This window comes from Lipophrys pholis (assembly GCF_963383615.2).
Source record: "Lipophrys pholis genome assembly, chromosome: 6".
NCBI classification, from domain to species: Eukaryota; Metazoa; Chordata; class Actinopteri; order Blenniiformes; family Blenniidae; genus Lipophrys; species Lipophrys pholis.
In genome coordinates this window covers 20,911,109-21,053,434 of record NC_137629.1, presented here as the reverse complement: position 1 = coordinate 21,053,434, position 142,326 = coordinate 20,911,109, and the positions used below count along the sequence as shown (strand labels likewise).

Sequence of the window (142,326 nt, the reverse complement as noted above, 5' to 3'; positions counted from 1 at the left end):
TCACATTACAAATACTTCAAATGTATGCATACAGTTACAAACAGTTGGCAGCAAATGAATATATGACATTAGATCTTTGTTTTACTTCAATACTACAAACCAACTATAAAAACTGACGTCTGTATTGTCGCGTAAATCAATCAGGAGGAAAATATAAAAATTGGAACTTACATATAAAGGTGAAATGACTTAATAAAAATCAAAAATGATATCAGGTAAAAAAAAAAAAAAAAAAAAAAGTTAATAAATATAACCTTCCCAGCATTCAATTAAAAACTATTGAAATTTTGCAATCAAGTAATACTAAGAGACATAATCAATATTCTTTTCATGTGAAAATGTGGAGCACAATACAGCAATTAGAAAAACTAGACACGTCAACGAGTTTAACACATCACCCCAAAAAATATAACAGAAATCTGATCAAAATGATAGTTGTACATTTCAATTGAAAATATAGCAAATGCTAAATACATTATCGACCTAGTATATACAATGTTTTCAATCACAGTAGCATGGTAGTAGCAAAATAAGTAAATAAGCACAAAACTAATGTTTAAAAATAAATTCAGGTATAAATTATTTTCTTTTGCAGACATCAGCCTGAACAAGAGGAAACACAAAATATATATTCAATGACTGCATGATTTATATGGATTGAATGACTTACACTGCGGAGAACTGTTTCTGGAAAGAATAAGTATTGCACATAATGGCTCAAAGTTAACTTGCAACATTAAATCACATTCAGGTTATGTCCCAAAGCATGCCACATCACAAAGGGGGGTCAAGTGATCAAGTCTCCTCACGTATGTCCTACTGAGTGTCCTCTACATTACAAAAACGCATCCAAAGTGTTGTCACTGTGTAGATTGCATAAACATCATGTCTGTGTAAGGAAGGCAGACTCCATCATGTAAAGAGAGGCTACAAGAGAGGCAATCTCAAAGAGATACAAAAGAGAGAGAAAAAAAAAAGAGAGAGAGAGAGAGGGAGTTGGAAAGGAAAAAGGAGATCTAGTGCATTACATTAGGTCCTGCATTAACACTAGCCATGTTATCGCTTACGCATGCCAAGAATAAGTAGAACTTACAGGCAGTCCCAGAAAGAGGATCTAAATATTCAAACAGCTGATATCCACTCCAGTGAGAGAAGGGAAGAGTTCACATTGACCAAAGCCCAAACATTTACCCTAAATGGTGATCTTTATCTACTACACCTAGGAGCAAAATATCAGATTATATTTTCAAGACTATCAAAATCAGTTTAGAAAGATCTTGCCATGCCTTAGGATCCTGTAATTATGTTTATCGGGAGAGAGGAGAATCCATATATGACCGGCTAATGATAGCCTTTTTTCCTCATTATTTTTTTTAATCTACAGTCACACCAATGCACCAGACAATTTTCAAATTTACCAGCACTTAAATATATAAAAGCTAATTGAAAATTATATTAATATCATTCTTTTTTTTTTTTAAATTAAGTTTACCATAAATGCAGATCTCTTAGTAACAAAGGTACAAAATTATTTTTCACCAAGTGAAAAAAATGAGGTATTGCAAAAGGAGTTCTCCCATCTGTGAAAAATGTGCCTAAAATGACTATTGAAAAAAATATTTAGAAAAGTAGTGCATAATAAATGTATATATGTTCATGACAAAATAATCAGCTATAAAACACTGTACAAAAATCAGCAGGCCATGTATAAAATAATATCTTTATCTCTGTGACAGCAAATTCTAGCTACTACCATATCCAACCACAACACTTGTGATAGAAGCTCCAGTCATGGTAGAGCGTGCAGTGGTACACCATGAGGACAGCTCAGGGAGACTGGACTGTGCATTCCCATTAGTTTGTACTACATTAGCATGTTAGCTTCCAGTGCTAATATCCCTGACAATATAAAGTGAGTAAATACTACTGCCAATACCTGAGCCCTGAGGGCTGTGTCTTAAACAGCTGAAACCTACAAACCCAAAGTCCAGCCTTTCCTCCGCCGCACGACAAGAAAACACAACATTATCCTGAAGACCCTCAGATTATCGTCTGTTTTTGATGATGCGTTTAGGCCAATCTTTGGTTTGCCCTTTCTGGTTACAAAGTGGGTGACTTCTAAACCGAGACCTAGAAACACATGCCGACAATCTAAAACGCGTGTGCCAATCCGAGGGGAGATTTTGTTTTTGTGACGTGGCCAGATGCTATACACTGAGCTGCTTGGAAAAAAATTCACCCATCCATCCATCTGAAACTGAGTCCCTCCTCTGTTTAACCCAACCATTTTGCACTCAACCTTTGGTAAATGGTACAGTTGTTCTCTAATCCTGCAAGCAAAAAGTAAGAAAATGCACCCTTTTGAAACTCAACATCCATAGTTAGTATATTGATTTAGTTATGATGAACCTCACTTAAACTTTAGGTTACTCTCCACAACAAATGTAAGCAGCTTCGCTGGCTAACATGGAAAGAAAATACAGTCAAGTCAAAAAACATCTAAACCCAAATCTAATGCGTCCATATGCTCATGCACACTTAAAGTCAAAACATAAATGGGATTTCACTCTTTTTTTTTTTTTAGCATTTGCTTCTTTTAGAAGGTCCAATTAAAAAAAATAAATTATTTTTTTTCTCAAACTTAAAAGAAAAGTGCATTTATTTTTCATATCGTAGCCCATACCCCTTCCCTTACTACCCCTTTCTCTCAGTCCCTCCCCGAATCCGGCGCCACCTCCGGCCCCCTTCGCCCTCTTGCCTCAGTTCCAGCGGAAGGAGATGTGTCGCGGTCGATCCCCTCCCTCCTTCACCAGCGGCTTGTGGAACTCGCGGCCCGCCCGGGAGTGGATGGCTGCCCAGCAGTACTCACAGTAGTACTGCAGACAGGTCACGTTCGCGCAGAAGAAAGGAGCAAACTTCCCACCGCAGCGAGTCCCCTGGCACTCATCACACAGCTGGTCGTCCAGTACATATGGCTTCACTTCCACCTGAGAGGGGAGATTAAATGGATGATGGGGAAACTGACAAAATGGCGGCTGTGGGAGCATCTCAATGTGTGCAATAGCGGCATGTTGGACAGGCTTTAATTCATATTTTATGAGAAGCCACTCTTTATTTTTAGGATCAAAATACAGAGCTGTCGGCGTCGGATCAACTCACCCGTTTATCAATCTCCCCGTGCTGCAGTTGAACAAATCGGGCACTGATGGCTGCAATGTAGCTTTGCTGATTGGAGAAGGCCACTCGCCCCGCCCCCTTCGGATACTTTAGTTCAGGGTCCGTGTCGATCCCGGCATAACACACTCCCCCGTACAGACGATCCATAATCATGGCAAGTTCAACTGGAATAGTAGACAATTAAAGGGGTCATATTATGCATAATGCACTTTCTAATGGCTTTCCAATAGTAATATGCGTCCCGATACCTGGGAATGACGCTCCAGAACTGAAGAAAGTCTGTCATCTCTCTCCCTGGCTCGTTTAAATTTTTAAAAAGTGTGTTGCTCCAACGGGCCAATCAGAAATAAAACCCTATATAGTGTCACCGGGGGTTTAGCCAATCCCAATCAAGGCAGGCCCTCCCTTTGACTCCTCCCACAATTAAGCAGCTCTGCTCTGGCACAAGAGGAAGTACTTCCTCCTCTTCCCAAGATGGGCATGTGTGGGCAGAGCCAGTCCAGCTCACACAGACACAGCAGATTCTGAATGCAGCTCATATGATCCAATATTCAAATGGGTGAAAATCGAGGAAAAGTTGGATTTGGGGCAATAAACTTTGCAACACTTTTTGGACCAACAAGACCCATGTGAAAGTGTTGAAAAGCTGGATAACATGAGCCCTTCAAAGTCTATTGTCGTGATGGCGCCTGAATCACACTAACGCAATGAGTCACTTCACGCACGTACCTGCACGAAGGGGGCGAGGGACACCTCCCACAAAGATGGTCTTCCTCGGGTCCAACGGCTGGGAGCCGTCCATCACAAAGTCACTGTCATTCAGGTTCCAGGGACGAATCTGCACCTATGAACCCCAACAACAAAGAGTCTGAGTCACACTCGCAGTACTAAAAGAGAAAGAAATACAGTCATATGCGGAAAAATGAAGTGTGGACATGATTTAAGCGTTTTAGCTCTGTACGCCACTACAATGGATTTGAAATGAAATGATCAGGATGCTTTTCAAATACAGTTTTAAATTGCAAATATTACCGACTTGAGCATTTCTTTTTCGGAGGACTTTTTACATCTACTCCCTACACTCTGTTCTTTGTCCCCCTTACCTTGTGAACACTGACTTCTTATTTATTTTATCCTCTGTGAGAGTGATTCAGAGTTACAGTGAAAGAAAGAAAGCAGCCAATGTCACAGTTATCCAGACTGAAGCTGCAGAATGGAGCAATTCACGCCAACATTTTATTGTTTATTTAAAATTAACCATTATAAGTTAATAATTCCCCCCCAAAAAAAAGATTTTTGGAGACAGCTAATATGAATTTAAGCCCATTTATTGAATTCATTTAACTTGATGTTGTGAAGATTAATGTAATTTTGGTCCGTTTCATCCTTTCGGAGACATTTATATTATAAATCACACTTAGTTGTGTTTAAGACGGACTCGGAAGTCACCAACATAAAAAGGCAGGTTTTGAAATTATCCACAATATAATAACGATGAACACCTTGTTTATTTGAACTGCTGCTATCAAAAGATCCAAGTGTGATTGTGGCTTCTCCACTCAGGGTGATGTTTACATGAATGAGCTTTTGTCTGGAGAGTCGACGGGCCATAGTTGAGCTATTTTCAATGTTTCGGCTCAAACGGGACACTCACTGGTTTGTCTTTAATGGTGGGGCTGGACACACACAGGTAAAGCTTGCCATCCTCCTGAATGCAGGCATCAATCAGAGCCTGAACAGAGCTCTCATCTTGAAACAGCAGGAATGCATATCCTGGACATGTTGGACATTCATAACAATGAGGAAACTGAACAACAGGAAAAACAGAGCGAGATCCATCGCGACATGTTGGCAGAGATACGCGGTTAAACTGGTTCGTCTCACCTTTTGGTGGAAAATAGGACTTGCTCTCTGCCTTGTGGGGCCAGTCAACAAACAAATGGCCAAAGCGACGGAAACTGGCAGTGATTTCATCTGAAAGAGAGAACCGGTGAAGAAGTCAGTCCTGGTTTAGTGCGACACTGTGAAAGCCAAAGGACATTGACTATGCATAAAAAGTAAGCAAACTTCTGTTTGGTGGACTATTTCTTTGTTGTAAAAAGCCTTTCAAATTGTGCCACCTTTGTGAGGAGCAAGCATTTGTGGGATGAACAGAGGAATCGAGTATGCGGGTCGTGCCAATGAAAGATTTTCTAAAACTTCCAGAACCTCCGCGATAAGTGTGTGACCACCATGAGGAAGTGGCACCGGACTGTTGTGGGTATGTACTGTATTCATTATCCACGTACTGGGAATTAGTTCATTTGATTCTGAATTTAATTATCCAATTCACCAAAACAACAAGAAAAAAAAAAAAAGGCTGTTTGGCTATTATTTGGTAAACATTTGAGGAGGACAAAACCTCCCAAACTTACCTCCGTTGCATGTTCGTTACAAACGCGGCACCATTTGCACAATTGAAATGGGATAAAAATCAGCTTCTGGTGGTTTAACATTTTGTTACAACAAAGAAAGAAAATCTCTCAAACTTTTTGTAGTAGTTTAGTGCAGACAGTTGATGCAAGAGGAGACGAAAATAAGTCACTCAACGGTCACAAATACATGAAATAATCATGAATATATGTATTTATAAAGTTGTGGGTTAGTGACGTATTCTTTGCAACGTATAGTTTTTACCTTCGTCTATGTCTGGGGGCAGCCCTCCAACAAACACCTTACGAGAGTATCGCTCCACACGTTCACCGTTGAGGTGTGGGAAACAGTGGGCTGACCCAAGGCCAGCGAGCCCCTGGTCACCTGACTCGTCTTCTCCGAAAGATCGCTCGTCCTCCATGGGGAAAAGAGACGAATGGCCTGGAGAGGAAAAGAATTAAGATGACAAAGATTAGCTCCCTCTGCTTTGAGGTTGAAAACAATCTTTGCCGTTTTATAAGCGAGTGGAAAGGCTGATTAAAAGCAAACAAATTAAACACCATGTTCGGGATTACAAAAGGCAGCTGTGACTGATGAAGGGTATTATCACTACCAGATCTTGACAGGCAACCTGTAAACATTTCTGATCCGTATTGTGTGTGTGTGTGTGTGTGTGTGTGTGTGTGTGTGTGTGTGTGTGTGTGTGTGTGTGTTCTCAAGCCCTCGCAACATTCAAGCCAGAATAATCAGTGATGCTGATGGAATCAAGCTGACAAACGGAGGCACAACGAGATGATCACATCGGGAGCCATTGATGCTTTCTAAGTCACAAGGAAATCAAGACATTTAACAAGGTTTACCTCGTCTTCTCCCATAACTTCTCGCTGCATGTGAAACGACACAAAAACAGCTTCTTTTAAAATAAAATAAAGGACATACGACCAAGACATGGAGAACCCTGCCTGGGCTGCTGGTTAATTTCCTGTTTCACCAGCTAAATGGCTGCAAACGTTTCAAAAGTAACGTCCCCCCCTGAAAAGGTCACAGAACAAAACGCTCGAGAATTAAAATGTCAAACACAGTATTATATGCAGGAGCAGAGTTTTCAAAAGGAAGAATAAAGGTGATTTTAAAATACAGCAACTTTGACAGGATCTTTTTAATGTCAGTCCTTTAAAAAAAAAAAAAAAAAAAAAAAAAACCTGCTGAACAACATTATTAGTTTCCTTTGTGATGAAGCTGCCGTTATAGTCATTTACCACAGGTGACCTGTACGGCAGCTATGTAACCAGTGATGAGAGTGCTCTAAAGTCATTTCACGAGCTTTACTATTTGTTTTATGACTCAGTGTGGCTTTGTGCTGAATAAACATTTCTGTTTTGTTTTCTTCCGTCACGAGCCCAGCAGAAATACTTCCGCGAAACAGGTTGAAAGCTCCGACTCAACCCAGATTGCCATTTTAAGAGAATGCATTTTATCTGCACGTGGGAAGGCATTAATTCCCAGGCCTGACCTCAGCTACAGTGCTGCATACTTGCATGCAGATCATTTACATACCATTCATAGGTAGAGGCCCGTCTCCACCCTGGTGAGAGAAACTGTAGCGTCCTAAAAGACAAGAGCAGGAGAGTCCTCAGGCCGCAGTGCAGTGGAAGGATTCACACCAATAGATTACTTTTCTTTACAGGATTACTTTCTCTCATGTCTAAAAATCGATCCGACAGCTTTGGCATGAAGAAATGAATTTACCACATGCGTTCTCTGGAGAATAAAGGCAACACAACTCAGGATGAAGTGATTGATAGATGAGGAGATCTCTTGGTTTCATTTACTACATGGGACATTTGTGAAATGAGTCCAAAATGCATCGTATCGGTTATAAACCGATTGCTTATAACCTCTTCGCAAGATTAGTTCCTTTTAAATAAGAGGTCATGAAAACGCCCTCATGACAAATGACAGGATGACAAGAGAAGGTGTTTGCATCGAGTGGCACAGGTTCGCCTCCTCAGAGCCGACGGTACAGTAAAATGGCTCTGTAACAAATTCAAGCTGTGATGTTTTGTTAACGAGACCATTCCTGCCAAAATCAAACAGAGAATCATCATGGAAAAAAGAAAAGAAAAAAAAAAAAGCCGAAATGTACTCTTAGGCTGAACTGTGACTTATTCGAACATGTCGCATTCATGATCTGACTGTAACATGAGTAAGTATTTGGTACAAATATTAAAATTTTGATATGTTAGAAGAAAAAAAATATATATATACATTAAAGCACTTTGCTCAATCCACTCCTATATAGTATTAATTTTTCAAACCACTTTACAGTAAGAGTTTAAAATACATTAAGGAGAATTGCTCATCTGTTCAAAAGCCAGAAAGGTTTTAGAGTATCACACAACATTTAAATCATGTATAAGTAACTGATGCCATGGAGTAAACAAAGATCGCAGGCAAAACACTGCTGCAGAGTGTGTGACTGTCTCGGTGTGGGACTGCAGACCCGTCAGCCAGGAGAGACTCCGAGCCCTTGTAACTCGATATTTGATAAAGTGGTGATGGATGGGTGGATGGATGGATGGATGGATGGAGTCCATTTGGTGTCATAATCAAACTCAACATAAATATACCTCAATAATTCCCACCAGCACAAACACCCAAACTCCGTATTTTCTATTTTAAACAGAATTACTTTCAAAGTACATTTAAAGATTAAAAATGTAAATGCATTTTAAACTTGGGTCCTGGAGCCACATAATCTCCACCATTACGAAACGGTCCTTAATTTCTGCACGTTGCCATTTGCGCGCAGCAAAAAGAATTTACCTACAACGCCGGCAGTGAGGCAAACCATCCCTACCTCACCATCGTTAGTGTGGGAACCAACCTTTTAAGGAATCCTGCTCAGCCCTCATAATGTCAATCAGAGAGTTCTCCAGAGAGTGCATGCTGAAACCATCAAAGGACCGTGTTCGCTCCTGCTGAAAGAGAGGAAGACAACAATTAGCCTCCTCACTTCCCACATCACCATTTCAAGCGGCAACAGCAAAGGGACCGCTGACATAGTTTGCCATTATGCTAATAAACTAATAATAAAAAGCGGCAGACACCATATCTGTAGAAACCCTCAGCTGTGAAACACAGAACGGAGCTTAGATGGTGCTGGGGAAAGGAAATGCCGGCGTATCTGTGAAGAACATCTTTCAACGGCACGTAACACAATCAGACAGGGAATTGCACTCAATAAATAATAACAACAACAATAAATAAACTACATTCAAATCAATGCAAATTGAAACCACGCATATTGCAATTAAAAAGAAACACTAACAACTATGAAAAAAGGGAGAACATATATGAGAAAACTACGACGCATGTGACGTCTCGATCGAAGATGCATCACTGTGTATATAAAAGGCTCGAGAGCATGAGAGGCTGCAGAGGAGCACAAGACTTCTAAAATCAGGACAAGAGGAAAACCATGTGATCAGACCGGTTGATAAGACAGCTCTCCTTTAACTAAATGTTCTAGATAAGGCCTGGGATGGAAACACGAACAGTACGTTTCAATTCAGTCGTTCAGTTGGCTTCGCTGTCACGTATCCCTTTTCTGCTCAATAGCTCATTTGTTGCATTTGACACAGCTAAGAACGCTTAACAAGATTAACATGATCTGCCTGCAGGAAAGACTTTTTTTTTTTTTTTTTTTTTTTTAAGACATTTAAAAAAAAAAAAAACTACTGGACCACAGTCTAAGGATTTTGATATTTTCATTTACTCGCTTTCCGACTCTATATGATAAATAGCCAACCTGAAAAGGATAAACGCTGTCATTGCGACTCATGCTGTCCTCCACCCAGCCTTTGTGATTGATGCCAGAGTTATTCCGGGGAAACTTCTGCGAGGAGACCTAGAGAACAGAATTGTACATTTTAATCAATGAATGTGAAGATCTGCAACGACTAAATGCTGATTATGACTTAACCTACCTGGTTGTTAGCAAAGGACTTCTTGAGTGGGGAAATGGAGTTGATGCCCGTCATCCCTCCACCTACACCCCTCCGGTACTCTCGAACACCTTGTGTGCCTCCCCATCCACCGTACCCACCTGGGCTCCAGGACGTCGATGTGGGAGTGGAGGGGCTCTGGTAGCTTCCCCATGGGGATGGGGGTTTGCTCTGGGTAGGAGCAAGGTGGGGCAGCTGGGTGAAGGGTCCGGTGCGATGGGGGTGAGGTGGGAAGGAGGGCTGGGGTGGATGGGGGCTCGCCGGGGAACGCCGATGCTGCTGAGGAACCCCCTGACTGTGTGGGTGGTAGTGCTGGGGGTGAGGCGCAGGAGGGTGGTGCTGGGAGACTGGGCCGATCTGCGGGGAGAAACTGCCTCCTGCTCCAAAGCCGGGGCCAGCATGGTGGGAGAAGTTCTGGAACAACAGGGGAGGTCCGTTGGCGTTGGAGCCGGCAGGACCGAAGAACCCGCTGACATCTTCCCCGACCACTGGAGACTGGGTGGATGGAACTGCAGGGGACCAGTTGTTGAAGCTCGTCAGTGAGGATGAGGAGGAGGTGGATTGTGCACAGCTTGTACCCATTCCCAAGCTGTCCTGGTAGTCAAAACCGCTTAGCACGGGGGACTCCATTCTTAACTTCTCCTTCCCACCACTGTTCTCCAAGGAACCCTTCTCCAATGAGCCATCTTCAGGGAGCACTCCCTCGAGATCTCCCAAGCCTCCTCCGGTCTCCTGCTGGCCTGGAGACAGAGCCTGGGGCTGGCTCTGGACCTGAGCCTTCTCCTGCATGTCCTGGATGTCCAAGGCCTTGGACTTGTCTGACTCCAGAATCTCATCTTGCATGTTACTGTGCTGGGCTACGGCAGGGAACAGCCAAGCACTGCCCCCATTGGTGGAGCAGGTGTTATTTACGAAGGAAGGGGGGCTGGGGGGGTTGGAGGGGTGGTGAGGGTGCTGGGGTTGAAGGTGAGGAGGGATCCTTACAGGGAAAGCAGATTTGTTACCACTGCCGTTCTTCACCAGAACTCCAAACCCGTAGTCCCCCATTTAGGACAAGCAGTAAATCTTCAATTCACTCTTGGCTTTCACCGTCTTGTTTGTCCTAAAACGGGGGGGGGGGGGGTAGAGAAGGGGGTTTAAAAAAAAAAAAAAAAAAAAGACACGACACTGTTACACCTCAAGCTGATAATAAATAAATAAAAACAGAAGACTGGCAGAACGCAGCGGCTGAGCCTGGGCTGCACCCTGCCCGGTCTTGTGATGCAATCAATGAGATTAAATCATTGACTCGGCTCCGGGAGGCCTGGATGAAATATAACACTCCAGCAGGACAGGCAGACCGAGGAAAACACCCAGCCGCACCGGATCAGGCCCCGGAGCTGCTGCTGCTGGAGCTGACGTCTCCAAAAAGGTCGTTACGCAGCTAGCACAGCGAGCTAACAGCTGCTCCGCCACCTTCCCATGTGCCCTTATTAATCACGCAGATCCGAACTGGCTATTTTAAAAGTGCGTTACGGCACAAACGTGACGGCTCGGCCGCCGTGTCGGAACCGTGGCGTGTGTACACCTACCCGATCAATGTTCCCCCTTTTTTTTCTTTTTCTTTTTTCCTCTCTCAAGCAATGACCTCCTCGTACGCAACCATTTAAATAGAGGAAAATGTTGATGACGTCTCCTGTCTGTTCTGGATCTGGGGTAGTTCCCTTCAGCCGCTCGGCTAGCGGCTAAACGGAGGCGATAAACCGACGCAAAACGGCTACAAGGTTCACCACAAACGCCGCCGATGTACCCGGCGATCGCGCAAACGACAGATTTGTCCCCGCGGACATGACAAGTTGGACACCGTGCGAGGGCTCTTTAAGCGACCTCGTCTGTTTCGTGTCCTGTGTGTTCAATGTCACGCAGCCTACCGATCCTTGTCATCATTTTTTTTTTTTTTTTTTTTTTTTTTTTTCACATCTCGAAATAACGCGACACCATCTCGACGAATACTGCGCCAACGCACACACGAGCGCGTTTCCTCTCGGTGATGTGTGGGAGCATAGCTACCTTCAGTTCGGCGTCATGACCTTATCGTTTAGACGTTGCCATATTTTAGCGTTATTCCTTTTTTCTGCATTTCCTAAGCAAGCCGGTGTAAATGGTCTCCTCTCTCTTCTACATGACAGCTGGGCCAGTCGGGACACACTTCCGTCTACAAGCTCCGCCCCCGGCGCCGGCCGCCAGCCAATAGGAGTTAGGATTTCCCTCCGGAGCCCTGCCCACTTTAGCTAAAATCTCACCTCTGATTGGACGCTTGTGGGAAGGATCCGCCCACAGCGCCGCTTTTCAATGAATGGCAGATACGCTCAAGACGTTCTCCTCCCAAATAAGGATGTCTTCAAATCAATGGGAGGAGTTGCTGCAGGGAAAACATTAACAATCCAAGCCAAAAAAAAAAACAACCCATACATATTTCAAAAAGAATACTTTTAGTGAATGGAATGTAAAACTTAACAAGGTCGAGTTGAATGTTTCCAGTCATCAATCCTAGAACTGAGATGGATTCATTTGGCTAAGCAAATGTTTCCAGCCTCACAAACCAAAGCACCACACATATTTTACATGTCACACAAACATCCTCTCAAAGCTTATATAGTCACAACGATGTCAACATAGTAATAACAAATGTTTCAGATTGTGACAATTAGGAATAAGCTGATAAATCAGGCCCCAAATTACAGGCTAAACTCTTCTTTGTTGTTCAGCAATGATGGAATGAGCAACAAGAGTTTGGTTTTTTTTAACTCCCGACTCTAACACAATGTTTACGAAGACACGGAAGCAGAGTAAACACATTTGCACTTGGATGGTATGTATGATTCACCATAAAATGTAAAAAAAAGAAGTAATAACTTACCTTTGTCCTGCCTCTTCCTTCCATCTGATTGTCCTTTTTTATCATCCCCAAAATTAAAACCACCTGCTTCTGGAATGTGCCTTTTATCAATTGTACTGTAGACAGCAATGCCAGTCACAGTAATCTGTGTGCTACAGTAGCTCCCCTGTGGGATCTTACAATAAGGGCCAGCATTATCATTTTGCTGTGATATAAGCGAACCCCAGCGGTATTCTAACCAATTCACTGTTCGCTCCTAATTGGATCTACATCTCATGGAAGTACAGATAAGTAAACCTTTCAATTGTGTCATTTGTTCTGGAGATACTGGCCCTTCTGGTTGAGTCATGACAGTTATCAATGCAAACTTATCCCTCTGATGTTAATAATGTTTCTGTCTAGGCTAATAAAAGTGAGTCTCTGCAATTTCTACAGACAAAGAATTTAGTTCAGCACCCAATGTTGGGGAATAAATTAATTTATTAATTCTGAGTCCCAACATCTGAGTCAAGATGAAAACATTTGCTTCATTTTCAGATAATGTAACTTGATTTTATTGGACTTTCCACACCTTCCTAAGTACTCTCTCGTTCTGAAAATAGTCTGTGGTTGGATAAAAATGTCCACAACGACTATGACAACATATTTAGTTTAGTTTATATGTACCATGGATGGATTAGGGTTCATATAGGAACATTTATGTCTGGACAAACACATTTACAGTACATTACTGAATATTTGAAATATATCCAATGAAAAGGCAATGAAAAGATGGTGGAGATCACATGATCCAAATAGATAGAGTGATAGAGAGATTGATAGATAGAGAGAGAGAGAGAGAGAGAAAGGGAGAGAGTGAGAGAGAGATCATACTTCCTAATCTGGGTCAAATTCAAAAATGTAAAATGTTTTCCATAATAGCGGAGCGCTAGTACACAGATGCAGTGGCAGTCTTTTGTTGGACTACAATAGCCTGAATCCACAGCAAAGCAACAGCAATCTCATTAAAATAAGCTGCTGCTATTTTCAGGATGTAATCGAGCTTGAAAGCGTGCTTAAATTCCCTTTGCTCAGATCGGAGCTGTGCTCTGATCATAAAAATCCTGTCCTATCATCACTTAGAACAACACAAACACCTTCACACAGTGATGCTGTCTCCATCATCTGTCTTCTTCCGGAGAACTCTACATAGGCTATTGCTTGATGAACTCAGTGGTCATTCAGGAGAGGAGAGATTATTCTGTTTGACAGCATTCCCCTTCTGACCAGAAATACCTGCTCTAGCATATTTGCTGCCTAGCAGCCATGTCGTCTGTGAAAGTAATAGCAAACGTTGCTTTAAGAAAGAAACACTCCCAAGGTAAACTCAGGTAGACTGTGGTGTGGCTCTACTGTAGGCGAGAGATAATTATCGTCACAGACAACAGAGTAATTGAATGAAAAGCTACTACTTTTACAAATTCACTCAGTAAAATGCAAATAAAAACACCCTTGGTTATCCCACCCATCTTTAGAGTATTATTCATTGTTTTCTCCTTGAGTCTGTCTTATTAACCCTGTGCTTCAGGCTCCCAAGGTAGACCCACCCTTCCTGTGTATCCTGTAGAAGCAGCACACATCCCCCCCACACCACTCCCACGTGCTGCAGGGCCTGTTGGGGTGGTTTAACAACACAGCGGTGCATCTATAGCTTCTGGATTCTTGTTAAAAGTAACAGGCAGCCAGACCAGGTGTTACTGGTTTAGTAGTCTTTGCCAGTATCTAGAGTGTGTTTGAATGTGCCTTCAAATCTCTGCGCCGCTCTCATTTAAGCTGTTTGATGCTGACAGGAACTCAAGCAACGTGAGTTGTGTCAGCATTTTTTTTTTTTCCTCTCTGAGACAAACGCATTGTATTCCCCAGTGAGAGAATTCTGTACGGCAGGGGTTGCTCTCATCTTATGTCGATAAGAAGGTAGACATGATTATCGAATACACCGCATGCTCAAAAATATGACACCCTTTTCATGGTTAATGCGGGACGGCTGTAGTTTGGACTCCCAACAGGAGATCGATTGGGGTGCATGCATTCACCCCAAATGGTTCTTAAATGATTCATCCATGAAGCTTAGGCAGCCGGTCATTAATTCATTAGTTCACACTGGAACACAGGGCGGAGAAGCACAAAGCGCCCCGGGGCCAACTAGCTCAGGTTTCTCTGCTCACAGGCACCGTTGCTCTCACGGATGGGATACCCATCACCTCCATATTGATAGAGCTTGGTTGCTATACCAACCGTGAAAGATGGGACATTTCTGGTCCACCCAGTATCCCATTGTTTGTCTAGGTCTCTAGGAGGTCATCCATCGCTTTCTCACAGTGTTGCTTGTATAAAAAGCAAAGTGTGACACAGCATAATTTGCAGGGATGCAGATATCTTATTATACCACACGGTGGCCTTGCTTATCAACTCAGAGTATATCAGCACACTGGAAACAAGTCTGTTGTATGTGTCAAAATTAACATTGATCATTAAGTTTTTTTGTAGTTTATAAAACATTGGCATTTAGACTATAGAGGAAAGAGCATTCTGCAGGAGGATTTAACTTGCATAAACGTGTCTCCCAGCCATCATGTGGTATATTGTTTTGTAAATTTGGGCTCATTACTTATTTCAATTGCTTATCTAGATGCTAAACCAAACATTCAAATGAAACACAAACACATATAAACACAAGAAATGAATTTGAGATAATGAATCCAATTTCAATAGGAAGCAGGGTGTATTCATTCAAAATGAATTAATAATATAAGCAATAGATTTAAGATGAAATCTAATTTTGTGTCTGTTTCTGCACAGCTTCAAATGTCATGACTTAAAACAAAGTAGAACACATTCTTGGAGGGAAAACGCCAACAAGAATCAGGTTGAATATCACTGTTTCATCACCTTTTTTTATGTTTTGGGATGGTTGATTTATGTGGTGAAGCGGGGCTGCACAGTGCTGTCATGGTTAGAACTTGGGGGCCTTTCTGTGTGGAGTTAGCATATATAGTTTAGGTTTCTTCCCCCCATATATATATATATATATATATATATATATATATATATATATATATATATATATATATATAGGGGGAAGAAACCTAAACTCAGACAAGTTGGAGGGTAAAATCAGGAACTGCTTAAAACAAAACACAACAAGAAAAACCTTGGGCTATTTCTTTCTCAACTACAAAAGATATAACACAGATGTAGACTACATGCACACTCTTTATTGAGCCAACTTCACTTTGTGTCACTGCTGTAGTGCCACGGGCTGCTTTGTGCAAACTAAAGAGAAAAGAGGAAATCAGAGTTCAGAGGCGGCACGATGCTAGAGTTATCTGCATGTAAGTGCTTCAGTGCAGTTTATAAGTCAGTATTTTATATAATCAGGTTTTAAAGTTCTGAGTTGATTTAGTGATCATTGTGAATTGCTATTGTTGAATATAAGCTTACGAATGAAAAATATGTTACAGCGTTTATTATCACATTTTTTTCATCTTTCTGTATTAAATGAATCTGGGATCTCGTCCCTTTTCAAAATCACTTGCTCCTGCTCTCACTATCTGTTTTGATGTGATGTCTCCATCTAGTGGTTATTCATCCTTACTGCAAATGAAGAAAGGAGTAATGACACCAAGAGTCAAACTGCAGACGTGCTGATATAGTAGCTGTATGGTATGTTATAACATGGATACAAATCCACCCCCCCACCCCACCCCACCCCACCCACCAACCAACATGGTGTGCAAATGCACCTCTTTCTACTGAACCCGAACTCAAGGGTGACTTAAAGTTCCCAAACAACAGATACAAGTCTACCTTTCAAATTAGAGGACTGTCTAAATGTTTGGTGAGGCAATGTATACTGTTGGGACAGCTCATAAAAACTGACACCCTAAACCCATCCCCTGCATTGCATACAATCCAGAGCTGCTGACGTAAATGTTTGGGCCTTTCAATAGGGGGGATATTTCCAGTCCTTGAAACTTTAAACACAGTCTGGATTTCACTATCAGAGACGAGGCGTAAGTCAAATGAGAATAGGGTGTCTTTTAACCTGTGTGTACACCTGAGACGTCTTCTCCACTAACCTGCTTGGAGCCCAGTCCATGCTTTAGCTCGGAAAGTGCCCACTCAAGATTTCATCTTGCTGGTATGGCAACAAAAACTACATTGAAAGACACCAAATGTACAAAATACAGACAAAAATACTTTAATGATAGCAAGATACATCTGACTTCAGGAGTCCAAAGATACCGATAGGGTTTTAAAGCCCAATGTCTTACAAGTGAGTTACAATCTTCTAAACAATGTCCTGTATCTTGAAACAGTGAAAGCGGAGTCTTTGTGCTTAACAGAGGGAAACATGTAACATGGTGATGGAGCACTAATAATAAAAGGAAACATGGTTAGTTTTGTTTTCCTCTGAACACATACAGAAAAGCCATTCAAGCCACTACATTATTACAAAAAGCGATATCAAACCTAATGACAGAGAGCTTAACAGATTGTCACTTTACACACATACAGTACATTCTCAATAGGATTAGCTTATATCTTGTGTCAGGATGTCACAGGACTCCCCAACCTCCACAACAGAATAAAAATAGAAAAAAAAAAAAGAAAAAGCCTGAAAGCCTCACTTAAAATAGTTTCTAAATGACTGGGAGGAGAAACTTAAACTTACTGTAAGTATAGCGGGAGAAAACGTGAAAACCATTAACTGAGCCACAAAATCTCAGCAGGTTTGTATTTAGCTTTTGCACCGAGCTCGAATCAGCATGTGGTGTAATGTGCTCACAACTGCACATCCACAACTGAAGCATGTGACTGACCTGAAATGGTCAACAGCCAGTCTGTGACCTAACGAAGGAAGAGAAGACGAGTACCGGGAAAGGTAAAGAGTGAATCATCACATTTAGGAAAGGGTGGGGGGGAAAAAAAAAAAGAAAAAAAAAAAAGACATGGAGTGCGGCTCTCCCCTGTTCGCTCCGCTCCTCTCGGCCTCCCCGTGTTGCTGGCTCTTGGCTGTGGCCCAGAGGAATTCTCTGGTGGCCTCGGTAAATATAACATTTAGAATAACAGCGCCAAAGCCCCCGTGTGTGGACTTAACCCAGTTCCTGGGTCCTCGCTGTGTTGCCCGCGGCTCAAACGGGTAGAATAACAACCCTTCATGTCTGACCTAGGTAAGGGCCCAGGGAGGAATAAGGTCTAATTTTGAGGAGCCAGAGATCTGGAGGGTTTCTGTCAAGCCTCTCTCCTGCCCGCTGGGACACCAGAGAAGGGCAGCATGGCTCAACTAAATGAAAGGGCTCGATCTGGTCCGAAGGAACACGTGGGGATGCAGGACTTGGTGCTCTCGTCGATAAGGAAAACCAGGTTGCTCTAATGAAATAGCTTCTGATTCTCTGGTAATGTGGTCTTGTTTCTCAAGCTGCAGCAGTCCAACAAACACTGACAATCATACCAAAGTGCAAAAATCTAAGACTTTTGTGGCTCAACACCATCGCAAAATATGTCAACATCAAACCTCACGACACAGTGTCACCCATTCACTTAAATCACAGAGAAGCGGTCACCGTGGACATAAACGAGTTTAGGCACCTTGATTTCATTTTTGTGTGTGTGTGTGTGTGTGTGTGTGTGTGTGTGTGTGTGTGTGTGTGTGTGTGTGTGTGTGTGTGTGTGTGTGTGTGTGTGTGTGTGTGTGTGTGTGTGTGTGTGTGTGTGTGTGTGTGTGTGTGTGTGTGGGTGTGTGTCTGTGTGTGTGTGTGTGTGACTTCTTTTACACTTGAAACAGAGCATCCAGTCTTTGTTGCTCTTCACTGGTAGCTGACAGTTTAATGGAAAAAAAACAACTCAAAGAGAATGTGTGTTAGCAAGAGCAACGTCTCCTGAAGCTATACACATAACATTAATCTGCAATGTCTCTGTGACAGTTTCTAAAGCTCTATTAACAACGAATGAGAGTGATGAGATACTTTTTTTTTTTTTTACATTAAAATACAACACGTCAGAATATATCTAATACTTATGAAATGTCCGTAAAACTGCATCAGCTATGTTAGCTTATTACTGCCTGGACAGCAGTGTATGATCACATCAAACATCAGTCTTGGCTCTCTTCTTTCTAGCTTTGTAAAAGACTTATCTGTTAACATACAAGTGTGAGATAACTGTTCATATTCATAGTATTACATCTGCACCCTCTATAGAGTGGACTTTCACTTTAAGAATGCACAAGTTTGTTGGCTTTATGGCCATCATGCACTAAAATTCATATGTGCCAGAACTGGACTTTAATCCTGTACAATTTGTATTTAATCATCAAGTATCTATAGTTATAATACATAATCCCACTCTGAAACAGCAAATGGTGTATGTTACATATCTACAGGCCAATGGGTGATGGGTGCAATACTGTCAAGAGAACAACAGACAGCACACCATATACTATGTCATCTATAGTATATCAGTATTGCATATTGTAACTATATTTATACATGTTTATATAAATATAGATAAGTATATTTCTATGTACATTTTGATATTTCAACATTGCATAAAGAATAAAATAAATAATACAAATATAATCAAATCTTACAGTAAGTATGATTTGAAAAATGCCATATTAGAGCCAAAATAGTCCTAACAGTTGAAATACTCATGCTAATAACAATTGTTATTAAATTTTCTAAAAAAGAAAAAAAAAAAAAAAAAAAAAAAAAATGTGGCCTACAGTCTGGCATAACAGTACAAGCTACACCACAATTACCCTGCAAGTTTACCATGTGGGACTGCTGGAATGACTGGAGAGGGCGGAATAAGGACAGGAAAAGGCCGGGGCTTGTTTTCTTCTCCTCAGTCTGTCAGGGAGTTTGTGTATGTTTGGAACGAGTGTATGTATGCGAGTGCTATTGTGTGGAGGTGTGCATAAGTCTACAAGTGTGGCTTTTAAATGGTATAAGGGGTCAAAGGTCAGTGGCAGTCTCCTGAGCTTTCACCTCCGGATGTCACTGGCCTTGACGTCTTCCTGCTCGGCTACCACCCCGGCCTCCGGACTGTGACGCCGGGCTCCCTGGTTGCGATTGCGCGGGTGAGCGTTGAAGCCGGGCTTCGCAGCTTTGTCCTTGTCGCCTTGCCGGGGGAGACGAGGGTGCTCCGGCTCAGGGTGGGAAGGCAGGGGATGGCGATGGTGTTCGACGGCGGAGCTCGCGGGAGAAGGAGCGAGGGAGGAGCAGAGGCTCAGGCTGTCGCACAGGGCCCCCCAGTTCTGCTCGCACTGTAGCCGGACACTCCGCGTCAGCGCCTCCTTCACTTCCTCGCCACAGCTCAAGAGAATATTCACCAGCTCCACATACGGGCTGAAGCAGGAGAGGGAGATTTGTCAAACCACAAGAATAAATGGAATACTACTGGTAAAATAAACGGAAAAACAGGTAAAGCAGAAAAAAGCGAGAAAACATATCTTTTTAAAAAGTGGTCCAGCCACAGCAACTTACCCCTTTGGGAACAGATCTTGAAAATGGATCATCTCGACCATGACGGCCACATTTTCCTTTGCAGCGGAGCACAGGTTGTGTTTGATGTAGCACTCTCTCTGCAGCTGGAATACCATCTCCTTAATGGACACACACTTTCTGCTGATGCAGCTGAACTTGTGCCGTAGACCATGTGCCATACATTTCAAAGCATCCTTGATGAAGGACTTTCCCTGTGCACACACAAGAGGCAAAAGTCCCTTGAAATCCTCCGAGTAACACATGAGCTCATGAACAAGAAGCTACTCATTACCTACATGTGATAGCTTGGGTGTTATGGAAATACCATGCACCTGTTTTAGTGGTGGACTGATTGTCTTGATGTGTTCTATGATTGTATAATTATACTCCCCTCACATAGAATTGGAGGGAATCTTATTTCAGCATTCACGTAGCACACTTCTTATGGTGAGATCTTCTGGATTAGTCTGCCAAAGATGTAAGTTCCTGGTATGTGACCCTATAGACATTTTAACACCCCAGTCAAGCCTGGTTTGGCAGAGCTTCAACCTCCAGTATGTATGAAAAGAGAGCTAACTGGGCTTCTGGCCAGCTGGCTCATGACCCTTCCTGTACACACATCAGTCCACTGATAGGCGAGTAAACTTCCCAAGAAAGAAAAATTAATTATTTGATAAGTGTGTAGAATTGCACTTTTAAAATATAAAGATTTGCCATGTTACAAAAAAATTTTTTTTTTTAAAAATGCAGTGTTGAACAAGTGAAAAGCATAAGAAATGTGCCCTCTGTTTCTGCAAACAGACTAATTTAGTACCTGAGAGTCAAATTTGCCAGCGTTGTGCAGGAACGTCATGCAGATTTCCTGTAGCCCTCGTATCTCGCAGGAGTTATTCTCAAAGCACTCAAACACACCACAGCCGACATCCCCTGCACTCACCAGGCAGTGCTGGATCTCAGCTGGAAATAGAGAACAGGTTAGGGGAGGGACCTTATCATCTGTTCACAGCAGAGACGGCACACAGTCGGTTACAGGCGGGTTGGCAATGGGGGCCATCCGACTGGAAGACTCAACTCCACTTATCAGCTCCGACTGTCGCACTCATCGCAAAAACTGACGTCTTGTATAACTACTTCCGCAGACGCAAGCGGACGTTTTTTTGTGTTCGTGACCTAGAGTCTAGGAGAGAAAAAGGAGGCAGGAGGGCGTGTAGAAGTCTAATATCCCAGGCTGAGGGGTTCCTGCGGAGGAACACTTGGTGACAGATATTACTGTGTCATTCTGCACCACAGTCCATCTGCACTGCCTAGTATTGAGATGGGATGGTGCATTGCAGATATACAGCCTTAACTACTTGTGGAGGAAAGACAAAAGCAGGCATTTCAGCCACCGAGTGTGGAACTGGACGGGCAGCAACAAGTCTGTAACCCCTGCATTTGTTGACCGACTGTGATTGAAAATGTCACATTATGGGAGCAGCATTAGGCTTATGAGGTGAAAAAAACAGCAGCAGTGCCGGGGAAAAACTTGAGTATGTGTCATATGAACACAAGGGGGGAGATTCCAAGTAATCATTGATAAGTATGATGAACATAAAAGTCTCAAGAGTAATTTTAGGGGATGGGTCTTCAAATAATATATGGTTGGGGCAATTATCTATTTTTCCAAAAAAGGAGGAGTCTGGACACCCACCCCCCCCCAACCCCACACCCACCCCACCCCTAACCCCATGATTTCCGCCTATGTGTGAACACATAATATCAGCTCCTGCTGGCCAGTAGCTTGTCCTGAAGTGGAGTTCACTTCTTGTTGTAGTCCTGATTTTAGTAGTGGCAGCAATAGCCACTGGCAAGGGGAAATAAAAAAAAAAAAAAAGATATGTGACCACAAATGGAGACCCTGTCACAAAAGCTGCTGCTTACCTTAGGTGACATCTTCAGGAGGCTTTTTTTCCCAACTTAATACGCCAAATTGCAGATTGGGCTCGGAGCCAACAGCCCATATACAGTTTCAGCCTGGCAATGAACACCCCAACTGTTGACCTAAGTAAAACATAGTTACACGCGAGATTTGTGTCGGAGCTGATAACTGATGGGTTTTTGAGAGTATTTTTATTTATTTATTTTTTTTTAGTTTTGTTTCAGTCTTAATTGCGCACCACTTGCGTAAAAAGTCTCGACCATAGAAATTAAAGGATTAAATGAGACTTATTACAAATCACACGTGTCAACAAAGAACCTCTGTTTAAGGGGGGGGGGGGGGGGGGGGGGCAGTTGTAGGGGGGAGGGGGGGGGGGGGGGGGGGGTTCTCACCGGGGTTTGTAGTCACTGAGTTGAACTTTAGTGCGCAGGAAAAGTGAGCCGCTGTCAGCAGTGCTTGTTTTGGCATCACGGGAATGTGCTTGGATCGTACGAGCTCGGCCGCAACGTGCATTGAATTACACACTGGTGTTACCAGGGTCTCTGCATCGGGGTTTGTCCCCATTTATTTATTTATTTATTTATTTATTTATTTATTTATTTATTTATTTATTTATTTATTTATTTATTTATTTATTTATTTATATATATATATATATATATATATATATATATTTATTTATTTATTCATCCGGAAGAAAAATCTGCATTTTCTAACATTCTGACACATGGAACAATTCATGCTGTCAAATTAAACTACGCCAGTCAAAGTAGTGTTAGTGCTTTGTGTTATTCCGGCAAAACGTGTTTTGTATTTTTTGGGGGTTTTTTTCCCCTTCCGAATAGATGACTGTGGGATTATCTGTATAATTTAACTCCCAACTTTCCCCCAACCACTTCTTCAATCCTCCTCGTTACTGCTCCACTAACCTGAACACAGCAGCCAACATTCAACCCTACATTCATTCCAACAGACAGCTACACTCCACATGCAAAAATCCAGCTTTAATTCCCCCCTCAGATAAGCACTGAAACAGTCACATATATCAGGGACACACACGCTCTCCACCGTGCACACACACCTAGATGTGCAGCCGTATACATTACCTATTACCTTGTGCCTTTTCTATTAATAGTTTACTAACATATTGAATTTCTGTCTGAGAGTATTTACAGAATATCGTCTTTCGGAGTTAATCGAAAAGCGCCTCTCCTGTTGAAAACGCCGGGGGGGAGGGTGCATTAAAAAGACAGAAACAGTGGATTTCACAAATCGCAACGAATGAGTCTCCTGCATGGTTTCATTTGCAGCCACAGAAACACGTGTCCCGACAAACCCCTTGTAGATTTGAGAGCAGCCGCACCAATAACCCAAAGCTCCAACATTTCTCATCAGCAGCTTTATATTTCTTACCCGTGTTCTGCAGGGAGAGGCGTCCTTTCTGGCTCGCCGGCTTCTCCGGGGGACTGTCATGAATATCAATATTATCCGATCCCACTACTTGCTCCAGCACTGACAAAATCAGCAGCGCCACGGCCAGTTTGACCAACATTGCGTCTCCGACGGTGCGCCTCTATTCCCTGCAAAGATCCGTGTGTGGAGGTTCACCTTGGATCAGTGATCGGCAGCTGCGGGCTGGTGTCTTATACGGCAGCTGTGGGACTGAATGCATGGGCTGGGAGAGATGCTGCCTATATTTCTCAGAGCCCCGGGTGTCAATTTGGATGAAGGAGTTAAGCAGGTGTTGTCGGTCGGGGCTTGACAACCAATCAGAGACGCGGAAATCCACGTCCAAGGTTTTAGGGGAGTGTCCAGTGAAAGTCCCTTTTTTTGCCATAAAACTGCCCCTGTAAAACCAATATTCATGAGTGAGTTGACTGCGACAGCTCTGGATGATCTACAAAGGTTTCTTTAACCATGACTGCAAAAACCAACATTAGAATATCCAATATAGGACTCAAGACAGTTAAGGATATTCCAGTGTTGAAAGATAACTTTGAGTTCTTACTCGTGGATGCAGTTGCAGTCATTAGAAGTAAACATAAAGTCTCTTTTCAACATAAAACTGGGGCATTCTTTCAGGATGCGTGCTATGTATGGAAGCAGTAGGAGGATCAAGACTTAACAAGCTTGCCAACAGGCTGAAGAAAACTAAAGTGTGTGGTGTCCAAGTTCTCCACACACACACACACACACACACACACACACACACACACACACACACACACACACACACACACACAGTGAGTTTGTGGGTCTACACATCCAAACCGAGTCACCATTGCACGTTTGTAATTATATTAGCTGGAGCAACCACGTTGTGGGCTCCATAAACAGCAAGGGGGGTGGGGTGGGTGGGGGGGGGGGGGGGGGGGGGGGTAACAGTACACAATAATGTGACAGTATCACTCACAGAAGACTTATTGTGTATAATGTTGCACCCTGAACTAATAGACAAAACAACAGATCATCCATTAATGTGGTATTGAGTAGAGACCATGATTCTATAACAAGTTACAAAATCACCCAATGTCCACATTAATAAATGACAATGAGGAACACTCACCACTAACGTGGGGTGATCTAAGAATAGAGGGAAGTTATTGGCATGGCTGCAGCTTTGGAGACTTGAGAGGAATCTTTAGAGCCACACTTGAGGATGACATGTGGAATAAGTGGGAGCTGACCGAGCCTGCTGCGGGAACATAAAGTCTCTGTCTTACCAATGTTTCCAATGACCTAATGGGCTTACGAATAGCAGGTAAATGCTCCTATAGGAGCAAAAAGAGCAACGTGACATGTTTTTGCATCGTACCCAGCAGGTTAGCCAGGAAATGAGGATTAGGGTACAACGTGAACAACATGCACTGAGGTCCCGAGCCTGCAGGGGGCTCACCAGTACTAATTGTTTCTTTCTTTTTCTAATTACAACATACCACTGGAACAACCTCATTGTAATGAAACCATCATGCAGCTATGCGAAGTCCACTCTCTTCATCTGATCTGCCTATCACTGAAGTGAAGGATCAAAAGAAGCCCACCTTTGACGTGCACATCTCTGCACCATCAGTCTGTATTTGGCTGTTAAAGTTGTGACCAAACTTCAGCTTTCATTGCAATGCAACAAAAGTGATTTCATGTCTGTGTGTAATGAGCTGGACGGACTATGCTCAATTAAAAACTACACCCCAACACAAATACACGAAGGCACTGCTCAGGCGAGGTTGTCACTACTTTTTTTTTTAATTTAAAAACGAATTCATGACATGACATAGAAGGCAAACCTGAAAGTACTTTGGATGAGACTTTTTACTGTTAAAATAAGTGAAATAACTGTCACACTGTGTGATAAAAGACAACCTTAAGATAGTATTGTTCTTGTTTTGCATGATTCAGTTGAATGGCTTTCTAACTGCACTGAAGAACCACGTGTTGAAAAGAACAATGTAACCGAGGAGAACATGTCCAACCTAATATTAATGTTGACAGTGGAAATGAAGAAGTAATGTGCACCCCCTCTACAAAGAGGAACCAACTTAGCCAACAAAAGCAAGATGTAAAAATAAATACACAACCCGATCTATTAAAAAGTTTAATTCCACTTAGTGTAACCATTAAAGAGAGATGTCAGTGGCAGCTTTTATTCGTATCCCTATTGTGTGTTTCCCCACAAGTTTAACTCCATGAACTAACATGGTAATGATTGTGTGTATGAAAGACAGAGAGGCATCTGATTGTAGCCATTGTATTTCATAGATCTATGATTGTGAAATCTGTTTATCATAACATTTCAGTAGTTTCATCAAATCCTTTTTGTGGGAAAATCCTGGCCCTTACTGCTGGAAAAAATGTAAAAACCTATGCCTATATTTAGACCATCAATGAAATTAGCCTGAAGCGGGAATTGGACTCTTGCTCTAACCTAACCAAAATGATGATCACTTATAGCTCTAAATATAGATAATTATTGTTCTGAGACTGCAGGATCTATCGATTTAATTGGAGTTTTCAGTCAGCGGAATGAGTTTTGGAAGAGTCGCCACTGCTGGGAAATTGGGGTATTTTGGCTTGGAGATTATGGAGCTCAGAAAACCTCAACATTTCAATATTACCAATATGGTGAACGTGGTAGGTTGTTTTTTTTCTGAGACAAATTTGTGATGATCTTGCCCTACTTAGTGTTCTGTGTTTCTAATATTACTCTGATGGAGACTATAGGTGTGATCTTAACACGCTATTAATATATATCGACTTGTTCATCCTGGAAAATACAGATTAAAGAAGAAAAGTTGCTTCACCCTCTCTGTCAGAAATAGGCTTAAGCCTTGGCAAGCAGTGAAGGGAAATCGCAATGCAGCAGTATTTTCAAAGTCCACTGGGTTTCCATCAGGCGCGCACAGGAGGGGGCAGCGCGCCGTGGCACGCGTCTGGAGATGGGCTTGGTGCGTTTCCAGCTGTGCCTATACCACAAACTGGAATCTCCTGCTCAATTCACGTCTGTTAAAACTGCCCACGCTGTCCACACACCCTCGATTTGGCCCAATCAGGGTGCTGCAGTGGACCACAGGCTTGTAATAGAGGGTGCGTCACTGCTGCCTACTGATGCTGCGTTCATACCGCGTGGGAGAAAATGCTACTGCTGGGGTTCTTCAGTCCAATTATACAAAACAGGAAACATTCGGGGTCGGCATTCATGTAAAGACTAACGTTAGTTTTCCCCCATAACTGAATTTTGCACTACAGTCAGTAGATTACCTTAACCTGGATTCATTTATTCGTCATCATTCAATCATCAGAAAAAAAAGCTGCATTAACAATTTAAATGTTATCTAAGATAAAGCCAAAGCTGCTTTCTCGCATGCAAAATAATACATTGCAGATTTGGGTTGGACTGTTTTTACTTTTGATCATTTTCCTCACACTTTTATAGGAAGTGGCTTGATGGAAGCTTAAGGATACTTTAAAGCGTTGGGTATATTTACCACCGTCTGTAAATGCAACACAACTCACCAAGCACTGGCATCGAGAAGAAGAACATTCAGTGGTTTGACCAAATGAATGAACATCATCATTTAAAGCGTTACTCACAAGATTTAAGATAATCTTTGATTTCATGTTTTCCAGAACCGTCTGTAGTCAACAGTTGTCCAGTCCGGGTGCGACTATTTGAGAATATGGCAGAAAGATCATGGCTTCACCACAATCCATCCATCGATTCATCTTCTATAACACTTTATCCTGTTCAGGGAGGAGGGTCACTGGAGCTGATCTCAGCTAAGTATGAGTAAACGCAAAGTAAATTCTAGACAGGTCACAGGTCCATCAGAGGAGAGAGAGACAGGCCCACTGAAATACCATCAAGTGATATATATCAACCTTTTAGTTTCATCACATATTTGTAATGAGCAGATAAGGTTCTCTTGATTCTCATATTTCTATTCTCTGGGTAATTTACAGAATCTTCATCCGAGTGCCTAAAACTGTTTTGATTTACTCAAGCAGAATTCAAATTGTATGCTTCATATCCGGATTGCTTCTGTGCAATATTCACATTAGATAGCTATCACAATGACTGTGACAATGAAATAATCTTTGTTTGTGAATGTAGTTGGTTTCAGAGACATGGAGAATATATTTCATGTTTACATTGAACAAGGACATTGTCTCCTTTTGGTGACACTATCCAGAAAATAGACAAGTATGCTTTGACAGCCGTAACATTCATTCACTTTGACTGCTGTACTGTAAACATACAGAAAGCAGACATGTGTTCTGAGTTGGGACCCCTGGGGCCCTGGCAAGTGACCGACCAATGAAACCACAACAGAGAGGCCAGGCTGGGGTGTGTGAGCGAGTGTGTGTGCACTGGTGTGTGAATTGGGGTGGACGCTTCACTGGGAGGGAGGCTTCTGCAACAGCAATTAATGTTACTAGTTTACAGACTCCTTACAGTACTTTATGGGAAGCATGTGGGGGTAATTTGGTTACAAGTTGAAGCTTTTGTAGAAGAAGCCTGCTGGACAATAACTTTTGAGTGACCCCACAGAGGCTAGATCCGAATCGTAGAGGATCCTATCACACACAAACACTGAGAGTGAAAATATCCCAGCAGGTGACATGAATGCATTAGCAGCATCAGTTAAAAAGACTGCATCTAGCATATTTCCAAAAAACACTGATGTTCTGATTTAAAACAGCAAAAACTGAGGTAGATAAATATTATAGTCAAATGTATTTTGTGTTTCAAAGTGATCTATCAACTGTATGTTTTGCAAACCTTCCCCATCACCAGCTGGATTATGGGTTGTCACATGAGCTCCATTTCATGGACATACTATCAGTCACGCTTGCCAAGTGTTTACTCTCTAAAATATGAGTCATTTGCATAACAGGGTCAGTTCAAAAGGTTGACCAGGTTTGAATTCTGTTTGATAAAGCCACAAAACAAAATGTGAAGAATCTAGTGGGCGGGGGGAAAAAAAGGATCTGGGCTGTAAATCCAAACTGAGTTTTAAGTCTCGCTGTATAAACAAAACTCATACAATCCCCAGAAGAGATTGCGCACAAGAAGGCAGCAGCGTTGGGCTTTGGGCTGTGAGATGAAGAAGCTGTGAAATATCAAATACCAAAGTCTTCGAGGAACCTGAAGATGATATCTTAGTTTCTAAATTTGACCCCGTTTATGACTGTGTGTGTGTGTGTGTGTGTGTGTGTGTGTGTGTGGGTGTTTGAAGAGCAGCCGGATAACTATCACCTCCTTTACTTAGAATTTATGCTACACTTACTTTATGCTTCCTGAGCCACACGGTGGCGCAGTGGTTAGTGCTCTCGCCTCACAGTGAGAAGTCTTAGTTTGAATCAGGGCCTTTACGTGCAGAGTTTGCATGTTCTCCTCTTAAGCTGTGGTCCCACGCGCAACCAGATCTGACTATGTTTCCCACCAGACAGTCCGGTTAAAATGTAGGCGGGGCTGAGAACGACGCAGGTATGTGACGTCATTACGCGACAGTCGTTGGCCAAACAACACAGTCGTCCGAGTAAAGCTTACAAAACTTTCTCATTATGAACAACAGCGTCCAGCTCCCGCTGAATCTCCTCCTCTCCTGTTATGGAGAGGAGCGTCTGCACCTCATTGGAACACCGATGAGCTGTGTCGCATGCTGACATTTTAATAAAAAAGTCAACAAAACAACCAGTGTCCAGCGTGACGATCGTCACTACCAATCAGCAGACGGCTGCAATGTCGCTTCACCTTATGACGCCCATCACCGTAGAACTCTGTACCAGCTTTTTTTGGTACTATCTACAACTTTTGTCAGGAAAATCTATTCCGCCCCATTCCATCTCGGCAGCACTGACAGCGCGGTGGCACCGCGGCTTTACCGTCTCTCCTGGGACTTTCCTCCCGCAGTCCGAAAATATGCAGTTAATTGATGACTGAAATGCACAAAGGTGTGTGAACATCTTTCTGTGTTTGCTCAAGTTGACTGGCAACCTGTCCTGCTGGATTGATGGGTGGTGTAATCTGCTGTTGGAGTCATTTTAATCCCTGTGTTTGGAAGGTGAATTTTGATGAGAATGTGTAGACAAGAAGGAATATATATCCCTCCCACCCCAACCCAGCAATTTGCACCTTAATATAAGGGGAACGGCTAAATGATAAATGAAGTGAAGACCTTATACAGGGCTTTTCCATTCTTGAGCAGCTTTACACTGTTAATCATATTCACCCTTTCACGAACACTTTCACACGTTCACTCACATGCCAGTGGAGGTACTTGGTTTTTTGGAGGTTTTTTTTATTTGTTTGATATGCATGGACAAGATTGAAACAAATTGCTCCACCAGTGGCCATCCAGAATTCATTGGTTTGGTAAGGCTGACTGCAGGTGAAGGCAGCATACACCCTCGACCCGTCCATCACTGGTCAAACACAGAGAGAAAATCACACACATATACATTCATACCTCAGGGCAATTTTTGGTCATTGATGAATCTCAAAATACCATATAGTTCCCAATAGAAGAGCACGGCAGGGTCTCTCACAGGCCGTCTGGCGGAAGGCAGGTCGGCGGCAGCGACTCTGGACGTGCGCCTGTCCCTTCGCTCGGACATTTTATTCTTAACACTGTCTTTCATGACTGCCTCAGCAAATACGTCCTCCTGGTTGTGTTCTTCGACAGCACACTCTAGTTCTTTGCAGATAACAAGTTTCCTAAATGTGTACAGGCTGTAAAAAGCAGAGGAAAAGGAAGCTACTGGGACTGTAGAAAGTTTACACACAAGGTGAGAAAAACAGGAAAACATGCAAACTCGGTATGCTAGAAACGAGTATATTCTTGCTGTGAGGCAAGAGTCCCAAGCCCAGGGCTTTCTCTCAGTGTTTTGAAACTGGGTGTTAGACTTTTCCTCTTGAGCGTGACAGTATGAGTAACCAGTTATGGGTGCTCTCCCCAAGTGACAGATTGTCCATGCACTCATTTCCCACAAAAAAAATCTAATATATAGAAAACCTGGTTACGGTCTGGTAACAGAGGCTGGTTACAGTCTCAGGTACGAATGAGAAAACTCTTCTTTTGGGTTATATGTCTGAAAGAAACTGCTTGTTACGTTTCAGTGAAACAAATGCTGACATGTGCTGCAGGGTTTAAAAAAAACAAAAAAAACACATGACTTACTGACAACAAAGTATCTGCTCACTCAAGTGTCTTTGGGCTTTGAAAAAAGCCACCTGCAACAATCTTACAACAAAGATTTGTTTTTGCAAGTTCAATTGTTCACTGGGTGAAACAAGAATAGCAAAACTATCATGAACAGTCAGGCTTCAGCTCAGTAATCAAAATGCAGGTTTTATTCCAATACCAAGGTCGATGGTCGAATTCAAGTGTCCTCGGGCAAAGACTCTGAACATTCAGTGAGGAGAGCAATCTATGTGACTGTAATCTTATCCCACTTGACCTTGGCCAAAAGGTAGGGTGCACACTGCACAGGTTGCCAGCGCATTGCTGAAGGAACTATGAGAGACACACAGTCAAGCCACTAAAGAGTTTTTAGATCAATCAGTCTTCAGACTGTGGGAAGAAGCCAGAGTTCATACAGGAGAGAAAATGCAAACTCCAAAGACAAATGGCACAGTTGTGAATGAAAGTCTTTTGTGAAACAAATTACAACCATGACATGCCGCCAGTTTGAACTAAAGGCAGCTAAGTTGATCACTTTCTCTTTGCTTAAGAGCTTTAATTTTTTTGTTCTGTGCCCGGCTGTTTTACCATTTTTACAAATTGCGTAAGCTCTTCGGGAGCTCTCAGCTTTGAAAAAGTAACATGATAAAAACCACGTGTACATTTAGCCCAGCACAGTTTTAATGCATCTCGTACAAAACATCCAGCGTATTGGAAATTCAAACACAAATTAAATTGGATGAGAATGCAATCATCTTTCTTTTTCTTTGGTCTGGACCAGAAAACCAAAGCTACACGTGTGAGGACAGCCTAAGTGTCTGGAAAAGGAACAAAAGTCATTGTGTGAGTGTGTCATTATGCTGTCTGGCATAAACTTTGCCTCCATCAAACATGGACTACTTTAGAGCTTCATTTAAGAAAAAAAGTTCTTGTTTTAGGAGGGCAGTGTATTTCTGTCCTCATTCAACAGAGATTTCTAAGTCTAAGAAGTTTTGTTTTCTTCTCATTAAGGTGTGTTTAGACTTGGCATTTTTCTTTGGGAGTGTATGTATTGAAACGGGCAGGAGAAAGAAAAACCCCACATGCAATCTGTTAGTGTGCGCTGCAAAGCTTTTTTGTGTCTCGAGCATTAATGCTCTTTTTGGTGTGTTAACTCACCTGACTCGTGAAAAGAGAGGTTTTACTGGCCCAGCTCAGCAGGCCAGCGCTGGGCTCTGATTCCAACTGGTTTGAATGCGCCACATCTCAGACCCTCACTTAACTTCCCTCAAACAATGTGCTATTATAGAGTTTGCTCTGTATGGGTTATATTGCTACAGTGCTGGCAGATTACAGAGTACCCCGTCTCATTACTGTCCATATAAGCCCACAGGCCTCGCCAGGACAAAGGAGTTATTGAGTGATAAGGAGAAAGAGATGGGCCGTAGCTGCCCATGAGAGCCCTCACCTTGGCTGTTCCAACCTCGATGAGGGCAGAGGTGATGTCATCATGGCTAGAGACACAGGGGTCGACCCCTCTCATAGGTGGGCATGCTGGTACAAAAGAGAGCAGCTGGGACACAAAGACCCCATTTAATGAGAGTGAGACATGAGGCCAGAGTGGACTCAGTGGGTGGCACATAGTGTCATAGCCACTGAAAAGACTGGTGAGCAATTAATCATCTGATTCGAGAACTGGGCAACGTGCTTATTATGTAAGGTCAGTTTGGACATGGCCATTGAAGCAAAGGGAGTTTTTCTGGGTTACACTTCTATTTAATCACACTGCTCCCCTAAATTTTCCTTGATCCCATAATATTGGATCCAGGGATGCTATATTTATCGTGATGACCAGGTCCAACAATTGTGCAACTTAATATGACACACTTACCCCTCATTAGAGATGAAGGGTCCATTGTGGCAGCCTGACAATCATTAAAACTTCTCCCCTGGCTTGGCTTGTTTACTCTCTGGTAATTACCAGGTGATTGTGTGGCCTGTGACCCATATTCAGAGTCAGGTCAGCCAAGACATGGGGGATAATTGACAATATTCAGAGAAGTGCACGTAGAGAAAGAGTGTTAGAGTGGATAGTCATTTGTTCCTGCCTCATTAGACTGTGTTAGAAGACAAGCTGGCTCACAGTATTCTTGCAGTGGAACAATACATCTCTCCATTGTAGGAACGAAATGCTGGCTCCGGTGCCTAAATGTGTTTGAATATGCATATGGCAACCTCATTTATTTATTTATTTATTTACGTATCCATTTATTCACTTAGTGGTACTGTGGAAGGTAACAGGATAAATTGACTCTGTAACATATAAGATTTCAAGCTGAGCTCACAATGACCCCTTGCAGCTTCTGAAGCATTTTTCAGTTGAGAAGCTCTTCATCTTCCAGTGTTTCATCTGTTTCCAAGTGAGTGCATCATGTTTGCAGGAAAATATCTGGCAATGAAGGGGGGAAGTGAGTGACTGTGACCCTTAAACATGCACGGTTTAAAGAAAACCCAACCCTTTTTAAGTTCATTAGAACTGTAGAGGAAATATAGAGATGGTTGTGTTAAACCTCTTAATGGAATAGAATAGAATAGAATAGAATAGAATAGAATAGAATAGAATAGAATAGCTGGCCCTGTATATTAAACACACAAATACTCACTGAGATATAACCAGTCATCTTCTACGTTGACATGAGGTCACACCCTAAGTTGTCCATTATAGGCCAAACTAAGACAGACAGCATCCACACAAACTCACATTCCCACCTACATCTGCAAATTAACTTCAAATATGTTTTTTGTCTCAGGGAGGGAACCAGAGTGCCTGGAAAAAAAAACCAAAAATCCACAAGGAAAACATACAAACTTCTCATAGGAAATGCTTGCAAAATGTGAATGTAGAGCTGAGTTTTCTCTATTCTCATTGAAGCTGTGTATGGCCTGTAGTTTTCTCTTTCACAGACTTCATGATTAATAGGAAACCTCTTCCTACTAATAGAGAAATCTAATGGGTGTGATTTTAAACAAAATTCAACAGATGTGCTCGTTCACTGAAAATAATCGTTCATTGATTTACAAATGTTGGTACAACTTGAGATTAACAGAAATAAATAACGTTGCATTTACTACAACTCATATTGAGGTAGCTCTCAGTTTCTGAAGGGTTAATGACCTCTGTTCTAGTTGTTACAACGTTCTTAACAAAATTAAACCGGACAATGATTATTTTCAAAGGCTGATCGTATAAAACAAAAGCAGATTACTGAGGAGTAAAAAGTATAGATTTATGTGTTGGAAAAAAGGTTCAAGCTAAAGCATTGTTAAGATGATACATCTGAAAGTTAAGCACCTATCTCTGTATAGGTACAGTAAAAAAGTATTGATACTTAGTTACTTTACACCTCTGGAATCCTGTAACACAGCATGGAGCAGTTTTTCAGTGCATCCCTGTAATCCCCCCCCCCCCCCCCCCCCCCCCCACTGCTCAGTGGTAATAACCTCCCTTTGATGATTTCATTTAGTATTAATGATGAAAAAAAACGTTTTATGTCTCTCTGTGTGTTTAGTGTGTGATTATCTAGACAAAGGAATACTGGTGTAAAGCTGATGGTGGTCCAACCCATGAAAAAAAAGTTGCATGCCTTCAGTACCACTAAGACTGGCAAACCAAACTGAGTTTGGCAGTGCTCTCAAATTGCTGTCGCACTGCGAGAACTCAGTTTAAGTCCAGGGCTTTTTTAAAGGTGTCATTAAACAAGAAGGCAAACCTTTGTAGTTTCTCAAAACAACTTGTAAACAACTTGATGAGCCTAAAACACAAGGCTGCGATGACTGAATGTAAGAAAAGGCAGTGAGTCACAATCATCGGCGTAAACATTTAGTTTGAGTGATTGCAGCCTGGAGGAATTACACTGCTTTCAGGTGCTTTTGCCGGTACTAAAGCTCCCATTCTGATTCATTTTGAAATACTGCAGGTCCACAGCTACATCAGTGCAGAGTGAACACCAGACTAACCGTACCCTGGGTGCTCTGTTACTTGCAATAATAGTAATGCAATCATTAGGAGTGATATTGCAGAGCAAAGGGAGTGCAAAGAAGTGCAAATGTAGCAGCACAGAGAGGGGCTGGACTCTCTTCTTGGTCTTAAATTAACCAAATAAATAAAAAAGGCATTGATTAACTGAGAACAGATGATGAATATGAGACCAATGGGAAAAGTAGCTGGATGTCAAAATAAATGCATGAACTTATACATGGATATAATAGGTAAATAAAATACTATATTAAAACATTGGAATAGTAAAATATATTAAAAACAAAACCACAGCAAACTTCGATTGTCAGTAATGTCAACGTTTGCCTGTATTCACTGCAGCTGTGATGTAATCGTGGGCCGAGTTAAACGTGAGCTTTCGTAAGCGTTGGATGTAAGACCTGTCTGCATGTTGACAGTTTATCCAAGCTGTTTCGTTGCTGCTTCCTCTCTTTGTCGTTGGTCCATGAATCAGTTTCCTAACAGGTGTTATGCCAAGTTCTGCATCACTGTTATGACATTGTATCCTCCTAGCGGGAGCAATGAAGTGCGAGCAGCAACTTGTCATCGAGTGTACTTCAGATGATAGAAACTATATGATTTTCGTTTTTAAAAATGAGCTTATTTGAGCTATATTTTGACACGGCGCAGGTCTCATCCGCTAAAATTTGAGAGGATGGGGTTTCTTCACCTAGATTGACACCTTTGAGATACTTTGTCATGAAGTTGTTGCATCATGCCTGTGTTGTTGTTTTTTTTTAAATTCAGTTATTACTATTATTAAGGAGAAAGAAACAAACCCACAGTTGTTCAGTTTCTGACCACTGCACGGAACTCTAAATGTCCCAAATCCTCAGAAGGAGCAAATAAAATTGTGTTAACCGCCCACATATTTTCAAGCTCCCAACCATAGTCTCATTTGAATAGCAAATCAGCCGTTAAAAATGGATCCCAAAGCCAACTCACTGCTGGTGTTTAATGCCAAAACCTCAAAGTAACACCATTCAATACCCATTTCAGTAAATTGTCAATTGGAATATAGGCATCAAGAGTCTGAAGGAAAATAACCAAACCTTCATTTGGGTCCTTGATTGGTCTATGCTCCTCAAAAACACATTATGGACCCTGCAGGACTGTGTGTCGGTGGGTAGTAATAACCCTGGTAGGTAGCTCATTAGAAAAGTGTTGTGTGACATGACTTGATTGGAGAGCATTGTTGTTGTTGTTGTTGTTTTTCTGGCACTTGTGTTTGCAAAAAAAAAAAACCCAGCAATAATACATGTGGATTATGTAGTGCTACCTGTCTGTAAAGAAAGCACCTCATTGTAGTTTTTATTATACTGTATACATTTAGCTTTGGTTTTTTTTTTCTTCTTGTTTGGGAAAGAAAAACACCAAGAAAGGATAAATAAAGCACATAATATATCTGGAATAGCTGAGGTTAATTAGCTAGCTCATGAATTAGTGGTTGGGTCCAGATCAAATCAACATGTCACAGATGCTTGTGAACCTCGGTGCCATGAGGTTACAATTGTAGGATGTTTTGGGATATTTGTTGTTTACGACGTGTGTTCTACAGTTAGGGGTAATTGATTGCTGTGATGGTGTTTGTTGGAACATGTTGTATTTTTCCGTAAGGCCAGCGGCTGAGAGGGGCTGGACTGATGCAGCAGATGAAAAGCCTCCCAAGACTGTCTAACCTTGGAATTCACAGAATTCCAGTTCCTAATTACGACATCCGCGAAACAGAGGCCTAACAACCCCACCACCGCCACTCATTACACACACACACACACACACACACACACACACACACACACACACACACACACACACACACACACACACACTCAATTATCTTTGTAACAGCATCCTTGTAGATGAGAGACAGAAAGTGAGGATAAACGAAGGGAAAGGAATAAGGATATTCTCCGCATCGTGATGCACATTAATTCATTTTACATTCTTTCTGAGTAAGCAGTTCTCTCTGAATATAGTAAGTAAGTAAGTAAAGTTTATTTATAAAGCGCTTTTCACAAACAAAACATTACAAAGTGCTGTACATAAAATGGGTGCAATAAAACAGGACATACGAATTTCATAAAATAGTGAGAAAAGTATTTAGCCAAAAGCTTTCCTAAATAAAACCATCTCCAAGTGCGTTTTAAAAGAATTCGTGGAATTGAGTGTGCGGAGCGACATTGGCAAGTCGTTCCATTGCCTGGGGGCTTCAGCCTGAAAGGACCGGTCCCCACAGGATTTAATTTGGGTCTTTGGGACCTTCAGGAGACTCTGACCTGAAGATCGGAGGGTGCACCCTGAGGTGTAGGGGCACAGCAAGTCCACAATGTACTGAGGGGTCTGACCATGCAAACGCCCGGAAAGTGAGAATTAAAATTTTAAAGTCAATTTGGAATTTGACTGGGAGCCAATGAAGTTTAGATAAGATGGGGGTGATGGGGGTTGTTTTGGGCGAACCTGTCAAAAGTCTTGCAGCTGAGTTTCGTATAACCTGAAGTCTGGCGAGGACGGTCTTATTGAAGCAATGGAAAATGGAATTGCAGTAGTCAAGGCAAGAGGAATTGAGGCATGGATGATCATTTCAAGGTCGGCTTTTGACAGCATCCTCCTCAATTTAGAGATGTTTCTCAGGTGGTAAAAGCAGTTTTTGGTCAGCAGTCAGGAGTGACCCTCCAAAGACATGGCCTGACCAAACGTAACCCAGAGGTTCCTGAGGCTGGTTCTAACAGTCGAGCCCAGGGCACCAACGTGGTTTACGATGAGGGGAATCTTTTCATCAGGGGCAATGATCAGAGTTTCTGTTTTGTCAACGTTTATCTGGAGTTGATTTGAAGAAAGCCAGTTTTTAATGGAGGTCACAGAATACAAAAATAGATAAGACATGAAACTCTGAGTCAGTGAAGGAACAGTACAACTGGATGTCATCGGTGTATAAGTGGTAGGCCACATTTCTAAAACCACCAATGAGACGACCAAGAGGCAACAGGTACAATAGAAACAAAACAGGCCCCAGGACAGAGCCCTGAGCAACTCCACAGGACAGGCTGGACACATCAGACAGTTTGATGTTTAGGGCAAAATTGTAAGTTCTTATTTTTATGTATGAGGAAAACCACTGAAGGACAGACCCAGAAAAACCAAAATATGATTTCAGTCTGTTGATCAACTGCGGTCCACCATATCAAAAGCAGATGTAATGTCCAGTGAGACCAGGACAGTGAAGCGAATGGAGTCTGCAGCCATCATCACATCATTTGAGACTTCTCGTAGAGCAGTTTCAGTGGAGTGCATTTTACGAAAACCTGATTGAAATTTGTCATAGAAATCATGCTGCTCCAAATATGAGGTTAACTGGGTTGCCACTACTTTTTCCAAGGTCTTTGAGAAAAACGGAAGTTTTGATATTGGCCTGTAGTTTTTTTGGCTCCATAGGATCAAGGTTTGGCTTTTTGAGAACAGGGTCCACCACAGCATGCTTATAGGAGCTGGGGACCGAGCCAGATTCAAGTGAAAGGCTAATCAGTTTTATAACCTAAGTACCGACCACATCGAAAACATTTATGAACAAAGATGTGGGTCCAATGTCAGCAGGGCTTGATGAGGGCTTCAGCTTGCCCACTAAAATCTTGGCATCCTGGCTGACAGGAGTGAAGGACGGCCACTATACCTTTTTTTGAGCCGCTTAATGTAGATTGCTGTGGTGAATCTACACGGATTGTGCATAGATGTTTAGGGTACACTAAATCAATGAGCAAAGCTCGGTAAAACAAAACAAAGACGTATTGATGAAGGCAGGCTTCTGTCTATAGCGCTGGATGTGATGTTTTTCCTGTTTTTCCTCAGTTCAGTTCAAGTCACTTGTACCGATAATGTACTCAAGTTCAATACTTGATGGGAAACTATCCAAATGTTGCTTGCAATCTAAATTACTTAACCATGGAATTACAGTTTTGCCATTTTGTGGTATCACTGGAAGTAAATTTCAAAATGTCACTTTCATGTGAGGGCCTTGGCATGGCACGAAGTCTTTCTGTGTAGAGTTTGAGTATTCTCCCCACTCCAGACAAGGATTTTGTCCTGGTGACTTGATTGATGACTGTTAATTGCCCCAGTGTGTATGTATATGCGATTATCTCTCTGTTAACCTTGTGATTGACTGCAACCTGTCCAGGATGTACCTTATCTTTCTCACAGAGGTAGCTGGAATCTCCCCCAGCTATACATTTGCAGGTGATATGACACATTAGTTTTCATTTGGTGGGTCGTTTCTTGTTCTCAAGAGACTTTAATGTTCACTTTCTTTTGTTTTTGCCATCTCTGGAGGGGAAGATATAGGCTATTTATCTGATAAATGTGCTGTTTTATTTACCTCAATGGCGCCTTTCTTTTTTTTTTAGGTAAAATAACTGCTTTCTGTGGCCAAAAAAGATATTACGAGAGCAGAGATGGTGAATCAAACATAAAGGCTTCTGCTGGAAACCAAAACATCAGTCAAAAGATGCTGAAATGGTCCCGACAGCGTAAAACTGCAAATTAAGTTATGATAAAAAACCATAAAACAATTTCTGAGCATCATCTTTTTGTCTGCATGTAAATTCTTGGCAAATAAGAAGGGATGATCAATAGCTTAATAATCCCCCTCAGAAACACAATATACGTCTTTAAACAATCATTTTCTGCAAGGTAATAACGAACCACAAGCCCATAGACACCACATAAAAACCATTGAAATGCATTTTTTTTTTTTTTTTTGCATCACAGGGTCTTTATTCATTTGTCATTAGGAAAATGTTTATAGTGGCCACTTGCAGAACAAACATTCACATTCCCTAAAAATATAGTTTCTGGCATCATGGTCCCACATTCTTCATTCACTTCAATCAGAGCAGGACCAGCAAACTGTTGTAAAGCTGGCTCCATTTACAGCCTCTTCATTTTACATGCCAGAAATGCTTTTGGATACAAATTCTCGGGTGCAAGTTGTGGGAGGTATGAACTAAGCATGGGTGTTTCTGTTTGCTCTGTACATTTTGTTCCTTGGGGAAATTTCACTGATTAAGTGCTACTATTTTGACAATAAGTCAACTCACATAGGGCGAAGATGGATTTATGTGCTTGGCAGTTCTGTAAACAGCCATGCTGACCAGCACATTTCCAAGCTCACTCCAACGTGGTATGAAAAAAAACAAAAAAAAACAAAAAACGGGGTTGGAACGCAGTGTATTTTAACGCTTTTGTCTGAAGGAAATGTTGTCATAAATCATTTATTTAAAAATCATGCTTGAAAATGCAGATATTCTTATAACTTTCTCTTCTAAATAAAACGTTTGTGTAGAATCAGTGCATGAATCCCCCCATGACAAAAATACACATAATTCTTAAATGCATATGTAGGTTTCTTTATTTTTAGGTCTGCAGGATTGGCCAGACCACTCAGTGAGTCGGCGTGGGAATAAGAGGGGCCTTTATTAGAGATGGCACACAGGGGTCCTTCATGAGGCCCACATGGACACTTAATAACATCTAACATAAGCATTTGTGAGTGTGGTTACTTGCCCTTGCGGTTCCATCACTGACGCTGCACGTCTGATTGAGTCAAGTCTTATGAGTCTGGAGGCGCGCTCGCTTTCTCTCTCTCTCTCTCTCTCTCTCCCCTATTTTTGCCCTTAAGAAAAGGAGACAGCAAAATAAAGGGGAAACATAGGAGTACTAGAATGAGAAAGAAAGGGAAAGGCAAATGTTAGTGATGCTGGATCAGAATCACACAGAAGCACTTGGACAAACACCACGGAGTTCATATAAAAGTACTGTGTTGGGCTTTTGGAAGAAAAAAAAAAGAAACTACAAGTCATTGAAAGCTAACATATTAGTCTGCATCAGAGGTGTTGGCTGATTTTATTACTTGTTACACAAACCAACTTTAAAATGATTTATATAGGTGTTTACTGATTCGGTACACTTTTTAGTAGAATCTCAGGACAAACTTTGGGGCTCGCTAATGAAACTGCTACCACAGCATGGTGTCTTCGATAAGGTTGAATTATTTTTAGTAGAACTGCTTTTTTTTCTTTTTTTTTTTTTTTTTTTGTTGCAACACATAATTAGGTGTAGTGATTAGTGAGAGAGCTCGGTATTAGTAAAAACAAAGCGTTTACTGCTATAAGCGAACAGGATGTAAACAGCGGCCATCGTGTCAACCAGACATCCACTCAGAACTCCTCCCTCAGAGGTTTTTGTGGTACTTTAACAACATCTTGCTGCTTCCACCTTCGCTTCTGACAGACAACAGTCATAATTCGCATGGCCGCACAAGGTCCTTCTCTGGAAATCGTCAGCATAGGTCATTTGAGGCATTTGAACAAACAACAAGATTTTTTTGTTTTGTTTCCCTGAGGACGAATCTCCGAATTTAGCCAAAGTTGTTCAGGTCAGGAATGTTGGATAACCTGCTACCAGTCTGCAAGCCATGCCTGTGAGTGTTTGGGTTTGTATCCGTATGTGTGAACATTCCTGACATGGGCAAGCATCAGAGCCGAGTGCACAGAGGGGTGTCAGTGGAGTACTTGTAGATCAACTCAGTGAACCCTGGACAGCCGGTTCATCCTTCATCATTACCTTGTGCTGTAAGATCACAGTAACAAGCAAGCATGCTGTCTCTAGTTGTTTTTTGCGCCGACACAAAACACTTTTATCCACTCACAATCTCCAATCTATCCTTTAATACCCTCACTTTTCCATTACTTGCTTGTGAGCACCTTCTACTAAGTCATGTCATAAATCTGTTCTCTGCAAGATTGATTAGTTTTTTTCTGGAAAAAAAAAAAAAGAAAGGCGAAACTATTTTTTTATATCTGGGCCAGTGTCTCAAAATCTCTTTAAGCAAGTTTTCAGGTTCCCAAGATTTGTATGTTGTAACTCTGCCTCGAAGAGCAAAGAAAAAGATCCAAATAAATCACTCAGGCACTTGGATGTGTTTAAAAAAAACAACTTACTTTTTCTTCTAAATATAACAGGAATTTCTGCATTGCTTTGACAAATCTCTTATGACCCTGTTTGCATATTATGAAACCAAAAATAGCATCTTGACCTGAAGGTTTGAGAATTCTGGCGTAAACATTTGAAACTGTGCTGCTCTTGTGCAACAAGTTGAAATAAGCTGGGAGGGAGAAGTATTCATTGTAATTTTGATGTCCTCCTCCAAACTGGACGTCTCGCTTGGCTCTCATCCCCATTTCAAGTGAGACCACATTAGCAGGGCTGGACATTTTTCATGTCCAGAAACCCTGAGCGTGGTGAGGCTTTGCCTTCCTGACATTAGGAGTGATGGTGGGCGCCACTCATCTTCATGGTTGCGGATTTCAACCCCCAGTCTGATGATTACACTGCCTTGGTCATTCGGATGGCGGATAGTAATATCTGTGGGTTGGGGCGGTCGATGCAGATAGTGAATTGGAGTTGAGCGTTTATGGTGTGAGAAGCAGCTCGAGGTCTGAACGTGGTCTTAGTGGAGTCTGTCACAGTAGGTTTGGTGAGACAGGCAGGCAATGGCTCCTCTGCCGCTTCTGTGGTCGAAGGCTTCTGTGGTCGGAGCCAGTCTCGGCTGAAATACCACATGATCCAAGTTAAGTTAAACCTATATGTCTGCGGGCTATTCCCTTTGGTTAATAGCTGGCCAGCCTATATGTGCTGTGGGTTATGTCAAGCTGCTAACCCAAAACCAGGCGTGTGTATGAGACCTAAGCAGGATAAAGTTGCTATGTGGGCTATTTGTTGGTTGAAAGTGCGACGTTGGTTTGGGTTAGAGGGAGTTGGCCCGAGGAGCTGAGGATGCAGCAGACATGCACAGTGGCGGGAAGTATGTGGTAATTATTGTGTTCAGCACCACCATCTGTCAATTCTCTCCTTCTAGATATTTACTGGACCCACATTCCTCCTGCTGGGTTGGTGGATGGGATGCACTTTGTCTTTGTGTGTATGTGTGAGTGTGTGGTAAACGTATGCATTCGATACACAAAGAGGAGCATATGTTGTGTACACCAGATTGAAAGCCCGAGGCCATCTTCCATTATAATACCTCATGGTCCAATTCTTCTTCCCCCTCCCTTTCTCCCTTGCTTTCTTATTTTTCCTCATAGTTTATATCCCCTGTGCAGATACACTTTGTCTTTTTTTAGTTATTTACATTTTTCAGAGACGCAGTTATTCCTTGAATAAGCAAATATAACTCAGTCTGTTTATGGGTTGTGTATGTGTTAGATTTCAAACATTCCCTTTGCAATGATGTGCAAAGCATTAGCTGCATTAGTTGGGCCTGTTTGCAGAGAGAGCGGAATGAAAGCTTCTCATCAGAAAAACAAAGTCCTTTTTGGCAACTTTGCTTTGCATAGTTAACTGTAGTTTTTCCAAGAAAAACAAATAAGAAAATCTGCTTGGTTGAATTTGTTTTCAGTGTTGGTTTTAATGTGTACCTGTTATTGTATGAGCTGGCTTCGCCCTCCACAGCTGCAGAGAGTATTTCTTGTGTCTTTGTGGAAATCTATGGCGGACTTGCATGCACACAGACATTTGACTTTTATCTTTGTGCGCTAAAGCTGAGAGGAGTCAATTAAAAGTTTTTGTTTGAACTGATGTGACTCTGCAGTGATGAATAAATGAATACAGATGAATAAAAACGGGCACTTCCTTCCTCTCTATCAGTTAGACGCTCTTTTTTTCTCAGCGCCTGACACATGAACAGTGGTGCTGATCCCAGGGCTTGAATAGCTGGCAACAATTTGAAAGTATTCCTGTACCAGGAGTTGGAGACACTTTGGAAGTCCCAGCAATGCATCATAAATATAAAGGTACGCATGAGAAATCAGTCACATTCAAAGTCATGTAAGACAGACATACTGAAAATCCCATTAAGTGAGCTCTACCTGTCCAGACACCAAAGGTTCTTTGCAGCTTCACAGAGCTCTACGTTCCACCAACTCACTGGGCGAGACGTGCAGTGATGTCAGAACTATGTCTGGGAGCTGCTCCTGGCAAACCACCAGACAGGTTGGTCAGTAAACACGGTTCAAGTCCCTTGTAGCGTATTTGATGTTGCTCCCTGTATATACAGCAGGCAGCATCCAAGCAGTGGTCTTGGCTGTCACAGTGGGACCCTCGAAGAGGTTTGTGTTGCTATAGGAAGGCTCCCAAGCCACGGCATTAGCTCCTATTCCCCACAGCCACTCACGACAAACCAGCAGGCTTCAGATGTGGCTTTTTCACACACACAAGAGCGGAGTGGTTCAGACTAATATTTTATAGACCTGTAAAAACAGCACCATAAACAGAGGCTTCACTGAGTAACACATGGGGGTCTTGTCCTGTAAACCAACAACTCATCAAGGCAATGATTTTCTTGTATGTAAGTGCAGCCATTAAAATTCAGTCATTATGACGAAGGGTGTTTAACCCTCGTCTGTAAAATTAGGTGTGTGGTTATATATATATATATATATATATATATATATATATATGTGAACTCAGCAGTTTATACGATCTGGCAGTGACTGCTGCACATCCATAGAGTTCACTGTGGACGAAGGCTTTTTCAGCAGTGAGATGGCTTTAATGACATTTCAGATTTTTTGTTGAGGGCCTGTGTTTCTCATGGTAATAAACTTTGTTTGTTGGCCGCATCCGCCACTGGCCTGACTTTCAAAATCACACGTCCCTAAATCAAAAAATTCCAGTTAAATATAGTACCCTGAAATATTGTATGGTGAAGTGTTCCCAGAATATGGTATTCCTTGAAAACCTGGTGTTAAATATCAGGAATGCCTCTGAAACCAAAATGTGGTAGAAAAATGGTTTCTACGAAAGTTAGGTTTGGAAAAAGATTAACCTGAAGACTTTTTGACTATGTCAATGCAGTGCATTAAGGCGGGAAATGGGATGATGGGATGCACAAAGGGTATGTGAGGGTAAGGAGTGTCTTAAGGGACTTATTATTCTGTGTATTGAGATGCTTGATTCCACTGAGTGAGCAGTCTTCTTTTTTCATCTTTAATGGATTAGATAGTGGGCACTGAGGCCGGCATTGTTTTCAGAGTCACATGCACGCACACACAGTGCTGTGCAAAGCCAAGCCTGAGTGCCACCACACATGAATGGAGATAAATGCAGTGAGTGCCTGAGGTTTCCAACGTGGCTGTGTTATATGAGTAAATGATTAATCCGCATACTTGGACCCTGTCTCCTGTCTGCAGCGGCATACTCCAAGGCCACACAGCTGGTACCAATTTGCGTTCCCCCGCCACATCGTGATCCAACTGCATGTGTAGGAATCATGGCTTATCGCGGCAGTAATTCACTCCTTCCTCTCATGCCAAGGCTATTCTTGGCCTTTCTGCCTCTTTATTTTTAGTCAGGACTGCTTCACTGGGTCATTTAAATGGCCTTGATGTGGTGTGTTAACTCAAAGCAATGGACCCTGAGTCCTGAACTGTCATGAATTACCTTTGGGATGCACGCTTCGCTGCTGTCGCAATGTTTCTGACCAACACGAAAACGGCTTCATGTTGCTCTTAAAAGCTGCAGCTGTTGCCACTCACCTGGATGTGGTGGAAGCAAGAATGCATCTGCGCTTCTTAGTTCTTTTGTTTGACGTTCATTTACATGAAAGAGGATGCGTGTGTTTGATTTTGCTTGTCACTGCATCAGGTTTAAATGGTATCATGCACATAAAAACCTGGGTCCCATTAAAACTTTGGCAAATGGGAACGCAAATAATAACAGACAGGAGAGCCTCTGATAAAGCTCTCTTTGAGCACATCTTCTTTAAAGGCATAAGACTTGTATTGTATTCCCAGGCTGCGTCGGACCCTGAGGTGACCTCACGGGAAGACAGATGGCCTCCAGGCTCCTCGTTTGATGACCCGGTTCACCGGTCAACAGGAAATGAACCCGTCCCCCTGTTCTCTGTGTCTTGGCTCATCCCGAAGTTCCTGGGTAGAGTGAGAGCCACAGGGAACATGGAGTGCATCCCAGATTAACATAATAGAATTAATTGATCAACTAAAGTTCAGTAAGGGGACAGCCTGTGAATTCTCTCATCTCTTTTCTGCTTGTTGCTCACTTTGATCCAAAATTACCTCACTCAGTTCATCACTTCATATCAGATGGCAATGACAGCACTCATCTTCTCTTTCCGTTACTTTTTCTGGAGGTCTGATGGACAAAAAGCTCCGGTTCTGCAGATGAATAGAGATAAAATCATGAAATGGCCTGTTCTGGCCAAGAATTAGAAGATGGATTTGAGTTCTCTTTTCTGAAGACTTGATCTAAAGCTACATCCCAGAGACATATTTCTCAGCTGAGAGTCTTTGAGGTTATTTTCCAAATCAGGGGCGAGGCTAAGCCCAGCCTCAAGACACTTGAATGACACTCAAGTATGATTATATTAAGTTGCCTTACAATTTGTATTATTCAAAAAGCATGGTTCCTCTGTATGGATGTAAAAATCAGAAGGAAAAATATTTCTCTACAACCAAAGGCAAAAATTCATATATTATTCTTGCAGGTTACTCAACATGCTTTATAAATGAAAATGAAATGAAATACTGCTGTTTCAGAATGGAAAATCAAAATACAACACCAAAATAACATCTCTGTTTTCAGGTCTTACTCAACAAATACATAAATAAAACATGAAGGAAGGTTTTTTTTTTCTTCAGTTTCTCTGTAAAACGGCTCTTGTGTTTTGGCATTTTGTGGGTAGATTATGTTACAACGCTGCTCCACTGTCTGCTCACTCTGTTCGTGAAAAAAAAAAGGTAAAAGCCAGCCTCTTGGAGATTACATCAGACACAACAAAGTACCATAGTATAGGCTGCCTGAATGATGATCCCTTGACAAACAATGGAAACTGTACATTTTCATAAAACTTAAAATTCAATTCAAGTTTTCATTCATATGATCAGTGTAGGTTTCCCAGAGGTTCTAACCTATGGCAGGGTCACTAGAAAATGGGCCAGGGTGTCCTCAACCAGCCCAAACTGTAAATGTGTACTTTATTAAATAGAAATAATCCTAATCTTTAGAGCAGTGACTGTGTCAGCCTCCCATTCTACTTTTATAAAAAAAAAACCTAGGCACCTCCTGTAAGCAGCACCATGAGAACAAAGTGTTTTGTTGGGGAATTATTAGACTAACAGATATGGTGGGGTCTGGTTGTTAAGAGCTTTAAAAGTTAAAAGAAGAGTTTTACATTTTATTCAAGTTTTTACAGGAGGTTTTTTGGACAGCCTGATAATCTGGATTGACAATAGTCTAAACTAGAAGTAAAAAGTGCATGGATGCTCAGGACAGGATGTGATGAATAGACATGTCCAGGCAAATATGGTTAACCCAGCTTAGCTTAGCATGAATATTGGTACATTCTTGTCCAGGTGCAGCATTTGGATTATTATGAGCTTGCCAGAAAATATTGGAGGGAGTCTCTACACCTGCTCGCTACTTGGGAATTTTTATTTTTTTTTGAACTGTTAGCTTGACCAGCTCCAGATGTGTTTTCCTTTTCAGAATAGCCCCAAATGACAAAACTTTATCCACAGAAAACATCGTCTATAAATAGAATTTGGGCCGACAGCTGGTGATCAAAGCACAGACATTAGAACCAAACATGAGAGACAAAAGTAATATAAGCAAACAAGTAAGGGTGGGTAATGCCGCAAAATTTGGTTTTAATCCGAACCAAGCGACACCAGCGTAAGATCGGTAAACCAGATGCAGACACTGGGGGTTTTTATGCCTTTTCCCCGGCAACAGCTGTGGACTGCAGACATTATGTTTTTGGGAGGTTCGTCCATCCATGCTCTTCTAATTAACACAACAGCTCGGGAATGCTGAGAGGGAATTTCTTTAAATTTGGCAAGACCGTTCACTCCTCCTCACGTATGAAGTGAGTAGATTTTGGTGGTCAAAGGTCAAACTTATAGGGAATTCTTGTAAGTCTCCGTAAAGTTTATGTGGATTCAATATTTGAGAAAGGGCCTTATAGGGATTTCTTCTAATTGGATCCAAAGTTTTGCATGCTGATCTGAACTGGTAACCTGTACATGGTGTACTATGACATTCAACCATTGTTAAGCTCCAGCTAATCCTGCCCCTGCAAGCTAAAGTCAAACCTTGGTGGTGAAAAGTCAAATGCTCCTTTCAAGTCAGTCCCTGCTGTTATTCTGACGTAGATGTCTCAGAAATAACACAGAGAGTTTCTTGAGGACACGGTGAACCTGTAGCTGAATGAGTTGCCAATCTGTAAAAACTATTTTCAAAGCGAGTGAATGATGATCCAAACTGGCTGTAGCCTTGTCTGACATTGTTTATTGAGAGAAAAAAAAGCATGTAATCCCACTGAAAGTTATTAATGGAGGATCTCATAACCATGAAGCAGTATGTCAAAATATGTAGTATGCACTTAATACCATTTCATTTACATTTTTGAACATACAATCTGCAACTCCATATGTTGAGGGATTTCTGGAAGGCGTGGGGAACTACTGAACAGGGTGCAGTTTCTATTCTCAGTCTGCAGAAAGAAAAGAGACTCAATATTAGATAAAAGGATTTCTGGATGTGAGAAAATAGCAGAATTCTATACATCCGGGACATGAAAAAGAAGCGGAGCCACTTGCTTCCTGAGGTACAAGATTGCAAAAACTTTCTCATGAAGACCTGAACGATAATGTGACAACAACACGATTTGAAGCGGAACTCGACAGGTTGCAGTCATATTGTCATTTCTAACCGTCACAAGTTACATATTTTAAAAAGTAGCGGTGATATCTACCTGAACTAAAAAGTGATTAGTTACTTGGAAATAGGATGGCCTGTTGAAACAGATTTAATCATTAAGGTCAGCCGAAGTTAAACCAGTAAAGTCGTAAGTCAAATGGTGCTGCCCACTCTTTATTAATCAGTAATAATTAAACTATGGTATTATGAAAAACAAGCTCTCCACAGCTTCCGTAAGGGAGAAAACAATAATTGCCACTCAGAATAACACCTGTCCGTAAAGGAAACAGATATAAAAAGAACAAGACGAAGACGCAACTAAACAGCAACAATAAAATGATCGACATGCAGACAGCTGCAGGCAGGATTTAATACGCTGACATATGTTAAGGCAAATGGAGACAGACCTCTTGCAAAGTTAGCATCCTCACCTCAAAGCAAGATGGTCTGGGTTACAACAATGTTAAGCATTTTATAATAGTAATCAGCCATTAGCAGCAGCATTATAGTAATAAGTAGCGTCATGACGTGTCATTTCCATCATCCTTCACAACACATCAACGACTTTCCTTGCATTGTTACAGCGACAGACGGGCCGTTTTAACATTTCCCCCCTTTTCAGGGTTGGTACACAAAACCATGAATGATGACTGTTTTTGTCTTAATTTGGTTGACTTATGCAGTTCTTAAGGTTTTCTATGTATATATCATATTATTAGAGAAAAAAAAAAGAAAAAAAAAACTAAGTCAACAATCACAATGACAAGAAAAAAACTGTATTCCATTGGTTTTTCACTTTCATACACACACAGCATCTTTAAAGCCATTTTGTCCTGGTGCCAGATATCTCAGGACACCTTCAGAAGTCTTGCAGAGGCCACGCATGTTTCGGCAGCACACAAAGGACCAACAGCTCATTAGGCTGGAGTGGCCATGATGTTCTGGCTCATCTGTGTGTAAAGAAATGGTGAAAAGCCTTCTGTATTTGAGCTTGGGACAGATTCCCGTCGTTCTAAAAGCCAAAACCGTATTTAAAAACCTCAATTGACTGCAGACTGTCAGAGAAAACTTTGCTCCTGCTGAATCTTTATGTCTGCTGTCAAAACACTTCTGCTTGAATGGTGTGGATTTGGTGCAGAATTTGCTGCCGTACACGCAAACGCATGCAAGTACACATTTCACCATGATGGTGAATTGATGCTTTGATGATTCTCACACTGAGAGGGTGTTATATAGTCGGTGGTGAAAATTAGGTTATACTTTGGCTAGTCACAACCCATTTGCTCTGAGACTGATGTTTGAGCTGACTCCAGAACTGTCATCAGACGAGTTTTATATGGTCTGACCAAGCAGAACTGCCCACAGGGGGGGCATTTAGCTGGCTGCCTCTGATCACGGATGAGCCAGTACATATATCACTCAACCGTCATACGTTTTCACTCTAAAAGATACCAAGAGAAATATGGCAAAGTAAATCAAGGTGATGACTAATTTTCAAAGCACCTCCCATGAGCTTTGACAGATATTGCAGGAGAGAGAGAGAGAGGGAGAGAGAGAGAGACCAGAAATGACTGTGTGAGGGATGAACTGAGGTAACGGCTCATGCCCTCCTGCTTACTGGCTTATGTAGATCAGTGTTCCCTCATTAAAATATCTCCACGGGATGAAACTCGTCCTCGGCTGCGGGAGCAACTACAATCTCTTTAAAGCTTCAAATTAGCCTGATAATGTGTGCGCAAGCGTGAGTGTTTTCACAGCTGCAGTGAAAATGCGTCTGTATCGGAGTGAGAGGAGCTGAGGGAGGGTTACTCAAGGTAGCTCCTGTTGCAGCAGATAAGCTGCCACTGGCTATTCAGGGATTTGCCAAGATACAAGTTTTATTATCACAGTTGCTGCTAATTACTTCTACAGAACAAATATTGGAGGAGTATTGAATTTGAAAGCTTGGTGCAGCTGATATGCATGCCTATGAAGTGAGTTGTTAGATTTCACGCTCACCAATCATCGTGCGGACGTGTGAATGATGTATCTGCTTTTTCAAATAGTGAGACATAGATTTCCATCCAATCATCCATCCATCTTCCGTAACCACAAGTTCTTGGAGCGGATCCCAGATGACATTGGGCAAAAGACAAAGTACACCCTGAACGGGACGGAGAGACAGAATATCACCTACATGCATTCGCAGGCCATGAAGTCACCAGTTAATCTAACATGCATGTTGAGCTTTTAGCTGAGGAAGGAAAAAATCCCCCCCCCCCCCCCCCCCCCACACACACACACACACACACACACACAGAGAGAACATGCAAACGCCATAAAGCTCGGCCCTGAAATTAAGCTATAAGATATCATCTTCCTTCTGCTCCTTTTCATTCAGAAGATTGTAAACTTTTGTGTTAATATTAAATAGATTTTCTTTTCCTTTTTTTTAATGAATGGAATAAATAAAATACAATGCAATATTCCCACTGGCCACTTCACCACATCATGGAGATGACTTTCAATATATAAAGTTACTATGGCCGTCAAAATTAACACACTAATCCACCATCAGATTAAAAATATGCACGCAATTAACCCATCTGCAGTGCAGGAATCCCTGAATGCGTGCATGGGCCAATGGGTATATGTTCGAGTACAAAAAAACCCCAAGACGGAACAGTAGCCGGCATAAAGTTGAAGTGGATAAATGCTTGTTGTGAAAAAAAGACAGAAGTTTTTTTGTTAACCTGAACTGTTGAAAGAGTTTAATAATGTTAAGAGTCTCTTTGTTGCTTGTTTTGCAAGATGAAATGCGACTAATATAGATAAGAAAAATGAATGATGTTTTATCGTGATTAATCAAAATGAATCCATTGCAACAATGTGAAGAGTCTGATCAAAAGTTTTTATCGTTGACCATAATTAATTACAAAATGTTCGCACATTGGCTTCCCCTTCCTCAAACATGTTGCTTAGCTGTACTTTTATATCATAGGCCTAGTGTTGCCATTAAAACAGCAAACAAACATCAAATTAATAATGAAATAAGATTTATATTCTGTTTCTGATTTTTCTCACTGATAAATTGCCCTTTGGAGGCAGTTAAAGGCATAATTACTCATGCATTTCTATGATAAATACCCAAGTTTATCACATCATAGCAGCAATCTATTCTGTAGCTATTAAATTCATAAATGAAGAGTTAATGCATTGGACCTATTAGAAATAATGTATATGTTAACAATGTCTGAAATATTTGATTTGACAGCGTGGTGGTGTAGTGGTTAGCACCTATTATGGATTCCTTTCCCGTGTGGCGTTTGCATGTTCTCCCTGTGCACACATGGATTCCTTCCAGGTTTTCTTGTTTCAGTCAACAAAAACCACAACATAAAATTTGAGGTTAAATGATGATAGATGGACGAAATGTGGATTTGGTTCATTTTGCCCCGCTGTGTTCTGCAAATACCTTGGGATTAGACTAAAGGTATCATATTGTGTTTTGCTTGTTTTGAAGAAACGTACATTTTCTACAATAAATATGATTAAAAAACAGCTTTAAGATTCAAACCTTTGATTTGCATGTTGAAACAACTTCATCGTTTCTAAATAAGCGAACCTTTACTGGGTGTCATCTTTGATATCTAACTCCTCTGGAAGGATTAAAGAAAGGTGTGTTTGTTTCTGTTTTGCTAAACTCTGGGAAATCTCTCATTCTCGGGTTCAGTGGCTGAGAATAACTTTGCACGGTTGTTGCAGCTGAAGAAATATAGAAACGTGTAAAACATTGAGTTGCAGGGAGACTGGTGTGAGGTCCAGTTCTTTCCCCCCCCCCCAAAAAAAGAGTTTTATTTGACATATTTGTTATTTCAAACTCCGGTCTTTCAGTTTAACTAAAAAGTAAACACAGAAATTAGCCACCTGGAACACACATTTTGTTACATTTATTAGGGACGCCGCCCCGGCTGACCTAATCGTTCTGCATTAGGTCAGTGGCCTATTGTTCTGCATGTTCCACTTTGTTTACGTGTGTGAGGCTGTGGGCAGCTGTCTGTTCAGCCAGTATTTGTGCAGAAAAGGTTGTTACAAACAGGATCCCCACAAAATGACTTTCTGTTTCCTGCGGTAGTATTTATCTCCCACATGGAGAGCTGGCTGTTCGGTCCAGCTGCTCTCACCGTTTTCTCCCAGTTGATTCGGGGAAGGCAAAAAAAAACACCATCTCCAGGGTGGCAATGATTATCACAGCAGCAGATTCATTAGAAGTAGTTTCTGAGATTTAAGACGCTCTGTTTGGCCTAAACGCAAGAGCAAAAGTGCAAAGCTCGTATCTCCCAAAGCGACGCAGCAGCAAAAGTAAATCTGTGAAAATCTGCCACTACTTAAAAGAAGTATATTGTGTACCTTCCCTGTCTCAATTAATATCTCACTAATCATTCAAATAGATGAGAACCTGATGCTGCATCACTGTCGTGCACTCTGAGACGGTCACGTACGACAGCTACTCCTTAGTAGCTCATGCTGCAAACATTACTCAACACTTTATCACCGGCGAACTTGTCAACATAAGAGTTACTCTGTACTCTAATATTCAGTCATAAGGCAACAAGGTGGGTGATCCGACCGTTTGCTGCTGTTTCGCAATTAACAGGAGCAGAAGAGAGCGTGTTAAAGCACGAGTGTTGCTTGTGTTGTCTGCATTAGCTTGGACAATCAATTGAAAAGTATGTCAAGAGCAAAAAAAAGTTTCATTTCATTTCCAATTATGAGGGAAAAGATTTAAATCCCAAGTCTATTTTTCTTGCATCTAAAATCAAAGCTAAAATTGGAATTAGTTGTAACTTGTAAATCTGCTTCTCCAGAGAAATGAAACGAAATGAAATGATGGCGCGGCAAACTGACACTGAAACTATCTTCTACTTTCATTCACACGTTCTCGGCAATGCGCATATTTAAATCTTCTGTATGGAGTCGCTGTATTGATAAGGGGTGTCATTCTACCATTAGGAAAAAATAAATATATGACATGAAATTGGATTTGATTCAATCATGTGACATTGCCATAAAGTTAAGCTCGACTTTTTCACCACTTCCAAAAATAGATCTTAAGAAAGATTTCTGTTCATTGACGTGTTTTGTCCAGTCTGCTGGATGCTGATGAGAAAGCTACGTTTAATCCTCTACCTTTTTTTCATGGATTTGTTTTCGGAGAGGCGAGCAACAGCCTAATGGAGCCAACAGTGTAGCATATAGCCAACATTATACTTAACAGGAGGCGCACAGATAGATGGATGACTGTGTTGGTCTTCATCTAACTTAAAGAGCTTTCTGTTCAGTGTCCTCTTTGTACTGTACGTCATTTGTACGAGTGAATGGTTGTTAAAGAACAGGGGGTGATTTCATCGAGTGCTGCTAGTTCCTTTTTATCCCTTTTCAAGATAAACAGCCCATTGAAGCACCGGTGTATGTTTTTTACCTAATAGTAAGCCCACGTCATTACAATACTTTAACTGTGCAAAGTGGGTGTTATTACACAATGGTTTCATGATCCTTTTCTGCATGTGTGTGCAAATCACCACGTGTTTGCACGAGCCTGACTGAAAACGTGGCCCACCACATTAGTCAGCAAATCATCCATAAATAACCTAAAAACAACAGAAGCCAAATTAAAATCTAATTTGGCTCTAAATCACTCTGCACCTGTGTGTGAGGCTTGGCCCTCTCTGGGTATTGTGTGTGTGTGTGTGTGTGTGTGTGTGTGTGTGTGTGTGTGTGTGTGTGTGTGTGTGTGTGTGTGTGTGTGTGTGTGTGTGTGTGTGTGTGTGTGTGTGTGTGTGTGTGTGTGTGTGTGTGTGTAGTGCCAACACTTCAGTTCTTCCAAACATAACACTGGCACCGAGGCAAAATGGCCTAAAAGTGAGAAGTGGCATCCAAAAGGGAGAATGCTAAACTAGAACAGCAAGCATCAAGTCTCAGCCCCGACCGTCACCTCTGCCCTACAAACAAAACAATCCTGGCCGGGCAGCGTTGGGAGTCTACACGCTATCTACACACAAATGCAAGGCCCCTCTACATCAGCTGGCAGTGTAATGACACAAGATTCATGCTTGTGTTATGCATTTCAGTTGAATCTTTCCAGAAAAAAAGTATCTCCTGTTCTAGCGAGACCTGCTAAATGTAAATCAGGGGAAGCAGGGGTCCTGAGCATTACTCAAACTGAGGCACTGGAATCCTTCTTGTATATTATAATGGCATTTGTACATGTCTTCTGGTTACGCTGCAACCATTTAACAGTCTTGTGGAAAAAAAGAGGCACTGATAGATACTATTTGTCAAATCCAGTTTTTCCACCATTCATCACACGGGTAGGGGAGGTAATTGTGGAGGGCACAGCATATGGAACATTCCACTGAGGGAGGAATGATAGGGGTAAAAAGATTCACCATCGGCCTTTACTGGACAGAGCCTCTGAACTGTCCATTGACCATTAAGGCATGTGCTCTGATGAGTGATTCAGTGCGTCTATATTGGGCAGGAACTCGAAACAGTGACATGAAAACGCAGTTGGCAGCAGCTTCACAAATCCCACATCAGGCTCGGGGAAACCATAATCACCACTTTCATTTTTCAGCCTTGTTTATTTCAGAGGCTGGGGTTACAATTAAGACCATTTGCCTTGCAATTACTGTGTTAAAAATAATAAAACAATTTCAGCCTACCTAAAATACCTGCATTTTGTGTAATGATTCGGGGCGTGCAAATTGAAATTGCAATGTTTGGACATCGTCAGGGAGCTGTGCAAAGTTGCCAGAGTGATAGAACTATGTTTATCTGGATGTTTGTCTGCTTCTGGATTGCTGGTGCTTTGTTAGACTGCAGCCAAACCCTGGTCACAATTTTTGCCTGACCTTCGCAAGATAATTTTAGCCGTGTGGATGTATAATGTCATGATTTACTGCAAGGATTAGTTTTTCAACAGCCACAACGTAACTGAGGAACGTCTCCCGAAGGCCAGTAAGTAAATTCCCCTGTCAGTAACCCACCCCCGCTCACATGCTCCCCACCGCACCACTTACCCTAATTTTCCCAATAAAGTCACACAGCTCAGCCCATCTCTGCCTTTAGGCCGGCATCTTGCCTGGGGAGACAAGCGCGCGCGCGCACACACACACACACACACACACACACACACACACGCAATAAAATATCATCAGCTCAACTTTTAATCAGATTTAAATATCAACTTCTTTTGCTTTGTGGGCAAAAGAAAAATAATTTACCATGAATCAGACGTATTCCTTGACAGAGCCTTCATAATAAAAGCAGCTGACCCCCACAGAGCTCAATGGGGATGCAACAACAGGAGCAATCTGTGGATCAGGGGAATGCTGTTCCCCAGCGTGATGTTTTCCTTTTTAGTTTTTGTGTCCAAATCATGACGAAAAGAAATAAGTGAAAATGAATTATCTATTTATCAGAACTGAATTTATTGTAAGTATAATGGATATAAATTTGAAATAATAAAAATGCTTCAATGTAAAACCATAACTGCAACAGTAACAACAGGTAGAGTCTCTCTATAAGGACTTGGAATATGAAATATATTTCAAAATGTGAAATATTTTCAAAAAATGAAAACCATCCACAAGAGGTTTTCTCATCATTGCCTTTGGTTCACAACAGCCATTAACAACAAGGTCTTACAGGGATGTCATATTACAGAAATAGCAATGTTTCCAACAGAGTTTAATGATTGATGACAAATATAAAAAGCTGTTATAATAATAACCTGTCCTTTTTATTTTGGGAAACAACCTGGAGTTGGTCGCAACAAGAGGAGCCAAAAGAAGGAGAGGACCACACAGAAGGAGTAATAAGTGAGTAGGAGCTCAGCGCGGGGCGGCAGCTATGATTATTCAACTAAACCCTGCCGCTGATACACCAAACACTTACATGTATCATCGTCAATGAATGGAGCAGAGGGACAGTCTACGATAAGACTTGCTGAGTGAGACAGTGGGAGAGTAAAATGAAGGAGAACTGACATTTAAAAAGTACTAATGACGGGGTGAAGAATTATGCTGATGTAATTCATGTAAACCATGAAGGCAAATAGAAAATGAAATGTTCTCAGCGTATCACCATGTGCATTACCAGCAGCAAAACACAACACGTGCTGCTTTTGGTGTGTAGCTTAGCATTATGCTGGAGACCTGCTAATCATCCTGTTTATACGCACAGAGTACTTGAATAATTTTAATTTAAAATATTACATTCAATACACATCTAGTTCTTGTCTGCTCTAAAGGATGTACCTCATTTGAAATTAGACACTTTAGTTACACCAAAAAAAAAATAAAAAATGTGACCGTTGTCATAGTTTTTCTTGTTTGTGTAACGGTCGTATCCTGGAGTGTTTACTCATGGTCATGTGGCATAAATAGAGTAGTTTCTGTTGATTTCTATTGTACAATCCCTTCTTCCTCTCATCTGATGCAGGTTTGAGTGTGTCTGGAGGAAATCAAACTCGCTCACACACGTACCGGCATCCTGGAAAGAAGGGGAAATATGTAGACGCTGTCATGACGTTTGATGTGACAAGTTGCGGTGAAGTTTGTCGCTGTTTTGTTTCTCCTGCATTCACCATCTGGGCCATCCGGATGGGGACAAGCTGTGACTTTTAACCCGTCTCCTGCTGATCCGGGGATTCCAACCAGTGACATTCTTGTTAAAAGCTTGCTGCCATAACCTTCAGGACACGGCTGCCCCTCACATGAAAGAGGTAAAGAGAAATGCTGTAACGTTCATCCAAAGTAATTGTTGTTTGTAATTAAAACACTGAAGATGAAACTCTTTCAGGAAGAGCAATCGACACGACGCAAGACTGAGAGCCCAGACATCAGCACCAGTAAGCTCATTGACAATAGAGACAACGATCAGGTCTTTAATCAGATATCAAATTAATCAAATATAGCACAGAGAATGATGTAACATCACTGATATAACAAAAATATTAGTCACACATGGAAGACAGGTGCTGTTGGCTTTGTTTCTGTCTCTTATTTTCTTTTATGTCTTGTGATTTAAATAGTATCAACCATTGTTGTGTGAGGGTGCTTTAGAAATAATAATGGAGTGGTCTGGTACTTAAAATGCAGCACATGCTTATGCCACTCAGTTTGGTTCACTTCCTGTATTTGCTCCGCCCAATGGTCCACTAGCGTTTCTGCAATTCCTTCAGAACTGACTAAACAGTAGTGCCCTGAGATTCATCAGTATAAACAGCATATTATTGAAGTTGCACTAATTTTCATTCAACTAGTTCAGGTTTGTGAAATTTAATTTATTGAAATCTTCACATCTTCACAATTTTATTTTTGGAGGAAACGTGGAGTTTCCATTATTCTTCATTATTATTATTTCGCTCAAATTCAAGTTGTGGCCCCTTTAACTAAAATGAGTTTGACATCTTAGTACAAAACATTAAGTCTTTTGAAAAGGTTTCAAATGAGCTCAGGGTATTTCTGATATTTCAGCAAAATCTGCTCATTAGCCTTCACAGTTGCATCCACTGGTAAAAATACGAACGTTGCAAGTACAAGTGTGTGGTACAGTAAGTGTGTAAATGAAAACAAATATTAAGTATCATTCCGCAGTACAAGATGAACATGTATGAAAAGAAGAGTCTTTCTGTATCATTTAGCCTTTTCTTCACTTTTTAAATCCATTTGCTGCAAAGTGTGTGTGTGTGTGTGTGTGTGTGTGTGTGTGTGTGTGTGTGTGTGTGTGTGTGTGTGTGTGTGTGTGTGTGTGTGTGTGTGTGTCTAACCCGGATATGGACATCCGTGTTCCATGCTTTTGATCCAGTTGTTGTGGAATCTTATACAGACTGCGACACATGTGCTGTTAAGATGAGAAATAGCGAGCCCATAAAAGTTGTGCGTCACATCCCACGCAATGCAAGCTGTATAGGCACGAGGTCTGGTTGTGCCGTGCGGGGGAGAGCTTGCAGTGCACGGAAAGCTCATGTCTCACACCAAGCTCTGCGCTGCAGGCCCACATACGCTAATTATACCTGATATGCAGCCTGATGTGTGCTGATTGAAAGCAGGCTCATCCAACAAAGGACGCGGTGCTGTTGCACTGCTGTGGACCGCCGGAGGGTGTCAGTTTGTTTCCAGGCACTGGTCTCGGGTCACTTTCATGGTCTCCAGACAAATTTATTTGGTTGTGATTTAGTGAGGGTAAACCGGTGCACATCTATGAGCATCGTGCGTCAGAGCCCATTGACGGTGTTAAAAAGGATGTGGCCTTTTATGCTCTGACGGGGCTTTTCAGCTCACAACCAGCTGTCCATGTGGCGACAGCTACAGCTACACACAGAAATGAGTGGCATGCACCAGGCAACACAGGCCGCCGGCACCATGCCAACCATGCCAGACACTCCCTCGAAGCCTCTCGCAAGCGTGCCCTGTGTGTTGATGGACGTGCAAGTTTAGCGCACTCGCTTGAAAACATTAAGCTCTTTCTCTTGATCTGTATTTGTCTTTTGTGACTTGGGCAAACAGTTTCTGTCCGCCAGCTATGTTAGAATTATACAAAGGAAAACTGTCTGGGACTTTTTCTTTTTCTTTTTTTTCGCCTTCGGGGTTCAGACTTAGCGATCCTCTGTCTCTCGTGAAATAGATGGCATTACAATGGCAGGACAATTATCCAAAGAGCTGCTTTCAACAGTAATCAAGCACCTGGAAAACTCAGCCAGCCACAATCAGGCTCGCCACCAAAAGTTTACGATTTTCTATTGAGATTGTTTATCTTCTCATTGTTGTCCAGCAGATTCTTCATTATGTTTGGGAAAGTCACATAAAGTCAGATTCAAGGCTCTTTATTCACTGTACTATCACCATTTCCTGGATCTGCAGGGCGAACGCTCCCAGCATGTCCGCTTCAATAACATACATTCAAAGGAGAAAGAAAACGCTGGGATGAATTTGCACTTGTGATTTTACAGCTGCGTTGCATTTGCAGAGTAATTCCAGATTAAGAAAACACGACTCGTGTCAATGAAATAACGGCAGTCCAATGACAAATAAGCCTCGAGGAGCGCAACACCTGGTGAAACACCAATAGTGAGGTTTAACTACAAGCCAGCTCAGCCGGTACGCCAGGGTCCATTTTTCCAGCGTTTGTCTTTGTAATGAACCTGCCACTTGTGCGAACAAACTATGTTTCGGTAACTTTCTCAGTGACCCCAAGGCGATTTGACTTTGCTTCAACTCGCACATTAGTTGTCAAAATATCACATTTCTATTTTCTCTGCGAGGACTGCATGTACAATCACTGAGCGTCCAATTGAGACGTTGACTTGACTAATGATGGCATCGGCTTAATAACAGTCCATCACACCTGTTTCTTTTCTTTGTTTTTGTTGTGATTTCCCATCTTGAACCATAGTATCTGGCCAACATGTTCCCTTACGCAGCAGTAGTAAATCTGCCTGACCACTTCAGAAGTGGGATTGAGAATTACCAGAATAGTTCGAATTTTCTGTGTGCGTGTGCGTGTGCGTGTGTGTGTGTGTGTGTGTGCGTGTGTGTGTGAATCAGGTAGGAGGCCAAGAAATGTTTTTCCATCTCCTAAGCTAATCATATTAAAGGTAAAGAGGAAAAAACCGATATGAAATTTTAAAATTTAAAAAATTCATTCAATTTTGTGTTGACTTGATCTGAGTTCTCAGTTCCTTCTTTAAAAAGTGGTGGAGTCTCAAACTGTAGTTAAGTTAAGAATTACTTTTGATTGTCTCTTTCAATTCATTGATAATCTGCATTTAGCTGAGCTTCCAGGACTTTAGGGGTCAGGCTAATCTCTGATTCAGTCATTACATTATTCTGAAGTTATCTCTTTAACTGCAGATGCAGGGAAGGGTTACATTCCTCAGATGTCAGAAGACATAACATCCGATCTAGAAATAATCAAAATATAAACTAACAGCAATGTGACAAAGCAACAACAAAATAGTTTTAGAGGCACGGTTGCATATCCTGGGCCTGCAAAAACAAAACGACGGATACAAGTTAATGCCGATGTTGGCAGCATAAAATATGCACTGATTACGGAAGAAATCATGCTGAAACATAAAATTAAAGAGAACCTCGGCTGTAAGAATACATAAGCCATTTTTATATCATCTCAACACAACTCCAACGCCAATCAAATGGATTACCAAAAACCAAAACCTCTGCAGCTTCGTCTCATCAACACACTGACCACGCTTTGCACACTGTTGCTCTGCAAGAAAGACTCTTTAGATCATGAGTTTATAAAGTTATGTCACTTTCAAGCAGTGTCAAGGTCACAGCTTCAGCTAAGTCAGAAGAATAAAAGCAGTAAAAAAAAACAACCTACATTACTTGTAACAACCTAAATGTCCCAATAGTTATCAGTTAAAGGGAAGTTTTTGTCAAAAGCTTTAAAAGCTTTAAATGCGCCACTCTCAAAAGTAGTCACCAATAAACTGTTTTATTTGCTAGAAATCTGAACTGTAATGTGCTGAAGTAATAAAATGTATCATATCCATGTTTACAGATGGTCAGATTTTAATTACTAGCATGTATTTCATTTAAGGACACTTAAAGCTAAACACTAAAAGCACATGTAAAATGAATCTGGAATACTGCACCTCCCGTCATGGTTCATATTAAACTAAATACTGTATATTAAGCACTCAGAGGCAGCAATCATAAGTTTCCTTACCGCAAATGATGTTTTCATCTCATTATCTCTGCGTTTCAGAATGTAAAGTCTCTCTCTCTCTCTCTCTCTCTCTCTCTCTCTCTCTCTCTCTCTCTCCAGATACCAGACGTTATACAGAAGGACATATCCAAGAGCCAACCCAGAGACACAAGTCTGGTGCTAGAAAATGCAGACTCAGCGATCCGTCATTATACAGAGTCTGAAAAAGAGCAGGATTCGCCACTGACGGAGGATAAATGCAGGGGGAGATGCTTGATGGGGGGATGCTGGTCTGTCCTGTGATTTAGCTACCAGTTGGAACTTCTCACAGCGGCACTGATTCACTTATACAAAGTAATTTCAGCAGCGCCAACTGAAGCCAAGAGTGATGAGACGCAGCGCAACCACATGGTGGACGCTGCCTCCCCAGACCACAGACTGTCTCTGCAGAGGAACACCTTGTTGGTAGAGCGGTCGTCTCCCAATCGGAAGGTTGCAGGTTCCATTCCCATCTCTGTCTGTCAACGTGCTGAAGTGTCCTTGGGCAAGACGCTGAACCCCAAACTGCTCCCATTGGAGTGACAGCGCCCTGCATGGCTGCAGCCTCCAATGGTGTGTGAATGTGTGTGAATGAGTGAATGTGATGAGCTATGTAAAGCGGCTGAAAGGCGTGTTTTTCCCCCCTCGTCTCTTCTTGTCATTAACGAGTGTTGGGCTGGTGCTGGTTCATCAGGGGAATGTAAAGCCATGTACACGTGACTCATGTGAAATGGACATACTATATACGGTACCTTTTTTTTCCCTGCAGGTCACATTATGACTTTCCCCTCTCTCTCCCTCTCTCTCTCTCTCTCTCTCTCTCTCTCTCTCTCTCTCTCTCTCTCTGCTCATTGTGTCTCCTCTTTGTCTTCCTTCATCCCTTTTCTGTCTCCCACTTAAAGCTGCTTCTCTTCTCCTGTTGACAGCTTTGCTCAGCTAAAAAAAAGAAGCAGAATTACTGAGTAAAAGGGAAAAAGAGAGCAAATAACAGCTCTTAGAATGTTTGGATTGTGAAACCAGAACATTAGTACAAACCATAATGGCTGGCCCAGAGAGCCCAGAGCCGCTCCAGAACTTCACTCTCACAAGCAATGATGTAACGCCAGCCATTTCATATGAAGCATTCGCTTGTTGCGCTCCTCAAAGTCTATTTATACCTTCTTCGTCTACTCAAAATAAAGCTGCCTATGTTAGGCTGATGCCCTTTAAATAGCCTGTTTGTTTAAGCCGAGGGAATTAGAATACACCTCTATGGTGGTAATAGTTTACTATAATTCTGGAAAACTCTGAGCTGTTTAATGTTCGCAAAGCAGAAAAACATGAGAGCTATTTATCTCACACAAAAAAAAAAAATGATGAAAAGAGGAGCGTTTTATGTCAGAGGACCACGCCTGTGTGAGATGATGCACTCCGATCTCCATAAATGACTGAATTAATGGACATAAAATGAGTCACTCAACTGGCAGGTAAAGCCGTGTGTTCTGTCCAGGATAGATACTTTTACTACTACAAAGCAGTGCGCGTGCGCGTGTGTGTGTGTGTGTGTGTGTGTGTGTGTGTGTGTGTGTGTGTGTGTGTGTGTGTGTGTGTGTGTGTGTGTGTGTGTGTGTGTGTGTGTGTGTGTGTGTGTGTGTGTGTGTGTGTGTGTCTGTGTGTGTGTGTGGCACATGTGTTTGTGGTGCCAACCAGGCCTCGGTGTATACTATGAAGCAGAATAAACAAGTCTGTCTGTGTTCACAGTCTGTAATTAAAGCCGTATAAAAGTGCACACGCATGCAGTAACAGCACACGTCATGGCCCTCAGCGGCTGTTTCCCTCAGCCCTCAGCATGGGTTTGATAACAGCTGACCCAAACCACCTATGGCTAACAACTCTGCACACACATAAAGAAAACATTTTAAAAAAAAACTAAAAAAAAACTCAAAGCATTTGTGCAGACATGAGGCCGCATGGCCAGCATTGTGGAGTTGAATGGGCTGCGCACAGTGGAATTGCTGTGCAATAGCATGCTGCCGCCTCTGCTTCATAAAAGCTGGAATCACAGTGCAGCGCCCTGTATCAACCGCAGCAGGGAATTCTGATTGTATTGGCTTATTTCAGAGGAGAATCTCACCTCTTAGTGGCTCCCTCATCATCATCTCAAGCATAAAAATTACAGACATCAGTAAGGATGGCATCATGCTGGATCCGGTGAACAGTTTGTTTCAGTTGCACCTGGTCTACGAGTCAACCTCAGTCCTCACTATTGACAGATCTCATAGCTGGGAGGTCTGGACACTTTTGTCCACTGCAATTCATCCTTTTCTGGACCAAACCTCTCGTAACCTCACACACACTCATGCTTCATTGCAAAAAATGTCTGAGATGGACCAGCAGGAGTTTGTATGAGTGGGTTTGCTCTGTGTACTTCAAGTTCTTCTCATAGTCCAAAAGCAGGCATCTGAGGTTCATTGTGACTTTAGATGGTCTGGAGGTGTGAGTGATTGTGATAGTCCCTCTCTCTGGTGTATCTGTATCTCTAAAGAGGTATAGAGAATGGGTATATGACAGCGGGAACGTTTTCTGTTTTTATATATATATGTTTGTTTTTATATATATATGTCTGTTTTATGTCTGTTTTATATGTGTATATATATATATATATATATATATATATATACTTTTACTGCTACAAAGCAGTGCTAAAGCTGTTAAAGCTGAGACTGGGATACAACTGAAGTAAATTCATCTAAGTTATTGTGTGTGTGTGTGTGTGTGTGTGTGTGTGTGTGTGTGTGTGTGTGGTGTGTGTGTGTGTGCGCGCGCGCGCACACGTGAGCCTCCAGTCTTCATTATAGTTCCTGACCAGATTTTGCCCTCTGGTGGTGCATTTCAGGTAACACTGGTACTGCGTCTCCTCCCCAGGCAGGTGACAGTGCAGTGCCAAAAGCTGCAGTCAGAACCCTATGAAGAGTAAATGTTAAATAAAAAAATTTGATAAAAAAAAAAGATAAGTGGTAGAAGCAGAGACACCTGTCAGACAAGCTGAAAAAGGGGGGCTGTTTAAGGTAATGTACAGAATTGAATGATTGGCTGCACTCTTGTTTGGTGGTGTCTCTGCATGTAGTCACTCGTGATGTGGTGACAGAGGTGTTGCTTGACGGGGACATGCCTCCCCTCAGGTAAATTGTTAAATTAAAACGTGAACATTTGATGTAAAGTTAGCCTGGATGAGTAATAAAATTCTTCGGTTTCAATGCAAATATTTTTGAAGTGGTGTATGTGTGTGTGTGTGTGTGTGTGTGTGTGTGTGTGTGTGTGTGTGTGTGTGTGTGTGTGTGTGTGCGTGCGTGTGTCAGTTACCGAGCACATCCTCTTGGAGCCAGTGATGGACCTCGGGTCCCACGCATTTCCCATGCTCACTCACACCAAGCAGCGAGTCCCACCACACTCCTCTCTCCTCCACTCTCTCGTTTCCACCGTCATGTCCTCTTCTCCTCTCTTTTTTTTCATTCGTTCGCTTCCGTCATCGCGGCTGCCATTATCACCCCACTTTGTTTTCAGCTGACCTCATCGCTGGCAGAGGATAATTAACAAATGGGGACACCGTGTTTTAACTGTGATTTTGAGGTCAGCAAACTAACTCACGTTTGCTGGTCGTTTTTGTTTTCGGCTGTGAAAGTCGCCAATGTTCCTTGTTCCGCCACCCACCCCCTCAGCTCCCTCTCTGACCCCCATGCATACGTCCATCCATACTGGGACTACTTTAGGGAGCAATCACTGTAATCTCTCACTGTCGGAGGAGTTGGCAGGTCACCCTCTGTACACTACGTCTTGGAACATTGTGTCCATGCAGTGCGAGATGTTAAAGAGTGGTGATTGCGGAGAATGTGGCATGGTTTTGCTGAATGCCAGCCTATTAAGTTCAGCCATGCCAAAGCTATATTTGTGTTCCAAACGCTCTGCTGAATTGCAAAGTACAATGCGCTGTACATTTCTCACAGAAAAACACAAAAAGTGCTTCGATGCATCGATGAAAATGACCATTTAGGAGCTGTGACCGACTGCCTTGTGACCGACTGGGATCTGTCCACATGCAGGTTTTCATCACCATGACCTGGATCGGGATCGCTGTCGAAGCAGGTGGTCAGTGGCGCAAAGGACAGCGATGTAAAGACCCCAAGTGAGTAAAGCTAATGGAGTCTTCTCTGGAATTTCACTCACCTTGAGCATGTAAAACACTATCCGTGTGCAAGCAGCATGAGGTATGGGGGACGGGGTCTAACTTTTCTTACCCGCCCGGACATAGATCACATGGCCGAGCCACCATACAGCTATAATCTGCCTCGGCTGTGGAGATACACCGGAGAAACTGGAGAAAAACTCATCTGAATCTCGCAGATCAATAAAAATATAACAGGCTACGAATACATTGGTATCTCATACATGTCTTCAGACTTCTCCCAAAAGCCATTATCATAGCCGTACCAAAGATGGAGACCAGAGTAGATCTTTTATATTTTCAAAATACCTCTGCTGTGTTCACACACACTGTACACACAGAATTAGTACAAGTATGCATACACAGATACAATGTGTCTAACAAGTCATATTGAGCATCCTATTTAAATGACACAGACGTGAAATTACAAGCCACGGCTTTTAAGAGGTGTATTTGATGTTTCAACAAGATTGTATAGCAGCATGTGAAAATCCAGACAGAAAAATACTAACATTAGGGAAAATATGTTCTTTTTTTATTCCACTTTTTAACATATTTTAAGATATATATATTAATTTAAAGTTTTAAAATCCTAAAATGGAATTTAATCCTGTTACAACTACGAGGCCTGGATTCATTTGTATTTTATGGCTGTAAAATTGTCACACAAAAAAAGAAAATTACCGCAATGAGTGACAACTTCTGTCTCATTTTCAAGCTGGTGAATGTTTTCTGTGATTGGCCCTGCAGTAAGTCCTGGTAGCCACCATAGCGACCACTACATAAACATAGAGCTCTATTGCTCTGCTTTCTGGGTATTTTTAAATGTCTACATATCAGAAATGGTCTAGGAATTGTGATAATGAGAAGTATGCGTGCCAGATCCTGTAAATGCAGAGAAGATGTGAGTAAAAGGGTCTAAAATTTCTTGAAATGGCTTTCAATGAGGTGTTAAATGTTACATTTTCAAGAAATGTTTAACTGACGCTTTACAAGAGAAAACCATCAAATTTAACAAGCGCATGAAAAGTCTAGTGCCACTTTAAACAAAGCAAAAACCGAAAACACGTCGGCCTATGCCTATCCGTTTCCCATCGCCGCCGCTACGTGTCAGTTTGAAGGAGCAGCATGCGGGGAATGTAACTCACGTCGTACGTGCCTGGAGGTTGCCACAGAAATTAAGCACATAGGTGTAAAGAAATGCCAGTCAGCCTCTCCGTGGCTCCCTGAGTCCAGCTCCTGGCAGCATGCTGGCGAGGCCCCCGGCCCAGGAATGCTGTGCCCATCTGTCAACACAGAGCTGCCTTCACTGGCAGATGCCACAGAGAGGATTTTTGTAACCTGGCCCTGGGTGGATTTCATAACCTGGCCTGGCAGTGGTAGAGAGCCTCAGGACTGCGAGACGATTATGTGTGGGGATAATATGGAGGAGCATGTGTGTGTGTGTGGGGGGGGGGGGGGGGGGGGGTTGCGCACGTCCCATCCTCATACAAATATCTAGCAAGTGTTTGCATTGTGCTCTTCTCATCTGTGTCTGCGCTCATCTTGCTGCCCTCTCCTCCTTCACGGTTTCCTCTCCCTCAGTCTTCCAGGCTCTCCCGGTCGCCTCTCATCGCTCTGATATTCATAATGAATGGTGTTCTCTATGTGGGGCCTGAATGTGTGGTGGAGTCAGGGGAGCACCACCTGAGTGATGATTCTGTCTGCTCAAGTCACTCTCACTACCTCCCTCTATCTCACGCACGCACGCGCACGCACGCATGCACGCACGCACACACACACACACACACACACACACACACACACACACACACACACACACACACACACACACACACACACACACACACACACATGCCTGACCTGCTGGGAACACAGGGTCTTGCTGTATCAGGCCTCTGTGGCAGGGGCAATTAGAAAGGTCCAGACGGAGCACAAGCTCGCTTCTCATACTGTCCCCATTAGAGAATGTGAGACAGGCAGAGGGGACAGACAGGAGGAGGACACACAATAACCATCTCTCTCACTCTCTCTCTTTCCCACACACACACACACACACACACACACACACACACACACACACACACACACACACACACACACACACACACACACACACACATGCGTGCACACACAGTTGTGTTTTCATCCCTTCAGGAGAATTTACACTGACTTACATTCTTACGCCAATGATTTCAAGTAACGCCAATGTGAGCGTGTTAACAGATTTAGGTGCCTATGATGTGAGCAAAAACACGCAAACATGCATTCACCTTAAAAAAAAAAAAAGTAGTAGTCCTCATGAAGCTGCCGTTTTTGTTCCCAAAAGGACAGGTCTTTTTTAAAGTGAATTTATAAACAGATGTTGGTCCATACAACAGCAATATATTCACATCTGATCAAAGATATGCTTTTGTTGCAGTGTTTGTGTGGACTTTGCCTTACCATTACCATTTCTGCTCCAAGTGTCTAACTCCAGTCAGTTAAACTGCCCCATACCTATAAACGGCTGTGGGGAACTGTGTTTTTGGGCCCCACAAGTCAGCTTAGACCTCACAAGTGGAGCATGCGCCCAGATTTTGGGACCCAAACAAACAAGCCATCCATTGTGACATAATGTAAACTCAAACCCCCAATCACTGATCTAACAATCACAACAGAGTGCCTAACAAAAACCTAAGCATGATTGCCCGGCATTTTTGGGTTCAACAAGGTAGATTGGACACCACAATGTGCTCCCAGTTTTCGAGCCGCTCAGAAAGGAAAATGCACATACAATCACAATTGTACAGTAAATCCCAAAACTTAGTGCTAACCTTTAAATACATGGAAATCGGGGTAAGGCCCTGCATTTTCAGACTCTAGATTTCAAGCTACTCACAGCTAGAAATATTAAACCACACACGGACTTATATATGTGGTGACACAGGAGCTAAAGCAGTTATATTTAGCCTTTTTTCTTGTGTGTGTGTTTTTGTTGCTGTAAAATTCCAGCATATTTATTATTCAGTAAACAAAACATGTGGTCAAGCCATCGTGTCGGTATCTGTGTACTCCTCTATCAGAAGTTGAAAATAATGGCCCAGATTTGGATGAAGCAGTGGATCTGTGCCAAGGTGACAACGCAGGGGTCGAAGCTCTAAACACTGCGTAACTTGCCGCACAATTAGAGGCGATGAAGATGCATTCATCGTGAATGAATGATGTGTTTATGTGATTGGGGTTTTTATTGTTGTTGTTCTTGTTGTTTTTGCACAGGAAGAAGTCGCAAAGACGCCAGAGAGCCGCGCGTGTCGGGGCCCTCTGGGTGGCAGGGGGCTCGTCCTCTTGACCGCACACGCGCACACAGAGAGAGAGAGCGAGAGACGCGCGGCCTCTTTCCACGCGGCCTTTTGTCTCCACATGAATTATCCACCAGGCCAAGTGTGGAAATCAAGCTGCCCCTGCAAGCCTTATTCCAGTGTTGGTCATTTAGCCTATTAGCAATGCTCTTACCTCATTCCTCGGTCAACTCCAGTTGCACGGAAAACGGAGCAGTCAGCATGTTAAATGTGAAGGCTGAGTGAACGAAGGGCCATAAAGCAACTGCAGCTGATACAGCACCGGCAGCCAGCGAAACGCTGCAAACCACAGGGCACGTAGTCGCTCCTGGGTCACAGGAGGACTCTGGTCCGATCATAAAAACCAATACTTTATCAGGGCGCACATGGGAGCGCGCGCGCGGTTTTATATTATATTTCCAACGAGGCAAAACATTAGGGAATCAGGTTGCTCCAATGAAACGTCCTTTAAAGTAGCTTTCACAGTGTGTTGGGGGGGGGGTTATGCAAGCATGTTGTTGGAAATGGGTTCTTTACAGTCAGAGTTGGGAATGAAGAAGCAATGTGATTATTGGATTTATAATCCAGATTAGGACATGATTATTTTAAAGTGGGCTAATAATGTGTGGGAGTTATTAATGTATTGTGTGCGGCTGCCCTCTTGTGGCCGATGTGAACAGAACACAAGACTGACGAACCACGGTGCGTTTTACTAAATGAATACATCCGAAATGATCAAACAGCCTTTCTGCCAAACCCTAGACATCTCAATTATGAAACTCATTTCCATGGATGGATGGGTGGGTGGATGTATCAAATATGAAGTTAAACCTTTTGGTGTTATTTGCCTGATTTGCAGTAACATTCCTTAGGTTTTCTAATAGTGAATCATAAGCACATTGCCATACAACTCCTCATTGTAAATAGTATTTGTTGTGTTTTTCTTGTAATTTAATTATTTTATGCGTATACCCATCACTGCTTAGCCCTGTATATATTAATATTTCCTATTTCCTACTTCCTATTTACCTTTATCATGCCATGTCGACAATTTAACTTCTATACTATTTATTCTGTGTTCTTTCTGTGTGGACCTAACTTGCAATAATTTCCCCAAAAGAGTAACAAAGTATTTTAATTCTATTCCATAGCTATTTTCTATGTCTTAAGGTCTATCTCAAACCTTATTCATGCAATAATTGGGTTAATTTTCTTTATCCAGGAACATTAGACTAAATAAAATAATATTAATTCTAATAATACACAATTTCTTTTCTTTTTTTTTACTGCTTGAGACACCTTATTGTCACGGGATGCTGGCCCACATTGTGGACAGGCTAGACATGAAACAGCCAGTAACTCACACTCCCAATCCAACCTATGTCCAGGTAATCCTCCTGTGTTTGGACTGTATGAATAAACGCGGAGAAAAACCACACACACACAAGCAGACCATGTAGACTTCGCACACAAAAGCCCCCAAGTCTGGACTTGAACCAAGAATAGTCTCACCTTAAATCTTCTTCTATTTAAGATCTGCTAACCCCGAGCAGGTGAATAATAACAATGTCAAGGCCTATCCATCTGACATTAGCTTTCACATAGGTTATATCTGTAAAGCCTTTTCCCTTTCACACGGTGGTATTACTGCTTCAGCTGTCTCAAAGGGCTTTCCCTTTCCCAAGGACACATTGACCCATGTAAGGTCAGAGATGGAGATGAAATCAGCAGCTTTTGCACATTTGAAAACAATATTGTTAATAACGACAGTTAAAAAGAAAATTTAGATTGGAGATTACAACGACAAGGTAATATTGAGGAATTGCAGAGTACAGCAAACCAAGCAGGCCCAGAGTGTGGAGTTCATTATGTTGCAGGTGTGGAGAAACTAAGCTTTAATTGAGTATTTGTGTCGGTGTGGCCTGCTGAGAAGTGATAAAGATCTTGCACCACCCTTGCTTTGGTCCCTGTCTTTTGCGCGTCTTGTACCCTAATGGAGGGGCTGCACTAAACAGCTGGATCATAACTTTAGAGTTACTGAAGCCCAATGATCAGTATAACACAATCTGTCTCTTGAAAGCCATCCATCAGCTCATGAACTTCAACAGTCTCCCACTACTGACCACAAACATCAGCTGTAAGGCTCCATAGACACAACTAAACTCGGCACAGAGAGAGATTCCTCCTCTTATGTCCCCCCCGGAGGGCCTGACTTCACCTTGAACCCAGTGGAGGGCTGTGTGAAGTCTTGCCAAGCCATTGAACATGACCTGCAGAGTGTGTGCGAGAGATGGCGTGGTGGGCAGAAAGAGGCAGAAGGATGGAAGGGAAGATGAAGGGGATGCGCTCCCTCCGTCACAAAACAAGACAAATGACGCACAGACAGATGACACTCGACATTGCTGCCGTTTTCATTTAGTTTCCCGTTACAATCGCCTGACTTCAGTTCAGAGAACGCTTATAGTGTCAGTTGATAAACGAGGGCCCAGCTGACCCCTGAATGATCCCCGCCTGTATCAACTGTACAAGCTTGAGTCTTTTCGTTCAGCAGCCACATGTATTGTCGCTCTGAACGGTTTGGCGGATGGAGACAGGGACACATTTAGCTTAGTTAATCTAACACATCAGTCTGCAAGTATCTCCACCTGATTGTGAGAAACATCCACAGTGCAGCAGAGTAGGAGACACAACATGAGGAAGCAGTTGTGACCTTGGACGGGAGGCAGATTGAACTATATCACCCATTAACAAGGACACAGGGGGATGAAGAAAGGCACTGGGAAATATAATATGTAATGAAAAGAAAGATGTCAAAACAGGTGGTGATATGAGATTTCCGCTGCATGTAGATTTAGTCTACTGGGCCACGCGAGAAAAGAAATGTCTGAGGTTATGAAGGGGTCAGAATGGGAATCAGTTCAACGTTTGTCTGTAATCTCTAGTGTTATCAAATTAAACCCCTCCTTGTTTAATCTTTAAGATCCAGCCATCACTTGGTATGTAGCCATCAGTGTTGTCCAGTCATGGGTTGGGCTTTTACAGCTGAATGATTAAAAAAAAAATAGGGGGGACTATCTATAAATCCATCCATTCGTAAATTGAGATAAAATGAAATATAAGTTTAAAAATCTATGTTTCCAGAATGTATCAGGTTTCATGATAAAATGATTTAGGTTCAAGTTATTCACATTATTCATCCAATGGTATTTTAGTGTATCTGGATCCTGTACTATTCAGTCTGAAGTCTTTTTTTTAATTTCTTTTTTTTAACCAAAAATTGTTTACATGAAATATTTATGGATTTTTAGGTGGAAAACATATTTTCGTTTGGTGGCTTTAATACTTTCTTTGTGTCACGTTAGAACAGAATGTTGTTGTTTTTTTAACTTTATCTATTTACAATGTCTTGATGTTCTTGTAAGTCAAGAAACCGAATGATGACAAAAACACAAATTTCTCTTATCAAAGTAAATTTCATTTATCTACTTTAAGAGAAACCTCATCATTCATTAGAAACGAGACAGAGTCGAAAAGCCCCTTGCACATCCCTGCTTCAAGTGTCTGCTAGAGAGGTTCAGAGTTGTAACAGATTTCAACGTAACCTGACAGTGTTGCTGTCAGTGTGTCTAAGTTGAAGACAAAGAGCTTTATTTCCTCTTAAGCTTATTATAGAGGCGACAAAGTGGGAAGAGATTTTTTTTTTTTAATACCATCATAAAACTCTACAGTCACATTCCATGATTTCACTTTGTAATCATAGGCTATGTAGATTGATCCTCGAATAGAATCGTAAAAAACAAAAAAAACTAAACAAAAAAGGTTTCCGGCCGCTAAAAGTCAACGTGCTTGGAATGATATCAATACCTTCATGCAGTGACCAGACAATGAGAGAAAAACTTACATCAGTTGTTTGTGTCACCTTACTTTAACTTTTAAAAATGTCCAAGTCTCTCGAAGACACTTCTGACTTTGTCAAGGTATTGTGCATCTGGGTTGTTCCGGGGGTGTTTTCTTTAAATATGTGTCATCTCTGTGGCTTTTCTCTCATCATGTAACCCCAAACTGACTTCACAATGCAGAAATGTGCTGCAGCACTGCATGACATTCAGACTTTTCTATTTTTCTGACTGCTTGTTTGACACTTCCTGATGCTCACTCAAATTTAGTCAAAGACTAAACTGTTTACAGTATTTTTGTACATGTATTTATGACATCTTTGTACAAACATATTGATGGTACGGCTGTGTGCACTTCAAAATACTTGAAGTCTAAACAGATTTTTGAACAAAAAACGAATAATTTGATTTTCAATGCACCTAATAGACCTACGTACGTAAAGAAATGCTCACATACTTGTGTAAAGAAGAAAATGTGTTATTTTTTCTTTATATTTTCCATTGCATTTTTGATCATGTGTGACTTATTCCACATGGGCCTCTCAAGAATATATCCTACCCTGTAAGTAACTAGAACACATGTCTGGTTCTTATGTGACATTTTGTGCCACTTATATTTCATTGCAACATTTCCAGAAATTCTTGTTTTTTTAAGAGCAACATTTTAGTTGGAATCAAAGTGGCTCAAACGTAAAAAATTAAAACATCAACAGGTAGACAAAATGTACATGATTCCATTTTGAGGCTCATTTTCAGAACTTCAACTTAAAGAAATAATTACTGGACACAGAGAAGTGTCTTGTCCAAAACGTAATGACAGACAACTGAATAAAGTAGAGCATTTTAAATGTGTTTGCAGTGTCATTCTTAACCGGATTATAAACCGAGTTTTTTATCTCAATCTGTCTAATTACCAAACAGTTAATGGATCTGGATCACCCACCAGAGGCCTCCGGGACAGAAAATACCAGGCCCACCAGGGACCCCCCTCCCTCTCCCTCTCCCTGTCTGCGCGAGGAGAATCCTCACTTCGACACGCAGCCCTTAAAAATACCCACCAGTTCGTGCAGCGGAAGTTTTTAAGCAACCTTATCTGAAGCTTTATCTGTCTTGGAGATGTGCTGCAGAAAGACAGGTCAAAGGGGACCACGGCGCTGCAGCATTAGGGGATGTGAAACACATGCCAGGGCCTGTCATGTTTAATTTACAGTTGACAGAAAACGTTAGCATTTCACCTTGGAAGAAGTTCTTTTTGCACGGGGCACGTTTCTTTAATATTGTGTTTATATTTACTGGAAGATACCGAGGAAATCTTTTCACCCAGACGGCGTGAGGGCGATGGAAATCAATCACGGTGAACCCCCCCCCCCCCCCCCCCCCCTCCCCTCCCTCCTTGTCTTGTGTTTCCGCAACGAGCGTTTACTTTATTTCGCCAATAATTACAGCAAGAGCTGGGCCATGTTGACGCTCACTGCTGCCCCGGACAGATTCTACAGCCATTCATCAGCTCGCGAGGCGCACAAATAGTCTTTAAAACTATAAACACAATCGCCGGGTCGGAGACAGGGGGACCCATTTACCCCGTGGCTGCGCTAAACGCTGAAGATAAAACAAACGATAATACTGTCTGTCTCCTGTGACCGTCTCCACACGCATTAATAGCAGGTTTAAGTGCCAACCGCGCGAGGGGGGGACGCACGGAGGTAGTGCGTCATTACGCACAGTTGTTGTCTTTTCAGCAGCGACTGCCTACTGAAATCACAGGTGTTGTACATTAGTGATATATCTGATTTGTTTTAGCACTGCAAGTGTATACATCCGAGTTAAACAAACACAATAAATAATTAAAATCCTCCGGTTAAAAGTGGCCAAAAACGCCTGTTGTTTGCCATGTATAGAGACAGATTTGGCACCAAGACGAACGTGTCGCACATGACACTTCTTCAGGATAACCTGGCCTGCAGCGTGGGTGGTGTGTGTGTGTGTGTGTGTGCAGATTTGTTGTCGTCTGTTATCACTGCCTGATAAGACAGACAGCGGCTCCAAGATCACTTGGAGGCAGACTGCACAATTGTCGCTCCCGGTTTCAGGTTCCGTGTTTAGGGACCCAACCTGTTGTCTGCCCCGTTTCCCCGACACACACACACACACACACACACACACCCACACACACACACACACACACACACACACACACACACACACACACACACACACACACACACACACACACACACACTTTTCATGATTATTAGTTTTGATGTACACTATGTTAAGATTAATTATTTCTTCTGGATCTTGAATAAACATCCGTCGAAATGCTGCCTGGACTGTGTGTGAGTAACTGCAACATAAAAAAACCCCTATATAACAAGTTCATTTAATGGCATTTATAAACATTATAAATGAAGATGACACAAAATATCAGATTTTTAAGATCAGAGGTCAGAAACATTCTAATCCAGATTTATATGCCATTGTATTTTAACTTATAAAGAGAGTAAAGAAGTCTTGGTTTACTTCCAACATATGAACACATATGACCTTTAATGCAACATAAGACACGTACTGACATTATTTCACGTCATTAGATGGGAGTACCAGCCGGTTAGGGTCCTACTGGCTCCCCTCCTCCTCTCTGCGTCACTGAAGAGTGAGAGGCCAGCAGACGAGTTTGGAGACCCAGTTGACATTCAAAATGCACACTTCACTCAAGATCAATCTGCTACACCAAACTAAAACTGACATACAGTAAATAGTACCAGTGAGCAAAGAGGGCTTTGTTAACATCTTTTTTTTTTTTTATCACTTTTTTTTTTTTCTTTTTCATTTAATGGCGATGTTTCCCAGTCCCAGCACGTCTACCCCCTTTTCTGTAAAGGATATATTAAACTTGGAGCAAAGTCATGACGTGATGGTGTCTTCTCTGGATGTTTCTTCTCGTTTGGACTGTTGCACGGCGCCACAGACCTCCATCTCCTCCTCTTGCGCCTCCTCCTCCTCCTCCTGCATGCTGGCCCGCATGAAGCTGGAGCCTCTCCGGGACGCGTCCTGCGCCACCACCGCCTCATCCTCACTGTTTGGAGAAGACTTCCAAAACCCCAAGGCCGGCAGGGACAATACACTCAACTTTGCTTCACACTTTTACGGCAAATCCCTCCTGGAAATGGATTTGGACAAGGAAGGCAGATCGGATATGTTTGAAGGAAAACGAAGAAAAGGTAAGTTGATAGGGGGAAACGTTTACTTTAAAGGCCTCTGCAACATCGGGCCTGCAGACTCGCGCATTGGTTTGTGCAGATTTAAATAGATTCTGCAGAATCGTTTTAAGTAAAACAATGACCATAGAAGAATTTATATTTTAAAAGAAAGCTGGACGTATATATTTCAAATATACCATCTATAAAAGCCGATGTAGGGTTTAATTTCTATAGAATAAATTTGTAAAAATCAATGGTGTAACTTCAAGGCATTTGACCTCAACTTACAAATTAAACCATATGTATTATATGTACGCAAACCGTGATCATTAAACTGTACAGTGGCCACGTGAAATGTGCAAATATGGGCCTAAAAATGTAGGCAAAGCAAAGTACAAAGCTGGTTCTAAAATGTGTGGAAGGTGTATTAATTACTAGTCTTTCCTTTGGTCTGTTTTAATCAGAGGAGTTTGGCACTCAGGCCGAGGCCGTGGAGGACGCAAAGCCCGACGATCCGGACCGACCCAAGCCCCGGAGGCGCAGGAAGCCGCGCGTCCTCTTCTCCCAGGCGCAGGTGTACGAGCTGGAGCGCCGCTTCAAGCAGCAGCGGTACCTATCCGCCCCGGAGCGAGACCACCTGGCCGGGGTGCTCAAGCTCACCCCGACCCAGGTCAAGATCTGGTTCCAGAACCGGAGGTACAAGTGCAAGCGGCAGAGGCAGGACCAGAGCCTGGAGATGGTGTCTCTGCCGCCGCCCAGGAGGGTGTCGGTGCCGGTGCTGGTGCGGGACGGGAAGTCGTGTCTGGCGGCGGACACGGCTGCCTACAACCCCTCCTACAGCATGGGCCACATCAACCACTTCACGTACAACAACTACCCAGCTTTCAGCAGCTACCCCGGCCCCGGCTGCAACACAAACTACGGCTGCAGCTACCCGGCTGCGCCCATGCAGAGCGTGCAGGGCTCCTCCAACAGCGGCAACTACGTGAACTTTGGGGTCGGAGACCTGAATAATATGCAAAACACTTTTTCCTCCAGTAACGGGGTGTCCTCGTTACACGGCATTAGGACATGGTAAAAGGACGAATAACAACAACAACAACAACAAAAAAATCTTAATTTTTCTTTAACAAGATTTTATGGCTGCATGAAATTATAAAGATGGGGCAATTTATAGGACGCTGTAAGTTCTCTCATTTTTACGCTTTGCGATTTTATTCTAAGCTCTGAGTTTTGTTCATCTTAAATATTGTTTTCCCCTGCACTTGTCATTTGCGTAAAAATAAAATAAAATTAAAACCACAGCTTTTTTTATAAAAGCATATTTAAAATTTTCTGATTAAAAAGAAGTTATTAATTTTTAATTCTTGTGGATATATAATTGAAATAAAGAAAAAACAGCAAATTTATACAGTTTAAAAATATTTTTTTAACATCCTGCGAAGCATCAAGGTAATTGTGTCACTATAAAAACCATATATTTATAAAAGTAAAAATACACTTTACAATGACAAATAACAGAATTTATGTGTCTGAGTTAAACAGTTGCTCTCGGAGCCACATAAAGGGCCTGAACATCTGTACAACTTCGGCATGGCTTGTGTCTGCTTAAAATGTTCAAGTGGCTATTACAAAGCTTCCCTCAATATGCTTAAACAAGGTTAAAAGGTTGCTAAAAGTTTACACTTTTTTTTTACAGCCTACTGTCACACAGGCATACTTCACAAATGTGTTTAGAGGTCGCTGGGACCGAGGTGGCTGTTCTTCATGAGAGATGGCTGTTAGTCATGACCTTGACCTCTAATAAATATTTCAAATCTGCCAAAAGTCAATTATTCACAATTTTTGGAACTATTTCCTTAATTTGTGCCAACGTGTCACGTACATGTAGAAATGCTTTCAACATATGTTGTTATTCCCGAGTGTCTCCAACCTCTCATGTGAAATTTGAAAATGAAGTGATGTGCTCCCAATAAGTTTATTTTACTAATTACCAGTTTTGTAAAAAAGTTTCTGCCTGACATATTAATCTGCATATTATCCGGGGGGAAAATTACTTAACCAGACTAACACTTGTTAATAAAAAAAATACCCATTTCATGCAATAATAGTTTTTTCTTTTTAAAAAAGGCTCTATATCATACCATTTATAGCACAGAAGCTGAGGTTCCTGTTAGCCATCAGTTTCAGGCATTTAAATCGTCAGTGTCATGTCATGTAGGCCTCTCGGTGTCCAGACACAAACTCGGGACACTTGATTGACGGGATCTCAGTGCTAAATGTACAAATAATCAATTTTGCCGGACAGAGAGCAAGAGGCCTTGTCTAAGTGTGCAGTTATATGAACAAGCGAGGAAACTGGCTGTGCACGGCCGCCGCCACTTTACATGAGTGCTTAGGCATCTCTCAGGTCTCTCCACACTTACACTTATTTCCACCTTGGCATTTACTGAACAATGTGCATTTACAAATGCACATACGAGACCATTTCCAAACGCCAAGCCAGTTGCATTTGTGTTTATTAATTAATAATGGCAGAATTTACATATAATAAAAAAGTTGGCAATGCCAGGCAATCGCAGAAAGGGGAGCAAGGTCATGTAGCTTCTCTGGCCACCCTCTCCTCTGTGGTGTTGAAAAGGCAACGTCAGATAACAGAGCCACACAAACCTAAAAATACGCCTCCGTCCCCTCCACCCACACTGGAAAAGGGAGAGGGGAAACGGGTCGGAATAATCTGCTTTTCCGGGTCTTATCTGAAGAAAGGCAGGGATGCATGCTGCGCTATCTTCTGCCAGTGTGAACACTGCGACTCCTTTTTCTGAGCTTTTCTGCTCGGCTGCAGCCCCAGAGCCGAGCTTTATTCAGCGTGCGGGTGGAGATATGCTGACTGAATAAAACATGGGGAGTATTTGAAGTAGAACACAAACTGAGTGAATGCAAGAATTTCTATTCCACTAAAATAACAGGAAGTTTTGTTTATTAAGAAAAAAGGCCTCCCACAGTAATTATACAGTACACGGCTACATGTTTACACGTTCGGCTAGAACATCATCTAGACAGTGTGAGAATGATGATGAAGATGATGATCATTTAAACAGGGGATAGTCATATGCAGACCTGTTACAGACACGTGTTAAGTCCTAGAATTGTTCCCAAACATACCTGCACTCAGTATGATGCTATTTATTATTCACTGTCTAATATCAATGACTTCACTCATGTCAATAAAAGTGGCTCCCTTTCTCCTTACATTAGCTTTTCTATTTTTTGTTGCTATTTTAAGACAAAGAAATTCCCTTGTTGAGTCATATGTAAACATGTGCCTTAACACATTATCTGTACTCTACTAAGGACATAAACATTTTGCACCCCCCATCAATTTGCTCCTGACATTTTTTTTTTCTTTTCTCATCAGTATGATGGATTAAAATCTATTCAATAAATAAAACAGTGTGAAGCTTATAGGCATGCAGGTTAAAGCGCCTTTCTGTGGACAATTTTTCACCGTCAGCAGTCAGTTCGGTCCACATTCCACCGGACAGACGCACGCGCGCGCGTGCCGCACGTGTAATCCGACCCGCAGCGTTCAGAGCTGTTTAAAATCATATGTGCCGGGAATGGAAAGCAGTGTAGGTTGTTCTGGCAGAGCTCTGCAGCGAGGTACCTGGTCTACAGGAAGGGGAACAGTCTCTTCTTCAGGATGTAGAGGACCGTGGCGAGGAAGAGCGCCAGGGCCAGGAAGATGAGCAGCTTGTCGGTGAGCTCCCTGCGGTTGTACTTGGTGATGAGTTTTCGTCCCAGCTGAATGGTCCCCGTCATGGTCCTAAACTCGTCGTTCGTCTCTTGGACCGTTCTGGAGGACGTCGCTTCAAGCAAGAGGAGAAAACCAATGACGTGAGTTCACACACTGCAAAATGTAACTTTAACTAAAAGAAGCTGCTTCTCTTTAAAACTGAACAAAAAACAACATCAATCACTTTCTAAGGAAATTCTGGCCGTCACTTTATCCTCACATGATGTTTTCGCTCCTAATGTTTGAGAAGAAATAAATGGAGGATAAAACTATATATATCACTTTTAAGTTTATAAAGTACAACTTTACGAAAAAAAACTACATCCCACTCACCGAGCGATGTTATGGTCTCCTCGCTCTGCTGGACCTGCTGGGCCATCATTCGGCTGATGCTCATGAGATTTTCCGTTATGTCACTGGACGACTGGGCCAGGTCCTCCTTATTCATCTTCCTAATGAGGAAATATGAGACACTGTTTCTCAAGTAAAGTAGACACATCGTATCAAAGGACGACAAACAGGAGAAAAATAAAAACGGTTTAAAATGGCATAAATATGACAAAGGAATACACTGTGGAGATATTTAAAAAAAATAAAATAAAGACATTTTAAGACTGTTTGTAAAAATGAGTTAATCCGACCTCTGCCTCACGGCGCCATCGGCTCCGTTAAGAAGTTCCTGCTTCTCCATGTTGTCGATGGACAGTTTACTGGCCAGGTTGGATTTTCTCCAGGCAGTCTGGTTACTGCAAAACACAGAGAAATAAATATAAACAACATATAAATCCACTGAGAAAACCATGTCCTATGGGCATTTGTCAAAAAACTCACAACTTGCAATATTCAATATCAGTTTCACTGGATTAGTTTAAAGATTTCACCTTTGCATCTGTTTCTTGTGTCCTTCTATCCGACCGACCAAGTTCTGCTTCTCCGACTCTTTGTCCTGCTCCATGGCCATCTGGTCCAAGTCCTGCCCGGAGGATCGAAATCAACAAGTGAGACCCCTGAGACGGCGTGAGGTGAAGTGACGTGCACAAAGATATCGCCAAAGTGAAACCTTCTCACCTGAATCCGTAATCTGAGGTTGTGGAAACTCTTTTTCACTTCCGCGTTTATTTCTGTCAGCTTGCTTTGAGGCCCCGTGCACTCTGCGATATCCTGGAACAAAACAACGGGGGGTTTTAGACAGTCGGTGCACGCGTGAATCGAAGGAATAACTGAATAATAACGACGTTTATGATGATTTAGGTTGAGGAAAATAGGCCCGCATGACTTCTAGTGTCCAAATATGTGCAAGCAGTGGTCAGAAGCCCAGAGATATCTGACAATGAGTTAAAATACAGAAAAATGACACAACTGAAGAACCAACTTGTTTCCATTCTCGGCCCTTCATCAGGACCTTTAAACGTCTGAATCCTCCACAGGCCCCGTCCTGTGAGCCGGGTGGACAAATCTCACCGTACGACTGTGTGTATGCGGCACAAATACAGGAATTCTTTTTAGTGGCTCTTTAAGATTTGTTTTATCTCGCTGTTATGATGCAGAAGTCTGATCAGAAAAATCCAGAGAGTCCAGGGAATCCAGTGCATGACGTCAAAATGGTTTTATCTATAGAGAGCTAAATTCTATCTCGTTTGAACCGTTCAGGTAAAATGATAGAATTCAAACAGTAGAATACAACTTTTACGACAACTGTGTGGTTTAATTCTGAGTCAGTACAAAGAGTTCACAAGTAATTGATTACACTGTTGTAACAACTACCAAACCGAAAACTGGAAAGAAAAAAAAAAATGCAATTCCAACACAACGCAGAGAAACGTGCTCAGTTTGTGGCATTTTTCAGCCTGATCGTTTTTACGATTCACAAACACTGTGTAGATGCAAACACCAACAAATACACTAGATCTTTTGGTTTCTTTCTTTGATACTTTGCGAGATCATTCCACCGGCTGGATTGGGCCCTTTTGGCCCACAGATTTTATTTTGACATCCCTGATCTGGTTTTTCCTCAGTTTGATAAGAGAGAAGACTTCATTTTGCATACAAAGCTCAAACTTGTGGAAATGATCTACTATAAAGTAAACGCCTTAAAAATTGACATGAGTCCTATTCAAAGCAAACATTCAGTTGTAAAATTGGTTGGATTATGACTTTTTCCACGTAAATATCTATATACAGAGAAAATTACATTTGAAAAAGAGAAAATAGAAAGTTTCGACTTTCAATTTACTTTACAATCAATTTATGACGTTGATAATTCTTTGTCAAGTCCTTCACGATATATACATCTATATATATATATATTTTAAAAGAAAATGTTTTACTTAAAGAGCTTATTTGACAGATTTGATCCATGTCTGTGCTCTTCTCCTCTGAAGGCTGCATGAATCTTCATCCTTCGGGGAAAATCTCTCCTCTTGATGACAAGCTTCGAAGCCTGCACACCCTAACCCGGGACTAAGTCATCTTACCGCGGGACTGTTCGCACCTGGATGAGAGCCTTGATTTCCAGGTCATATTTCAGGATTTCTTGTTCACATATTCGGACGTGGACATTCGACGACGCCATGTTGCCAACGTTGACTGCCGGAGCTACGGAAAGCGAGAGGCCGTTTTGGAAACGCGACTTTCGACCTTCGCGCATTGAATAATGAATTAACTCTTTAACCCTTTGTCGGCCAAAGTGTCTGCGTTTCAACCAGCGTATCTAACTGCAACCTTTAATTGCAAAAAGACAAAAAAGGGAATCATCTGAGTCCAATATACTGAACATATAATAATAATAATAATAAAGGTGTCTTTATGTCACTTTTCAAAAAGATCACCAGTGTGTCTACTTTATAATAACACCTCATATTTCGGAAAAAAACAAACAAAACACAATTTAATATTGTACTGTCCTATCAGGTTAACATACTTTTACTGAAATTAAAGGAGAAATATATCTCATTTGGAGAACATTTTAATCCATAAATTAGGATATATGTCAAGTTTAAAGCAGAACAATTTATGAAGAATAAGTAAAGGTGAATGTAATGACCTCCTATAGGACATATAGGTTCACTAAAAGAAAAAGGAAAGTCTATCATTTAACTATCTAGTCACACACTCTCAATATTTAAACCAGAGCTGTCAAAACCATAGTCTGCAAGGTGATTTGCCTCTAACCCATTTTAAATTCCTCCTTACCCCCCAACTTGTGTACATTTTATTGATACTGCTAATTCTAAAGGTGAAGTCGAACAATAAGCTGATACCAGATCTTAATTTTTTTTTTCTGTATGTGACCTTGAGCAAAAAATAAAAAGTCACGCTTGTAATTTTCCCAATTCTGATGGGATCAAATAGCCCCCGTGGACCGCACCACCTTGAAGCATCATGTGCAATTTCTCCTCAAATGAACACAAGGAAACATTAATTCCTTCAGTTCAACTAAATACAAACCAAAATTTTAATATTTAGAGTAATAATGCAAATTAAAAAGCAACCAAACAAAGCTAAGACTCAAAATTGTGTTTTTTTAAATAAAAAATAGGAAATTTCAAAAACGTTGAACATGCTAGTATAAAATATTTATGACATGCCGTGTCAGACTGTCTTTGGAGTATTGGCAATATACCTACTGCTATTAGTACTACAGTAAAGGTTACCAAAGTCACAATACATAAAGAGTCTTGGTGGGAATTATATGACATGTGGCTCATAATTTAAAGTTTAGTCCTAACGCCACAGGCTTTCAAAGTCGTTGCAGGAAAAGAACAATTGCGAAAAGGAAACTAAAAGTTAAAAGGCCATTCCTTCATATAACACAATCCAAAAGTTATGGAGTTGATGAATATTTTATTTTGTAACCATCACATGGATTACGTTCATCCCGCGCATGGAGAAGCACGGATACACGTCTCATCTAAGCGTCCTTCACACATCAACAATAACATTAAACACAATGTACACAATACACAGACCAAGATGCAGCAAGAGGAGGTTGGTTCATTTTAAATTAAAAGACACATTACGTGAGATACTTAAGTCCTTTGGGAATTTGTGGAATTTTGTACAAGGCACCATTGCAGGAATCACTCAGAATGAAGGATCTGAGTTTTAAGGCGGTTCGGAGGGAATAATCTCTGCCATCGTCAACGTCCAATGGTATCCGCTGGTGAAAGAAACTGATGAACATAAACAGAGAAAATAAATAAAAAATTAACACATGTCTTGAAATGAAAGGAAGAACATCAATTTTAAGTTCGGTGTTCAATTCTTTCAGAGGGAGACGTTTACCTGCAGGATAAGGAGTCCCAGGAAGGAAAATTAAGACCAGTGGTTCCTCAGATACCAGATGGTGTCATTAGATAGAGAAGGCCCAAACAGCGGGTTGAGCTGAGCCAGGATTGCTATCAACCAGCTGAAAGGAAGGGAACAATTACAATGAGCTGTGAATACAACACTACCTTTTACTTCAAAAGTATTTAAGTAGTTATTCTTCCAATCTTTAGAGCTCTCACGCTCATGACACAACCTGGAATAGTCGGATTAGACCTTGACATTACTTTGTCTCCACTGCCCTATTTTGCACCTGCTGCATTCTCAATTTGTGACCAGAACTAATTAATGAGGAGTACTTCCCACATGAAAACCATTGTTTCATTGTTATTGTAACGCACACACATTCACAGATTTCTTCAGCCGCAGGACTTCAGATCAATGGCGGCATGTGGAAATGATAGGAGGTTTAAATCTTGTTGATCAACCTTTTCTTTAGTGTAACAGGCTGTGTTGTATGTGGACTAACGGGCCTCCACAACACCATGTGGCAGAGAATTTAACTTGTACTCACAAGAGGTAGCAGCAGACTGCAGTCAACACCAGCATCGTGACAGTCACTCTGTTCAAAAAAACAAACCGAAAATTATAATTACAATGCATATTGTATTTTGTAATAGCAGTATAAGTGGGTTCAAACCCACCCGATCATATTTCTGGAGTTAAATATAGCAGCCGGGTCTCGTGATGCAGTGACACACAGAAATAAAGGAAGTAACACTAATTTTAACACTTTTCCAAGCATGTGATCCAGTTACAGTCTTAACTTTAAACATAAAAAAAAAAAAGATTTTATAATGTTAAGAGATGTGTACAGATATTATTTCACGCCATTACGTGAAAAAGGGGTCGTTTGAAATTAGCTTCAATAACACCAACTTCGACGACACAACGACGTCCAAACTTCTTTTATCAGCTAAATTCACCTTGAAGTTGACTCGGTATCAACTTCTCCACTTACTGTGAATAACTAAAGTTCAGGTGAAACACCAAATAAACCCAGTTTGTTAAAAAAGTGGAGTATCTTAGCGTCCTGGAGGCTAAAGTGAAGCTAACTTCTCACCCTCTGTTTGGTCCTTTGGGGATAAACCACGGCACGACTCCTCCGATTAGTCCCCAAAACAGGGTCATGACGGAGGTGGTGATCACGAAGCTCAGCTCCACCATGGTGCTGGAGGCTTTGTTTGGGGGGGAAAAACAGGCAAGGGTATGTGAAAAGTGCTAAGTTTGGAGTTGACAAAACTTTAACTGCGGATCTACGACACCAAGCTCCAGCGCGAGCAGGGATCACATGACCGCACAAGGCGGAAGTAGTGGAGGAGGAGGAGGAGGAGGAGCGCTGTGCTGCGAGCTGCTGAAGCTGGAGGCTGCATACAAGCACTGCAATCATTGGTAAAGTGAACCTGTGTTTGGAGGTTTGCAGGTTTGAATCCCAATGCTGACTACTGTGGGACCCTCAGCAAGGCCCTTGGCTCTTAAGGTTAACTATGAATACAATGAATACGATAGGTTAAATGTATAAATAAATACATACATACATACATACATACATACATACATACATACATACATACATACATACATACATACATACATACATACATACATACATACATACATACATAAATAATAATAATATAGTCCGGATTGTTAATATATTTGATAATAAACCATTTGTAGTTACATTTAAAATGTGGATGTAATAATGTTTTGCATTGATCTTATTAGTTTTAGTCAATTTGATCTAGGTGTTCCTGTGGGCAGTGTGAGCCAATGATCTCTGTGGAAGAGAGTGTGTGTTGTGGAGGACAGGCCAGAGTAAAGAAGAGAGAGGAGCATCCTGAAATCATGTGTATAACTGAACACTGCGGGTTTGAACCTGCATGTCTCAACACTGAGGTCTTCGAGACGGCAAACAACACGTACCGTCAACACTAACAGACATGACGTAGAAAATGAATAAGTATCCCATATATAGGCCTATTGTATGTGTAAAGTCCAAATACAAGTAACCCAAAAAGTAAATTAGCTTTTTTATTAATTTTATCATTTACAATCTGCATAAAATGTTAGTCACAATCATATTTTAGTTCAAGGCATATAATCCAATAAAATAACATGTCATTGTAGCTTTGTTTTTACCCTGCTATTTTTTAAATGTGAAGTACTTTGGTCAACCTTGGTTTTTGAATGTGGGTCAGAAATAGGTGATTAATTTCATTTCAGCTGGAAGCGGTACACTGCCTACAGACTGGTGCTACCAGTACCTTGGCCGTCATGTTGATCACGTGGGATTTAGTTACCAATGATATTAATAGTATATCAGATACTTTTGGAATATTTTGTCACTTTTGTTCCATATAAGCTAGTCGAGGATAAATGGGAAGGATCACAGTTCATGTTTCATGGTGTACAAATTTGCTTTACATGAAAAAAAAAAGATATTAGTATTTTGAACATATATTTGTGAGCAATCATAATCCAGCACAGCATCACTTAATTGAGATCTCAGTTTAGCAACAATTTTGCTTTGGATCCCAAAATGACGGCCTGTCCAAAAACCTTGATTCAAGAGAGAAATGTTACCCAAGACATTGGATCCTATGACAAGATTCTAACAGTGGCCAGCCCAAAAGACATGTGGAGATTTACTAAAAATGATTGAGATACATGACTGATCCTCAAGAGATGATTTTATGTACAACATAAATAGCAAACAAGTTATATACTACAGAGATTTTCAAAAGCTGATTTACAGCTTGATGCTATTTACGAGAGGTCTTATTTCATGGCTCAAAATTATTAGAGTGGAATTATTCACAATTTGAACTTTTTTTTTTGGGGGGGGGGGATTATATACATTCATTCATTCAGAGTCTCTTCGACTTTAATGACATTTTCTTTGAAATTGCTTGACAGAATATATGAGCGACCATCAGGGTCGGCTGTGTGGATAGACCAAAGGGCAGCACCTGCTGGAGGGAGCGCCAAATTGCATACCCCAAACAACTTTAAAATAATAAATATGTAGGAATGTCTACATAAATCTTTATGTAGAATAAACTTGCAAACTTACTTACTTGACACGTTTTCTCGTAAATACATAAACTGCACGACTTGGCGCAATGTCCCTCTCTGTGATGATGTTTATGAAGTACCTGAGCCTGTTGAAGAACCAGACCGACCTCTGGTTCTGTCAGGATGAGGGACTGACTGGACGGTTAGTAAGGGATGCGATGGTTAGAAATTATTTTTGACAGGTTCATCTGATTGTTTTTCTTTAAATTAAAATAGTGATGAATGACAGAAATATTTAATATATCTTTTTTGTTTGTTATTGAAATCTGTTATTTATTTTTTTTACTTTACTATACTGAAAGGCTTTAATTGGTAGCCTATGTCGATTGTATCTACTTCATCACTGTGACAATTGAAAAAATCAAGAACAAAACACCTTGAAATCCACCGGCCCGTTGGGATCAGGATAATCCTGTTTTTTAGATCAAAGTTATTCAGATCCTACCGAAATGTTTTGAACACCACAAACTGAAGGTTTGATACAGATTAAAACTAGGATTGGATTACATGTTATAATCCATTTTCAGAATCCTTTTTTCCCCTGTGAATAACCCAGTTTCAAGATTTGATCCAATCAGATTACCTCTGAACAACTGGCCCCAGGTGGTCACTTTATATTCAGGCGTACATGTAAGATTCTACTTCACTTCATTGACTGAAATATAAAGCCAGACTGTTGGAATGACCAACACCAAGGTTCCAACCTAAAGTTACATTTTTCTTTTAATTGTCATGAACGTTTTACTTAATCTAGCTGTAGATTCTCACGTGATTTTCTAAGATCATCCAACACCAAATCACACCGTTTAAAATCGTGACTTTGACACATGCTAAGAGTGCATCGACTCAGGCAGACATGTTTGAAATCTGATCTCTTGCAGGATTAAACCTACAATTGAAATATAAAAAAGTCACAGACAGTGAGGTCCATTTACATTTTTTATTGATACCAAAAGATGAATTTTACTCCTGCATCTTCTCGATGGTCTCCTCCTTGTATTTGCCCTTCTCCTTTCCATCGGAGCGAGATTTGGCCTTGCGCTCCAGGATCTTCTTGCGGTCCTTGTCCAGCTTTAGCCTGGTGATGACCACCTGGAAATCAACAAGAACAAAGAGTGAGTTTGTCCACAAGTGGACAAATGTTTCACAGTTGGAACCAGCCTTTCAATAACTTAACCACTACAGGTCAGGACCACAAAGGAAGACAAGTGATCTCAACAAGACCCTGTGATCAATGCTTCAAAAAGCTTGTGTTTTAATTTGGGAAAACATTTTCAACTGGAGAGCACGGATGTAAAAAACACAAATCACGGTTGCTTTCCAGGTAGTTGAGCTCGATGCAGGACACCAGGCGCTGTACATCGACTCTAATTGACACACTTAATCTGAAGTTACTGCTGCTCATAAACCTGTGCACTAACTGCAGACAGCAAAAATAAAGATTTACATGACTCCCAGCACAGTCCAAAACTCTGGTGGAGGTTTTGAAACGGACGTTTGCGTCATCCAATTTATGTGACGAGAGCATGACAAGATGCTGCAGTGGTGACTTTCCATCAGGACCACTTACCTCCCTACAAACAGCAAAGATTTAAAACTACATCTACAAAAATATGAACAGAAGTGGATGGTGTTTACTAAATAGATAAAAAAAACAACCAAAAAACATACAATTTCAACAACAAGCCCATCGATGGAGGATTTGTTATATATATTTTTTTTTTTTTAACAATTTTTGGACGATCAGCCCACCAAAGAGTCAACCATGGCTCTGGCCGTTTAGTGTCAAGGGAGAATTGAAGTGATTTCGGGCTGCTGTACATTTTTCAGCCATTCAGGTACTTTCATTTCAAGCAGCTGATGAAGTCTCTGCTTTGGCCGTTGGTATTAGAACTACTTAAAAAGAACATATCGGAACATCAATCACAGCCACATGAATGTCAAGCTCCGTGTAGGCAGGTAGCTCTCAGAGGTCTCGTCAAACTTAAAAAAAACAACGTGTCAGTGCACTAATGGTTGTGCCAGCGAACAAAGAAGTCATGGCAGACATCTCATATATACGGTAAAAATCACAGGCAGTAGGTGGAAAACCCTTTTTGTATGAGAAAGACAAACTAAAACACTTGTTTTGTGTAGGCTTTAGTTACATTTTTTCCCCAAAGACAACATTAAACGATCTCATCCACCCTCCACAACATCGATAATGCAATGCTCACATCTACAACTCCAACTTAAAAACATGTACTGATCCAGTTGATGCATCTCGGGAAGTTTGATATTCACTGTAGAGTGAGTTTCATTTAATGGAAATGTTTCTCTTGGTGAAACTAATATATGATCTCAAGGTAAGCAATCAAGGGCACAAATCAGGCTACAACTAAACCAGATTACTCAGTGTCACATAAAAACATGAGGCAGTGAAGCACAGACATGACGAGACATCTTCTATAGGGTGTTTAATATGAAATGCAAAATTGTGTGTAAATAAGTGTCCTTAATTCCATCATTACAAAAACAAAATATAAAGAAGTTTAACATAAGCCGTTTGTCATTGGAAACTGTTCTCTGGGATTGTATTTCTACAAAGAAATATCTCCTTGATCACTGTGAACGTTCGTCTTTCAAAAAATCTCAATACCCGTTTTAAATGCATTCAGTCAGTTGTCCACACTGAAAGGAATCACATTACACATCTCTTTACTTAGTTGTGTGTTTAGATTAAATTTGTTTTAATGCTTGTATTTGGTTTAATTTCAGTGCAAAACGAAACTACGACAATCAGTCAAGCACAACTAAAACAAACGATGGCCACCAAGAAATCATAAAGTTCAGATACTTCATGACTCAGTTGTGGCCTTAAAAGAATATGATGAGAAATCTTGAAATATAGGACAACTTGAAGACCCAAAATGAATCACGAACATGTGAATGCCGACAATAGACCTGTCAACAAAATGACAGTTCCACACTGGCTTCCAACAGCAGTCCAACCTTTTTTAATCGAAGCCTTCACACTGTTACCTGCCACAGTTCTGCTCAAACATAAAGAAGAATGTGCCAGAGAAACTCAAAATGAGGCAAGTCGTCTTCAAACTATGATCGAGGCATCATTGCGGACAAAAATCAAGAGTGTATGACTGCACACGTTTTTCACAAGAAGAAACACACAGCACTCACGTGAGTTACAGGTGCACATCGAGTGAAAGCACAAGCACACCCACAACCAGGACCGAAGTGTCTCACCTTGCTGGGATGGATGCCAACATGGACCGTGGTTCCGTTGGCCTTCTCTCTTTGCACACGCTCGATGTAGATGACGTACTTTTTCCTGTAGACCTGCACCACTTTGCCGATCTGCTGGCCCTTGTAGTGTCCGCGGACAACCTGTACAAGAATTCCGTCTCAGGTAAATGCAACGTTCACTTTTAAGCACGACAATGTACAAGCCATCAGAGCTGCGTTACCTGGACTTCGTCATCCTTGCGGATGGGCATGGACCTCACATTGTACTTCTGGCGGAGCTCCTTGGAGAGAGGGGAAGACATGACCTTCCTCCTGATGTGTGAGGGGGCATTGAAGTGCCTCTTGCGGTTCTTACGGCGCGAGGAGGTTAGAAATGGATTCAGCTTCATGATGCTGTGGACAAACAAGTACCAGGTTAAGAGAGGGAAATTCATTCAACATTAATTTAACTTGACCAGCACAGAATGCAATCTCCATCTTGCAGATAACTAGGAAAAACTCCTCCTTAAAAACACAAACACCGTTATGAAACTGTATCACACTTTTTATTTTTAAAAACCGACCACGTGCGTCACAGAGACATTCACTATTAAAGTGGAAGACGTTGAGGCTTGTGGGGTGAATGCTAATGTAGCTCAATGTGCTAACTAAGTTAGCATAACGCTGACGAGATCGAGGTAGAAGTGGTGAAATACAAAACAAAAACAAGTCACGCACTCATGAAGAATCGCATAGATTGCAAGTTAAGTGAAACGTGACTGAACAAGGGCAGAAAAGTGGCATTTACGATGTCGTTTAAAGACATGCGGATACTGACGGACCCGACGAGGAGACCAAACACTACACGGCGTTTATTTCGTCATCTACCGCCGAAATTGAAGCAATATCGGGATTTTCTAAACTGTGATGATGTTTACGTGGAATGCTAATTGACACAGGGACACGGTGAGCCGCCAGATGGAGGATGGAAGGAGATTTAATGAAAGATTGTGTCGGGCTTTCTTACCCTGCCGTTTGCTCCTCTATGGCCGGCGGAAAAGAGGCTCACGTTTTACTTCCGCTGGCATTAGTTCACTCAGGTCTCGCGAGACTTCACGAGACAAGGCACCAACACGTTCAGTCAGGAAAAACATTAAAATGCGCTCAGGTAGATACACGACTTCCTCTTATTACAATAGTTAAGCCCGTATTTTCAATGTTTTTGCACTATATTCATGGCTCATTAGCTATTTCTCATCACAAACTATGACTCTCAGGCTTAGAAATCAGTGTGTCACACAATCTTCATTCCTCTGTGTGATTGTTTGACTCTTTATTAGAGGTAACAACTATTGGGCTTCGATAGGTTTATTTTTTAAATTATGTCTGACTGATTCTTTAAAGTTTCAAGACGTTTTGTTCTGTTTAATGTGACAACCCGTTTCAGTGCACTTGGCTGCCTGTGTGTCCAAGGAACCACATCAAAATCTTGAAGTGTTCCCAGAGCAAGAAGCATAAAAGTGAAACAGCTTTTAGTTACCATGCTCATCAACAGTGGAACAAACTTTCTGAATACACGAGGACTGCTGACACGCTCACTTCTTTTAAACGAGTCCTTAAAGCACCATCATTTGTTCAGGCTTTCCATTAAACAATACATTTGCCTTATTTTATCTTCATCTCATTAAAGCTTTAACTTTATTTATTCACCTTTTTATACCTTTCTTAATTGCCTTGTTTTAATGTATTACATCATTTTAATCACTGGAGATTACGGTTCCTAATCACCTTGTTTTAATGCATTTCCTTTATTTCCTTGTGAAGCACTGTGAATTGCGTTGTGTCTGAATGGTGGTGTAGAAATAAACCTTCCTTGCCTTTAATGTTTTGGCATCACCACAACAAGCCATAACATGACGTATAAACATTGTGAATATATGCATTTTAAAAATTCAAATACATTTTATATTGTAAATACGGTTTCTTATTGCCCAAAATGTTTATTCCTTAGGTGCTCTTATTACGTCCTTAATCTCTTGTAGTTACAATATGCAGTTGTGGTAATGACTAAATTCCTCCATATGGGATAAATAAAGTGTAATATCATAATTTGTTTAAGTGATCAGTAACTATTTTATTCACTTTGTTTGTTTTCATCAATTTCTTTTTATTTCTCTTTGAAAGACTGAATTGCCTTGTGTTGAAATGGTGTAAAGAAATAAATGTGCCTTGCCTATTGTACATTGTCCTTTTGGTATTCTTTTTCTTTTAGCTGAACTCTTTACCTGCAAATGTTTTGCCTTGTTAGAGATTACTAATAAGCTTATCATGTCTCTTTTTTTCTGGTTTGACTTTTGCCTCAGCCACCAGGCGTTTTCTTTCAGTTACGACATGTTGCCAGAAGATGGCGCCAAACTTAATCATTCGATTTACCTAGTCAGGAAACAAGTTTTGTCTATGAATCATCAAGTTCTGCTCTGTTCATCACACTCCATCATCTCGAATTATATTAATCTCACAGATTAAGCAAATGCTATCAGTCATATTCACAACTGTTTAATTTGATGATCCATTGCGTCCCTTGAATTGGTGGATTTAAAATATGTTATACACTAAAATAAAGGTGATATTTAGCCAATCTGATTGATCTTCTTATGGTCATCTATTTTTTTTTATCAAATGTTTTTGTTAGATGAGGGAACACACACAAACATGAGGGATGGGGGTGGGGGGTGTTTACGCCAACAGACCACACAAACATTGACCTCCCCTCCGTGAGGACAGAACCGAGCCCCCGTCCTGCTCTGCCGTCAAGGGGAGGCGGACTGGAGGGAGGCGCACTGACACCGCGCGCTATTTGCTCGCCGGGCGACGCGCACTTGTACCGGAGCCTGCCCGCCTGTCTGCGAAAAAAAAAAAAAAAAAAAAAGTGATGCTGTCATAGCCCCCCTGCGCCGCGGACGGAGAGCATCTTTCCCCTCCCGCACCTCCCCTGGATCTGGATCGTCTCTGGCTGGCTGTCGTGGCGGCAGTGCGGATGTGGAGCCAGCAACGCAGCGCTCTTCAGCCGTCGGCAAGCACCGGAGAAGAAGATGAAATGTTTTTCCCGTTACCTCCCGTACCTCTTCCGCCCTCCGAGCACTATCCTGTCCTCCACTTGTCACACCGAAGGTAGGGTGGGACCCCGGGGGGGCTTTCACGGGGCTGTCAGTTGCTCACTTTGTGCATGTGAACATGAATGTTCTGCTCCTCTGTCCCTGACACACACACACTGGACATGTGCAGAAGTTAGGCTGGCCAGTAACTACGTTTATCCTCCCATTGCACATTTCTGATGTGCCATGAAGTTGTTGGGGATATTGTTAGATCTAAAGAGGGAGCAGAACGGGATGATTCGCAGTGGAAACTACAGAAAGCCTTCAGGCTGTGTGTGTGTGTGTGTGCGTGTGTGTCTGTGTGTGTGTGTGTGTGTGTGTGTGTGTGTGTGTGTGTGTGTGTGTGTGTGTGTGTGTGTGTGTGTGTGTGTGTGTGTGTGTGTGTGTGTGTGTGTGTGTGTGTGTGTGTGTGTGTGTGTGTGTGATTGTGTGTCTTAAAGAGTCCCATTCTCACCTCTTTAAAGCTGTCAGGCCTAGAGCATGCCAAGAGGGAAAGTCAGTTTGTGGAGTTGCATGACAAGTACTCCTTCCCAACCCTCAGTCCAGGAGTCTCATTCATCTCACCGATTCATTCTTTACTGAAGATGCCACCACAGATGACATCTGGCTTAATTCACTCAGTTCAGCGTGTGGAGTCACATGCTCCACACAGGGATTATTTCCTCAAGAGTTTTGCCGAGTTAAAATGTTCAACTGACCAGCTGTGGAGGCAGTAAATGGCCTCATACACCGACTGGTCAATTCATTCTGCTGATTGTGCTGTCAGAGGCAGCCCAAGAGGCTCCCAGTGTTTGTATAACCAGCCATTTACTAGGTCATAATGTGGAGACTGAGGCATTGCATTATTTAGCTTTGCATGGTTGCCCTCCTTCCTGTGTGTGCTCTGCCCTCAGCCCTCTGGCACAGGAGGGAAGATAGTGTGGTACAGTGTACAGTGCAGCATGTGGTGGTCACGGACAGGGCCTGCGCTGGCCTATATATCTTCATAAAGAAGGAGAAAGATGTATAAGCTATTAAGACATATACTCACTCATTCACTCATTTGTGAATCCTTCCGCTCCATGACATCCTTTACCCTTCCCTCCTCCAAACTCCTACTCCTTGTCTAGTCCCTTTCACCAACTCTCCCTTCTCTTTTGAACCATTTTGAGTACATGTTAAATTATGGTTAAAGTGATATTTTTAATATGCAGTACAGGTGTGAAAATATTGCATACTTGTTAAATATGAAAAGAAGAGTTAAAGATGACAGGAAGCAATATGTATACGTCAATAAACATTATTACTTAAACCAGAAGTGTCAAACATATGGCCCGCATTTTAAAACAGGCCCCCCAAAAGGGTCCAATCAGGCCGCGAGATGCCAATGCAAACTATAATAATCTCTCTTGAGACATCTAAACCTTTCCAGTGAAAGTACCTATTATCTCTAATTTGTTGCTTTTTCAATAAGATTACCATACCTAACACATTGAGATCTAGAAATGAACAGTCCTTTCTAGAACTGTGTAATAAACACTCAATTCTCTTTGTGCAATACTTATTTTCTACCCTGGTACAATTGAGTGAAGTTAAACTAAATACTTTTCATATGTGTTTTTTATTTTTTGAATTCTCTTGTTCCTCTTTTGCCGCTCCCATTTGTTGTCGTTGTTGTCGCCCCCCCGACCCACCGCTTCCCGACCTACATTGGTTAGTTTGAAGGACCTCTGTGTGACTGTCCACTGTGCTGCTGCTGCTGCTGCTGCTGCTGCTGCGACACTGCAATTTCTCACCAGTGGGACTTAGTAAAAGTGCAGCTAATCTAATCTAATGAGCATCAAATCCATACAATGAGTGTGAGCTGATGAGAACACGCATGCTGAAGGCTGCTGAAATCAAGTATTGTGAGAAGAGAAATCCTTCTGCCAGATCTGTGGCAAAGAGGATGATCAAATTGGATTTGATCACAATCAAATTCAAAGTGTATTCATTTCCTGTACTTCTCTGCACTGATTCAAAGGGAAGAATTTCTGGAGATGTCAGTATTTAAAGGCTATTATACATCGATTTCACTGCCGTGGCCTCAAACAAGGCTGAATGTGGCCCCGAAAGTGAAATGGACTTGTCTTCCCCTGTAATAAGGGATGTCGAATTGTGAGGAAAAAAGACTGGCAACTTGTCAAAACTAACAGTTAAAAAAATTAAAATGTACCAACAACAGTGTCCCACGAAGAATTTATGGTTAAAAATGACAATCGAGCCTCTAAGTTGATGTTTTAAAGCTATTATTGCATAATGGATAACTTGTGAGAGATATCTCTGTTGTCATGGCGTAATCAATTATAGTGGAGCCTCCCCATCTAAAGTAAATCATACCGACTACATTTCTTCAACTAGATGTTAGGAGGTACTCCGACATCACACCCTCTCTAAACTCACTTTCTTCACTTTCTCTCTATTCCTCAGCCTGAGATAAGCGAGTGGCTTAATAGAGGAAGTGATAGATCACAAAAAACGTGGGGAGCTGTGATGCTCCGGCCAGAGTAACATGATACATGATCTCATGCTGCTCTCAGCGTGGGGAAATATGGACGAGTTGTACACAAAGAGCAAGACTGAGAGATGTTGAATCTCATGTGCTGGAGGCCAGCAGGGTGTGACACAGCAGATGCAAAAGATGGTGTTTCCACATCCACATTATGACCTTGCTCCTGTGTTTTTGCCTTTCCGATGGACCTGCCGGTCTTGAGGAAGCCGACCACTGCACCAGCGCAGTCCTCCTTCCTCTGTGTCCACTCCAGCTGAGCAGAGTTCACCGCGGGGAAGATGAGTGTGCAGTTACCATGTTAGTGGAAAATACATTATATAAGGCCTGCACTGGACCGCGTGTGTGTGTGTGTGTGTGTGTGTGTGTGTGTGTGTGTGTGTGTGTGTGTGTGTGTGTGTGTGTGTGTGTGTGTGTGTTCTCCTTGTTTATCTGGGCCATTGTGGGGAGTTGTGTGCCAGCATCACTCAGGTTCACCTGGGTCCGCTCTCCGAGGGATTCACAGCCAGCTTTTTGTCCGTCGCTGTTTTTTGCCCCCCTCGTGTAACGTTGTGTGTGTCTCTCATCCCCCGACCCCTCCATGCCACCCACCCCCCCACCCCCCAACCCTTTTCCCCCCCCCAGCGTTTTCTTTCCTCCAGTTTCACATCTGTCTGTCACTTGCTTTGTGATGGATTAAGTCTTAAAGTTCTGCGATGGGTGTATGAGTGTGTGTGTGTGTGCGTGTGTCTCCACTTGCTGCTGCTTTGTGTTGGAGTCAGGGAAAAATGTGCGTCCTCGACTGACACCTCACCACCTCTCATGATGCCATCAATCAGCCGAGCCCCTCCTGCATCACTTTCCCTCCTTCGTGTTGCTGGAGCATCTGAGCAAAACTCTGATACATTATTTGTTTGGGTGTGACAAGAAAAAAGCGGGGAAGTAATTTTAGTTTATTTTTTGTAGATTAAATCTGTGACAAGCCTTTGTGATTAATTGTGTCACGTTCGTATGAGTGTAGTTGTGTGCATTTTTCTGCACCTGGTGTTTTATTCATAGGAGGAGCTGTGAGCTCCTTGTGGCAAGGCCTGGGGGGGGGACTTCTGTCGGTTCTCTGGCAAAGTGTGACGCTTAGTCTGAGGATGGGAGGCGTATGCTTTTTGTGTGTTTGTTCTGAGATCATAGGTTCGGCTGTGTTGGTCTTATCCTGACAGACACTCAGTTCACAGCTCAGAACGATCCCCGTAATCGTCCTGTCCTTGTCCACCGCTGAGGACAAACACCCCACATACTCAACTGATATAATTCACACACTTACGCATGTGACTGCTCTGTTTTCAGTTTGGTCAGCTTTTAAAAAAAGCAGCCTGCGCTTAAAGAGATAGGTTACTCCCATAATTAATGTTGTGCTCCCGTAAAAGTCGTTGCTGACTTGCCAAAAACTCCGGATCCTACATATAACAAGCTGCAGTTCAGTAGTGTTCTCCACATTTGATGTTTGCCTCAAAGGCAATCACCTTAAAGTTTCCTAGCTGGGATTGTAGTAACAACCGTCCGATCGCTGTGACATCATCAGGCTTAGTTCTGCTGACTTAACAAAGCTTACCCATAAACAGTGCAGACAGTGTGCTTTGTAATATACTATGCATCCCGCTTTTAACGCGTTTCATTGGCTGAACAGTAGACATGCACAAACGCCGGTGAAAACAAACGTTTGTTCTCGAGTCAGACACTTCTTCTCTGTTGCCTTCAGGGCTTTTCTGCTGCAGACCTTGTAGTGCATTTGTGAGAAAAGAGGCTGGAAAGAAATTAAATAGTAACGCTAACGTTTGTATTCCGTTTTTTTAGAAAGGAATAATAGAGTGATTCAAGCGAAATTGTTTGATATTTATTGTTTAGAGATTACGTTATTTAGACATACAGTATTTGATGGAGCAGCTCGGTAAGAGGAGAGGAAGAAGAAGAGCTTTCAAGAAGTGAAGGAGGACATGGAGAAGGTTGGTATCACAGCAGAGGTGGCAGAGGAGAGGATAAGACGAAGACATGTGGTCTGATGTGGTGTTGTTTGAAATGAGCAGCCAAGATTGTGACAGAGTTGAGGAAAGCACGTGCTATTTGTTTGCTTGTATTTCAAACTGTCCCTGAAAGCTTGTGAGATAGAATTTCCAGTAATCAAATATTATTTCATCAAGGCACCAGATGATGATATGTAATCTGCTCATAATGATGGAGTAAAGCACCCACCTCTGCAGTGAACTCTACTGTCTTTGAGCCAGTTGTTTTGGTTTTAACGTCATTACTTTGGCCCACTTTTACCCCCCCCCCCCCTTATCAGTAACACTTCCAGCTGCAGCTACTTCAAGCGCAGAAGCTCAGATAAGGCTCACTGAAAACTGCTCACCGACGGTGCAGTGGAGAATGGAGTAGTGAAAGAACCTGATATTTATGTATCATCAGGCTCACATTGATGGATATTTACGGCTTGCAGATGACTGAATTCTAACTCTCCTTTTACTCGGAGGCCTTTAATATATCTGATATTATCGATGAGGCATTTATGTTTTTAGTGCCTTGCGATTTAAATTTTTCAGAATGTGTGATTTTGAAAGAGTGTGAGGAAAACTTATTGTCAAAACTGAACTTTCTTTAGAAAAAAATCTATGATCTATTACTTAGGTATCATAGAGAGATCTGGTATTTATTTATTTGGGGTCTATACATCAGATTAACCATTAAGTAGTTACTAAAGGTGATATGAAGCATGTGTTTCAATCTGGGCTGAGGATCTCTGCTCAGCACGGATTATAAGAGACCATTGCAACGGAGTTCATAGCCTCATTTGTTTAACAAAGGCATATACAATAGCAGTGACATGAATTGCAATGGACTGATGCCATTGAAAAGCAAATGACATGTCATGCTCAGTATTTTAAATGACAAGTTAATCGGAAGCTGCTGAAGCTTTATGCTAAAATGGAAGATTGGCTACTGCAGTTTCCCTCCTCATCAAGCCATCCATCCATCTTGTAAACAGCTTTGTCCAACTTTTTGGAGACGAGGCGACTGCAGGAGTCCCCACAGGAAAAAAAAAACTAAACAAAAAAAACATGCACATACAGGGAGAATATGCAAACTCCAGACAGAAAGGCCCCGAATTTAAACAGCAACAATTATCAATTAAGCTTTAAACAGAGTAAAATTCCTCATATTCCTCCTGAGCTGGATCTCAGGGAGGCGCTGGGAACTGAGACGGCCCCGGCGTTCTCTTGCCCAGTGAGAGGAAAACACGGTAACATATCAGTGTCGTTCTCACACAGCACTCAGCCACAATCTCACTTTACCACAAACACTTCCTGCTAGCTTTTCACAGAGAGCGTGCACGAAAACAAGGAAAGACGTAAGCAATTACAGCAACACTGAGACCTTCCTCACTCTTATTGCCTCACAGGAGGTAGCGTAGCATTACAGCAAACATGGTGACGCAAGTCTCTTCGTCTCTCTCTTTTTGTTTTTGTCTTCTCGCCTTTAAATCACAGTTTCATGTAAAAACAGAAATACATGTGGCATGTGACTCAATGGTGAGACTCCCTCTGTTTAAGAGCATCGACCATACTCCTGTTGCGAGCCGTGGAACCAGACAAAGAGGCTCCTTATCAAGCCGGACTGCTGGGCCTTTGCTCCGGCTGACAGACTGCTATTGGGATTGGGGTATATATAGAACATCAGGACAGGCTTCCTCTTTCTCTCAGCCTCCCTACCCACCCATCTGTCTCTGTGGGTTTATGAAAGGTCCCGATGAGCTGAGTCAGACAGGTTACCGTGAACAGATTCGCAATGCTGTACATAAAATCTGTCGTAAAAACCCAACATCTTGTCATTTGTCATTGAATTAATCAGTAAATAAGACTAAAGCCACACTAAGGCAGTTGGTAAACTGGCCTTTAGGTGACAATATTGCAAAGCCACCCCAGCCTATATAAAACAGCTATAAATGCGGTTTTCCTCGCCTCACACTGAGAATCTATCCTACCTCTGCTAAGGTTTAACAAGTGGTATACCCAGGTGACACACTTGGATGGCAGCCTTCTTTTGTTTGCACCGAAGCCCTTTTATAGTTGTGTGAAGTTAAGACGAGAAGAACAGACCGGCTTAGATGAAACTTTAATGAGAATGTGCAGCAGCGACGAGGAGGATGCGGAACTTATTAGAAGAGGAAATGGCACAGTAGACAATAAACCAAAACAAGTACACGTAGTTGATAGAATGAAATTGAATTGGAAAAGTACGTTTTCTTTCTGGCTTTACGTTGAGGACCTGAACGTGTGTGCGGCCATTATCTTGCACGGACACAAATATACACAGTGGTACTTGCAGCCTGATAAAATGGTTGCAGCTGCAGGTCAGAGATAAATGCAATGATTAGATAAGGGGTGTCATACTCATTTTAGTTCAAGCATCACATACCGCAAGATGGGTCAGACCAGTAAAATAACAGCATAATAAATACATTTTTCTATCAACATAAAAAATAAACAGTGCTTTTACAAAACTTGAATAACATGGAAAATAATGCTAACAATGCTCTTTGGTGGAAAACACAGTGAAATGTCCTAAAAGATCACATTCTCCTGAAGACACAACTATTTACTTAACTTTTTTGTTCATTTGCCCATAAAAATTGGCTAAACATTCAGAAACCCCTTTGTGTTTCTATTTGCACTAATTTTGGCAAAAGCCAGTTGTTACTCATTGCGCATGGTTCCTCCATCCTTTTTCCAAATTTAACTTAACCATACTTGGATGCTCATGTGACTTAGCCAGCAATATGGCCTGCTCTCACTGCTGCAGCTGGTCAGTTGTAGGTATCGGTGTGCTGCTGTAAGCCTGTGGGGTCTGATTGGCTACTCTTTTTCCTACTGTGATCATTAATACATCAAGTCCTTCACAATCTCAGACAATGTAAACGTCTAGTCTGCAGTAAATGATGGACAGCATTACAAATTAACTAGGGTATGCAGTAAAGAATTTATACACTTGTTTATTCATGACTGTACTCTGTTTCCACTTCCCCCTAGTGGCCAAAGAAATCAGTTTGTGCAGTTTCAAATGAAAGCAACAGAAATGAACACATCTGGCTGGTTATCACTTGTCTACAGCACATCTATATTCACCGGGAATTAAATGTTAAAAACAGAAGTGTGCTATTTTTAAGCGCACCCCCCAATACTTTCTGGGCGTAAAATCAATGCCTAACACTCACCTCCTTTGGTGGGAATCGTGATGTACTGCAGCTAAATGCTCCAGGCCTCAGATGTGGGTTTCTTTTTTGGAACTGTTCATGTTCTCCTGCGAGAGCTTTTGCATGCACGTAATAGTAATTACATTGACAGAAACAAGAGGGGATGGATAATAATCTTGCCTGCTCTCTGGATGCAGGACAGGCTCAGTCTTCTCAGCTGCTAGTAAAACCCAAACCCAACTGTACTCACAGGAGTAATGGCTTCGAGCCAACTGGATCTTGGTTTATGTGTCTTTTTATAGTTTCCCAGCATAGTTTTTCAATATTTTCCTGAAAATAGCATCGAGTGTTGCGGAGTCATCACAGTTGTGTTGAGTGAGATGGTCGATGTGAGGATCAAACACCTAAAGCTAGTCTGGAGCAGAGGTGGCTCTTGGTGGAGGGTTGTTTCAGGCAGTTATTGTGTTTTTTTTAATGTACAGGATACAGTATTGTGTCTTTGTGTTTGAGAGACAGTAGAGACTACATCAGGCTTCATGCTATATCCAAGTGAAAGCTTTTACTGTTCTGACTGAATGGTGTTGTACACAGAAGACATGACAATGGATAAATAATGCAGCCTAATGCCACTGTGTGAGACGGCAGACAGCAGCAGTACATGAAGTACCAGCCTATGTCTCCCCACCGTCTCTTTTCCCTCGCTCTGCCACCATCAACACACACAAAGTACAAAACCCACTCAACTCTCTGAATGGATGGTTGGCCCATGATGTCACATGGTGAGTCATAAATCAGCAAACTGCTTCTCTGATCTGTCTCATTCTGTATTTTTTTTAAAAATATTTTTGTGAAACACCACTTCTGATCTGCACACATTATGATTAACAGCATCTGTCTGCTGCGCAGTCACACTGATTCACATGGTGACACACACCTTATCATTATTTTTTTTTATCACGGCTATTGTTGTGCAGAAATCTAAGTTTGAGTTCCTAGTCACGAGCTGGGCCTCTCTTTTCAGCCTCTAAATTACCTGTCAGATTCAGAAAGTGGTGCCTGAAATCAGTAGGTATAATACATTGACGTGATGCAACTTTATGACTCATGCAACCTTTTGCTCATTTTTATTTCACAATGTAAGACACAGTAATGATATTATCAGCTCATCTCAGCCACAGTAACTTGTCAGTTAGGATTCAGTACAAGATGCATCTTGAAACCCTCAGAGGTTTATTTTTAAAAAAAAAAAAACCTTTGTAGGGATTTTATTGATTTTTTTTTTTTTATTAAATGTTTTCTCCTTCAGATGCTGTTTCTGACCGCTTAACCTGCTTAAGATAGTCTTGTAACATTTTTGAATTTATAACACACAAAATAACATTTGCATATAATGACATTTTTGGGAAAAATGTAGAATTCACCAAAGGAACGTTGTATTTCACAACTTTTAGTTAGAACATTTCTGAATAAGAAGACATTCTCACTTGAAAAAGCAGAATCTCAAGTACGCGCGCTGTCCTGATTGCTCTGCACAGACTGAACGTTCTTGTAACTTTCACTTTTCTTCTCGTTTTATTTTGTCTTTGTTTACCTCTTATTGACGTGGTTTTTTTTTTTCCCCAACCTATTTGCTTTACTGAGCAGCCTTGGAACGATTCAGAGCTCATTTCACAACATGTTGATTTGTATAACTTGCAACATCTGACAAATAAACCTCTTGAATCTGGAAAACCTTTCATAAATCTGCTATGTCATCCTGAGGATTTCAACATAGTATCCTGCAAACACGGCATCATTTTCTGAAAGCCAAGGCCAAGTTGTTTTTGAGATCTGAATAACTCATAAAAACGCTCAAATATCACTTCTGTGTCGTTCTATTGTGAAAAGTTCCTTTTTTTTAAACTTGGTCGAAATGCCTAAAATGTTTCTCACGTTTCTGCGCCCAGCTTAAATTAGTAAAATAGATTATTTTGTATCAACTTTGTACAAGATGTGAGTATTAATAACTTAAATATGGATCTCAATTATTGATCATTACATATGATGTGTAGACATATGTGAAAATGATGCCTTGTGAGGGACGTCTGGGATGCTGATGTCTCAAAACAATACTCAGCAAGACCAGAGGAAGAACACAACAGCAGTTTTGAACCCAGCACTGTTTGTCTGCTCTGTTTCTCATTTATCTTTCAATATTTTACATGAATTGAGACGTTATTTCCGCTGTTTGTCAATTAATTGTTTTGGCAAACAGTCCTGTCGAACAGCTTTGTGTCTCGGACCCTCACCAGATTTTTAAATCCCACCATGACACCAGCACCATCCTCTGGGATTATGAAGACGTGACACAATGACAGTCTCTCGGATCAGCTCTTGTTATCTCATTTGCTCGACATTTTTATGCAAGGTGGGGGGGGTTGTTCCAAAACAACATAACATTATTCAAACATTTCTCTTTACACATTGAATTTCCTTCTTTCTAAATTAAGGAACTTGAAAGAGGAAACACATTCAAAATGCCCTTCAGCACTGGTGTCAACATTGAATGCGTGAATATTGTGACTGTGTGTGTGTGTGTGTGTGTTGGGTGAATTGTAGGTAACGGTATTTTTTGTCCCAGCCGGCCTAATTGTTCGTCGTACATTTCAATTTGAATATAAAATTCTAATACATCCTAATTATATAGGGAGCAGGATAAAATCCAAACATCAAAACACATGTATTTTAGAACTGCAGTGTGAAAATTAGGACATGTTCAAAATAAAAACAAACTGCATTCGTGTTATACATAGTAACATGTGTGGCAATTAAAAACTATATCTATATACATATATTGCTATCCAGATCCCAAATACAGGTAGAAGTTGCATCTTTTAGGACACATGAAGAAATCCAGCATTAAAGTAAAGCTCTCTACTTGTCATGTGTGGCCGATTCCTGATCAGTGGTGAATTCACTGTCTGTACTGTAAGAGTCAATAAATACATTGATAATCCACTTGTTCTAAGTTTGTGGCTTTCTGCCTTTTCTTGTTCATCACTCAACATTACATAAAGAAAGTATTTGAATCTTAAATGTTAAAAGACTGAATGTAGATATTAGTGTTCCGTACAGAAAGTTATCAGCTGACTCGACTCAGATGTAACTCAAACAGAGTTATTCCCTTTGACCCGACATTAAACTTTGACTGAATCTGTGCCTTTGTCTCTGAAACGTGGCAACAGAAACAAGTTTGTACCCATTTAGTCCAAATGAGCTTTTCCACTTTGTTCTCAACCTCAGCTCCCGGTGATTAATATTGATCCAACCAAATGGCTCTCTGACCCACCTAGCATAAAATGAGCTTAGAGGCCTGGTGTGTGACAAAGTATAACTCTGAGCCTAATTTAGCTTTCCCACCAGAAGGCAATTTTACGCTTGGAAATGACACTCAATGAGTATTTTTGAGGGCCTTGGACCAACATACCCGGACTGAAGCATCAGTTTGTCTTTTTTTTTTTTGTTTCCATTGTAATGACTTACACATTGGATCGTATCAGGCTTGTTCACCGTGACATTTTGCTAAGCTGGTTTTGCTGCAGCCACTTTGGCAAAACTGCACGTGGAATTACAGCAGCTCAGGAGAGCGATGACGATAGCCGCAGACATCGTGCTGTTTTTCACCGAGCCCATCTGGTCTGTTTGAAAGTGTTGCTGAGTATAAGGGAGGCGGTCAGGCGGAGGAATAGTGTGGGTGATGGATGGGGTGACGGCTGCAGGGGGAGGGGAGACGATGAGAGTGCAGATTTCGGGGTGGAAAAGGAGCTCTTTAACGGCAGAGTTGAGTCTCGAGCTTGGCTGTGACACACTGCTCTGCCTGTTTTCACACCAAGCTCTCGGCTCTGGCTCCGAACCAGCTTCGGCCAACCAAAGCCCCCGAACCCCCGAACCCCTTCCCTTCTCCCTGACGTTTTGGCTCTTCCCCATCTTCATCTCTCTGTGTCTCTTTCACCACCTCCTTTCTCTGGCCCTCCGTTTCAGATTTTTCTTACCTTCTCTCACTTCTCTCTGCCTCCGTCAGGCTTTTTTCTGCCTCCTTCCGGTAGTACAGAGGAGAGTGGGATAGGACCAGGGCCTCCAGGTTACCATGGTGACACTTTGTATCCTGATGTCATTAGTATTGACGGTGTGCAGCTCGACCAAGCTGTCCTGGCAAAGGGGCTGTTTACTGTTTACCCCAAACTTAAGCCATTCACTGTGCGATTAGTGTGTGATTGTGTGTGTGTGTGACATAATACTGTTTGTCTGATCGTTTTACACTGAGATGGGGATCACACTGAATTGAAAAGCAACAGATGAATAAAGTGTTTGATTGATAAAAAAAAAAAAAAAAGCTCTTAGAGTAAAACAGTGTAGTCAGGTTCCAGGACCTGGATGTGCACCAGAATGAGGATACAGACATAGTGGAAATGGTTGTTTCACAAAACAGCACTCCTGTCAGTCTGCTTGCTCACTGTATGATTGCTGAAGCATGTCTGGGAAGCACGCCTCCCGGGCCCAGATTCTCTGTCTCACTTCTCATTTCTCTGGCTGCTCCACTGGCTCGTCTGTCTTAGGAGACGGACGTCCCTCGCTGCGAAATTCAGAGCAGTGTTTTCTATCTGCGTGCCTGGTGCACCCGAGTGTATAACCCCGTGCATCTGTGGTGAACACTCAAATCGTCAGGTTGCTCCCATGTCGCCTCCGCTCACAGCCTGATCCGCTTGCAGCTCTCCTGCCGGCCCTCAGCTGGCAGGCTACAGAGTGCCAGAGTAATTAGTTCTGCTTGCTTTCCAAGGCCAGGGGTGGACAAAATATGGATCCCGTATTGATGCTGTCTCATCACATGGAGAGACAGCACATCTGCAGTGCTCACCCACAACTCCTGTGTCACTTCTACCTGACAGCGTCACTCCTCTTTACATGGTGCTGTCGTAATTCTTCATGTAACGTGATGTTTAGATGGGCTATAGGATGCACAAGGAAATGGAAAACACTTCCTCTATTGATTGAAATGTGAATCCTGAGCCGCACGCACGTACGCACGCACACACGCACGCACACATGCATGCACGCATGCACGCACACACATTTCCATTAAAGCCTACCAGAGGAGAAAGAAGGTGAAACTGTGGCTGTTTATAGGCAGCAATTGTATTGGATTTATGGTATTGGATTGTGATAACTTGTTCTGACTACTTATTATTGGCTTGTGTGTATCTGTGTGAGATTTCTGTACTGAGTTAACAAGAGAGAACCAGCACAAAATGACACCTGCAGTTCCATTTTGAGGATGGAGAATAGAAGGATTTCCTCAAAGAAAACAACAAGTCTGTCAACACCTGCGTCACACAAAAGTGACTATAAATATTCCCAAAACATTTATATCTTTTAATTGTGTTTTCGTGTAATTTGACACTGGTGTCAGCCTCCTGTATTGTGTCAGTTCTGCTTTGCTATGCTTTTGCTTTAACCAATGTATTCCCTTGAGTACACTGGAAACAATACATCCCTCACCTTCAGTTCTGATGTGAACCAAATCCGAACAAAGACAGGAATCGCCCTCGTGTGGCTACTATTGTGTTCGGTTGCACATGTGTACACAGTGGAAAATGCTGAAACTTTGTCCCTACATGTGATTTATGACAGCAGCACACTTATATAACTCAACACCAAAGTGCTGTACTTATTTCTCAGATTTTAGCATGTAATCTTTATTTTTGCCAGACGGTGGTGCTCTAAGATTATCTCCTTTCCTGATGTCGCCCCAGGCCCAGGAGCCTGTATGATGGCATGCTTTCTTTAGTTGTGCTTCTGTATGTGTGCATGCAGATAGATAGATAGATAGATAGATAGATAGATAGATAGATAGATAGATAGATAGATAGATAGATAGATAGATAGATAGATAGATAGATTGATAGATAGATAGATAGATAGATAGATAGATAGATAGATAGATAGATAGATAGATAGATAGATAGATAGATAGATAGATAGATAGATAGATAGATAGATAGATAGATAGATAGATAGATAGATAGATAGATAGACAGATTTTATAAGAAAAGATTAAATGTATTGTTTTCAATGCATTTTTTCCTTTCAATACCAGGGTTATTTTCATATCAACAGTAGAAAGTGTTTTTGACAGACAGCCAGGATGATACACAGACAGATGGACAGATCACTTTTGCCAGCTAGTCCCCACACGCACACCCTCCTACATCAAAATGGCAAATCCCCGGGGCTAGTTTGCAACAGAGAAGGCCTCACACCGGATCAATGAATTGAGCTTTAAAAATTAAGCCCTGTCCAAGTGAGAAACTGGCTGGTTGAGCTTATTGACATGTTTCTATTAAAGTGGTGGAAGTGGCAAAGAATTTATCATCGCAGCAGTAGAGGCTGATCCCACCTTAAGCTCGACTATGCGTGTGTGTGTGTGTGTGTGTGTGTGTGTGTGTGTGTGTGTGTGTGTGTGTGTGTGTGTGTGTGTGTGTGTGTGTGTGTGTGTGTGTGTGTGTGTGTGCGTTTGCAGGAGGAGTGTGGATGGACAGCTTGCCACCCTGTGGGCACCACAACTACAGACTATCTGTGATCCACGCTGGCAGCTGCTCTGCCAAATGGGATTTTCCTGGAGATTACAGCCTCTAAGTGTGACACGCTTGCATGTGTTTGTCTTTCTTGTTGACAGAGTGCGTGTGTGGACTATTGTAATAATGAAATGTGTGGAGGTTTTTTTGTCAATGGCAATGAGTGTGTGTGTGTGTGTGTGTGTGTGTGTGTGTGTGTGTGTGTGTGTGTGTGTGTGTGTGTGTGTGTGTGTGCGTGTGTGGAGCTCTTGAGCCGAGGTGCACAGAGAACATGCTCCTTTGTCACATGGGGCTGGTTGAAACATGACTGAATGGCTGCAGGGGACCCTCTCTGGCAAGCAGCACCAGCGAGAGGGGAGGGGATCGTGTTCAGATATGGGGTCAGGCTTTTTCCACACTGCTGCTGTTCTTATTCACGACTCTCTTGTTGAATAGATATTCCATACACTGTTGGCTACCTGAAGATGGCCAGTACAAAGGAGGACCTTTGTGCTTTGCACTTGTTGTTTATTACTATAGTTTATGTGTGTGAGGTGACTTATGAACTATCTATAAAGTCTTTTCAATAATAGTTTTAAGAGACGAAACTTCCCAGATGTGTGGATTGTGTACTTGTTTTGTTAAATAAAGACATCAACTTGGTATATTTTTCAAAATACTCAAAAGACATAATGGTTAGCTGACAGGTTGTATAAATAGTGCATAGGATGATGCGCAGTTAGAGTAAACTTGTTGTTTCATATAATGAAAAAACAAATCCATGAGGTCACACCTGATTCACCTCGATATGCCGCAATGGATTTTCTGATACATTTACAATCTAACAATGCAAGAAATTAGAAAGCACCTCTTGTAAATTAGAATTGTATGGTATATTTTTTCTTTCCTTATCGTTTTCATAAACCACTATCCACCTCCTTGTCTGCTCTGCATGCAGAGAGCTGTCCACGGTCCTGAAGATAAGCCGTGCATGGGTCCTGTAGGGGAGGTGGCTTTGTAGTTCGCTCACTAACCTGCTTAACCTACTTTCTACTGGCCGGTCTTTCATCTGTCCGCCGAGAGGAAAGTGCTGTAGGATAAATATAGCGTACTTAATGATACGCAGTGTTCGTCCAAGCTCTCCAAGCAAGCACAGACAGTACCCTGTTTCCCTGTGCCTCATGATTACGTTTTAGGGCGGACGGTTTCTCCATCCTTCCCCCTTAACGCGCCGCCGATCATTTCACTAATGAATTCCAGTTTTAGTCCAGCATGAACTCCACACGTTTGTCCCATTAACCCAACTGGTAGAAAATGTGTTGGGACATGCTTGAACCTTTATTGAGATGAATATGACTAAAATAATGACATTTTAAGATCTTAATTGTCCAATTACACGGACAGCTGTTGTGCTGCATTGCAATGCCAGTTCAATTGCAGTTTCCTAGCAACCAGAGAGGTACAATGCAATGATTTTCTGTTAAGTGGCATCATTTCCTCCCAGCAAGATGAGACTCCATGTTCACAAAACAAATCTAAACCTGCACCGTGCACATGCTGCTCCACCTTTAGGCCAGTGTTTTTATTTCTTGTAACATTTGCAATGCAACTGAAATGCTTACAAATGTGTGTTTTATGATATTGTACTTTTTCATGTTCATGCATATGGCTCATATCGGGCATTTGTCTATCCTCAAGGTGTGGATACGAAATAGCTGTGCTGCTGCTACAAACCAAATTATTTCACTTGATTAATTTTCATCTAAAATGCGCCGTCCTGTGCTAATCATTGTACATGCATTCTTTTCAATTAATTTATTATCAAGGGAAGCAGAGAGGGGGGAAGTTGGGGGAGGGGAAAGGAGAGTCGGGGTGGGGGCACAAAATCCAATCCTGCTGGTCCGAAGTCTCAGAGCAATGGAGCATTAGTCTCATCCTGATGTAATTGGAATGACACCCAGAGTAAAGCCTGCTGATTTAGGGACAGCCTCTAGGCTTGATTTAATACCCTCTACCAAAACTATACATCCATCTTTTTATCTTTCTCTTCTTCCTCTCCCAGGCCCTCCTTTCTCCTCTGCATCCCTCCCCCACCCGGTCTCATGCTCCATTCATTCACCAGCTACTGCCATGTATCTCCATCTGTAGTCTATTAGCAGAGCAGTAGCTGCGTTTTACAATATTTAAAGCCAGAAGGTTGCACACTCTCAGTAGAGTGTGTAATTTCAAGCATTTTACTTACTACTTATGGCATTTACACACTCAAGTGGCTGTGTTTTACTTTCACAGAGGTTGAGTTTTAATACGGAGCACAAATATCTCCAGAGAAAAGTGCAAAGACAAGGCAGAGTGAGAAGGTGCATCCAGGCCAGGGTGCTGCTTCCCTGTGGTTTGCTGCTGCTCAGTCTCCTGACAGATGGACTGCCGGGGCAATCCTATTACCCCTCATGTGTTTAGCTGCTCTTAATGCCAGGGTGGGTTGCATAGCTAATGGAAGGCAATGAATGTTTGCAGAGAGAATGCTATGCTACTGATTATAATCCTGATTTTGTTTGATAACATGAAGAGGATCTGAAGCCAGTAGAAAAGCAGTCAGAATTATGACCATAACGACTTCATAGCTCAGCTGGTGCACTTTGATACAGCTGGTCTCACTGAGAGATGTCATATCAAATCAGCCCAGACTCTACACAGGCTTTATCTTATGTATCTTATAAAGCAGCTTCTCTCTTCATCCAGGAATGAGGTCAAAGGTCTATATATTCCCATGCTCTTATTTGCATGAGGAAAGTTTTAAGTTTAACTTTGAGCAATTTTTAATACAACCTTGAAAAGAGGTGAACAAGAATACGCTGAAACCTAGAACTGTTTTCTTACTGTTGTGTAATACTAGATTGTTGTGTGTGTGCGTGTGTGTGTGTGTGTGTGTGTGTGTGTGTGTGTGTGTGTGTGTGTGTGTGTGTGTGTGTGTGTGTGTGTGTGTGTGTGTGTGTGTGTGTGTGTGTGTGTGTGTGTGTGTGTGTGTGTGTGTGATGGTGGTGGGGGGAGTAAACACCTCTGATAAAGTTTGTAGCCTTGATGATATAACTTACGGCCACATTGATTCCTCAATCATTTTTCCAGGTCCCGTTACCATGTCACCGCTCTTTGTTTTAAAAATATGGCTGTATCCATCCATTGTGGGTAATACTCTAAATCAATTAGCAATTATGGCAATATTGGATTTTCAGCCACACTCGCAGGTGGGGGTGGTCGGTGTTGGTCCATTAGCTCATCACTTGGCAAAGACTGAGGTATATCTCAATAGCTGCTGAATGGATTGCAGAGACATTTTGAGCTTATTTATGGGCCCCAGAGGGTGAAGCCTATTTTATTATCATGTCTTGATGACTACCTGGTGAATTGCAGTGAAGTATTTGTACAGATTGTCATGGGACACAGGGGAATGCTCTTATATACTGTGGGTGATACCTCGACGCTGAGACTGCTGCTGGAAGGACATTTGAGTTTGTGACTCAATACCTCAACATCCTTTAATGGGGATACACCATTTTATCACTGAATGAGTGATTCCCAACCTTTTTTTTTTCTTTTTTATATATAAGCCACCCCAGTTTGGCTCTAACCTTGGCTGCAGACCCTCCCCCATGGTCTATGATTTGTCAAGTAAAGCCAAACTGCTGGTTCACTCACGTACATAAGCAGAAACCTTTAAACGGGATTTTGGAAAAAGCATTAAGCAGTTTCTTGATATTGTTTTCTTTAAAATATGCAATTCTCAATTTTCCGACCACCTACAGAGCAGGCAAAGCCATGCAATTTAGTTCAAAATCAGTTTGGTGGTTTGATTTATGAATCACAACCTTACAAAACTGATGAGATTTCCCACCCTGCGCCATGAATTTACCAGTGTCACGCTAACATGCCCCCCAAAAAATGGTGAACCTGATTTCAATATGACTTTCAACAACATGGTTGTGAGTTCAAAGCACCATTACCCTTGAGTTCCGCTTCATAGAGCCACAAGCGTGACCGTGGAGTCTTGGCGTGCTCATAATCATCAATGTGACAGATTCTTCATTTGTCAGACTATCCAAATGATTTTCCTTTAAGGGTTTTTCTATTCATTAATAACACTGGCAGTATAATAAGAACGGAACTTTCTTTTGCTGGCCTACACACATGTGGTGTGAATTTTACTTGTGTGTAAAATGTCTACATTAAGAGGCAGATGTAAGCAACAAAGAAATATTACATATTACCAACGTGACATCAAAATCAGTTTTATCATAGAATTGTATAGAATCACTTAATTAGATTTTTGGTATAAAATTGTTCCATTTTCTGTGTGTATTGAGCACAAAGAATGATTAATTATGTGGCGCTCATATAGATTTTGGATTTACTTTGCCATAACCACATACTTCTTGGATTAACTGGATGAAAACACTCAATATCATAGCTTATTTAAATCAGACTTTATGCAGTGATCAATATGCTATTGACTGCACTCTTCAGATATGAGGTAATTGCAGTGAAGGTATGGAATTGTAACTGTGCTGCGCCGTTGCCATGCAGAAAAATATCTATACTCCACGTGAAAGGGCGTGCACAACCACAAGCATGTACGTTACTTGGTATGCAGGCGGCATCTTTGCTGTCTGTGGCCCTATACCGGCATCCCCAGGTCAAGCAATTACCACACATCAAGGAAAGCAATTGGGCTTGACTAAAATATCATTGCCATGTGATTGTGTCCCTATGTTTGGTGCTGCTAGTGCCTAATTTAACCCACTTTGTCCATACGATTGAGGAGAATTGAGGACACGCTCTTCCAATTCTGGTGGCCCCCCGAGCATTTCCTCGCAAGTCAGACACACAGCAGCTGGGCTGTAGATGCGCTGTCACTGGTCCCTCACCCAGCGGACTGGGAGATGGGGTGTAATGAGCGAGAGAACTGAGGTAGCGGCGGAGAACGCGTAGCTGGAGGTTCAGAGGCGGAGGGCAATATCAAATGAGCCGTGGGGCGCAGGAGCTTCAGGTCTTTTCAGGTGTGCCTCTGAAAGTACATATCGACCTGTGATCACTCGTCAAATCGTGTCAGATCACATCATGAAGGGGCACCGGGAGGGTGAATTTGAAATCTGGGTTAGGGCAAACATGCACAGGGATTGGGATCGAGGCATTTTTGGGGGGGGGGGTTGGAGAATGATATTAGAGTGGCAGCATTGATCCCCGACTCTGGCTCCAAGCAGCCTTCTTCACTTATTCCTTCATTATACAGTCAAATATCTGTGTGCCTTTAACTGTCAGCGCTGCCCTTCATTTGTATGTGTCTGCCTCGTAATTTCCCCCTCACCTCCCAACAAAATCTGACAAAGCTAAGCCTCTCATCCATGCAGCTTTATTTCACTAAACCCATTGTTTTCCTGATTCCATCTCATTTTAATTCGGTCTGCTCAGCTGTAACTTAGCCCAAGTCTTTGTGGAAGAGGAGCAGTGTGTCTTCCTTTTGTCCTCCTGGATTCCTGTTTAAATATTGATAGAGATGGGAAATGCCATTGACCACTCGGTTAGATCTAAGAGGGTCAAGGATGGCTGCATCTCTCTGCAGATTTCATTAGAGGAGCAGAGGACTGTAAATATAGAAACATGTGAATTTGGAGGTTCTCGCTGACGCTCCAGTGGCCTTCATTATCCCCCTGCATGGATAACGCCACGTAATGTATTCCATCAGAGATGGAGGTTGGAGGGTGATGGGGTGTAAAATAGCATGAGCAGGAAGGCCCTGTTTTTTGCCATGAGCTTCCCACCTTCCTCACAGTCAGATCCCCATTAGGAGAGGCGCTGAGGATTGGATGTGCAAATGGTCGCATGGATTAGAGAGCTAATGCATTTAGGAGAGGGGGCTCCACAATCTCTTTATTGCCACTGCTGCTCTGTGTGCTGAGGCTCGTGTGGGGAAGATACTCAGTCCCTTTGTGGGAACCGGAGAGATTTAGAGTAAAGTGAGTCGATAAGGGGCAGAGATGCAATGCACACTGATGCAGTTCAGACACACACACACACACACACACACACACACATTCATTAAAGATTATGGTTTGACCAGAAGTAGATGTTATTAAACTCAGCATGGAAATTTGATTTATTTTTCCGAAAGAGGCGCAGACGGCTGCTGCGCTAATCTAATTAATCAGCGTCTGGGCTTCTTTTCTTTTTTTCTTAAATTTCATCTTCTTCTGACCCTCACGGTACTCTCTTCTCTCTAGAGCTCATTACCTATTGCTGCCACGGTCTTGATCTCTCTCCTTTGTCCTGAGCTCTGCCCTAGTTCCTTTAGGCCGCAACATGACACTTTGTGCCAAGTGTGTGGATACAAATGTGCAATATCATGTGCTTCCTTATCTCATAAAGCCTGTCTTGTCTTTTTTTTTTCTTTCCCTGATATGAATAGCTGCTATTATGGTTTAAATGCACAGAGGGAAGCAAAGAAACCAGCCTGCTTGATTCTGACTTGATTCTGTGTTTGTGACTGGTGTGACTATTGTGTTTGAAGAAAACCAGCAGTTATAAATTTGGATGCAATTTAATTTTGAACAAAGACGTTCAGTAACTTTGTATTGTAAAGCTTTTCTCTTATCGACAAGTATAACCACTGCCAACTTAATGCCATGTGGCATTGCAGCCTGTCTCAGCTGTCTCTGTGTGAAGGCAGGATACAGGTCACCAGTTCATCACAGGGAAAACACAGGCGATCACATCCACTCACCTTCACACCTATAACTAAGAGTCACCGGTTGACCTCTTGTTTTGTTTTGGGGTTGTTGTTTTTTTTTTTTATCTTTGGGAGGGAACAGAAGTACCTGCAGAAAAATCGAATCATGCACAGCTAGAACATGGAAATTCCGCCTCCATGGACTCAAACAAGAGTTACAGTGAGGTGAGGGTGCGAACCACTACACACATTCCTAGTGTAATCCCGCCTTTAACATCGGTTCCAAACATCTAGATGTCTCTGCAGCAGAATGGAGGGATGGTGGTGCAGGATCTACCGCGCTTAAGAGGCGACCTGCGACCAGACCATAAGGCATCTGTCGGCTTTACAGGCACGAACGTGGCTGGTGGTCACCGGGCGCGGTGTGAACAGGTTTTCAGGTCTTTCTCTGGAGGTGGTGGTGTTTTTCTTTTTTTTTTTAAAGAGCCAGCCGCCAGGCAGCAGGGAGGGGCGCTGCTCTGCTGAAGCGCAGCAGCAGTGGTGCTGATGGTGGTGGTGGGGGGGTCAACAGGACGGATCTGATCTGCGCTATCCGGCACAGTGAGTCAGCTGAGCGGGCAGGGTCGCAGCCTCCGGATGGATGAGAGGTGATGCTTCCACTGTGATGCTGGAAACTGAGAAGGCGCGAGAGTTCTGACATGGGAATGCCGAGGTGATCGGAGCAAGCTTGTTGACGCATAATCCCGCCCCGCCACTGGCTCTGGGAGGGGAGGGAATCTATCCGAAACTCAAATCCTCCAGGAGATTTACAGAGCTGCTTCGGGTTCAACCTCCAATAAGACGCTGATTTTTGACCAGCGGGTGATTCTGTGCATGCATTGCATTTTCTTCTTCTTCTTTTTTTTTTTTAATGGAATATACAAGTGACTGTGTGACTTGTGTGCGCGCGCTGTAATAATCAGTCCATTCCTGTCGGAATCGACGCTGTCACTGCGTCGCGCGCGGCGAGTGCTTGTTGGACGCGCTGAGGTGTGGACGGGATCTGCCAGTACATCGCCGTCGTCATCACAGGTATTTGATCAGGGATTGTGTTGATTACACCGGAGATCTGGAGCCATGACAGCCCCCCCGCTGGTCCCACCGCCCGCCTGCTGACGGTACCGGGCATGATGGGAGCAAGACTGCCGCTTTCAGGATCCCGAACCAGCCGATTTATCAATGGAGGAGGAGAGTGACACCCGGAAAATTAACAACAGCTTCCTTCGAGACCACAACTATGCAACCGAAGGTATGATGACATGAGAGGAGAAGAAATATATTAGATTTCTGCACTGCAAATAACCCGAGGCTGTAGCCAGAGGGGATGCTCATATCACAGCACAAATATCTCTCTATCTATGAAGTATCACATAAAAATGTCACAATTTACCTGGAATGGCCTATTTGGATTTATAAAACTCCATCTTGGTGTATAATGATGTGACAGGGTCATTTAAAGTACATTTAATCAAATTAAATACCCCAGAAGCTGTCACGGGAATATTAAAAGGAACATTATGGCCATTTCCTATTAAAATACGTGTTGTCTGTAAGTGGACATGATGGGGTGGTTTCCTGTCATAGCTGTTTTAGAATGACCATTCTGATGGGTGAGGTGATTCAGGGCTTTAATCCGTTTGGACTACATGCAACAGGGGAGGCAGGTCTCCTGTACAGCAGCTTTTATAGTTGAGTCCATACAGAACATGAGAAGCCGTTAATGAGAGATGAAAATGTAATGAAATGTATTTTCTTTCTCCATTTTGTGTGCATACTTCCATAAATAAATAATTAAAAATATGGCCTAATTCCAGGAGGCAGCACAATGAAATATAGATCTCTCCCTCTCCCTCTCTCTCTCCCTCTCCCTCTCCCTCTCCCTCTCTCGCTCCCTCTCCCTCTTCCTCTCTCTCCCTCTCCCTCTCCCTCTCCCTCTCCCTCTCTCTCTCTCTCCCTCTCTCTCTCTCTCTCTCTCTCTCTCTCTCTTACACACACACACATTTTCTAGCGATTCATGCTCATAACCAAGCTCTGAACAATAGCTTTTTTTCCCCCTCAAGCTCCATGCACGTGTTTCCTCCTTACTTCAACCACACTTTGGTCTTTTGATTATCAACCTGTTAACTATTTGATGCACAATTATTCCCTTATGTTCCACCAATTAGCTCCACCTGGCTTCCACCAGCTCCTCACATCACCAATCACTCTAAAATAATACAGTCAGAATCGATCATCTACCTCGTTACCACATAGGTCCCCATTAAGTAATTATGCAGATTGCTTATGGACATTAACTGCTGCACTGGAATGAGTGAGATAAGTGAACCATGAGCTACTGAGCTTTTCAGTGCTGCAGTTGAAACAAAACACACATTTTGTACAGGCTCATGCAATCATGTAGTTATGAAATGAAATGATTTGCCTCTGATTATCGAAATTGACACATTTTCCGCTCAACATCTCCCTGACTGGATGCCAGTCATCTGTTTCTGAATTTCTATGTGCTTCACAATCAAATGTTATCAGGTACTGGGCAGATTGGTATTGTTCAGCTTGAGCATTTATTTATTATTTATTTGCAGGCACGTTTGTTGTATAAATACACTCAGCAAGATGGGGAAGGCTTTTTATTCTTTCACGCCAGGCACATATCCCACCCACTTACCATACGGTTCAGAGAGAACCAACATAGAAACACATTTTCATTTTGAAATATGATGGAGGACTAAATTGAGTGAGAAAACAGCATATTCATGTAAATGATGTGCATAGTACGCCATGGAAGGATGGAGGTTGTTGGAGGGTGTGTGTGGCTGCAGGGTGGGTCACAGCTTCTTCTAGTTGCCATGGGCTCATGTTACAGATGCCACCGCAGGCTGGAGGAGAGACAAAGTCAAGGCTGGGAAGAAGCAGCTTTTCTGCTCCTCGCAGATTTTTTTCCGTTCACATGCTGAAGGCAGCCATCATTTTCTCAGCTCCAGCACGTCGATGATTCCCTGTCAATGTTAAACACACAGGCGCTGGTTCACAGCAAGAGGAAGCGAAGTGGGGGAGGTAGTGGGTGTGATGGATATCTTTGTTTGATGGGAGCACTGAGATGAATAAACAGGAGCGGATTTTCTCTTCTCCCTGTCTTCTCTCCTTCACCATGTCTCATTCATTAGATCAGGAGAAGGTGGTTGAGAGTCACACACATTGTGAAATGCGTCTCCTTGAAGCAAAAGGACTGTCTAGTCCGAGGCCCATCTGTGCTTTTCAGATGTCTACTTTTGTTGTGTTTTATGGGTGTAATTTACGGGTGATCGTCACACCTCATATATCATGAACGTGCGTCTTTTCACTCTCTACGTCCTTGTCTCATAAGTACCGTGCAGTCAGTCTGAAGCCAAAGATCATTCAGACCAGTGTTGGGGTCCATCACCCGTCCTCATAAATTTACCAAAGTGCACATGTTCCATCAGGCCCAGTCTGTTCAGACCACACACACACACTCACACATTCACACAGGGGTCCTTGGTGAGGGGCAACGAGCTGGTTGGGATTTCCCTCAGGCCGTGCTTGCCCACAACAGCAGGACACTTTAATGATGTCACATTTTCATGATGTCACTTGGCCTGACCTTTGCTTCGCACCAATCCCATGCCTCAATGGCTCTACGTGAGGTTACATTGACTCTGTGCACTAATGTGTTCTGGTCACCCTTGACCTGCTATAAGTTATCAAATCCACTTCAATGTAAACTTTCCAGAGACATTATCATCATCTCGAAGGAAGTAAATTGCTTTGCATTCTGATTTGCATTGAGCAGCCGCCTGGAGATGACACATTACTAATGATGATGGCACACATGATTTGTGCCTCACTGTTGCTCTATGTATGTGTGTTGAGTCAGTGAACTGTTATGCTCCTTGGTCTCAGTATCTTTTCATAATCACCACCTTGGATGTTTCCATAATGGATGGAACTGTCAAATAGCAGCACACTGGCTTTAAAAATGTAAATAGCTCCCTTGCTGTGAGGCAGGACCTAACCTAACGTCTGCTTTGGTATTGATTTCTGGTCTTTCACAATTTAGTCACCGGAACAATGACCTAAAGATCTGTTGGTAGGACATGTAATCCCTTCCTCCTCTCCTCGACCCTTTCTTCTCCACCGTCTATCCTGAGCTCTGTGCTTGGCTGTTATACGACTGTCTGAAGCGAGTACAAGCTTGTGTGTGATGTGACCTCTCCAGCCCTGCTGAATACTGATGCAGCCCCGTAACAAGAGAGCGCAGAGCCTTTATTGCTGCGGTTGATGAGAGTCGGGCCAAGCCCCATTGCCTGTGCCAAGGCAAACGGCCTGGGGCCACACTTTAGGACCCCGGCATAAAAAGACTTAGCCTACCATACCCTCAGGTCCCATCCATTATTCACTACGAAACACTCAAAACACAGAGCCCCGCCCTGCTTCGCCTTGCCTTGCCTCGCCTCGCCTCGTAGTGCAAGAAAGATGTAGTGTGTGTGTGTGTGTGTGTGTGTGTGTGTGTGTGTGTGTGTGTGTGTGTGTGTGTGTGTGTGTGTGTGTGTGTGTGTGTGTGTGTATTTGGGGGTAGTGGGAGCTTAATGGCAAGCTGTGAAGTTGGGGCGAGTCACACTCCTTCTTCAGCAGCTGCTTTCATCCCTTGATTAGCTTCTTATTAAGTCTGCGGCACCATGAAAATTTAATGAGAATTTATTAAAGAATACCCGTGGTGTTTGCTACTGTAGGATGATTGGAAAAAATGTCCTATTTCTCAGCCGTGATATGGCTCCCTGGTCAGCAGACGAGCTGAGGCGGTGATAGAGGCTCGGCATGCTAGTCATTCGGGGACCAGCTAGCCTTAAGGCTAAGCACTGTTTGACCTTTCCGGACTCAGTAATGGGGTACATTTGTAAGTTTTGATAGTTAATTCGTGTGTCCTGTCGAGAAAGACGCATCACTCGAAATCCTCCATGTTTCGGTGATAAGGTCACTGCAAGTACAGGATTTCGGTGTGTGCAGCAGCTGAACAATCTTTGATTCACTTCAGCGTCGAAAACAAGAAGATGAAAGGGAGTGCACCAAAGCAGCAGACAGACAGACGGAGCGGAGTGTGTCAGCTTTTGTTTTGGAGGTGGATTATAATTCTACGCGTCCTACGCTTCCTCACCATCCCCCACCCCCTTGTATTTTCAATTTCTAAAAGAATACCAAATAACAAGCTTTGGAAATGATTCCTCTTGGTGTTCAGCTCGCGGCATGTTGAGGCTGAATGCTGATTTTGCTCTACCCACCAACTCACCTCTCTTTCTACTTTGTCCCGTCCTGTGTTGTGTCTGTAGTCAGATGTGTGCCACGGCGAAGTGTTAATGAAGTGTGAGAAGTGAAGCAGCAACGCGTCTCGCCCATTTCACCCTCAGCTCCCCGGAGTGTGGGTTTGCACAAAATCACACAGACGAAGATACATGCGCAGGAGAGTATGCGAACGTGCACATACAAAAAAGAAACGCGCACGTACACACACACACCGTCTCAGTCTCAAGGGGCTGATCTTGGAGAAACCAGGTTAATTAGCTTGTTCACTCCAGATCTTACAAAGAGCCATGCTCTTCAGATGAAGAGAGCTGCATTGTGCTCTGTTGCTTTGTGTGCAGCTAATAAAGCCTAATAAACCCTTTAATCATATGGCTGGGTACCAGACCAGTAGGGAACAGGGTTTATTCAAAACTTTGATTGATCTCCATTGTCGCGTGTGTAAGATGAAGTCGTTATCAGCTGCTTATTCAGCACAAAAAAAAAATGGCGTTTGTGCGTTTACGTATGGAGTTGGTGAGGCTTGCGTGTGTTGGGAGAAGAATAGAAAGGCACAGATACATTTGGGTGATTATCATAGAAGGAGCCAGATTGACAGGAGAAAGCCAACGCGAGGAACCAGCTTGAATTATCTGCTGGCGTGATCCTTTGACGCAGGCAGCTCAGCACAAGTGCTATAATCCTCCCCACTCTACGTCTAATGCTAACAAAGCATTTGCACGACACCATGTTGCTCACGTCCCTCCTTTTACCTGGAATTACTGCACACTACTTATGCAACTCGCTTTCCATTCAGTCAGAACATTTTAAGGTCTGTGTCTTACACAACTCCGATGTGCCACCAGATCAAGCTTGAGTGTGTTTGGGTTTGGGTTTTTTTCCACCCCTGACAGGATTATGTGTTGTCGAGAGGTTAGCCAGGGTGCTCCTATTTTGGTCTTTGCGTCTGTTCCGGCGTGTCTCTGTACAATCTTTTATTAGGCTATTCAGAGCAGCAGACGTCGCTCCCCAGACTTTGTCACTCCACTACCGCTGCTTTTAATGGTTCTTTTCTGTAATGTGTTAGCATGTCATGCTCCGGTGTCTATAAATACATCCAATATCCTCGCTTCCTTCCTGCTGCTCAATGTGTTTCTGGCTACACGAGTTTCATTCCAGAATCAATGCATATCTGTGTTTCCATCCAATTGGTTCGCCTGGCACTTCTATATTGCAGTGCTGAAGGGGGGTTATTGAAGATCAGTTTGGTGGATGGAATCAGATAGGGGTTGTGCAGTGCCTGTTTTAATTCAGTTGTACACACACACATCACAGCAGCGGGCCAACAGGCTTGTCCATGTTATTACTGGTGATGGATGTGTGTGATGGCAAGCATCCCTCTGATGCGTCAAGAAGCGCTGACCTGCCTTTGTCAGACCTGGCTGGCCATGGGATTTATGGGCTTCATCTGGTTATGGTCTGCTGATGAAGCTGTGTGTGTGTGTGTGTGTGTGTGTGTGTGTGTGTGTGTGTGTGTGTGTGTGTGTGTGTGTGTGTGTGTGTGTGTGTGTGTGTGTGTGTGTGTGTGTGTGTGTCTAAGTACACATTTGAGCAACTGAATCTCTGGCCTGTGCCTAATTCATGTCCAACATGACCCTGCTGAAGCTGTTGTAATGAAAATTTCATCTGATGCAATGGAAATTATTGAAGAATCTCCGCCCACCTGCAACTCTGTTACCAATCCATGTGATTCTTTATCATGAAATTTCATTTGAAGAAATTGCTACAATTTAAAAACTATTATCTGAGTGAGTGAGGCTGTGATTGTCTTGTCCGGGCTGGATTCATTTGCATGTGGAAAGAAAACTAATTTTTATGAGCATTCCATCACATTACTATGGATTTCAACTTTGCTGGCTCGCTGTGGCTGATCAATCAGTGAGATGATTGACAGATGTATTCATGTGTAAAACTGTTAATGGCATCCGTCAATTACTGCTTCCCCTCGGTGACTTAATGTTTAGATGATGAAGGGAGCAGCAAGGGAGCTGAGTACTTGGAAGAAGGGAGGACAGAAAGACAGAAAATGGCTTTGAGTCAAGAATGCTGACTGCTAAGCCGATTCTACTCGATTCACACCAATGGCTTTGGCCTGATGGTGTTGGAGAAGGAACTATTGTGTGTGCAAAGAAGAGTGTGCTGGAGGGGGTTGCGCCACATCTCTTTGTGCATGTGTAAGCTCTATGTGCATACGTACATGAAGTGTTTGTGTAAGGTACGTTATGTGCCGGGGATTCTCTCGGGCTGTAATTAGGTCAGACTTTGTCTTGTCTTTGATAGATTATTAGTCTCACCATTCAGATATGATTAGCAATGGCCCCCACCTCATGTCATTATCAGTCCACGGCGACAGGAATCCCTCTGGTCTCATCTGTGAATGTGACTTTCTCTCCTCTAACTAATTGAAAAAGGGAAGGAAATACACGCACACGAGAACACACACAAACAAACACACGCATAGGACGAAGTGATGCTTCGTCATTTCGACTGTGCACGGCGGCTCCGTGCGCAGCGCTGCCGGAATTCTCTATTGTCTGAAGTTGTGTGCTGCGCTGAGCTGTACTCACTCCCCCAGATGCAGTAGCAGGTTTTCACTCTATTGCAGCACTCCCTCTGTCTGCTGAATTACAGCTAGCATCAGCAAGTAAGTCTGAGAGCTATTGGCACACACTTACACACACTTACACACACACACACACACACATACACACATACACTTTGACTGCTGCTAGAGATGGAAACGGTCTCCATAGCAACATCCCCCTCTCCTGTTCAGAGCTCCGCCAGTAGCAGGTCCACAGAGGGCGTGGGGGGTACAAAACAACGCACTCCCTCTCTTCCACTCCCTCTCTGTTTAACATTATTGTCACTGTTAAACAGAGGGATGGCTTCTACTGTGTATGTGTGTGTGGATGTGTGTGACTGACAGACAGACTCGGCCTCCTGTAGCCAGGGGCTGTGTAATAATTACCGCCACCATTAGCCTCTCCTAAAAGCAGGCAGATGTATGCTTTTGAGGAGGAGAGGAGAAGCTACCTTAAGGGTAGGTGTCTCTTATTTACATTGTAAAACTGGAGCGTTCCAGGGTCACCCAGAAAGTATAAATATGGACATTAAATTCATTTGTGATATTTTATTCACAGTTATGTTTTTTTTGTTTTTTTTTAATCCTGTTGCTCTGCCCCGGCTGATTCTTTTAAGTGTGCTACACCTGCATGGACATGTAGCGGCAATAAGAGAGTGATTGAAAGGTTTGTGGGTGCGATTTGTGAGAGCGAACGAGAGCCTCAAAACAGCATGAGGTCCCACTCAGGAGTGAGGAGATGAATGGCATTATTAGTGTCTCTGCAGCGTCCTGGAAAAAAAAAAGCAGAAGTGCAATTAAGTGACACAGATTGGTTTCCATTGGTCAGACAAGAGGCTGAATTATCATGGAATGGTTTCTATATTCCAGTGGACTCGGCTATATTTCTTAAGATAAGCCCTGGCTTCCCCACAACCAGTTTTTTTCTTTGAAGAAGCCACTCTCCCAGATCTCACTGAAAGGTCTTTCTTCTCGCCCGTCGGAGCTGTTGACAGGTTTGTTCAGGTCCACGCTGACATTTTCTCTCCCTCTCTCTGTTTCCTGTGTTGCAGCTGACATTATCTCAACGGTGGAGTTTAACTCATCGGGGGAGCTGTTGGCCACCGGGGATAAAGGAGGCAGAGTGGTTGTCTTCCAGAGGGAGCAGGAGGTAGGAAATGCCAACAATGCAACACTAATTATGCTGCTCTTCTGCGGAAAGGATTTGACAGCCCTGGAACAATAACAACTGATTGTTTGCTAATGGGGGACTTGAAAAATGACTGCTACCTGAAAAGAACTTAACATGTAAGATTTACAGTGATCCCTAAAGTGATCTAGAAATGGTTTCCTTTTTATTAAATGATATAGATGGAAAGTCTTTGTAAAAAATGTTTGCAAGAGCATATAAATATAACCAAAAGTGCAAACTCTGACTTGCTTTATGGCGTCAGAACAAGTAAGAAGTATATCAACATCAGAATGAGCGAACTGCAAGTGTAAAGTCCTAACTTGTTTCCAGGTTTCTCTATACATTTATATAGCACTGTTACCCGGAGTTCTTCGGTTAGATTTTCCTGCCATCTATTCTAAAGTGTAATGTTTGTTTGACCATCAGCTCAAATAAAATCAACAAATGAAACATATATTCTTATTTCATGGTGACAATACCTTTGTGTTGCATACATGAAAATCCACTACTGTGAGGATCAATGGCACCTTAATCACAAACACAAACTGTTTGCCCAATTTGTCACCCCAAAAACTGTAATTAACATACAACAAGATATCAGAGAGACCATGTAGGAAAAGTGTGACGAAGCTCAGGTGCTTTAACCACAAAGCAGCGGTTCTTTATTTGGTTGCATGAGTGGAAGTGGTGATGTTAGATGGCTAACCATTAATAATAATACAGTTTATTAAAGACTGTGTTATGATCGATTAGTTAGTTTGAAATACACAAAGTTATTCAATACTACACCTTGGTACTTAAAAACTGCAAACTTTAAGGCTCGAGTTTAAAAATTCTGTGAATGCCAAACATTTTTGTTACCAAGGTCAAATCCATTGAGTTTTGATATAAATTTGATCTTATAAGTTAATACTAATTACAAATGTGCCATGCACTCAATGCATGTGACTACAGCCATTAGAAGCTCTATTAGGTTATGCAAAGCAGTGATTGTAATTACTTTTCTGTTGCAATGACAACATAATAGCGTATATCCATTATTGTTAGGATTTCCATTTGGTGTAGTGTTTATGTATTTGGACATGAATATATCAAATTCCAGAGAATCATTAAAGTGCAAAGGACCATTAATGTCTGCAACAAGCTGTAAGTGAAGCATTTGTCTTTCTAATTAAGTTTGTAAAGTGAAAACCACAGGGGGGAATCGTACATATGTTCACCGTCCACATTATTAGCTGTACTTGTCTCATCCAGCGTGGTCTCATACCAACCCTTTACAAAGATAGAAATTTAAGTTTTTGCCTTGAGTTTCTAATAGTTTGCCCACATCATTTACTTCTATGGGGCGGACAGAATATTATGAATACATCTAATTTCTTCTCAACTCTGCTCAGCATCGCCGCAAACTCCAACCTCAAACATGAGCTAAATCACAACCTGTGACCTGGAAAACACAACATTATTCCCTTTTGGAAGGCAAAAGTATTTACACAGCTTTGCCAGTAGATCACAGCAGTAGACTTTATATTTCAATCCAGTGAAGTGAGGTCCCAACCTGAGATGAACCCGGTGTGAATTTGAGGGGAGGTTTGCATGTTTTTCCTGTGCCTCTGGATTTTGTCAGGTACTCTAGTTTTCTCTATTTATCCAACGAGGTGATTGGCTATTTTGACTTTTGTGTTTTCTATCTATTTGTGTTTTCCCTGCGGTGAACTGGGGACCTACTTTCATGCAGAGTTGGCTGGGAGAAGCTGCTTTTCCTCATCTCATGACCCTGACTTTGATAAAGGAGGCTGACAAGATGGATGCATCAACCTCACCATTACTTTCTCTTTGTTTCACAGAGTAAGAGCCAGCCCCAGCGTCGAGGGGAGTACAATGTTTACAGCACATTCCAGAGCCACGAGCCGGAGTTCGACTACTTGAAGAGTTTGGAAATTGAGGAAAAGATCAACAAGATCAAATGGCTTCCTCAGCAGAACGCGGCGTACTTCCTGCTTTCCACCAATGGTCAGTACGCCGAAGCAACTCCGGTAGAATAACATCCAAAGCAAATGGATGGATGTTCCAATGTGCGTTCACATTTGAGTGATGTGTTGTTGTGAGTCGATGAAAATGTCAACTGAAGCTGGGCTCGTATCTCACCGTGATGTGATGTTAAAGGAGCTGTTATTAATATCACAGGAACAGCTCTTTTTGACGATTTGTGGTAACATATTGGTGTTTTGCTTGGCTGAGCAAGAGCCACCAGCAGAGGAGTTTTAGATTAGGGAGTTCATGCATGGCTGCCACGGCAGCAGTGCACGCAGTGCACACACACACACACACACACACACACACACACACACACACACACACACACACACACACACACACACACACACACACACACACACACACACACACACACACACAGATACAGACACAGACGCACACCGGCAGAGCAACGTCTTGCAGATTGTGGACTTCATGCATGGCTGCTGCAGAAGTGCTTGTGGTGGCTGGAGCAGATGGTGGAGGGTCCTGTGGAGATGGCCTCGTTGCTCTGACACCAATATTCACAGCGGAAATTAAAAGAAAAGGAGAGAAAAAAGCGATAACATGACTGCCGCTGCCATCCACTCAGACAGAAGAGATGAGATGTAACTGGTGTTTATATGATGCAAAATTGAAAAGTGCCCAGATGGCTTCTTTTATTTATTTATTTTTTACTGCGAGCGTATATTGAAGCAGGGAAATGAAGTCAACTTGTAGATTGATATCAGTGGCATCAGAATCTACACAGGAGCCGCCATTCATCATCTTCGCTGGCTCCTGCCCAGCCACATGCCAGATTGGATGCCCAACCCCCCGCATGCCTCTCGCATCTGAGATTCACTGTACTGAGCTGTGATCTAACTGTAGTTTGTGTCTGTATGTGTGTGTGTGTGTGTGTGTGTTTGATGTCCCCACCCCAGACAAGACAGTGAAGCTGTGGAAAATCAGTGAGAGGGACAAGCGTCCGGAGGGCTACAACCTGAAGGATGAGGATGGACGGATCCGAGACCCGTCGACCATCACCTCTCTGCGGGTAAGAGGTCACACAGAACTACCCACCGCCACACTGAATGCCACTCACTCTCTGGGTAAGGGTGATATGAATTGCTTGGCTGGTGTGTTAAAAAATGTGCAGTTTGGCTCAAGGGCATGTCGGGCGATATGAAATCTGACAACGTGGAAGTCTGAGGTTTTGTTTGTGTCCAAACAAAACCTGTTCAATGGCACAAAATGTAACTAACAGTAAAAGATGAACACATTCTCATTAATCATATAGCAGGTGCACCTATGATGTGTAACACTCCGATTCCAACTACTTCTGCCTGATCTGTTTGCCCATATCATCATCAATTATTCAACAAATGAAAAAATAGCAGAGGAATTATGGACATAAGAGTACACACACACACACACACACACACACACACACACACACACACACACACACACACACACACACACACACACACACACACACACACACACACACACACACACACACACACACACACACACACACACACACACACACACACACACACAACTACATTAAGTATAAGATCAGTTAATTTGCTTGTGTTTTACGTTGAAGGCACAACTGACACCTCTGATTATCCTCAATTTTATTGACAAATCCAGTCTATTTATATTTCACCATTCAAATATGAGGCAAGTCAAAGCGCTTTAGAGGAGCAGGGAAATTAGTGCTGCGTGATATGATAATCCTCAATAAACTGACAAATAAATAAAAAGCATATACATACATATTATGTAAATGTACTTGTGCATTCTGAACAGGGCTTGGCTTGAACCCACCCTGTTTGTTGTTTTTTGTTTGATGTTTCCCGCCAGCGTGTTTAAGAAGCAGAGCACTTAGTTTTTTTCGTCCAATTTTCCTGATTTCTGTGCTTTTGTGCTTGTTGCCACCGGCTATGATGTTATGTTACAATAATGACGGGAGATACAACCTATTCCCAAAACAATGTAGGGTAGTAGGGCTCCATAAGATTCAACAATTATGTTGAATATTTACATTGGTGGCATATTAGAAATATTTTGCTATTGAAAATCAAACACTGAAACAAGACAAAAAAATACTTAAATAAGCTGCCTTTAAAAAATAAACATAAAGCTAATGCAAGCTGCACTGCGACATATGGTCCCTGATACTATGTTCTATATCTATTACACTGGAAAACTACAGTAAAGTCATGTTTTTTGGTTGTAAACTGTTTAATTTGTCCATCTACTAGATTTGGACTCATTTTAAAACTCCATCTTAAAACGAGTGTCAAACCAGAATAAAGATTGTTGGGAAAGCTGTGATTGACCCTGTGTATATGCCAAGGCCTGCACATGCAATCTAAATAAGGACACTTCACAGCCACCCGTCTTTCATCCCCGCGTCATCCAACTTAGGGTCCACATAAGCTGATTAAATCAAAATGTAGCAATGGTGCGTTATGCTATGATAGCTTTTAATCCTGTATAAACGTCTTAGTAACAGATACTCAGTGTCTGTGTCTGTCAGCTTCTTCATTTAAATGCTCGTTGAATATTGAATAGCTTCAGCACGGATGAATGGGAGTCTGGTGTTTCTGGACACTTTTAAACTTGGACCAGCAGAAGAAAGTGAGTGATCAATATGGGAAGAACCCAGAGAGGGGATCATCATCTCCGTCTCGCGGTCTTATCACACCACCACCTATTTAATTTTCGCACATTGGCTCTCCCGTCGGACTGTGTGTGTGTGTGTGTGTGTGTGTGTGTGTGTGTGTGTGTGTGTGTGTGTGTGTGTGTGTGTGTGTGTGTGTGTGTGTGTGTGTCATAGCAGATTAGTGTCGTGTTCGGCGTGTCTGTCCCTCTTTGTCTGGCTGGCCAGGGGATCATAGCAACCTGGAGGACAGGCCGGGAGTGTGGCAATCCTGTTAAGAGACTGTGAAATCTGCATGGGGGCAGGAAGCAGAGGGCGAGACAGAGGACTCCAAAATATTAGTCTAAATGTTGTAAAATAAATGCTATTTCAAATGTAAACTATATACGTTTTGTGTTTTATCTGTTTGTGATCTACTGTCTTAAGACGACATCACAATTCTGTCACAATTTAAACAATTTCTGTTTTGCGCGTCACAAATCTGTGATACCATCACAAAGGTGCAGGGGCAAGCTGAACAGTGTAACTGTCAGTGTTTAGGGGGTTATGGGTTAATACGCTCCGTGTCTCGCTGGACAGCAAGTGAAAGACATGGAAATGAAGTGACACCCATGGAGATACAGCAGCCTGCTGGGCTGCCATGTCTCTCTGTCAGTGCCAGCGACGGCCGGGAGAAAAAAGGAAGAAGAAGCCGATTTGTCGTCCTCGCTCCCTCCCCTTTCCTCCCTCTTTGTCTGGGTTTTATCTGGTCAACGGGGGGCTGCATGCAAACTGGCGCTGGGGGTCTTTGAAGCCCGAGCAGCCCTGTGCAACTGAGTGTGTGTGTGTGTTTGTGTGCTTGTGTGTATGTGTGTGTGGGAAAGAGAGATGTTCATGTTAATTCTGCAGAATTCAGTTATCATTCCTCGGCAGGGCCTACTGATGCCCTCGGGCCCTCTATCTTTTTACACTTCTTTTGCTTTCACTCCTTTTCCTCTCTCTGACGCAGTGGTGCACACAAACTAGAAAACAGGAGAGACTTCTTCGGCATTACATGAGCAGGGAGAGGGAGAGAGAGAGAGAGAGAGAGAGAGAGAGAGAGAGAGAGAGAGAGAGAGAGAGAGAGAGAGAGAGAGCGAGAGGCACAATCATTGTGTAGCAAACAGACATTCCCGGTCTGATTGAAGCAGCTCATCAAACGGCCCCGGAGCTCTTCGGTGGCCGTCTCTGTTTCATTAAGATTTGTAGAGTGAATGTCAAATGAATCCCTGGTGTCATCCGGTTGTGCATCTGTATCTCTCTCTTGCTCACTCACACATATGAGCAGACACATTCACACATGAGCAGATCGATATCTAAGAAGCCGGCATTAAAGTACGACGGATAATACATCAGTGTAACAAAACACATCAAAGCCTCTGAAATAAATATTTTTATTTTGCATATTTTGCTTCATCTCTAAAATATTGTCGCTTTGAAATGACCCGCATTCGTCTCTCTGTAGGTGCCGGTGCTGCAGCCAATGGATTTGATGGTCGAGGCTACAGCCAGACGAGTATTCAGCAATGCCCACACCTACCACATCAACTCCATCTCTGTCAACTCCGACCTCCAGACCTACATCTCCACCGATGACCTCCGGGTGAACCTGTGGAACCTGGAGATCACTGACCGCAGCTTCAGTATCCTCATCATCAAGACCAAATTTATAAACTTTTTTTTTAATAGTTTTGGCTGAAATCACTATTGATTCATTCTGTGGCAGGCAGCTACTTACAGTACATACTACTTTTACACTGCATGACTGTGTTCCTTAGCCGTCGCCTCTTAGACATTGTCGACATCAAGCCAGCCAACATGGAGGAGCTGACGGAGGTAATCACCTCAGCCGAGTTCCATCCCCAGCAGTGTCACACGTTTGCCTACAGTAGCAGCAAGGGCTCGATACGTCTGTGTGACATGAGAGAGGCCGCGCTCTGCGACAAGCATTGTAAATGTGAGTATCCAAGTGCATGATGGGAAAAATGATTAAATGTCATGGGCGGTGGCAATATCTTACAGGCAGGGTGGAGGAGTTATCTTTATAGATTTTATTTCACAGAATCAATTTGATTTGCTTCAGTTTGCTAAAAAAAATTTTTTTACATAAAAGATAAAAGTGAGTACAAATCACATCATGACACTCTTATTTACTCTTTCATTTCACTGCGTTTTTTTTGATGTATTGATTTTCTTCCTTTACATCAGTAAAATTGTATTTGGGTCGAAAATAATCAGCCTTTCTAATTCTGTTCTGTAATTTATCTGCCATTGTACAACTTAATCTCCTTTCCAGAGCGTTGAAACCCATAAAATTCTTCGAAACGCCAACAAATATTGTCATTATGCTGCTGAAAGCAATCTGGTAGTGGTTGTTTTGTTTTTATGGCTTGCAGAGGGAGTATAGAAACAAGAACTAGAGGCAGAGGATTTGAAAATAAAAATGCAAATACAGGCAGCTCAGAAAAATGCTGATTATTTATGTCGAACATGGATTCACCTTTTGTGCAGCGGCGACATGAAGGCTTCCCCCTGCTCAATGTGCGAGGATTGATAACCCTCCAGTACGTCACATGGCGTGTTTCAACAATGGACGGCCTTCGACATCACATGCATTCTCTTTGCTTGAATGAATAATGAATACATTGACATTTTAGCTGGGAAATCAATGGCTTAAGAGCAATCGCATTAGTCCCTCATGGACACACCTTGTTCAATAATGTCACTCATTTCCTCAGACATATTGATGTGCCTACCGGACCGTGTGCCAACGTGGCCTGTTGAATTTCACATGATTTGTTTGAAGGCTGAATGAGGAAAATATGTTGAGGCTCTGTATGATTTTGACGGTGTTTACATTGTGGTGCTCACTTTTTCTCTCTGATTGTTAGATAATGACGTGTATTTGCCCTTCACGAACAGACAACTCATTCATTGACATTAGGAATTCAGTAGCTCTTTAACCTGGAGCTATAGTGGAACTCTTAAAGGTATGTGCCGTTTCAAGAGGATTTCTATTTATATGGGCCCCAGTTATTTTTTTCCCTGCTAGGTTGGACCCACAGGATTAACAGACTTCCACACACACCGACCCACACACACACACACACACACACACACACACACACACACACACACACACACACACACACACACACACACACACACACACACACACACACACACACAGAGCAGACAGGTGCTCTCATTAGCCTCGGGACAGGTCGGTTAATACCGACCTACTGTCTCCCTGCATGAACCTGTATGACTCAAAGCAATGTGTAATTCTTTCCCTCCCACTCTTTTTCTGTCTTATTTTCCCTCTCTGAAACGCACACACACACACACACACACACACACACACACACACACACACACACACACACACACACACACACACACACACACACACACACACACACACACACACACACACACACACAGAATACACTCAAGTTTTTCATACAAAGAAACACAACCCCCCCAGTTCATTGTGCATTTCCTTCCACACCTATAAATCTGGGCGGCTGCTGCTGGTATCAATCAGTGTTATAGCGAAGATGGATGGAGGGTTGAGGGATGGATGGATGGATGGATGGATCGAGGGATAGGAGAGGATTGCCAAAGCGCTGAGCCCCAGGACAGAAGAAGAGGGGCAACTAACCCCCCCCCCCCCTGTCTGCCAACTCCCCAGAGACCCTATTATAGTCCCCTGGAGCTGGACGGAGGGAGGGCAAGGACGCACACACATGCATATATACATGCACACATTGCACTCCCACTTATTCACAAACACTCGTTCACTGGCACACACACAAGTCCAGCGGGGCTCATATGGACCCAGCACTTTGACATTGATTTGTTTTTCTTATCCCTTTCTCATCCCCCCATTTTTTCATCTCGAACGCCGCATCCCTAGTTAGACTCCCCGTTGGCACTTCACAGAGCGATTCTCCTGGCCTCAGGGAGGGGGCATATTTGGAGAGATGGAGAGTGGAGAGACAGAGTGAGAGAGAAACAGGGGAGAAGAGGTGGGAGGAAAAACAAGGAGAAGGAGGAGGAGGAACAATAACTTGACAGCTAACGATGGAATGCCTGGCTCATATCCCCAACGTGCTGGCCTGCACACACATCCGCAGCTGCCAAAATCAATATGAATCATAACCAATATTTACCCACCATGCTGACCCACGACTATCTCCCTAAACACACAAATGATTCTGTGAGGAGATGCAGCTGCTGCAGCAAACCCAGCACCCAGGCTTTGTTGTGGCTGTTATTGTGTGTTAATGACAATCCTCCATCACCAACAGCAGTTTCCTTTTTGTTTTGTTTTTTGTTCAGGATGAAAAAAAAAAAACCTCATTAAAGTAACAGAATTATACTGTCGAGCTCATAAAATTCTCTGTTCGAGTGAGATTTTTTCTTTTTTTTTTGTCTCCCATTTTTAGACTTCGAAGAACCAGAGGATCCATCCACCCGCTCCTTTTTCTCTGAAATCATCTCATCCATCTCGGATGTGAAGTTCAGCCATAATGGACGCTACCTGATGACAAGGGACTACCTGACTGTCAAGGTGTGGGACCTTCAGATGGAGAACAAGCCGCTTGAGACGTACCAGGTACACTTTTGTCTTGTTATTTATTTATGTATTCTTTTTTTTTTTTGCTCAGCCCGAAGACAACTCGCTTGTGAAGTTAGTAAATAACATAGGTAACCCAGATCAAATCAAAACCCATTGATTTCAGGCTAATCACTCAACATAATCCTGTTGCGCTGTCAGCCTGCCAATCTATAACCGTGTCATCTTTAGCAATTACCCCAGGGGAGCTTATTGAGCTGAGTGTCCATAGGAAGACCGATAGTGAGGGTCCTGATGCAACCTGAAGGGCAAAACCTCCCACTGTGTGGCCACTGGTGTCAGATCCACACCGTCTGATCAGGGGAGCTATATTTGTGCAGGTCGTGATTGATAAGGCCATCAGCAGGTCTCAAGGGATTCTCTGTCCAATTCCACCTCCGCCTCCACCTGCTCACCGAGGTCTTAGCAAGGGGTCACCGGGGCTGGAGGGATTACTGAAAGTAGAGCATATGCTAGTGTGGCTTGACGTTGTGTGGTCGTTCCCTTCAGGGCAATGAATATCAAGACATCAACTCCATCAGATTGTTTGGTTTGCTTCTCAGGTTCACGACTATTTACGGGGAAAGCTGTGTTCTCTGTACGAGAACGACTGCATCTTTGACAAGTTCGAGTGTGTCTGGAATGGCTCCGACAGGTGAGACATTATCTCGGGACACCTATCAATCAAGCACATCGGTGAATCCGTCCAGCTCCTCTTCTCAATAACCCTCTCACTCTTTTCCTTCTCCTCAGTGTCATTATGACGGGCTCCTACAACAATTTCTTCCGGATGTTTGACCGGAACACTAAACGTGATGTCACGCTGGAAGCGTCCAGAGAAAACAGCAAACCCAGAGCTATTCTGAAGCCTCGCAAGGTACACCACCTCCCGCCCACGTCACCTCCAGCATTAGCAGTAGCATTCACATGAATGTCTTTAGCATTCACGCAAAACTGAAAAATTGAATTCTTCTTGTATCTTCAGTCATTGAGAGACTCCATCGACATTGCTGCTCAGCCAGTATTATTTTTTTGATATTAAGCATTGTTACTTTATATCAAATGATCCATCACTGTTTTCTAACATTATACACAGAAAGTATTGTTTCATGGAAACTTGATGGGATAGTGAAAGTAATTATTATCTAAAATTGAAATCTCTTACACATGTGAGAAGTAAGAATCAGTAGTTTCCCGACATTATTCCTAAAACAAAAAAATCACACAAATCCTTTGAATTTTTTTCGTTTGATAAATTATATGGCTTTAGTCTGTTGTTGATAGTAAAATTAAGTGTGACTGCCTTTCCCGTAGCACCCACAATGCATTGCTCCAGCAAAGCAAAGTGTAAATGCTTAAAACAACAAAATAATAACTCTTCAAAATTGCTGAAATCACGGCTAATTCATGTTTGAAGACGTGTCAACACACCCACATTTGATGCCTCCTCATCCCTGTTGTCGTCGTCCAGGTGTGTGTAGGTGGGAAGCGGCGTAAGGATGAGATCAGTGTGGACAGCCTGGACTTCAGCAAGAAGATTCTTCACACCACGTGGCACCCACATGAAAACATCATCGCTGTAGCTGCCACCAACAACCTCTACATCTTTCAGGACAAGGTCAACTAACGGGCAGCCTGACCCGGGCGACCCCTGCCCCCCCCCTACCCCCCACCCCCCCAACCCCATCCTACTCTGTACGGAAAGTGCAGAGTTGAGTATCCAGCGACTGACGTGTGGAAGCGCACAGTCTGGATGAATTTTGAGAAGCACTAACTGGATACAACAAATTAAGGAGAAGACTCCTCATATATGAGAATGGATTTTCATTCTGCAGTCTGACTTCTAATTTATTTTATTCAGCCGGGCAGGCAGATACCCGAAGACTTGAATGCCGTGCGTTTATGCAACATTGCTGCATCGATGGTGTGACGTTGCAGCCCTCTGGACCCTAAAGAGAAGGGCAGTTGTGGGAACATTCAACAGAAAACAGAGCACACAAACAGAGAAGAGCTTACATGGCTCCGCCTCATGTGGCAACAGCGCCCCCTCTCTTTCAGTCCGCCCCATGCTACGTCGCATGTCGTCAAGCCCGCCGCCTCCAGCTGAGGCGAAGTTTTCTTTTTGGACAGTGCAACCTACTGCGGAAAAACGAAGAGACTGTTAACCTCTGACCCCAGGAACAGAGGGTTTTTTCTCCGCCTGTGACACAACACAGTCAGTCTTTCTAGTACCAATTCTGTGTCTCCTTGGTGAGACTGCTGTAGTCAGTAATGTGAATGAAGCCCTTCCAGGGTGTGTCAATGATTTTATTTAATGCTGTTGTTTTGTTGAGTCCTTCTCTCGGTCAATGAGTCTGTTTAGAAGCTGTGGTGCCTTCTTTTGGTATGTCGGGGTTCGATGTAGTTGGAGGGGAGGGGAGGGAGGGGAGGGAGGAGGGGACTGAGTAAAAGGCGGGAGTGTGAATGTTACAAATGAAATGTTAAATGAAATGTTAACTTAGGACTTTTCCCCCTTTTTTTTTCTCTCTCTCTTTATTTTGCTATAAACTAAAACACACAAAGAAAAAAAGCTCCACCCAGGTCCCGCGTGGGATAAGTGCTTGAAGTGATGTGGTCCCGATTACATTGCAGCACAGGCTACATGTTTGTGAGCTCGGGAGAGGCCGATGTGGTATGTACAAAGTTACCGTTGCTCTTGCGACGCAGTAAGTCTGATGTCATCCGTTTGCAAGAGACACGGCGACGCCTCGTTATTTGTTCTTCTTTAATGCAGATCTCTGACAAACATACCTAAATTCCTTTGTATTATTTTCTCCATTAATTTGGATAGTACTGAAAATGATCTGTAGATGGTAGAACCGTAAACCTGTTAAGTTGTAATACTGAACATAAACCTAAGATTTTTCTTGGCATAACAATGCTAGCGTAGCTCTTCCTGCATGTGTTGGATTTGAGTCTCATGAAGCTGACAGCCTGCAGATAGATTTTGTTTTCTTTTTTTTCTTTTCTTTTTTACTCCAACATCTACAGATCGTCTGAAGGCACTATGCAATTGAAATATTTCATCTTTTTTTTTTTTTCTTAGATTGTTACAATGCCTGTTTGTGTTTCTCATCTTGCTGATGATAGGCAACACAAAACAACTGGCAGGATGTGTTTCAGAACTTCACTCCGGTCAGTTTGGAGACGCTGGCTTCCGTCGAATTTGTTCTTAGAGCCGACTCCCACAAAACAAAGCGGTCAAAGGTCTAACCGAACTCTGTGAAATCAGGGAATAATTAAGTGTTAATTCCTTTTAAACAGTAATGTCTTCTAAACAACCTCCTTTGTGTCACTTCTAATTGAAACAAACAAAAAACAACTTTTATAGCTCAGAATGTATTGAAATGCAACAAATTACCATGCAGTCTTTATGCTTACTGGACTTTCTTTGAATAAAAAAAAAAAAAAAAAAAAAAAGAATAAAGATGTGCAAGTTCCAATGGTGGATTTCCTCTTTTTTTTTCTCCAAAAAAACAAATGAACAAAAAAAGCCTTATGAGTCAAGTAGAAGAGATAAGATAGGCGTTTATATATTATTGTAGCTTGTGATGTGATGTGATGACGCCCTCATGTGGACAAACTGGAGTGCGACCAAGAAAAGCAGCTTGTCCATGATGGAAGGAGAAGGAACCCAATGTTGACCAATTAAAAAGAGTTGATAGCTAATCAAAAATCCCAATTTATTCTACATAATCAACACCGTTCATAAATATTCTGTTTAAAAGAGTTTCCATGAAATGATGCCAATGTCACCCATACATCACAATTGTAACGTCCATTTGTGGATGATACATATAAAGTTTGTCCTGCAACAAATGTCATAATGACGAAGATATTGTGCCAAAATGTGAAGACTTTAATCAACTGGCAAGCATTAGCACATTTAAAATGTGTAATTACTGCTAAAAAGAAAAAAGAAAAGAAAACCTTCAAGTAATGACCTTTAATTCACAATCACTCACATAAATTAAAAACCCAACATATTCATCTGTGCATATTATGCATAGTTTTTCCTAATTGGCCCCATGAGGGTGTCGTCTACGCACATTTTGCCAGCTGGGAACAGCAGCTGTCAATCAAACAGGATCCTTATAACTACCCGCTGAAGCTGCATCACTGCATCTGAGGAAAAACCAGAGGGACAGACAGGAGCTCCACTGTGATCGCTGACTGTCACTCAGTGCTTTCTCTGATACAACTATTCAAACAGGTTGGGATTTTAATACATACTTTTGGTAAATCTGTTTTTAAAGTACCTTTGTTTTCGGAAGTGCTACCACTCAGAACAATTTTCATCTTTTTTTTTCTGTGCCTAATCATGTACTTTCTTCCCAAATCAGATCGCCATCTTCCTGGACGGGATGGATAGGTTGAGTCAGAACAATGCCACCGTGCTGAACAGCTCCATAGACAAATGGTCATATAATGACCACGGCTTGTTCCGGCACCTGGACCCCGGTGAGCTCAGGGTTCTGGTGCCGGCTGTACTGGGAGTCGTCTGCATCTTGGGTGTGGCTTGCAATCTCACGGCGATGGGCATCCTCTTCTCAAACGCTCACAGGGGCAAACTGTCTCTCATCAACTCCCTCATCTTTAACCTGATGTTTGCTGATGGACTGGTGCTGCTGTTCAGCGTGCCGTTCAGGGCTGCCTCCTACTCCAAGGCCAGCTGGAATCTGGGCTGGGTGGTGTGCAAGACGGCCGACTGGTTCCTGCAGTCCTGCATGGCGGCGAAGAGCTTCACTGTGGCCATCATGGCAAAAGCCTGCTACCGCTACGTGTCCAACCCAACCAAGCAGGTCAGCATCCACCTGGGCTCCATCCTGGTGGTGCTCTTCTTCATCTGGGTGTCTGCCTGCCTCATCACCATCCCTCACTGGCTGTTTGCTACGTTGCAGAGGGAGATCCGCGGGCTGGTGTGTGTGCTGTTTGTTCCTCCCCAAGCCCGGGATTTCATGTCTGTCTATGTCAAAGCCTACCCTCTGGGAGTTTACTGTGCACCTCTCAGCTTCGCCTTGATGTATTTCTGGAAGGCTTACGGGCAATGCCAGCGCCGCTCGAGTAAGACTCAGAATCTACGCACACAGATCAGATCCAGGAGGCTCACCTTGATGCTCTTTAGTCTCACGGTGGCCATGGCCATCCTGTGGCTCCCTCAGTGGGTGGTGTGGGTTTGGGAGCATCATATAGCAGAGAAGGAAATTGAAGGAGCTCAGCCCCTTCTCTCCTCCCCTCCTCTTCTCCTGACCCTCTCTGCTCAGCTGCTCACCTTCTCTCTGTCGTTGGTGAACCCTCTAATCGTCCTCTCTCTCTCCGAGGAGTTCAGGGAGGGCTACAGGGGGTTCTGGAGACGCCTCACACAGCGCCAACAACCTCTGCAGAAGCCAAAGCCGGGGCCCCACAACCCTACCTCCCTGAAGTCCCCTTGTCCAAGACCGGAGACTTCGGGCCAGCTGAGAGGGGAGAACAGCTTTCGATCGTGCTCCAGCCAGGATCCCAGCAGAGAGGCTCCGTCCCAGTCGGAGCAGGGCGGCGGGAGGGAAGCAGACAGAGTGAGCCTGAAGGATGGGATTGTCTTGCCTGATGTGGAGCAGTTCTGGCATGAGAGGGAGGCTGGAGACCACACGGACGAAAATGATCCTGTGCCGTGGGAGCATCAGAACAAAGAGGGGGAAAAATGACAACCACCCTCCCAGCAGATCATGTGAGTGCTGCGCCATAAATCTCGAGCACTCAGTCCACTGTGTTTATGGTATTATTCAAAGGTGAGAAGGGCAAAGAGTGTGAGTGTGGACTACAAATAGAGTAGCACATCGTCTGTATCAGAAATCAACTTTGCAATGTTTGTCTTTTGTTGCCTAATTGAAATTCATTTAATTAAAGTCAATCGTGGTGACTGTAAATAAAAATGCTTCTTGTAATGATGACAGTGTAAATTGAATTCAGATCATCTATATGTAGATATACAGTCAACTAGATCTCTATATATTCAATATGCCACAGTGAATCAGTATGAACAGCAAAAAACTGTATTTGGACATATTAATGCAATTTAATCATAATAACCTTATTTCTCTGTCTGACTTGGAGATTGACGCTCAAACCTTATTTCTGACATGTGCCATACCAGTGTGTATACAGTCTCTGAATGTCACAAAGTGTTGTGGAGAATTATTCTTGCCAGTGAAAAGGTCTGTTTGCTGTCCTCTTTCAATGGGAAACAGTGTTCACAATAAAGACACATGTGAAAATGGAGCATACGTGTTATTGTTCTTTGTGTCAAACATTGTTTGGATAAAAGGGGAATGACAACATATTGCCAGAGCTGAGTGACGCAAAGCTGCATTCAAGTCCCTGAAAAAAAACTCTTGGCTTTACTTAAATCAATGACACGCGTGCGCACATGCTGTAAAGTCTAAATGGGACCAATCAGATATGTCCCCTGCTGGTATTGAACCATTAATTGTTCTAATATTAGAAGAAAATGCTTTTGTCTGTGCTTAGATGTAATTTCAGTGGACTCCTCTCTGCGGGAGCCTCATGAGCTATTCTCTCCCCATTGATCTGAATCCATAAGATGGATTGAAGACTTACAAAGAGACAAACATCTTAAGTGGAAATTGCTGCTCAGCTGATCTGCGATCGATTAGTCTGGCTGCTGTAAAACGACCCCAGCTGGAATCCACTGTAAATAATCAGGGTTTTTTTTTTCTTTCTCACGAAAGACCCATGCTCGAATTTCCACATCCATACATACTTATAAAATGCAGCAGTCTTACATCATGAGATGTCTCAAAGGAGAGCAGCAAAATAATTTCAGATGTAGGCATTCCATAGTTGGCTGACACCTTCTTTACCCTCTCCTCTTCCCTTATGACATTTTCCTCTCATTAATCATTTACGTTGACCTTTTATTGCCAGAGGCAAGTACCTCAATCAGAGCAACACTTAACTATATAACCCACCAACAGTCCCCGGGGTAGTGACCTGGCCATAAATACTGAAGGCAATAAATATGCACTCATTATCAGGATGAAAATGTAACCTTTGCTGCTCAACCAGAGGAATGATTATGTGTTGCTGTACGGTCACAGCATAAGAACAGTAGGTAACTGTCAATTCTGGCAAACACATGATGTTTAAATACACTTTGTGGCCATTTCTTTTCCAGCGCCTACTGTTGACACCTCTGGCTCAGCCATTCACCCTGGTAAATGAGCCAGTAAATCCACAGTTGTGGGATTTGGTCCAGGTTTAACAAAAGGCCCTGAAGCCACTAATCACTGGCATGCAAATGATGAAATCCAGGCAGCCCTGAATCTGAGAGCGATCGTCTTTCTAGTCATCCATCCATCATCTTTACCTCTTTGTCCACCTCAGGCGACTGAAGCCCAATTACGTATATACAGGATTCTACAAATTGGCTGGAATCTCTCCTCTTAAATATTTCTCCTTATTGACATGAAAGCGGAATTGATGCAGATGATTTTTTTTGTTTTCTTTAACATCCATGATATAAATCTGACACTTCATTTCAAAGATCCTCAGCTGGACTGAGATCTGATAACACCGAGCTGAAACCGACTGAAAACACTCGCCAAGGGATGGAATTGATCAATGCAGGGTTTGAAGCCCCAAAAAAACTTATGTACAAATATCATTTGACCAGCAGTGGAATTAATATTTGCTATTTGTTTTTAAGTGGGACAGCAGAAACTGAGACTTTATGGACCCTTTTTTTTTTTTTTTCTGTCTTTTGTCTTCCACGAGGAACTGTGCTGGGCCCCCTTCTTTTCATCCAGTAAACCTTCAATTTCAGTCAAAACCCAGATCTATATCATATGGAGAAACATTCAGACGACGCTTCACCGGTTGGCTTCACCGGTTGGCTTCACTGGGGTGGAGGAGGAAAGGGGGTACAGGAGAAGTGGTGGATGACTTTGTGGGAAGGTGTTGACAGAACCAGCTGCAGCTCAGTTCTGTCAAAACCAGAAGGGCTGGTGCAGGACCACCGAAGGACAAAACCACAAACACATACCTGTCTTCATGGAAACAGTGTAAGTTGAGGTTGTTTGATCCTACACACATGATTCATAATAACAGAGAGGAGATCTTTTGTAGAATCAAAATGACAGACAATAAGCGTCTGCATACAAGTAACTTGATCTGCAGCTCAGACAACACAATGCATTTCAACTTCAGTGTACAGAGCGAGCGGTACTTCTTGGGGAGATTGGCACCGTTCAACACCTTAGAAACTCCTGCAGGAGATCAGCGTTCAAAGTGTCTCTCTTTTCCGATGAAAATGCCGATAAAAACCATACATGTGTGAAAGAAAAAGAATGACACATATATAATCAAAAGGTAATTAGAAGGAGCCTGAAGAGGATGAGGAGGGAGTAAAATCAGTGGCTGAAGGAAGCTTGATTACGAGAAAAATGCTGAAGAAACGATCGAGATAATCAACATTTACAAGTGGAAAAAACAAGCCGGTCTTAATTAGGCCATTATCCAAAGCAGGGGAGCTTCCAGCAGGTGAGATCCTCCCTTTGCTGCCCTCCTGGCTGTGTCACCCTCCCGCTGTGAGGGGAGGCGGGGGTGTCACCCCGGCGTTTCATCCCTCAGCCAATCATCATCTCTAATAAATGAAACTCCACAGCAAGTGACACGCGACCCAACGCTAATTATGCTCGGCAGGAGACGCTGGCTGCAATTAAGCCACATGCTAAAAACCTTTGCCTGCCAAGGCCTCGTCTCCCTCTGAGTCACAGTTGCCTTCACCTCCCTTTGGTCCTGTGGGTGATCACCTGGCTCTTCAGTCCACAGAGTCAACCTGGGTGTGTGTTTGTGTGTGTGTGTCAGGGGGGAGTTGTTATTGCACTGGTGATAGGTTGGTTCACAGGGTCTGGCCCTGGTATTTAACAGCGTATTGATTAGAATAAATAAGTGAGCTTTCATCTCAGTAAAGGGTGTGGAGATCTAAAGAGCAGCCACATTCCAGCAGGTCTGAGAGGTTGTCATTCAAATGTGTGCATCACTCAGTGACGACGGACACCCGGTTAATACACGTTAAACCTCACTGTGGCTGAAACGGTCATATATCCTAGAGTTTTGTGTCCACTGTGTAGAAGTACATGTCCACAGTATGAGTCATAGTATAACACCACATGATGTGATTACCCTGAAGTTGATGCACTTTTACTCTGGCAGCCTAAATTTTTATTTATGATTGGACTCTCTGGAGGTAATATGGTAAACTGCCAGGGAGAGATTCAGATGGAGATGGAGCAATGGAGGTCGGGGGTCACAGCAGGAGGATAGATAAGCGGTGCACGGACAACTTGTCCATGGACAAGTCGTCCACAAAACTGCAACCCTGGACGACTCGTCCATGTGTTTCC

General features: G+C 42.4%; 8 protein-coding genes across 15 annotated transcripts; 3 read left to right on the top strand and 5 right to left on the bottom strand.

Annotated features, from left to right (window-relative positions):
• Window positions 1–1,479: 1,479 nt before the first annotated feature.
• LOC308110857 (cytoplasmic polyadenylation element-binding protein 4-like) lies at window positions 1,480–11,771 on the bottom strand. Of its 7 annotated transcripts, none has more exons than XM_080465470.1 (12): window positions 11,646–11,771; window positions 9,579–10,698; window positions 9,401–9,499; window positions 8,477–8,567; window positions 7,147–7,197; window positions 6,450–6,473; window positions 5,854–6,030; window positions 5,062–5,151; window positions 4,832–4,950; window positions 3,907–4,021; window positions 3,160–3,341; window positions 1,480–2,987 (listed from the first exon to the last, which is right to left on the bottom strand). In XM_080465470.1, the coding sequence occupies exons 2-12, from the start codon at window positions 10,641–10,643 to the stop codon at window positions 2,760–2,762; spliced, it is 2,241 nt and encodes a 746-aa protein (XP_080321596.1). In that variant the 5' UTR covers window positions 10,644–10,698; window positions 11,646–11,771; the 3' UTR covers window positions 1,480–2,759. The 7 variants fall into 7 exon arrangements, with proteins under 7 accessions (XP_080321596.1, XP_080321595.1, XP_080321597.1 ...); XM_080465469.1 differs by lacking the exon at window positions 11,646–11,771 and adding an exon at window positions 11,168–11,504 and having other exon boundaries at window positions 8,477–8,570; XM_080465471.1 differs by lacking the exon at window positions 11,646–11,771 and adding an exon at window positions 11,168–11,504.
• Window positions 11,772–19,372: 7,601 nt separating this feature from the next.
• Window positions 19,373–23,629, bottom strand: stc2a (stanniocalcin 2a). Its single transcript, XM_080466314.1, has 4 exons — window positions 23,335–23,629; window positions 20,818–20,960; window positions 20,004–20,215; window positions 19,373–19,865 (listed from the first exon to the last, which is right to left on the bottom strand). The coding sequence occupies exons 1-4, from the start codon at window positions 23,471–23,473 to the stop codon at window positions 19,502–19,504; spliced, it is 858 nt and encodes a 285-aa protein (XP_080322440.1). The 5' UTR covers window positions 23,474–23,629; the 3' UTR covers window positions 19,373–19,501.
• Window positions 23,630–75,417: 51,788 nt separating this feature from the next.
• On the top strand, window positions 75,418–76,856 carry nkx2.5 (NK2 homeobox 5; the record flags this gene model as incomplete). The annotated part of the gene is made up of 2 exons (XM_080466226.1): window positions 75,418–75,799; window positions 76,243–76,856. 2 exons carry the CDS (start codon window positions 75,418–75,420, stop codon window positions 76,854–76,856), a joined length of 996 nt encoding a protein of 331 aa, XP_080322352.1.
• A 1,424-nt stretch (window positions 76,857–78,280) lies between these two features.
• LOC308111245 (vesicle transport protein SEC20-like) lies at window positions 78,281–82,167 on the bottom strand. The gene is made up of 6 exons (XM_080466076.1): window positions 82,066–82,167; window positions 80,643–80,735; window positions 80,456–80,547; window positions 80,216–80,320; window positions 79,908–80,026; window positions 78,281–79,647 (listed from the first exon to the last, which is right to left on the bottom strand). Exons 1-6 carry the CDS (start codon window positions 82,144–82,146, stop codon window positions 79,451–79,453), a joined length of 687 nt encoding a protein of 228 aa, XP_080322202.1. The 5' UTR covers window positions 82,147–82,167; the 3' UTR covers window positions 78,281–79,450.
• A 687-nt stretch (window positions 82,168–82,854) lies between these two features.
• Window positions 82,855–85,193, bottom strand: atp6v0e1 (ATPase H+ transporting V0 subunit e1). The gene is made up of 4 exons (XM_080466096.1): window positions 84,964–85,193; window positions 84,415–84,462; window positions 83,859–83,982; window positions 82,855–83,746 (listed from the first exon to the last, which is right to left on the bottom strand). Exons 1-3 carry the CDS (start codon window positions 85,065–85,067, stop codon window positions 83,889–83,891), a joined length of 246 nt encoding a protein of 81 aa, XP_080322222.1. The 5' UTR covers window positions 85,068–85,193; the 3' UTR covers window positions 82,855–83,746; window positions 83,859–83,888.
• A 2,711-nt stretch (window positions 85,194–87,904) lies between these two features.
• Window positions 87,905–91,298, bottom strand: rpl26 (ribosomal protein L26). Its single transcript, XM_080465943.1, has 4 exons — window positions 91,228–91,298; window positions 90,443–90,614; window positions 90,222–90,362; window positions 87,905–88,070 (listed from the first exon to the last, which is right to left on the bottom strand). The coding sequence occupies exons 2-4, from the start codon at window positions 90,608–90,610 to the stop codon at window positions 87,942–87,944; spliced, it is 438 nt and encodes a 145-aa protein (XP_080322069.1). The 5' UTR covers window positions 90,611–90,614; window positions 91,228–91,298; the 3' UTR covers window positions 87,905–87,941.
• Window positions 91,299–93,020: 1,722 nt separating this feature from the next.
• LOC308111159 (serine/threonine-protein phosphatase 2A 55 kDa regulatory subunit B beta isoform) lies at window positions 93,021–136,316 on the top strand. 2 transcript variants are annotated; one of them, XM_080465941.1, is made up of 10 exons: window positions 93,021–93,371; window positions 123,436–123,533; window positions 125,399–125,564; window positions 126,512–126,624; window positions 129,728–129,905; window positions 130,055–130,219; window positions 132,714–132,883; window positions 133,447–133,538; window positions 133,637–133,760; window positions 134,355–136,316. In XM_080465941.1, the coding sequence occupies exons 1-10, from the start codon at window positions 93,293–93,295 to the stop codon at window positions 134,508–134,510; spliced, it is 1,341 nt and encodes a 446-aa protein (XP_080322067.1). In that variant the 5' UTR covers window positions 93,021–93,292; the 3' UTR covers window positions 134,511–136,316. The 2 variants fall into 2 exon arrangements, with proteins under 2 accessions (XP_080322067.1, XP_080322068.1); XM_080465942.1 differs by lacking the exon at window positions 93,021–93,371 and adding an exon at window positions 114,937–115,696.
• A 970-nt stretch (window positions 136,317–137,286) lies between these two features.
• gpr151 (G protein-coupled receptor 151) lies at window positions 137,287–138,606 on the top strand (the record flags this gene model as incomplete). Its single annotated transcript, XM_080465083.1, has 1 exon — window positions 137,287–138,606. One exon carries the CDS (start codon window positions 137,287–137,289, stop codon window positions 138,604–138,606), a length of 1,320 nt encoding a protein of 439 aa, XP_080321209.1.
• Between the last annotated feature and the right edge of the window lie 3,720 nt (window positions 138,607–142,326).

Coding starts and splice junctions, on each gene's coding strand:
- LOC308110857 (XM_080465469.1), bottom strand. CDS start 10,643: ATGGGGGACTACGGGTTTGGAGTTCTGGTGAAGAACGGCAGTGGTAAC. Junction 6,474..7,146: donor CGGGCCTCTACCTATGAATG/GTATGTAAATGA, acceptor TTTCACATGCAG/CGAGAAGTTATGGGAGAAGA. Junction 6,031..6,449: donor AAGTTATGGGAGAAGACGAG/GTAAACCTTGTT, acceptor TTTCCTCTCCAG/GCCATTCGTCTCTTTTCCCC.
- atp6v0e1 (XM_080466096.1), bottom strand. CDS start 85,067: ATGGTGGAGCTGAGCTTCGTGATCACCACCTCCGTCATGACCCTGTTT. Junction 84,463..84,963: donor CCCAAAGGACCAAACAGAGG/GTGAGAAGTTAG, acceptor TTTTTTGAACAG/AGTGACTGTCACGATGCTGG. Junction 83,983..84,414: donor GCAGTCTGCTGCTACCTCTT/GTGAGTACAAGT, acceptor CCTTCCTTTCAG/CTGGTTGATAGCAATCCTGG.
- rpl26 (XM_080465943.1), bottom strand. CDS start 90,610: ATGAAGCTGAATCCATTTCTAACCTCCTCGCGCCGTAAGAACCGCAAG. Junction 90,363..90,442: donor GCAAGGATGACGAAGTCCAG/GTAACGCAGCTC, acceptor ATTCTTGTACAG/GTTGTCCGCGGACACTACAA. Junction 88,071..90,221: donor TTGGCATCCATCCCAGCAAG/GTGAGACACTTC, acceptor GTTGATTTCCAG/GTGGTCATCACCAGGCTAAA.
- stc2a (XM_080466314.1), bottom strand. CDS start 23,473: ATGTTGGTCAAACTGGCCGTGGCGCTGCTGATTTTGTCAGTGCTGGAG. Junction 20,961..23,334: donor CCTCTCCCTGCAGAACACGG/GTAAGAAATATA, acceptor CTCTATTTCCAG/CTGAGATCCAGCACTGCCTG. Junction 19,866..20,003: donor CAAGATCTGTTCCCAAAGGG/GTAAGTTGCTGT, acceptor CTCCTGCTTCAG/CCCGTATGTGGAGCTGGTGA.
- LOC308111245 (XM_080466076.1), bottom strand. CDS start 82,146: ATGGCGTCGTCGAATGTCCACGTCCGAATATGTGAACAAGAAATCCTG. Junction 80,736..82,065: donor AAATCAAGGCTCTCATCCAG/GTGCGAACAGTC, acceptor GTTTTGTTCCAG/GATATCGCAGAGTGCACGGG. Junction 80,548..80,642: donor ACCTCAGATTACGGATTCAG/GTGAGAAGGTTT, acceptor TCCTCCGGGCAG/GACTTGGACCAGATGGCCAT.
- LOC308111159 (XM_080465941.1), top strand. CDS start 93,293: ATGAAATGTTTTTCCCGTTACCTCCCGTACCTCTTCCGCCCTCCGAGC. Junction 93,372..123,435: donor CTCCACTTGTCACACCGAAG/GTAGGGTGGGAC, acceptor CCTGTGTTGCAG/CTGACATTATCTCAACGGTG. Junction 123,534..125,398: donor TCTTCCAGAGGGAGCAGGAG/GTAGGAAATGCC, acceptor TTTGTTTCACAG/AGTAAGAGCCAGCCCCAGCG.